The sequence below is a fragment of the Calonectris borealis genome, chromosome 2 (genome assembly GCF_964195595.1).
Source record: "Calonectris borealis chromosome 2, bCalBor7.hap1.2, whole genome shotgun sequence".
Taxonomy (NCBI): domain Eukaryota; kingdom Metazoa; phylum Chordata; class Aves; order Procellariiformes; family Procellariidae; genus Calonectris; species Calonectris borealis.
Genome location: NC_134313.1, coordinates 105484730 through 105628908, shown reverse-complemented (window position 1 = coordinate 105628908; position 144179 = coordinate 105484730). Strand labels below are relative to the sequence as shown.

General features: G+C 39.1%; 1 protein-coding gene across 11 annotated transcripts; it reads right to left on the bottom strand.

Moving 5' to 3' along the window:
- Positions 1-23465: 23465 nt before the first annotated feature.
- Positions 23466-141201, bottom strand: CTDP1 (CTD phosphatase subunit 1). 11 transcript variants are annotated; one of them, XM_075142850.1, is made up of 13 exons: positions 140754-141198; positions 124504-124587; positions 121244-121337; positions 119671-119799; positions 118183-118333; positions 113089-113179; positions 111782-111948; positions 109082-110167; positions 99361-99502; positions 96752-96982; positions 90113-90278; positions 63259-63446; positions 23466-24496 (listed from the first exon to the last, which is right to left on the bottom strand). In XM_075142850.1, the coding sequence occupies exons 1-13, from the start codon at positions 141083-141085 to the stop codon at positions 24355-24357; spliced, it is 3003 nt and encodes a 1000-aa protein (XP_074998951.1). In that variant the 5' UTR covers positions 141086-141198; the 3' UTR covers positions 23466-24354. The 11 variants fall into 11 exon arrangements, 9 of the variants coding, with proteins under 9 accessions (XP_074998951.1, XP_074998957.1, XP_074998959.1 ...); XM_075142856.1 differs by lacking the exon at positions 140754-141198 and adding an exon at positions 126794-126812; XM_075142852.1 differs by lacking the exon at positions 23466-24496 and adding an exon at positions 37511-37538 and having other exon boundaries at positions 140754-141199.
- Between the last annotated feature and the right edge of the window lie 2978 nt (positions 141202-144179).

Below are 144179 nucleotides of genomic sequence, written 5' to 3'. Positions count from 1 at the left end.
CCAGTGTCCTGGAGACCTGCTAGGGGATGGCTGGGGGACTCCCTGAGTTAGCAGAGAGGTTGGTATTTTCCATTTTATGGAAAAAAGGATGCAGAAAAGCACTCTTCATCTTGATGCCTATGGCACCAGTCAGACCGTCACAGCACTTGATGCAGAAGTAAGAGAGACTTTGTTCAGAACATGCACAGCACTCCGTTACGAAAACCACATTGTAAAGACTGCATTGAGAACTGACCCTGAAGCTTTTCTTCCCCCAGCCTGTTTGCCATGAGAAACAATGAATTAAATAGCATGGGAAATGTGGGACTCCTGTATGTAATGAGCAGCCCACAGAGTTCACTAAGCAAGAGGTCAGTGGGCTTAATGAATTTGACTGGATCTTTTTGAAGACTTTGTATTACTAATAACATTTTCAGCTTCTTTGCGCGAGCTGAAGTTACTGCAGAGCATTTGAAACAAACTTCAGGGTTTGGGAAAGGGTGTGCTAATCTTGACTTCAGCATCGCATTTGTTAGCTATGTACATGGTTGTGACTATCACCTTGTGGCCTTGAATCCACTTACCACTGAACAGGAAAGAATGAGGTAAATGATTTGCTCGTGTTGCGATTAATGTCATGTTGCTGGTATGTGTGGCATCTTTTTCGTAAGAAAACAACAGACCTACCGTTCCAGCAGCTTGCAACATAGATTAGAGAAAACTGTGAGGTTTGGCAAGTGTGCTTTTGCTCTTTACATGGCAACTAAGATTGAGAGGAAAACAAATGGCACAGGTAGGTCCCAAGTAGCTGTACACAAACCTCAAATATCCACCTAAGGCACAGTCACCTTTTGGGATTTAGGTGGCTTTTGAACAACCAGTGGGCTGTTTGTAAATTATTCACGTGGACACTAGCCTATTCCTACACATGAAAATAGCAGATGACAGAGAGGTGGGAATGGCTGCCAGAAGGGGAAGATTAGGGCAGCAAGATGCATGTTGTGTCATCTGTGAACCCTGTCAGTTACGGATTTTAAAAAAATGGGAGAGCTAGGATTTGCAGATGACGGTGCGGATGCTGACATCCAGAGGAGGGTGGTTTGGAGGAGAGGGAGGGAATGTGATTACCCCATTAATTCTGGCATGGCTCACATTAGCATTGTGTCTTTAAAAACAAAATAGGATGCTGCTAAGACTTGTAAAGGAAGGTCTGACGTATGTTACATCAGTTGTTAAGTTGAATGATGTTTAAATTATTTTTTTTGCAAATGCCAGTGGCTGAGCTATAGCACGAAGCAGAACAAAGCCACTGCAGTGAAGAACATGAGTAATTTCAGTGATGGTACCTGCAGAATTATTTAAGCAGATTAGTGTGATAACTGGGGCTTTTCTCACAGTGTTTAGTCTTGATGAGAACAAGACTGATGTCCTATCTACACTGCTTATCACATTTACTGCTTAATAGCAGTGGAGCTGCTGAAAACAAACAAACAAAAAATTGTCAGGAAAGTCAAGTGATTGCTTTATCACGTAATGAATGCCCAGAGTTGCCAGTGGTATTTTTGGCAAAAAAACCAAAAAGGATTTTCAGAATTTGCAGGACTGAGGTGATCGCTCAGAAGCACCGGCGGGGGCTGCATCAGCGGGAGGTGTCACAACAGAGCTGCTTGCCTTCGGCTCCTTCTCCCTCGTTGTGATGAAGGAACCTTCTCCACTTCCACAGTGGGGGAACTGTCGCAGGCAGAAGGACGGACAAGCAAGGAGAGGGCGGGAGGCAGTTTGTCAAGGAGCAGCAGCCATCTTTGGCTCATTTGCAGCCAGTTGCAGAGGAAGGTAGCTCTGGAAAAAGTAGGTGCTAGGCTGCTTGGGAGCTGGCAGGCTGCCCCTCCTCGACCAGTAATTAACCTGAGCTAGAAGATGAGGCTGCTTCTTTGTGAAATGCTTATTGTCATATAATGGTCATGAAGGAGATGAAACTGCTGGAGATTGCAAAATTGACTCACTTATACAAGTTATAACCTGACTGACAGCATTCACAGCAGCCCGATCAAACCGTGCTTCGTGCTGGGGCATTCTTGCACTAAATCACTGCAGGCAAAAGATTTCACTCATTTTCCATTGCCCTCTTTCAGATACTTTGGAGATGCGGTTATGTTAATTTAAACAGAACCCAGCAACCCTTTTCATATTGTTTTTTGAGCCCTTTTTTTAGAAATGTGCATCCCATAAACCTTTTTGGTCTCAATGGTGCACATTGAGAAGGCATCTTTGCTGAAGTCTTCACAAAGATCTTGCCAGGATTCTTTTTTTTTTTTTTTAAAATGGGAAAGTGGCAGCTCATTTAGAGCCCAAGAGCATGCCTGAAACATTCAAATGCGTTCCAGCTGAGACAGCTCTGGGTACAGTATGAAAACAGGGAATTTGCTTGGCTGAAGAAGGTCATCCTATAGCAGGACCCCTCTCCTTCCCCTAGCTATCTGTCTTCAGTAAAACCAACGTGACAGATTAAAAGTCACCAACAACCTTTGCACTTTTAATTAATAGCTCTTTGAGTGAATCAGCAGACACATAAGACTCATCTTTATTATGAGTAATTTGCTATTAAATCCTATTTCACTATTTTAGTTCAATGGTTCTATTGCTTCCTTACAGCACACATTGCAAAACACCCTTTAAAGCCCAAACAGAAATTAAAAACACCCAGTACATTCCCAAAAGCTACATGAAAATTGACCATGAGTAGCTTCAGAAGTTAGAAACGTCATTCTAAAAAATCTTCTTCTAATGACAGGTTCTCTACTCCTAGGAGAGTCCAGAGAAGGATGTCCCCACAAAGATGCTGACTAGGAAGTCTAAGCAGGCTTCACTCCCACATTACACATGAAACTGGATGGCTAGATCTCTCAGGTCAAAGCCCTAGAGAGAATCAACGCCTCACTGGTGGGCTGCAGGCTCCATTGTGGCAGCAGTCCTGTCCCTGGTGATTTTGACAGAGTATTAGTCTTGTCCCAATGCAGAATAGACAGCCATCTAAAGTACTGAAAACTTTTTCTATGTTGCTAGGGAAGTCAGTACAGTGGGGCAAGGACAGTGTGTTTCTTTCTTTATCCATCCTCCAAATGTTTGTAATTTCTGTGACCACTCCCTGGGTGCATTCTTCATTAGCATTTTTGCAAAAAGTACTAATCTAACACTTTCTGGATAACAGTAACATTTCAAAAAAACTGAACAGTAATGCTGTTATTTTCTCAAGGCAGTACTAGTCAGACACCCTTATCTTATTCTCCATGGGGCTGCTAAGCTGTAAGCAAAGTAGGTTGTCGATCGATTAGATCCATATTCTTTTTTCCTTCCCAGTTGCCTTTTTTGCAGGTTATAGCAAACAATTGCATTTTAACCTCTTGGTACCCACTAACTTTGAAGCTGAAATACTGAGAAAACAAGGCATTTAAGTTTTACTATGAGAAAAAGCTACCCTGATGCAGCACAGAAAAAAGACACTCTTTGTTCATCATATGCCCCACAGAGTCCTCAAGCTGCAGGGGAGGTGGAGGTGCTCAGGAAGTTACGACAAAGACCTGAGGTTCAGACCTTGTTGCTTAAAAGGGCTGGAACCCCAACCTTCGGTTGGCCATCAGGTGATGACCGCAACCCAGTTGCCTCCCAGGGCTACAATTTTTCCTTCTACCTGTCTTCCCTAGGCTTATTCCAAGAAGAGCCACGGTTAATTATAATTTCTATTTAAGAGAAATATTTTTACTTTTTTTTTTCATTTATGATATTACCAAAGATGCTATGCCTCGTTTAATTTTCTATTTTTGAGAAAAATGTCACGCTCTGCTATAATCCCGTTGAAGTCAACAGGTTTTTCTGAGCTTGCACCAAGGAATTATATCAATTCTGTGTGTGTTTCTCATTGTGCTGCTCCCCTTGCTGCTAAAACCTTCGTATTTCTCTGCACTCTGCAGAACTTTCAAACATCAAATTCATCAATTCCACGTGACCAGCTCTTACCCCTTCCCCACTCCCCCCAGTGAATTTACAGGTAATTCCGCTTGGGACACTATTGAGGGGAAAAGAAGATCTCCCACAGCGGGGGCTGAGGGTCCCAGTTGTCTGACTGGGAATTTGTGCCACCGTCAGTCTGCCAGCTGTTAATCTGCTCCCTGACCCAAAGCTCTGGAGAGAAACCACCTTGGTGAATCAAAGGAACATCATGTACCAGAGCCCCATCACTGGACAGACTCTTGCACCACTACAACATCTAGCAACTAGCTTGTCAGTGGGAAAAAGAAACCATTCAGCTTGGATATCAAGTAAAAAAATGCAGCATAATAAACCTCAAGATTGTTATATGTTCTGCACATATAAGCAACATCCATCCAAATGCTTTTTTCATCCTACTGCTTAATTCAATTTATAATAATACAGCAATTGCCCAGGAGCATGAACATGTTCATATGCAGGAAGCAAATTAACTCAGTAAATTACTGACAAAACCAAACAAACCAAATGTTTTTTCTCCAGAAGAACATCCTTTCAACAATTATCAAACAAAAGATACCTGTCTGAAAAGCTTATACTTAAGGCACCCTCCCTGGCACTGCAATATTCCCGATACAAACCCATAAAGTTTATTACAGCATACAAGAAAATTATTTTTATCTGCAAATACTTTGTCGTGGCTCTTTCTTGCATATGAATTATGGGTCATTAGCTACCAAATAAGAAATATTGCATATGTGGCATGTAGCCACCTTAAAAGGGACAGTGGAAGCGCGTGCCTGATGGGGTCACCCTGGGAGATTCACATAGAATCCGGCAAGTCTGATTAACAAGTTTACAGAAACGGGGACTGCAAGAAGATACTTCTCCTTCACTTCTCAGGCGAGGCTGTGCAGATGGCGCTTCCTCCAAACTGTTCCACTTCACGTTAGAAAGTGTTTAATATGCAAGTTCAACCTATTCTATTCCAGGCCGAACATATTCAAGAACCTGGATCGAACTAGTCTCAGGGAAAGTGTTAGAACAACATTTGCAGCTTAACTTTTCACCACAGACCCTGGAAGTTATCTTCAGACCTGCTCCTTGCACAAAGACTTTCAGTGAGGGTTGAGTTAAGGATTGAAGCTGATGGATTTCATGCCGACATTTAGACATCTAAACATATCGGTGTTTTATTTTCTTCATCATAAGTGATTTGCTTGTGGTGACACAAGATGCTTGTGCTTTAACAAGCACTGAGTCAAGCTCCAGCATAGCCTAAGCTATATTCAATCCATTGGATTGAACATATTAAGACAGTAGCGAGTCACCAACACGTTGGCTCAAATGGCTGGATATGAAAGGAATCAGTGGTCTATGTCCAGAGGCTAAAGGCAGATACGAAAATAATAAAAATCTCCAAAACAAGTGCCATTAAGTGGCCGTTTGTGTTGACCACTCAGCAGAATGTATCAGGAAGCTGCAGAGAGGTAGGGGCAACAGTGGCTGGGAGAGTGCAAGAGCAGAGGAGCTTCATCCCGAGGAAAAATAGCGGTGGCACACTCAAAGGTGCAGGATGAACGAAAGGAGTTAAGTAAGTGCCAAGCTTTCAGTGGAGTAAGAGAGAATGGGTTACTTCATCTCTGAAAATGGCAAACTTGACCATAAAGTAGCATTCTTCTGCAGAAGACTGAATACAAAGATATTAGTTAAACAGGAAACTATAGTTACAGACAGAAAAAATGTATGGTCTGAAAGACTTAATCAAAAGAAAGATCAAAATGTCCAAAGAGCTGGATATTACGGAAAATCTTGGACTGCCAGTGAAAAATCAGGAAATTTCTAAAATGGAAGGCACCATCTTTCAAATGGAACCTAAACCACCTGCAATGTCATTATGCATCACACATTGCTCACATTACTGATCCATGGTGGAGAAGACATTAGGTGACCCAGGTAAAGTCTGCGGAAGAGCCATCACAGACCTTTAAGCAGGGGTGAACTGAAAAAAAGGATAAAACATCTGCAATTAAATTGTAACTCGGCTATAACCAAGTATGCACAAAGGAAAATGAATTCTGGCTCAGTTTCTCAGAGAAAATTAGATAGTTCTGCTTAAAAAAAGTAAGTGGGAGAAAAAAGTATCCTTTTGCAAATGCATTTTTCTACATTATGCTTTTAACTACCAGCTCTTAAATCATGTCTGAAGAGGCCGGGGGAAACACATTAGCACCTCTCTACAAGCACTGTGCTTGAACATGGTTGGCTTGGGGAGAGGGGAAAGAAAGATTTCCAGACTCAGTACAGACAGACCCCGAAGGCTGTTGGCATAAGCACAAAGCCAGAGTAGTGATTCAAGAAAATGGAAAGAAAATGCCTGTAAAGCAGAATTCACCAAGAAGACGTTAAATAGCAAACAGGAGACAGGGCCTTCAAGAGCAGCGTTTAATAATTAGGTCACTGCTCGGTTGCAGAGCTCTTTTGTGAACAACGAAGGTGTTCTACAACAGGAGTCAGAAACCTGCCGAAAGCCAATTTGCCTGCCTCTTTCAGAAACCCTCCTGGATTCCCTGGTTCAGTTTTCACCATCGCAATTATCAGACTGCCAGGGCAACTGATACAGCAAATTGACTGTTAACTTCCAAAGCTGCTCACTGCTGCTCTTAAAGAGTTAACGGGGGAGCCCGGGGAGGCGGCAGCTGCCGGCAGCGTGCCTCTGAGCCGCTCACAGCATCGGCTGGGGAGTGACAGACCTACCAGCAATTTCTGTGTGCGGAGGGACAGTGCAATGCAAAGTTACCGACTGCGTTTAAAAAGTCTCGCTTTCTGTGACCGTTACTCTCCTTTCCCTGTCCCCAGGTCAGCAGAGCTCTTGCGCATGCGCTGTATTTTAAAGCACGTGCTGAGGTCCTACGTGTGTTTCTGACTTGGCGTTTGCAGACCCTGGCAGCCAGCTCTGTCAGAAAATGCCATTAGCCAGTAGTTGCACTCTGCATCCAGAAGAGGATTTCACATTTGAAAGAGAAAATATGAGGCTGCTGCATGCTACCAGAGAGCTACTGCAGTAGAGGTAAGCAGAGAAATGTCATCCGCCAACGTACAAGATGAAGCGTGCCAGCCCCCGGAGTTTTAGTGAATGCGTTTCCATTTCTTTTCTTTCTTCTAGCTTAAATATTTTATTATTTTCGAAAAGGAGAGCATGTGAGCAATAAAAAAATTGTGTGTGAAGGAGAGCACTTGCGTTCTCAAGACAGCCTCTAGGTGGGTGAGATGGCACCTCAGAGGCAGATGGATACAGATTTCCAATCAAATCAGTCATTAAGCTGCGTGGAGCTGGGAGTGAAGCTCAGCACAGGTTTAGGCAGGTCTGTGTGCAGCGTGGCTGGTTTTCCAACTAGTGCTTCAACTTACAGTGTCATTTTGTTTCCCGAGCAATGTTTTAGCAATCTAGGGGTATGGTGTGCTGGGCTGAGGAGGCTTGGGCTGTTCATGGAGCCGCAGGCAGAACCCAGCACAGGCAGAGACCTCGGCGTGCAGGACTGCCCCGTGCCTGCTGCTCTCGGGCTTCGAAGAGGCTCCTGCCACCAGAGCAGAGAGTGGAGACGGGACTGGGGTGAGGATTTGGAGAGCCGTGGCGGGCTCACAGGAAGGCAAGTGGGAGCTGGGAGCTGAGGGCAAGGCTCAGCTGTCAGCCAGAGCAGGCGAGGGCTCAGCCAGGAGTCAGCGCAGCACTAGCACTGGAGGAGAAGCACATGGAGCAAAGCATCGACACATCAGGACAAGACTAGATTTGCAGCCAGAAGCTCAGGCAGCCCTTAAACAAGAGTTGGTCCAGCCAGAGCAGAGGCATGGCAAGGTTGTGGTCAGCTTTGGGTACCCCGAAGGGTGTGTCAGCCTCCTCGGGGGCATCACCAGAGCCCTTGGGATGGACTCTAAGCTTCAAGGCTGCGAAGGAGCAGAGAACAGACCAAACTGTTTGCATCCCCGTATGTACTGCATGCTGAAGTGCTTTGTTCAAAGTGACACACAGGGCGTTGTTTTTTCAGTCTAGTGGGAACAACAGTCGTCTTTGATGTTCCTTCTTTAGTGCAATTAAAATTTTGCTTCTGTTTTATGGTAAAGGAAATAAAAGACAGCGTCGATAAACCTCAGAAACTCTTTTTAGGAAAATGTGTTATAGGTATAAGTGCTTATGATTTTATAGTGCATTTTTTTTTCTAGTTACAATGTGGAAATAATTTTAAGGGTTCTGTGTTATAAAATATAACTTACATAATTTAAAAACAATTTTCAAGGCTAAGGTGAAGCTTTCTTTTACATTTTTGCACTAGAGCTGTATAATCATTAGATTTAATTGATGGAGTAGTCTTGAGTTTTTGTTGTTTTGTCTTACCATCTTGTGTGAAGTCTGCTTTAAACCATCTGAAATTACTGGATGTGGAGCTTACTGAACAACAAAACTCAGTTAACTGTCATTGGTCTCTGTACGATTAATAGAGATTAAGAAAATGCTGGCATATGTACAGGCATATGACATCATTGGTTCCTAAAAGAAACCATTATTCATCAGCTCAACATTTGGGATTGATTGGCTTTGCTTATTACCAGGGAGAAACGAGCACAAAGTTCAAATTCACTAGCAAAATTATGCACTATTACTCAGTAATCTCTCTTCAGCAGGAAATATTCACTGAATTGAGTGAGAACAGGGTTTTTTTTTTTTGTCAGACCAATCCATTTAGTCTATGTAATTACAGGCTCAAACAAATATATGTATACTGACAGCCACTCACTGCCTGTGGACCACTTTAGTTGTATACTGCCAGTCATGTGCCACTATAACATTTTTCAGTGTCATTGTTTATTTTAGATTAATTCAAGGCACTTCTGACACTGTGTTTTTGCTATGAGTTTGATTTTGCAGAAAGAAATCAGGTCTGCTTTAGAAATATTTGATGCTGTTTTAGGGCCTACAAAGCTACTGTCGGTACAACTATCTGTCCAGGCAGGGATTACTCAGTTGAGACCTTTACCTACTTTAAACCATCTTTTTTACAGTGTTTGTGTGAGCAATTCTGCAATGCCATTTACAAATTATGAAGGATCTGAAATTAGTGATGAATGGAGAAAGGCTGAGATGCTGAATAGCTGCGTAGAAAAATCTTCCATCACAAAGAAAAGCAGACAAAGTGTGGTATATGTATGATGCTCACACAAAATGCAGGTGTGATCTATAAACAAGCAAACTTATGGTAATGTGAAACGTGTGGGCTATTTTAGGCTGTTTCTAAGTGAGCAGGGAGAAAACCTTTATTAAAAGAAATATTGACTAGGAATTGATTTGCAAAGACCTAGAGATTTTGCAGAAGTCCTTCAGTATCGGGGAGGGGGGTGTCTTAAGGATCCGAGAGTGTCCTTCTTCTCCCACTAAACAGTGGGAGTCCGTGAAACCCAACTGGGCTCTGGTAGTATTGGCCAATAAACTCTCTATATCACTGGTGTAAACATTACAAATTTGGCATAGTCCAAGGCTTTCTAGAAGGCTAAAGATCAGTAAAAGCCGTACAGGATTTTCAGAAGAGGTCTGATTTCCTGCTCTGGCCAGTTTATGGTATGAACACCAAGAGAGGAACTGCCACTCTCCGTGGCAGGTCTTGGAAGCCTTGGAGAGCATCTCTGGTGGCATGAAGGCTGGGATGTCATAAGCAGGGAGTGCCAGAAAAACACAGGGAGAGAAATTGGAGCGATGTAAAGAGTAACTGCTTATCCACCAGTTAGGAAAATACAAAGGTAAATGGGGAAACAAGGATAATTTGTTCCTCTTGAAGCACTTGGATTTAATGACCCTTTTTTGCAGTTCTGGGACAGTATGCTCACAGTACATTCCAAATTTTTTTTTATTCTTGTACATAAGATTTAAAACAGGGAAAAATACAGAGGGAACCAATCATCTCCCAAGAAGTAACTCCCAAGATACTGGAAGAACTGAATTATGCTTCAAAAAACAGGACCCTGATTTATGCTGTAAAAACCAGGATTTTACCTTTCATGAGGGTGATTTCCATACGCAGTGAGAATCAGGCCAGATTTTTAACTAATTTCACTGGAAACACAAATAATCATGAAAAGGCTTTGCTGAGCTTCTGAAGCCAGAAAAAGTAATTTCTAGTTTCCAGTAGTCTGGTGTAGTTTTGTCACAGAAGGAAGACAATCCACTTTTTCCTTTGAAAGGTATTGTCTTTTCAGAATCACAGAATTTAATTTTTTAAAAAAAGAGTCAATAATGCAAAGCACAGAAATGTCATGTCTTTCTGAGCACCCTTTTTTGTCAAGGTTAATAGATAACAGCAAAATTACAAAACAAACAGCTCTGGGAAAACAACATATGTAATACAGTCTCTGAAGACAAAAGAGACTGCAATGGTCATCTCATATGACCTACTGTTATATTTGGAGTTATTTGTAGAATATTTTATGAAAGTGCCCATTGAATCTTCATCTCAGCATCATTTACTAGGGTTAAGAGATGATCACATGTCTTTTAAAAATAAAATTAAACATTATAAACAAATGGTTGACGTAACAACTTACAGGTCAGCAGGGACACTAGCAGAGACATTTGTTAAATAACATGCATCTGTTCTTTTATGCTTTTACTAATTATCTAAAGTAAAGGATAAGGAACATATTAATGAAAGTCCCAGATATATTAAATTGAGGGAAATTTAATACAAGAGAGACATGAAAAAAATAGGAAAGAACTCTGATAAAAAATACAGCGAGAAAGTGAGGAAACGAGGTACCATTTATGGAATAAAACCCAATCAAAATGAAAAGCTATTCTAATTCACAAGGGAAAGAACAATCTGAGACACACACAATCAGACAAACCTGCAAAGACATGACATGGAAAGAATCTTGGGGGACTGTATTTGCAATGCAGGATAGCAAGGTAAAAAAGCCAGAGCAACATATAATGAGGCTGGAATATATAGATACAACCTTTTCACAGTCACACCTGGATTAGCCTGTTCATTTCTGTGTCAGATGAAGAAGATCTGATAAATGGGAGAGAATTCAGATCAGCGCAGCAAACGGATTCATCAAGGTCCAAAGTCTGATTTATGAGGAAGAATGAAGAGTTCAAAAGGTATTAGATTAGTTATATCAAGAGGCAAATACAGCCTGGGAACAAAGGAACAGTCTTGAAATACATAAAGCCTACAAATAACGTAGATAAAGGGACTTAACTAGCAAATTCAAAGCAAACATAAATAAATAGGTGAAACTAAAGGAGGAGTTCAGGCTGGATGTCAACAGTCCCTTTCCTAACAGCACATCCAGCTGGCGCTGATCTTGCAGGAGACTGAATGAAAGAGACTTCACTTGGCCCATTCAAAACCTGAGAAAAAACGTGCAAGAGAAGACAGCCAGGGGTCGGCTGCCCAGCTAGAAGTGACTGATGTTCCCCTGCCCTCCCTCGGCCCCTCAGTTCTCGCCAGAGGGATGTCACAAGGCGGTGCCAAGTCAGTTGGACGCGGAGACCCTGGCCAGTGCCCAGACCCCTATGCCCCTGCCCTGCCCAGGGCTGGTTAACTGCTTCTCACTCCCTGCGAGACTCTTTCGGGCATGAATTAACCTCCATCCCACCAGAAGTCAGTCTTCGCCTTCCTTGGTTCAAGTGTTTCTTGGTCACGCAATGAGTCTGTGCTGGAAGAACGGCACTGTTTGTTCTGCAAATCCAGCTGTGCCAGAGCCAGACTGTCCAGCAGATGCTGAAGAGATTTCTCAGCCTGGCAGGTACAAAAGCATCAGTGGGAAAGGGTGTCAGTTGGGAATGAGAAGCCCTAACTGGGCAGCTGCAAGGCTGACCCTCTCTTTGGGAAGAAGTGCAGCTTTGTGTCCTGTTTCACAAAGCAGAGGAGAGCAGCAGGTAAGATTTGAATGGCAGATTTAGGGAGCAAAGAGTGACGCTGTGGCTCAGCAACCTGGCAGTGCTGAAACCGGACAAATGCTTATTAAATTTCTTGGCATTAATGTCCTGCTGAGCAGTTAAGCTGTATCGCGTAGAAAGCGAGTTGCTGGGAGGTAATGTCTGTTCTGCCCACCTCTCTGATCCACAGGGATATTTCCCTCAAACCCAGTTTTCTCTGTGGGCCGGTATTTCAGCACCAGCCCTGCGATAAAGGAGTATTTGCTTATTTTAGCGCAGACAACCCTATTTCATGTACAATGTGCCCCAACACACAGTCCCTGTTTCCCTAAAACCACTTTTCTGTGGCTATTGGTAAGGGTATCATGTTATTGCATTAAACCTTTAATTAGCATGCTGCTGGTTTTCATTGTCTAACAGCACCCACTGTGTTAATGATCATGGAGTGTAACGATGAATATGTACGGTGGGAAATAACGCACATAATACAGGCAGGAGGGCAATTGATTGGACAGTTTAATCAACCGTTTTATTCCCCCGCTGCCATTAGGAAGTCAATATCATTGAGCGAAAATGCCAAGACATCATCTTGCTGGAAAGCTTGCCTTTGGTGGGATTTAAAGAAGTGATGAAAAGTAAAGAGAACCTTAAAAGTAAAACAATACTTACATAAAACTCTTTCAGACCCAAATTAGTCACACTGTGTTTGCAGGTAGATATTGGTTTCAGGCAGCACATTCATACAGTAGCGCTGAGCGGCTTTCAGCTTCACTTGCTGGATGAAGTAAAATGCAGTGACCTTTCAATGTTTTCTCTAGATAAGCCTGAATCAGAATCCCAAACCCAAACACCCCCAAATGTTGGGGACATTCGGATCTGAGAGACAGATTAGCTAGATAGTGAGGGATAAGTTTAGATATTTGCAGAGGAGGGAAAAGAAGTCTTCCAGTGCGTTACAGCCTGTGTAATCGTAATATCTGCATGGAAAGAGCGTGCATGTGAAAAGGGGAGCATGACTAACCGAGACAGAGGAGAATGAAGAGGAATACACAGGAGAGGGCTAAAGTTTTACAGGTGCTGGGAAAGGCACTGTGATGGGCATAAGCCACCTGACCTACTGTTAGGTGCCTGCGCCCAGCTGAGGCGATGCCGCAGGAGGAAACCATCAGGTGAGATGTGGCCCGACTGAATGCAGGACCTGGACGTCAGCAGGGCCACCTGGATGTCAGCAAGGCCCTCTCACTGGAGCAGGTCTGCTGCGCAGGGAGATGCTAAAAAGCAACAGCCGAGATTGGGCAGGATGCCTGAAACATCAACTTATTCAGCAAGGGAAAGAGAAGCATCGTCTCACTTAGGGATTTACATCAACCCCTTTCCAGTTCTGCCTTGGCAAACGTGTGGCACGAGTGTGGCTGAGCCACATGAACTGCTTGGAAGAGGAGTTATGGTAGGGGTGCTGCGTGAGCCCAGCAGTATCACTTCTGGAGTCCCCCTTTCTCTTCTTGGCTTTATGCTGCTAGGGAGAAGCTGGAAAGCTGGGAGCAAAACTCAAAAGGCAAGCGATTAAAGGTCATCACAGCGTCGCGTCTCCTACCAAAGCCTGAGAGCTGAAGAGCCACAAAAGATTGAAGTGTTTGTGGCTGTGGCATTCTTGGCATTTGAGGAGTGCAAGCAGCAAGGTTAGCAAAAGCTGGCAAAGCTGACCTTTAAAAACTGTCGTTCAGATATTGGGAGGAAAAGTTTCCTGGGCATCAGTTTCCTTGGAGCTAAACATTACTCCAAGGAAATGGCTAATGTCATTATTTTGGATTCTCTCCACTAACTCAACAAACCATTAGGAAATTTATTACAACAGAATAGCGAGCAGGAGAAGGAGTCAGTAAAAACTATTCTGTGCCTTGTAGCAACTATGTTTTTATGAACATTTCTACAAAGGTCCTGCCCTTTATGTGCTAAAGGACATGAACTCCACCTGCAATTGCATATATGCATTTTGGTGTGCAAAAACATCAGGAGCACTGGTGAAGAATTGCATATTGACAATTTCAAGACGGGACATTAAAAATATTTTAAAACATTTGGCCCAAAATGCCTGAGTAAAGGATAGCAAATAGCAAGTGGAAATTCGACTAATTGCCCTAGATGAATTTGACTCAGAGCCTGCTTCTCAGGTAGTCTTTACAGGGGCAAAAACTGTCTGAAACATGAAGGATACTCATGAGTTTTGTGAGGGTCCCACATTCATGCCATTACATTGAAGTCATCAGTATCTGGGGGTGGTTTGCATGCCTCTCACCCCAAATATCTCTGAATCTTGGTCTAGCTTTCTTGTTTTGTAGGATACTTTATAGTGAGACTTTATTTTTGAGCTCTAACTCTTCTCTTCGAACTACATCGTTCAGATTCTCTCTGCCGGAAAACAGATGCATCCTCCAGTGTCCAATCTCACGTATAAGAATATATTTATAAGCTCCTCTGCTCTGAAAATGCTTGGATGTAATTTCTGAGGCAGGATGCTTGCTCGTTAACACTGGAAGAACCTGTTCCCAATATTTCAGCCCACATGCTGCTCAGAAATCGTTTCTTTGAGCTGTGTCGAAATTTCACAAAAGACATGAAGGAGTCTCATTTCAAGACAGTGGGGAAATCTCACATTGTTTACATGTTTACACATCATTGCCTCAAAACCACAATTGTTATTCATAGCCCCTCACATTCAAAATTGCACATAAATCTCACAAAGCCGTGAGCTTAGCTTAAAAATCACCAGGTATACTTGTTGGTGCTGTGCTTTTTCACAGTGCAGCCAAGACACACTTTCAAACTTTGCTTCACAACCTGAAGGAGTACAGAAAAAATTTACATTTTCTTAAAGTGCAAATTGAAATTCTTGTAGTTAGCAGACTCCAGAAACCACAGTTTTAAATGGAAGGAGGGTTGGTAACAGCGGACTTCGTAGCAAAAGTGCGTTGCAAGAGTTGTGCAGCTATATTTACAGATGCAAATGTATTAAATTATACTGATTAGCTAAATGTCTTCCAAGAAAGCCAAGTGAACATCATAACATGAGAGCTACAAGCACTGAGCCTTCAATGTCACATCAGGAAACCCTGAGCAATGAAGGTATTTTCTCCTTTGCGCTCTCCAGGTTTCCAAATACCGCATGCTTCCACAATGACCCAGAACAGGATCCTGAATTAGTTCTGAATTCTTACTTCTCATTCAGAAAGTGGTCCATAACATCTTCCAGAGATGGCAGAGAGCACGTCCTCAGCCAGCATGAACCCCTTGAAGGGCTTCAGGGTTCACCTCAAGGGAGCCATGGCCGTTTCCACCAGGCAGGAGCTGCTCCTTCGGGAGTCCCGTGGTGTCCTGCAGCCGCTTGCAGCACTAGGGGCATGCACAAAGACAACAAGCAACGGGGGGGATCTAAAAAAGCAGCACATTTTGTGCCCCTAGTCCCAAGACCTGGATTCTAGATGAGGGCGCAGGGTGATGAAGCATCACCCTGGCCTGCTTCACCCAAACCCTGACAGAGACCAGAGTGCTGGGGCTGTTTGCACGTCCCTGCTCTGGGGTTGCTCCAGGTGCAGCCCAAGGTAGCTGAGGTGCAGCTCAGTTGCAATCCAGTCCTCTCCTGCACGGGCAGCATTTTCAGTGTTTGCTCTCTGAAAGCAGCGGTTGTTTCTGCGTTGCCGCTCGTGTCATGGCATATGCTGCATCGTGGCAAAGCACCATGGCCAAGGGTTGCTCTTTGAACATCTTAAATTTTCAGCACACAGCTGTCTTCACGCTAACCCACCAGCAGTGGACATGGAGAGAAGCTATTCGGCCTACATGGAAGGTTAGTTTGGCTAAGAGAGGGACGTGGCACGGAGGCGTGTGAAATCTATTAACTCTGAGTGAGCAAAGAGCAGCTGGAGGCTGCAGGCAGTACCATAATGAGGTAAATGATATAAGCTGGGGAGAAAACAGGAATTACTCACGGACTTATTCCTCAGCACTTCCACTGCAGCTGTTAGTGCCTTAGCCTCACAGATGTCAAATGCAGGCAATTAAAGTAAAAGTTACGTAAGGTTGCAGCTGAAATTAACCCAGTTTGCAGTTTGCACCCGTTGGCAGGCGGAGGGCACGCAGATGAGCACGGCCACCCTCCTGTAATGAAGCAAATGAGGGGCCTCCGCTCGATGGCCTGCGCACGGGCTTCGGTTCAAGTTACAAGGACAGTAATAGGTGCTGGGCTGATACAGTCTCACTGAGCTGCAAACAGCCCTGGGCACATGCTGTAGGGCACAATTTCTAGTCTGATGAACCGCTGTTTTGCCATCCTCCTTCCCCTCGTAGACCAGTGACCCTCTCACGTAAGGAAACAGTGCCCAGCCTTTGTTCACAGTGCCAGATTTTGCCTCCTCCTCTTGTCCTTAAAAGCATCGCAGGTTTGTAACACGCAGACATCCGTGTTGTGGTTTCTTATATATGTGGGTGGACATGGCATGGAGGAGTGGGGCATGTGTTGCATATTTCCACCTTTTTTGTGGACAGGCTATTTTAGATAGCAACCGTACAACCTTACAGAATAACACCAGCATCACAAAATTGTGGTGCTAAATCCAATGCACATCTCAGGGCCATCAGGAATAGTTGTAGATTGTACCTTGAGCTGGAAAAATGACTGACTGATACCTCTCCTTGCCTGATGGGTATGTTCAGATTAAATGCACGCCAAAACTAGTCTCTGTCACGAGAGACGAGTTCTTCTGGCAATGCACAACTTTTAGACTGTTTTCAGGAGCCTGCTTTCACCTCCTTAGCTGCCTTCTGAATTTTAAAAAGGAACAGAGATTTTTAAGCGCAATGCAAAAACAAAGTGCTGGAAAGTGGCTTGAATTACTGACAGGAGGAGCCAGCTGCGGGGGGAAGCGGTGAAAGGGCATTTCCACCACTGAGGGAAAGGCGACGGTCAGTGAAGCAGACGGACGCTGGAAGACACACAGCCGTCGCTCTGAGATATGCTCAGAGGTGGCACCGCTTCCTCGGGCAGCCCCTGGAGGGAGAGCCGAGGAGGATGCCGGCTGATGGCCGCGTCCTGCGGGGTTGGCACAGGGCTGCTGCGCACGTGGGTCCCGCGGTGGGGCTCCCCTGTGGTCTCAGAGGATGGCTGAGAACTTGGATCCAAGGACAGAAAGGAAAAAAACAGAGAACTAAAATGGAGCATTCTTCATTTGGTATTCAGTGTCAAGGAAAAGAAAGCTTTTCTGTGGGTTGCAGCTATAAGATTAGGAGAGTCAAAGTTGAATTATTAAAACATTTATTCACCCAAGCAGATGCTGAGCTCTCCGAGGACCAAATGCATCCACTTAATTAAAACAGAGAACTTCCCAAGGACCATTTATATTGGCACTAAGTGACACATTTAATACTTGTGTCCTGAAAGGGTCATACATATCCATAGTGGTAGATCTGAAAAGATAAAAAGCTTTTCCGACTTCTTGCTGTACTCCCTGCCAAAAAGCACTGGCACTTGGTCTGAAGGCAGCATGATGAGGAGGAGGCTGTTGCCTACGGGCTTTGCCACTGACAGTTGATCAATAGCAATGGTAGGTTGTGCGCTACCGAAAACAGCTTGCCTGTTGTGAAAGAATGACAACATCCAAAATCTGACAGACAAGGCAAGCAAACATTCTTGGGGACTTAGAGACATTGGTCTCCTGTAGAGAAGGGAAAGGGAGGAGGACGCAGCCCTTCCGAGGGGCCAGGGTTTCTCCTTTATGGTTCCCGTGAGCAGAGAGCTGTCACTGCGATTCACTTTTTCAAGACTTCCGTGGCAGATGTGGAAGGGGCAGAGCAGAAACATCTGCATCGCTCATGTCCCACAGCAAACTTAGAGAAGGACAGACATTTTGTCATCGCCTGTTAAACCTACGTGGCTTTGCAATATGGTTACTGTCTGCCAACTCTGGCGAGAGTTTGGCTCAGGAAGAGAGCAGTGGGCAGGCTGGAGAAGGGTGACTCAGGAGGGACGCCTGGCTCCTTTCCCCTTCCCAGTCTCCTGGCGAGACACGCTGTCTCACAGAGGACAGCTCAGGGGAAGAGGGCAGCACATAGCAAGCTGTGGACACAGCTGTCCATCCCACAGGTATGGCAGCAAAATGCACTTTTCTTACCTCTAGTGCTACAGGTTAGCATCTGTGCCTCTGAACCTACCCAATGGCTAAATCAGTTTAGCTTCTTGGGATGGAGCTATTTAGAAGTGCCATACGTGCTTATATCTACTGGGTGAGGCTCCCCGTCTTGCCAGGAAACAGAATTAGGACTGAGGGTGGAAAGAACAAAGAATTTATCACAGGGGAAACATCCTCTGCCAAGGGAGCTCTGTCTCATGCGGGCAGCTTGGCTTCATTAACGTGGCAGCACAGACTCCATGGGCATGAGACCTGCAGAGGTGAGAGAACTCCAGAAGGCTTAAAAAGTGCCAGCGCATGTCAGCAACGTAGAGTAATGCGAACACATCAAACCCATTCTCTGCTCAGCACACACTGCACAGAATCTGTGTCAAAATCAGCCCCCACCTTGCCAATTAAATTATCTCAGTGCTCTGGGGTTGGGGTATATGAACAACCCCATCATGCCCTGGGATCAGACCACAGGTCATCTCCGCTCCTCCAGCAAAACGAGAAAGTGACGAAGAACGAGAAGCGCAAAAGGGATAATTGGCTGTACCAGAAACAGAAGTTGTGCAAAACAGGGCCTTGGCTTTTATCTCATCTCTGTTTCTCCTGCATTCCAAGTGCTTGGCATCCTTCTCAAACCTTGTTCCCACATGAAAATCTTAAGCTGCTCAAAAAAACCCATCACATATATATTAAAACCCACACTCTCCTTAACACATGGTAGGGAATTCTCCAGTACAGTGGCTAGTATTGGACTTGGAAGACAACAGGCTTCTGGCAATCATTCATCCAGATGTTTCAGCTCTTGAAGAAACCCAAGGGTGAGCACCTCACCTGCCTTATGCCTCCTCTGTCTTAGCCAGCATGGAATAGTTAAGGAGCTTGTATGACATACACAACAGCAATCATGCTCCTTGTGTTCACTCTTTTTACTATGAGGGTGACCGAGCACAGGCTGTGGAGTCTCCATCCTTGGTGACTCCAAAACCTGACTGGACATGGTGCTGGGCAACCAGCTGTAGGTGGCACTCCCTGCTTGAACAGAGGGTTGGACTAGATGACTTGCAGAAGTCCCTTCCCACCTCAGCCATTCTGTGATTCTGTGAATTTCTCTATTTATATGCATATATTGATGACAACAGACTCAGTCTTTTTCCTTGGAGGAGAAAGATCACAGGGGACGTGTGGGCCCAGTGGAGATCCAGGAAAGCAGCTGACCTAGCTCTCAGGGAGAATGACCTTACAGCTGCTGGGAATGAGCCAGCTGAGATTTACATGGGAGCCCAGACCAGAAGCAAAGGTGAGTTTCTCCATTTATGGTTATGAGCTATATGACACTGAGGAATAAAGTTTCCCTAGATGGAAGATGTTCCTCCCTCCACATGGAAGCACTCACACCCACCCTACAGAAAGGCAGTGGTTACACTTATCTGTTACTTAACTATTTGTTACTGCTCTGTTACTATAGTTCATATATATAAAATAAAGCCAGTCGAAGACTCTTAATTAAAACAACTGTGGTAGCTACTTCCCCACCTGTAAGAAACTGAGACTTACCTAGATGGGCTTTGTGAAGCCTCCGGCACCTCAGGTAATGACTGTGTGTACGACAGGTGGAGCACCAGTTCAGTGACGGAATTGGGCACACGATGGCTAGGGTTCAGTGAAGAAGTAAAGGAGACAAGCCAAGACAAGGCGTGGAGTGACCCACATGGTGCGCATAAACTTGAATTAGACAAGGAAAAGAAAGAGGATTTGGAGGCTCTGTGTGCTGATTTTGGCTGGGATAGAGTTAATTTTCTTCATAGAAGATTTCTTCATAGCCATGGGGCTGTGTTTTGGATTTGTGCTGGAAACAGTGTTGATAACACAGGGATGCTTTAGTTGCTGCTGAGCAGTGCTTACACAGAGTCATGGTCTTTTCTGCTTCTCACACCACCCCACCAGCGAGGAGGCTGGGGGTGCACAAGAAGTTGGGAGGGGACACAGCTGGGACAGCTGACCCCAACTGACCAAAGGGATATTCCATACCATATGGTATCGTGCTCAGCATATAAATCTGGGAGATGAAGAAGGAAGGGGGGACGTTTGGAATGATGGCGTTTGTCTTCCCAAGTCACCGTTACACGTGATGGAGCCCTGCTTTCCCGCAGATGGCTGAACACCTGCCTGCCGATGGGAAGCAGTGAATGAATTCCTTGTTTTGCTTTGCTTGTGTGCGTGGCTTTTGCTTTACCTATTAAACTGTCTTTATCTCAACCCACGAGTTTTCTCACTTTTACTCTTCCAATTCTCTTCCCCCATCCCACTGGGGGGAATGAGCGAGCGGCTGTGTGGTGCTTAGTTGCTGGATGGACCCTCTGCTGAGGAAAGAAGCAAAAGAAATAACGCACTGCCTTCCCCATATTTTAGCTTTTGTATCACGTAAACACACCTACTTTTTTTGCAATATTGATTTGACTTGACGGCTTAGCTACCAGGGAACATTTCTACTTAAAAAAAATCCGTTTTTAAGAACTTCTATGTGTGCTTTTGTTTTTTAATTAAAAATGATTCACGAATGTTTTCCTTTTGGCCAAGGCTGATTTAATAATTTATGGGAGACTTTTCAGCTACATGAAGAGACCCACTTCCTTAACAGGACCACTATATATTCATTCTTCGACTTGTCATCTACTGCAATGTTCACTGTAGTAAAAATAGTCAGAGCTGAGAAATCTTTAGGTACACCTCCAGGTTTGTGTGTGTGGATTTTCACGCTTGTAAGACAGTCACCTATTCTGCAAGCAGTAGTGCCAAGAAGGAAACTTGAGACTTTCCACCCTCTGCAGAGGATGTTACTATCTAACACTGAGAAGACTTGAGGGCCCACTCCACATATGCACAAAACCTGAGAGTGGAAGTGTTTGCATGCTTGGAGTTTTTCCATCTCAGCGCTAAGCGACCCTGTTCCCTCGTCTTCCCCCCTTTCCAGCACACACGCACAAAGAGAAAAGTTTGGCCACTATCCAATGCTTTTTGCTTTTATCACGGGTCCCACTACATCCTCTACACAGAGCTGTGCTGTCTTCCCATTCTCTTAAAAACTGCTGAGGGCAAATTGAGATGGAAAAAGTAAAACTGCCGGTCTTTAAATTGAAATGACTGCTCTTACCTTTTTTTAAACAATCATCAGACCTTAGGAGCCGTCTTTCCTGGACAGCAGCGATAGTACAAGCTCAGAAAGCTTAATGAAGCAAGGCGCACTATATGCCTCTTTTGTGCTCTCTTCCGCGCCTGGTACCCCTTCAGAAACCGGCACTGCCCGCTAAGTTCAACAGCCTCAGTGGGAGTCCAGTCTTTGCTTCTGCTCTGGGAGAGCCCTTCCTGGCAGCAGGTCCTTGCTAGCTACCTAACTTACAGAAGTAGGTCAAGAAGATAGGATAAAACAACTAGTCAAGAGATGTGGGTCACTTAATAAAGAGCTAAAAGCCATTTCACAAAGCACATTTGTTGCCTTTCCGAGGATACTCCTGCACCTTGAAAAAAGCATAAGTTAGTGGGACTGAGTGACAACTTCATACATCAAAAGACTTCTTGCTGACAGGTTAGCCGGGGCATTTAATTTATCATCTACTAAATTTTCAGTTTCCATTTCTCTCTCCTGCCCATGCAGAGAGAGAGGCTGGTGACCAGTTTACTAGATACAGCTACCTGAATGAGCAGGAGTCTACTTCTAGACAGAAAGCAGGCTCAATGCCTTCTGGGTTGCTCTGGCAGTGGGCAATGGGTTGGTGTCTCTCAAAATCCCCCGTACTAGGTCCTCCTCCACTCTGAGGATTGGAGAGCAGGGGTTATGAAAGCTACCAGAATAATTAACGTCAAAATAAGAATTGTCTGTGCAGTAATGGTCGTTAGAGAACTGCTTGGCTTTAATTCTGGCAGCACGCTGCCTGCTCCCTGGGCCTCTGTGTGCAGCACTAACTGCAGGCTTTCGCAGCTCCCGTTGGGGCGGAGAACCCTTCACTGGCACCAGACCCCTACATCAATGCAGCCTTCATTGTGGTGGGGAGCCCTCGCTTGGTGTTTACACAGGGGTCCAAATGATATTGGGTCTAGTGGAGTGCTGATCACTTTTAGGACTCCTGCCCAGACACATACACCACCAGTTAAACTGAAAGCAGCAGCCATAAAATAAAACTGGGAAGAGGTTTCAGCCTTTTGCACCAAAAAGCTTCTCAAACTTTACATATATGGAATCACTCCACAAGCACTATGAGACAGCTGCCGCGCGCTGGGAACGTGGCATCCAACAGGCAGCTTGAACGAAGGCAGAACATTGCTGAGCTCACAGCAACCTACCCAGTTTTGCTGTGTTTACATTCAGAGCTCGAACGCTGCCACAGAGCTGCGTGACTGGCAGAGATCATCAACCAGAACGAGTCTCTGCTGAAGTTTGTGCTGTCAAGTCACTTGCAGCATCACAGTGACCCAAAAAAATTGGTATTATTTCAAATTATTTCAACTGGGTTTAATTTAAGAAAACACAAAACATACCCACAACCCCTGACATTTTAATATTTAATTGCAAGGAGTCACCCTTTGATAGCTGGGAAGGCTGCATTTAAGTTGCTGAAAAAAAGTATTTTGACTTCCCATTTTACAAGCACTAGTCTTTTTCTTCTGTTATACAATGCAACTCACTTGGAGACATCCCGCTTGTTTTCATGGAGAGCTACACCCGGCAGGGTCCTGTAGCATTCAGCTATGTGGTACCTGTGTAAATGTCCAGGAACTGTAACATACTCCCACAGAAAACACTATTTTGTCTTGTGGATGCTGACCTGGCTTTCTAAAGTGGAAAAGCAGTATTAATCAGAAGAGATTCTCCTATTTTCTCAGTCTTCCTTTTACTGCCATTATGAAGCTTTGAAAACTTGGCTGTTCTTTGTAAACCAGCTGAGATTCTATTGAAATATTCTCTCTGTTTTACTGCTAAGTGGCAAAATTAAGTATTTCTACTGGTAAAGTACTTCCTTTTAACCATGACATCTGAATTAATGAGTCTTCTTTTGCTAACATGTTTTAAAAGGATTTATCTCTCTAGCTGCTAACAATTGAGAATAAACCATGGTTCTAGCCTCAGAAATTCAATACCAGAGCAATAACTCTTATGGTATCTTCAGAGGCCAGTCAAAGAGACCCGAGAAAATGTCAGAATGTAAGAGTTCACATACCAAAGAAAAGGGAGTCTTCTGAGCCAGTGTTTCTCTTCTCTGCCTCCGTTACCTGCCAGAATCTACAAATTTGCAGTTGCTTTCAATGTTTTTCATTATTTTCATGCAGAGCAAAGGAAAGATAATACAGAAAGGTGCCCTGTATTTGATGGAAGCAAACGAACAGGAAAGGGAAACAAAGCGTACAAAATGAATTTTTATTAAATGAAAGAAAATCTGTTTTGTGGGTCAAATATGAAATAGAATATACAAAAACTTTACATCAGATCTCTGGTCAAAGAAATTAAATCCTACCTAGACTGAAGTAGCACTCGTTCTTTCCAAGACAACACGAATGGGTGAATATGCTTCTTATGGCAGTACGGGATCACACAGTATGCTGTGCTAAATTTCCGGTTACAGAGAAGAAAAGTTAAAAATCGAAACGATGTCCCTAAAGAACCCAACTATTCCACGAAGTAACTTAAAAACATGAGTTTTGATCATTATGTATTCTCTTAGAAGCAAATGACAGGTGGGTCAAGTGCAGAGTTCACAAAGCTTGCATATCACATTCTCTGTTTCTATACAAATATAAATCGTTCTTTTTTATTTTAAAAATCCTTTTATATTTGATAGCATTTATTTGTGGAAAAGGATGACCAGTTCATCAGGTTCCTGCTGTACTACCCAGACAATTCCATCTCCTTTATCTCCTTTTTTTTGAAGACCGTTAGCCATAAACCACAGACTGCAATATTTTTAAAAAGTTGCTGTACGTTTAATCACAAATATTTGTATCACTGTCCTGTTTATGAAGGTTCTGCACAGCTCCTAACATGTCTTTGGCATAGCACACCAAGTCCCACTTAATACTTTTTTTGTTTAAAAAAGTATATTTTCCTTTAGTAAAACACCTTAAAAACATCTATTTCCGATTTTGTAAAATAATGTGTCACCTCTTGTGTTGCTTTGCAAAATATACACACACATTTTGGAAAAACATTGAGTACTGACATAAGGGACTCATCTGAAGTCCGATCTGTTTATGAGAAGTAAAATATAATTACAAATTCCATCTTCTGCATGAATGTCACATGAAGTCGTTCAATTCAGCTTCAAGTGCTGCTGCCATTTCATCCGCTTCAGAACTGCTTCCTTCCTCATCTTCATTGCTAGATTCTTTACTGGATTCACTGGCAGCATCATCTTCATCCAGTTTGCGCTTGTGACCCCTGGAAGAGTAGACAGAGATAATGTCCATGAACCAAGGTATCTCATTGCTTATTAACACAAACCACTATTTAACAGGAGAAAAAAATGGGGCCAAAGGACTCAACCTTTTTTCGGGTCTAGACAAAAAGTACAGCACTTGCTTTTAAATGAAAGAACAGTAGTTAGTTCACACAACTGATTTTTTAATTGCTGTTATTTACTGTCAGCGTAGGTGCAAAGAACAAAGTACTGTTAATTTTATTTCTCCCATTCTTCTGAACAAGGAATGAAAACAAAGTATAAGACTGTTTGAAAATAATGAGTTGATTTACTTTCCTCTCACATCCCAAAAGAAAGAAGAAATACATTGAGTGAACAAGAGATTACCAAAATACATTGTACGTTGTTATACGATTTTGAAATATTCAAGTTTCTGCTTTTTTATGAATATGAAACCTTAACTGATCAACCAAATCTCACTGCACCAGCTTCTATACTCTCATGCTTCCAAACGTCTTGTTCTTCCCTTTTATGTCTCTTTGGATTAGTACTGCCAGGCTGAACAACACATTTCTTAGCATCTCCGGTGAATTAACCAGTTTAAACAGGAAGCTGTTTAAACAGCTTAAACTCTGCTGAAAGAATCATGTTCCTGGTTGTGAAAGATCTCCAAGGAAAATCTAGCACTTCAACTGGGACATAGCCATAAGCAGAAGAATTTGGATTTGTGGAATCCTAAAATCTCTCTTCCTTGCCAAAAGGGAATTTTATATCAGATATGTACTTCTGAGACAAAAATAAAGTTGAGACTTTGCATTGCATAGATTTCATAACGAGCTGTAGAAACACCTTCAAAATCCTTCCTTGATCATTTGATCAAATTTCAAGCAGAGAAATATATGCAAAGAGGGTATCTCTTAAATAACTGTCCTCTTCATTGCTAAGTGGGGTTTCATTAAGAAGAGAATGCATCCACTTGCAATCATGAAAAATTAATAAAATGATATTTTATCTTTTAGCAAAAAGCAGTGATTTAACAATGGTGCCTTTACTTCTGAGAGTATAGAGAATGAGCACATAGCAAAAAAGACCTTTGATAAATACTGACTCGAACTATGTATATGCAAAAGAAATAAATACAAAGATTAACAAACTTGTGAGCTTGTAAGAAACACTGAAATACAAAGCAATTTTTATTTATGCAGACATCCTTATTACCATTTTCCCAGAAACATTAATTCTCAGGAGCCCAGACTGCTTGATTCATAGGCTGGTTGAGTGACACCTGACTTCCCCTTTCTCAGCTTTTCAGGGAGATGGACAAGACGGGGTGTGAGGTCAGGAGGGGAGTCCGAATCAAAATGGGAAGCGAGCAGTACTATGTTAACTTGTTTCTCCTTTCTGCTGCACCAGTGGTATCAAAAGATACACTGCTGCTGCTTGACTGAGTGCTTCCTCGCAGTGATGTTCCGCAGGTTTTTCTGTTCGGTATAGGGTGGTAGGAGTAATACTCCAGGGAGGTAAGGCTGAATCCTGGGATTCAGTCTGGGGTCTAAATCCCTAAAAAGGAAAAATGGGATGAGGTGAAAGCATTTCCTGAATATTTTGCTATTGACACTCAAATATGGCCTGCTGAGGGAGTTACAGGGCACTAAATGCAGCCTAATACGAAATAAAAAGCAGTTTCTCAGGCATAACACTGATTTCCATGCAGCCTACATTAGCATGCAGTTTGGATGAGGAAGCACTCAGAATAAAAATGCCCAGTTGGAAGAAATCTTAGCACATTTCCATTAAAAGCTATACAAATGTATGGAGGTCGAGTTTCACTTGCTCACTTCATGATGATTTCAGCCTTCAGAGATACAGCACTATTTTAGGCATTAATGATACTATTAGCTAGAGAAAAGCTAATTGAGAATTAAAGAAAGCTGAAAGAGCCTTACTCAGCAAAAGAAGAAAAAAGTTGTGCGTATTTAACAAGTAGTGGATAAGAAGTATACACGTAGTGCTAACTGAGAAATAAAGATAAATAAAGACATGCAGGGAATCTATAGCACAATGTTCACAGCTGAAAACATTCACCTGCATCTATGGAAACTGATGGTATCTACCAATTAAAAAATAAAATTAACAGTCTGACAGCGATAATTTACACATATGAAACACGTGCACACAAACGCAGATGATGTATTAAAGAACGTGGCAGGACAAGCAGGTTTTTAGCGCCAGCCCAGATACTGTGAGTTTGCTGGGACCTAAAACAATAGCAAAGATCCCATAGAAAAAAGGTCTATGAAGAAACAATATCTCACTGCCGGTTGATTATTTCTTAAAAGTGAGGAACAGTTCATTTACTAAATAATTAAGGCAAAGACTGGAAAAATTACTAATTTATGCAACAAAGCCACCTTTTTATTTACATCTACTCCACAGCAACTAGATTTCAGTGAGGACAATCAACAAAATACAGGGACCTGAAATACTCAGTATAACTAGTTAATTAAAGAATCGAGTTCCAGTCTACAAAAAGACGTTCCAGAAAACTTTAAGGGACAGTCCTGACATATTTTCATCCCTCATTCGGTTATATTAAACAGTACCTTTGGAAATGCAAAAGACTGAATGTGATCTATTTTGTCAGTTCTTGTTCTTTTGGGAAGGCTAGAACGACAGCTCTATTCAGTCTAGATATGAAAACTTCCTCACTCATGGGGAGGTAAAAACCATCAAAAACACAAAAGAAAACACAATTAAGCATTAGTCCTCCGCTAGAAGAAACAAAAAATCTCTTGAGAACGTGAATATTGTTCTTATTAAGATATAAACACCATTCACTATTTGTGTACTGTAAACTGCAGCTTCATAGCTAGTCCAAAAATATTTAAATGAGTATTATGAAATCAAATGCAAAGCTAACTCTGATAGAAGTATGGAGGAAGAACATCAGTAACATAGTGCTGCATTTTTTATTTGCGAATTCAGAAAAGAGAGATAAGATCCCATTAATCATTTCTATCTTCAGAGAAAAGCAGTATATCCCCATGGCAGCATATCTATTAACATAACAAACAACTTAAAATGTATATTTTCCTCATTATTTTGTGTCCGCTCCTTGTGGTTTCCAGTTTCAGAGCCACAGCACATAACACTTTTGAGTGGAAAAGTTAAGCACAACCAGGATTCCTTCTTAATATTTAGAGAAAATGATTCAGCAGTATGTTGCAGGCTTCCATTAGCCTGATTTGCATTTTTAAAAGGAATTTTGCTTGACTGCTATTAAAAAACAAACATATGGATAATAACTAAATATCTTTAACCTCATCAATGAACAATTAAACTTTCCAAAAGACTGAATTTAGAACTTCAACTATCTGACAACTCTGTGAAAAAACTTTTAATTAATATTTCCTTTGCCTTTGCATTAAATATTTTTCCTTTGTAATACCCAGTACTAGGAGGCCCACCAGTTCATGTGATGGAGAAATCTTTTTAAAAGAGAACTACATTTTAAAAAACCATGTATTTAAATGAATTATCAAGGTATTTAAATAAACTACCAGTGTAATTCATAATGATATTAAAATAAAAAAACCACTTGTAATTATAAATGTATAAAAGTTATTTTTAGGAAAATTTAATCTACAGAATGTAAATGAGAAATATACTTAGTGGTATTCAAAATGAAAAGACAAGAAGAGAAGACATTACAAAGTTGCAATAGAGCATGGTGTATGCAGGTGAAAAATAGCACAGGAAAAATTATTGAAAAGAAAAATTAATTCAGCTCTTGATCTGTTAAAATGATCACTAAAATATGATTGCAAAGTAACAACTATAGGTCGAATGAAAATTTCATTTTTATAATTTCAGTTTCAATTTAGTTCCCTGAAAGAGCCTTAGGGAAAAAAAGTCCAGTATTTGTTGCTTCTATTATCTTAAGGCCTTAATTTATAGTTAGCTGAAAATAAGCAATGTTGGAAAAACCTTTTTTTTTTCCTATTAATTGAAAAGCAGCTTGTCTCTGATCCGTTTTGCATCCCAATGGCACCCTTTTAAGAAATACAGCGCTACATTAAAATAGAAACATCTAATAAGCAAAGGAACTCAAAGGGCAACATAACCCTTGTTTTAAACAAAGCAAACCTAAACCTCTTCCAAACCTTGTTTTAACTTGCAAAAGAAAACTACAGCAAGTATTTAAATAAATGTTCATGTATACTTTAAACTCCAAATACCCCCAACCCCCATCCCTACTCTGATAAGAAGTAAACTTCTAAATTATTGCGAATTGACACAATTTTTTTTCAATAGCTCCTAAAATTGGTATAGTAACAAAGTAGAGTCTGCGGACTAAATGTGTTTAGTCTTTTACAAGCAATCAGCTTATAGCATTGACATCATAAATCAGGACTTAAATTTGGTACCAAATACAGTCAAGTTACCCTCTAATGAGAATACTCACATAGCAGCTGTAAGCAGTTTGGAAGGCAATGGTTTGAAAAGGACATTTTGAAACAGCTTGCTGCCTTCCAACAGCATTACAACCCTGCAAGACTACCTACGCAGCCCCAGGCACACCTCTGAAGTCCGATGTGGAAGGTCTGTCCCACAGACCGACACACACACTTAGCCACAGCTTTCTGTGAACTCCGTCCGTAATGGAGAGAAGGATGATGCTCAGTTTGGTAATGCAACAGGAATTTGACTCCCTTCTATAGGAATTTGACTAAGAGAACAATTTATTTAGATAAACTAGGTCTGTGGCAATGTCCTTCAGTTATGGATTAGAGCTGGTAAACCAGGAAAACTGTTCTTTAACCAATTTTGAAGATGCCAGCCCAGTACTTGACTAACAAGGTTAGAGGATGTGAGATCTGAGAACATAGATTGAAAATCAATGTTGTGGGCATTAACACATTACATTGCACAGACAAGATGATTAAATTTTCAGGGAGATGTTCCAAGTTTTGCAGTTATATTTTCTTAACATGGGATACATGGCAACATCTTTTATGTACGCTTGATACAATAGCGAGCAATTGTCCGTAGCAGGCCTGTAAAACTCAGGTGTCTACCCTCTGGCAATTTGTCTCATACATCTGAGCAGGAACATTGACTTTTCTGTCCTGGTGCTTCTCCCAGGCCCCGGCATAGCACGCTGCCAAGCACACAGCCTTAAGAGCAACAAATAGCACTAGCCCCATATTGGCAAGCTGGAGTGTGTGTTTTTACTTTACGCCCATACTATGACAAACAGGACAATATTTAGTGTCGCAGGAACAAATGCCAGACACCTCACATATTTCCTCATGAACTCATCCAACGTTGTCTGTGGGATTACAGGATGAACGAGAAATCTAATATGCAGAAAAATGCACTGAGAATGTTTATTGCACAGCCCTGGCGTGCAGAAGGAGATCCTGCAGTTGGATGAACAGCATGCTTTTAACGCTCTTCACAAAAACGTCCTCACAGAAATCCACCAATTCCAACTGACAGCTCCAAAATGTATTTTAACTAACACAACGGTAAAGTGAGATCTAATTAAATTCTGTACAGCTTCACTGCCTTTCTGCTTTAAAATTTGGCACACCTGCACACTATTCTAACAGTGAGAAACTATTCTGAAAACTTTTAAAACTATTTTAACAGCTTTATAGTTCTCTGAAGTAAACACTCAATGTATATCTAAATTGAAAGAATGTTTTTAAAGTCAGCAAGTCATAGAAAATTTAAAATAAATTCAGAAATTACTACAATGTGTCAACAAGGCTATTTTGTAAATTTTGCTAAAATCATCCATTTGGCAAGGCTGTATTTTCCTGATATTTAGACCAACGGGAAAGTTTAATAACAAAAACCTAATTGAATACGGTTATTTCTTAACAATTAAACATTTGGTTGGGATATTTCAAAAACAAACAGTGTAGCAATAAAGCTTTAAAATGAAAGACTCTGCACTGAACTAATTTTCTCTGCATTGAACTAATTAGATACAGATAATAATTAAATTGGATAATGCCAAACTGAAAAGTTGAATCTACAATTTTACTTATATAACTAAATCACAGATAAGTAAACTATGCCTCTGACATATTACTTGTTATTTTATTAACTTCAAGTTGTTTAAAAATAATTCATGTAGTTATTATAAGAAGACATTTACAACATGCAACATTAACTATTTCTTCAAAAGGCAAATGTAACAGTGGCAGTTTTATATCACATAACAAATACTCTTGTCATTGATTTGTAGAAGACAACAGAAAATTAAGTATCCTTTTCAATATGTGGAATGCCAGACTGTTACCTGACACTTCCATAATGGAAAATGCACAGATGCATTCTGGCATATCATCTCTTAATCCTACTGTAAACAAACAGAAACACCTTTCCTGAACAATCTCGCCCCCTTTCCAGTTGACTGCATTTGAATAACCTCCTAACGGGGGAACAAGCCAAAATGCAGACAAAAAATACATGTCCATCAACATATCAATATTTTTGAAGCTAAACCAGGCCCTTGTTATTTGAATCAAGTTCTCTCTCCAGCTTCTTCCAGTTTACAAATATTACCCATTCTGACAATAAATGTCAGATGGTAGATTTATAGCTCTGTAGAGATTCAGGGTAGCTCTGGGAGGCCGTAATAGGAGATACCAAGGATCAGTAGTGAGCAAAGGAAGCTTCAAGCTTTTCTCCACCAGTGCCTAATGGGTACAGTACAGCAACTCTACCTGGATTTGGTTTGAAAAAAAGTCCTTTGAAAATGGTGTCACTCAAGTTAATTTCTGTTACAGGAAGCAGTGCAGGAGATAGTCTCAGATAGTGATGAAAAATAACGTTCTCACTAGAGATCTAAATATGAGGTATTGTTTTAAAAAATGGTAGCAATAAAAAAATTAAGATGAAAAGTGGGCAAAAAAGTAAGATGTATGGGCAATTTAGAAAATTCAAAACCGTACATCAAATTAAGGAGTTGGAAAAGAAACAGCATCTGATTTCTCTGAGAAAAGTCAAACTACCTTCATTTTTCTTACAGGAGCATACTGTGTGTGTGGAGGTATCCCTGTGCCAACACAGTGGGGTACAACTACAGTTTAAAGACCCAGTGCTGCAAAGAAATGCTTGGAATTCACCTGCCCTGTCATCCTGATCGGATTTGCCAGCATCACCCAAGCACTGAGAACATTCTTCAAGGTGCATCATTGGGCATCTTAACAATTTAAGATGTAATTTAGCTCATAATACACTGACTGTCCTAACCAAGGAGGCTGGAAGTAGGATTTGGTATTCTTTTACTTATGTGGTGGCTTTTAAAGTTAGATATTCACAGATTATCTTAATATGTATGTTAATACATATGTTATGGCCTACACTAAGTTATATTGAAAGCTAAGGTGATTTTGTCAAAGCTTTTAACTCTGATTTTTACTAACTCTTCTATTACTTTATCATTGTTTTCAATAAATTATTGAGATTAAATTGCAAATAGCTAAAACCAACATCCTTCTAGGATGTTCATTCACTGAATAATGGCTTTGCTCACAAGAATATTAACCAAGAACATCTCTGTTTCATCATAAAATATCAAAGATAACACAAAACACATCACCGACTCTGTATGGATACTGGGAACACTGCCATCTCCACTGGAGCACAAAAAAGACTTAAAATTCCTTTAAAATGTTGCACTCCAAGGGGGTAAAATACGCACACTCTTTCCATGCAGGTATATCCTTTCATGAAATGTACTAGCTGACTCCTGCCAAAAAAGGAAAGTCCTTCATCCTCCTCACATTCCCAGACAATTTAACTGGATAATCCCTCAGGGATTATCTGCTACCTGCCTAACAGTGTGGTAAACCAGTTAAATCCTCTAGCATAGCAAGTTGTCCACTGTCTTTCTAGTTAGCTTTCAATGAGTATTACCTTATGTGCAGGTGTTGGGACATTAGAGCTGTTGTGAGGGTGCAGGTGATACTGTGGTACCGCTACCGTGGTACGAGAGGAACGTGGGAGTGAGATCCCCTGTCTGGCAATCAGCTGCAAAATTTGCTCCTCTGTATCATACAATGTTTTCCTGGAATATTACGTTCCTCTACTACTTCTGTTTCTTTATCAGAAACTTCAGCACTCCCAATGGCAGGACACGCTATCTTGGCACTCCCCCCTCCTTCCCCAAATTCCAAGCCCTGCCAGCTTAGATTTTTCTGTATTTATTGGTTGAAATTTTATACAATAAATCTTTTTTCCATTCAGTAAAACAGGTTTGGGAAGACTTTGTTTTGGAGATACAACAGCAGTGAAATGCAAAGCTACAAAGAACCTAGAAAATAATTTATCAGCATTAAAAAGTTGTATTTTAAGTCAACATTTTGCTTCAGACATTCCAGTATGCTTCAAGGCCAGGGAACTACAGGCCTGTCAGCCTGACCTCGGTGCCGGGGAAGATTATGGAGCGGTTCGTCTTGAGGGCGCTCACAAGGCATGTGTGGGACAACCAGGGGATCAGGCCCAGCCAGCACGGGTTCAATGGAAGGCAGGTCCTGCTTGACCAACCTGATCTCCTTCTATGACCAGGTGACCCGTCTAGCGGATGAGGGAAAGGCTGTGGTTGTGGTCTACCTGGACTTTGTAAAGCCTTTGACACTGTCTCCCACGGCGTTCTCCTAGAGAAGCTGGCGGCTCAGGGCTTAGACAGGTGCACTCTTCGCTGGGTAAAAAACTGGCTGGACGGCCGAGCCCAGAGAGTTGTGGTGAACGGAGTTAAATCCAGTTGGTGGCCGGTCACGAGCGGTGTTCCCCAGGGCTCAGTTTTGGGGCCGGTCCTGTTCAATATCTTTATCAATGACCTGGATGAGGGGATCGAGTGCTCCCTCAGTGAGTTTGTAGACAACACCAAGTTGGGCGGGAGCGTTGATCTGCTCGAGGGTAGGAAGGCTCTGCAGAGGGACCTGGACAGGCTGGATCGATGGGCTGAGGCCAACTGTATGAGGTTCGACAAGGCCAAGTGCTGGGTCCTGCACATCAGCTATTCATCTTTTACTGTGCAATACTAACAAACTCCCTAAAAAGTGGGTCTACGTTCATTAAATTTGGATCTCTGCAATACTGGGTTACTGAGCATCACAAATTCAATCTGGATCAAACTGGCATATGCCAGCCTATCTGCCAAATCAAATCACACCACAGAGAATTCACTGTGCCTGTTGTTTTCACACTAGCTAAGATATGACGAACAACCCAGTGCAGCAGATCACAGCTCTGCTGACTACCAGTACTTGATTCCATCTACAGTCTGCTCTACAATTTTTTCTGTCAATATTTCTGGAACAAATTTGAACTAGCAAAGGCAGTTTATACTTGATCTGTACTTTCTGTTGTGCAGTTGCAAATTTTTTTGATAGTGCTGTCCAAAAACCAGATTCACTGCATTGTTCAGCGGCAGCCTTTCCTGTACCTCTAATGAAGAAGACATCTGAAGGAGAAGATGCTTCATATGTATTATCAACCCAGAGTAACAGGTTGCCACCGAGCCTGGTCTTTTTGAGTGGTACCAGCCATAGGCTCATATAAAGTACGATTAGCAAGTCACATATTTTTAGCACATGCTTCAAGCAGGCATTTTAATTGTTGATATACACTGCTGTTTAGCAGTCATTACAGACTTGCAGGGGTCAAGATTAATGCACATTAGTTATTATGTGAAATTTAAAGTACTTTTAGAATTCATTAGGGAAACTAGAGAGTTGTAATATATCAGTTATTTTTCCTGATCGGAACAATGTTGCCTTACAGCATTCCTGCTAATGTCCTAGGTCTCAATACTGGCATAGAATGAAGGATTAAAAACTTTCGCTAAGTTGTTAATGTTGGTTTCCTTATTCTCAAGAGATATTTAGATATCCGTACATCTTACTGAGGAAAAACCTAAATTGTTTAATAGCTTATAAATTGCACTGAAACATTCAGCTGCCTAAAGGAAAAAATGCTGCCTAAATTACCGTAGGTCCAACGGTAGGCTATTCTTCAGAGTCTTCATGCCAGCTTTCTCACTGATAGGTAAACTGAAGCAGTATACTACTAGTTTTCCTCACGCTGAACTTACACTTTACTCCTCTCCATTCCTTCAAAGCCACAGATGCAAAACAACATTAATATCTATGGACTGCTGAAATGGGATAGTGGTGGTAATAACAAGTGCTTAAATATTCATCCAGTGCTGGGGGAACTGGATCTCTCATATGAGTGGGAGCAGGATACTGGAGCTTGGTATTGTTAATTGCTCCTGTGGAGAAACAGAAATAACTCCAAAACCATCTGATGCTTAGAGTTTCTTATCTGAATTCAGATCCCACCAGAGGAAGGAACTGCCCCCTGTTTGTGACACAAGTGCTCTGAAGTCAAGGACAGGGTGAAATGTTTTTCCTACTCCTCCCCTTGTGAGTGAACCCTAAGAGGTCAGGTTTTTCAAATCCACTCAGGTTTCTAGTTCTCCCCCTCTCGCTCTGGCCATCATGGGAGCCAAGCTGGAGCTGCTGATTCTACAAGATGGCAGAACAGGTAACAGACCCTTAAGCAGATCAAGTCAAGGACTCCCAACTCATTTTCCATTATGCTAGTTTCTTGCAGCCTTCATTTTTTCAAACTTAAATTGTACTCTTAGCATTTTTTGGATCTAGGTAATACCTAAATAAAAGGTCTTGCACAATAGCACCTCTCCCAGCTGGGCTACAGAGCCAGCATCAGAAAACTGCCCTTTGTGCGTTGTTCTGAAAACTCTCCGCTCCTATCTGTGAGATTGTTTTGAACAGTCCTGCAGCCAACAATCTCAAGGGTTAGCATTACATATCAAGAGGTCTCCCTATCTGGGAGCTCCTCAGATGGGGTCAATAGCCAGCTCCCATGTCCCCGGGTTGGGGTTAGGCTGGGATCTCGTCAGCACAGGCTCTCCTCCTTTCACCTCATGCACCTCTGCTGTAGGCTCCTAGGACTTGCCATGGGCTCTTCTGACTCCCAACATATGCATAATCTTTCCTCCAACTCTGACCTCAGCAATGCTGATTTTACAGTTCACTTAACGGTGATATGCTAATTAAAGCAAACAAAACACTCGTTCTTGATTCTGAGACAAACTCATCTTTACTGCAGAAGCACAAGAAAAACAGAGCTAGATAAAAAGACAAACACATTCACCTAATTTCTTCCTCTCGCTAGTCTAGATCACTCTTTAGGCTTAAGGTTGGGGTCCTCGAAGGGTGCCAGGATCCTCCCTGCTGCACAGGGACTCTTCTCCAAACTGAAGTGTTGTTTTCCAATGGTTTGCACTTTCTTCTTCAGCTGGTCTCACAGTTAAACAAGAATCCTCTGCTAGAAAGCACGTCTCTTTTCTCTGTTCTTTCTCTCTGATTATGTGAATGCCTCTCGTCACTTTTCAGCCCTCAGTCTTTCTAAAATGACAGTAACAAATACTTGATTTCTATAGTCTGTTTCTACAGCTGTTGTAGACTGGTGCTTCTTGCAGATCTATCACAGAAAATCATTTTCCCTCAGGCTCTAGTCACTCCATTGTCCTGGGATGGAAGCTATTAGTTAATGGCTCTGCAGTGATAAAAGGCAATGACTGTAGAAAGACTTCTACTTCAAATACGTTGACGCATTAGTGAGAAATCAATTTCATTACTTCACCCAGAACTCCAAGTTATACACAGATTCACTAAATCATTACAGACGGGAAGAGTTAGAAAAGAGAAATATAAGAATAATAGCAATTCCTGTATATACTTTAGCATTTATTAGCACATTTAAGGAGACAAGGAGAACAAGGTAAATACTCTTATGCCTGACGAACTACGTTACAGTTCCAAACTTTTGCTCCCGTATAAACCAGAAAAAAGTAGCATCTTAGATTCTCAGTTAATTTTGCAGATATCAGCACACTTCTTATGGAAAGTGCAAGTGAAGCCTATTTAGTGTTAAAGTAAATGGAGAAAATAAAGATATATTTTAACAGCACTTTCCTAATTCTAGTAACATACAGACTTTTAATTGCCTATCTATCCTTCTGCTGAAGTATTAGAACTGTTAGAACTTAAGCATCATGTAGACTTACACAGTTAAGCCACATAGTATTCAAGTAGGAAAACCCATTAAGAAAAAATGGTATTGATGATTTAGTTCGTTTTTAATGAATTCTCTGTATATTAAGACACACTAGCTTTCAAATCTGTTACTGAAAACACTTAGTATAAGAGAAGTTTATGCTATTTTTCACTTTTCCAAAGACACTTCTCTTCTTTCGGTAATCATTGCGTAATCACTGGTGTCCATTAATAGGTATAACCTCAATATCATGTGCAATTCAAGTTATATCAACTGCACACACAGACACACCTGGACTGGGTAATATTATATTATTGCATCTAAACAGCTTCTAGGTATTTTCACAACAGACAGTAAAAGAAGCTGAAGGCAGATAGTCACTCTAACCAGACTGTATTTCAAAGCATTTTCAAACTTCCCATCTGACATGGTCTAACAAACACAGGTATTATAAACCACCACTTTGTGAGAAAAGCAGTCTTGTGCAGCTTACATGCCTTTTAGCAATTTGCAATGATTTGAATCCTCCATACTGTGGAGGGAAATCCGAAGGTACCACAGAATCATGTTAAAATATCTCACACAAGTTCAAAGTACCACTGTTCAGCTATTTAGTAAACAATGAAAAAATATTTATAGAATTCTAATACCTTACATTATTCTTAATGTAAAATTTGGAGATTACCTCACTTATTATACCACCAAATGCTAAAGCAACATCATATCCATATGGAGAGAGACTTTGGAAAAAATCTGTTTGTTGTTTATATCTGATAGGCTTGATTTGGAAAAAAACTCCTGTTTTCTGGATACGAATGTTACTGAGAAACAATTTATTCAAGTTGTTTAGGAACACTGTACAAGAAAAGTAGTTCAGATATTCTCTCCAGAAAGAACCATCCCAGGAGAAACCAGCAAAAAACAGTCAGTCCGCTTGAACTTCAGCTATGGCACCTGCCACGTAAGATTTATGAAAAGAATCATGTATTAGTGATAATACTGAAGTTTATAAGGACAAGATCACCATCACTGACCATATAACAATAGTCAGCAGCATACTCGCATGCACTCCATTCTGTTGCTGCAGTTCTGAGCAGGCTACAAGCAGCCCTTGGAGCGCAGGTAAGCACTGACCCTGCACGCTAGAGAGCCAGCTTTCTTAGGATAGGTGCCATGGATATAATATGTGTAACTACAACACTTGTCATTTTAGGACTGTGGGAATGGCCCAGCTACACCTTCAAGAGCTGCCTTGAGGTTAACCCTGGTTCTAGGGCAGTCCACAGTATAATGAAGCTAGTTGCCTTTTGCATTAATTCTGCGCCAAGGTTTGCTTGGTTGGGCCAGAGAACTTTTAGATTGCACAGTTCGTTTTCTAAAAGCCTCGAGGAGGATAAGCATCTCCATTTTAGAGGAGACAACAAAGCTGCAATGGAAACTTAGCAGCTTGACTTTCAGAAAACATGCACAAGCTGTGTACTTGTTCCTTGTAGGAACAGAGAAATACAAGACCATTTCAGTCTCATGATCTAAATGTGAACCAGCACTTCGGTTAATTTTAGCTCTAGTTAATAGTCTAAATGTGTGAAAGTTTACACTCGCACTGTTCTCTCCTGTGACTTTTTTTTTTCTTATCCAGTTAATGATCTGAGGCTCTCCAAAATGCATGTTCCTCTTTAATTAACAGATATTGTATTAGGCCTTTGCAATAACTCATCAGTTAGCAGCTCAAAGTATTTCAGAATCTGTAAGTAGCAGCTATGAAGTGAACGATGTCCTGTGATTTCTCCTGAAGCAGACTTTGCATCTAACTCTAGTGCTACGTGCATCAATGATGTACATGTGCCTGGATTCTTCGAACAAGGACCTTCCTCTTCAGCAGTTGAATAAGCATACCTTTGTTTTCCTACTGATTTATGCATCTCTGAACATACAACACACCTAGTTAGACCTGTTTTTTTCTCAGTAATTGTTCAGTAATTTTGAGAGTTTTGATTTTGCTGTAAAAGGGGATGGAACCAGTTTGAGTATCTCAACATCCCCCTGCACAGTGAAATCCCATTCTCTTTTCTTTGCACATTAGTGATTTTGACACAGGAAAACTATTTTGTCAAGGAGAAAGAAAAAATTCAGGATACATCTCTGACAAATAGAAAGAAGAAAGAGAACTGTAGAATTTCATGCAAAAATACAGCAAGAAGATATATATATACACACACTGTTTCTCCATTTTGACATGAACAGTAACCCTAGTGCAGTAACTGGAAAACTGGAATTTCAGGGAATTATATGATGTTTGAAAAGCTTTACTGAAGAATTTTCCATGTTTTTCTGATAGAGAACTCCCATTCAAACGCCTCTTTGTTGAACTTGAAGTTTCAAAAACAAAAGTTTGAGGGCCAGGTGTCGAAGACCAGTTCTGGAGTAATCTGTATTCCATGCAACCACTTTCATTATGGAGCAGTAACTTATGCCAGAAGAATAGGACGGAGCTGTTACTTCCCCTAAATTTCTACCTACGACAACCCATTTGTCAGAATCCTTAGTCTCTTGCAAAACCGACTTTGTTACCGCAAACTCTAGATGGCAAAAGCGTATGCTTTTCATCTGTTTATCATACCAAAGTACTTTCAAATCTAGGCTAGTACTTTAAATACTGCACATTTTTCATGCCTTTATTCTGGAATTACTATTATGCATGTAACATAACAGCAAGGATAAAAAGGTTTTTTTTTTGAAACAAAAGGGGACTTGAGAAAAAAATTACTATGTCATTCTAAGGGTTGCATCACTCTCTGAAAACTAGTTTACTCTGTGCTTACATCCTTCCCATCGCAGCATGGACAGTGACATGTTAAAGGGCTAGTCATGCACACACATAATTTCCATTACTCCACTGGTACCATACCTTCTGGGTAATTACAAATCTACACTTAAAGAGTTTCCCGCTTTCCACAGGATTAAGAGTATGCTTTATGTGAAGGAGAAAAGAAATGTACAAAATATGAGTAGCATCTAGCTCTGCATGAGTTGTAGCTTTGCATCTGCAATGTTGTCTTACTATTTTCATTTAAAAGCATTATATTTCTTCCTTGAATGCTGGTTGGAAAAACCTGAGATACTTTAAGGAGAAAAAAATAAAGTCTATTTGAATTGGTGTGTGCTTCCTCATATTTGTTCCTCTCTAGTGACCAGTATTCTTTCTGCTACTTTGCTTTAGAAGATTAGTGAAATCTACACATTTTTCCCATTTGTCCAATACATGCTAAGTACCTTCATTTGAAACATGATGGAATACTTCAGTAGGCACAAATGTGCCACAGGAAAAGGTAATCTCCCTTAAGTATTCCGTAAGGAATCCATGAAGAATTTCTTATCGTTTTTCTTCCCTCACAGAATCCTACCATAAATTTATAATACAAGTTATAAAGAAACCTAAGGTTAATGGCTGTCAACATTGTTGTTTAATCTCTTAATTTACCACATCAATAAGAAAGATATGTCACTATCAAGAATCATACTAGAAGAAAACTAAAGTAATGCATGCTCCCCAAATGAAGCTGCAAGCACAAAGCTTGCTTAATCATGCAACATACCTTTCTTAAAGGTTTTTCATACTATTCATCAATTTCTTCTTAAGCACAAGAATATATAAGATTATATTCCAGACAAGCATATGAAATATATTTTAATAAGAATACACAGTCAGTTTCCTACAAAATTCACTGATGAGTCTTCAGGGCAAAACTGCCCAGGTCAAGAGCAGCATAGATCCTTCTGTTAGATCCAGGTTTATCCCTCAGAACTGATGCCTGGGTTTTGGGGAGATTTCCCCAGTTCCTTCCTCTCTTTTTTTTTTTCTTTTTTTTTTTTTTTTTTAAAATGACTGGTTAAGATCAGAAGAAACTATGACTGTATATATTAAAAACTGATCTCTCTGTGTCAATATCTGTCATTTTCACTACTCCCTTCAAAAAGCTTTATTTTCACCGCATATACAAGACAGCAATCACCTAAAATTTCTTCTTATAGAGATTGTTCTTTAAATTTTTTTGTGCATGGAACACAGCTTTATGTCCATGATGCCCAGGAAATCATGGGTTTCAGTCTTCCCCTTCCCATATCTTATGATCCCCAGGTGGGAAGGACAATATACACATATGCAGTAAGGACTATGATTTTTAAAAGGAAGCCATTTTGAGGGCATAATAGAGTTGACAGTCTCCTTTTAAAATCAAACTATGGTTTTATCAATTGTCCTTTCAAAAATCTTAAAATTATCTCTCTCTTGTAATGGAAACAGTTGACAGCACTGAAGCCTAAGAAAATAAGGAAGATGACAGATGATATTCAAGGGAGAAAACAAACAATCAGGAATGCAGGGAGTATAAAAGGCTCAGCCAGCCCGTGGGAATTTTTCATTCACAGTTTTATTTTTAGAAAGATGCTACGGCATTTTCATCCAGAAGAGTGGCTTCAGATAATAGGAAGTCTGATCAATTACAGGGCTTTAAAATACTACCAGCGAGACTAACTGACAGAGAATATCTAAGATGAGCACTACTGTACTTGAACTCTTCAGACATTAAGAGCATAATTCAGAAACTTCTCTTCTTCCAGCATGGGAGACACTGAAAGTCGTATCTGATAGAAAATGCAATCCCTGAAAGGGTTGTACCGCTCACAGAAAGGGTGCACCACAGCAGGAAGAAACTCCAGCGATGATTCTGCCATGCAAGGTATGTGGTGCTTTATACCCAAAGCACACGATTTTGATCTACAAGAGCGTATTTTCCTCTCCGTTGTCTTCAGGATTTGATTTTGCTCTCTTCTCTCCCCTCTGCCCCCTCCAGAACTATCCGGTTCCTTACATCAAGCTACCATCCCGACACTTCACATCTTTTCTACTAGTTTCCCTAAAACGTGTATCTTCCTTTCTTCTTCTTGTACCTTCTTTTCTTCTCTAATTCAAATTCTTCCTCATCCTCACAAATCCTCCTTGTTGGCAAGACATCCAGCCACGTAAAAATTTTAAAGTGATGAAATGGAGAAGAGAGCCCAAGCTCAGAAAAACACATTTATTTTTCAGTTGCTGGAAAGAAAAAGACATTCCTTGATAAGCAATATGCGTGTCAAAGGCATTACACCCTAATATTCACCTTATAAATCATACTTGTGCCCTCAGCTTCTGGAAGTAAAGCATCAGCTTAAAGTTCATATATCTTCCTTTATGAACAGTGAAGAAGGTTAAATCCATATGAGGAGCTGGAAGGAGAACTTAATGAACAGAGGAGATGGTAAGGGTTTGAGGGGTTGTTTTTAGTATTAAAAATTTAGCAATGCTAAAACTCTGCAGAAGCTGACATCAAATATCAAAGAAATTTTAATTGGTAGAGTGAAAGAAAACTTTCAAGGCTTGCAAGCATTTGCATCACTGTTATCAACCTCTTTTGGAAGATGAACCTTTCTACTGAGGAGAACATGAGATTTCCCCTCCTTTCTTCCATACTTTGATGCAATATGTCAATAGCATCTAGAGAAAGCTATTTTTATTGGGAACAGCTTTTAATAACTGGCTGCTATTAATCAAATATTTTAAAAGAAAACTGTCCTTCCACAGAACATATTTGACTGCAATGCTCCTTAGTTTTACAGCTGTACAAAACAGGAGCAGCCAGACTGTGTCCTGAGTTATCCTTGACAATAGAAAACTCAGGTAATACAAGGTGCAGTTGGAGCACTGCAAGACCCCAGATTTCTGTACTACAACTCCAGAGAATGTTCTCAGACAGGTGAAAAATCAATGGAACAAAGAAAAAAAAAACCCAAATCAAATGCTTCACAGAGATAGCACACTGGAAACATCCCCCTGGAAACATCCAACTTGCACTGCACGGAGTCACCTCAGTTCTGGGAGGTTTATAAACTATCCAAAAGTGTCTGCCCTGCTGGAAATTGTGCAGCTTGGAGGTGTTGGACCTGAATTTGTACTGTACCAGCTCAGCTTCAGCCTTTCAATGTCCATGATTACGTACCTAGCTTTTAGTTACGTTGCTCAAATATTGTTTACCCCATGTTCCCTACTCCTTCATTGCACAGTAGCCATACTGGGCCACCCAGCCTTCCTTCTAATGCCTACAACAGTACTGTGCAGCACTGAACCCAAGCAACAGAGGAGCCAATGAGGAGAGGTGCTCCGTGGGATCTTATATTCACAAACGAGGAGGGGCTTGTTGAGGGTGTGAAGGGCGAAGGCAGCCTTGGCTGCAGTGACCATGAGATGCTGATGTCATCAAAGACGACAAGAAGGTCTTGTACCGTAAGCGTCAAATGGAAGACTAGGGAAAACATGGGCCTGCTGCTGAATGGGGCAGGGGACCCAGTGACACATGGAAAAGGCTGAGGTACTGGATGCCACTTTTGCCTCAGTCTTTACTAGCTTTACTAGCAAGACCGGCCTTCAGGAGTTCCAGGTCCCAGAGGGCAGGGGGAAGGGCTGTAGTAATGAAGACGAACCTTTGGTGGAAGAGGATCAGGTCAGGGAAGCAAACTGGACATACATAAGTCCATGGGCCCTGATGGGATGCACCCACAAGTGCTGAGGGAGCTGGCAGATGCCACTGTGAGGCCACTCTCAATCTTTAAGTGATCATGATTGAGATATGTGCCTGATGACTGGAGGAATGCAAACGTCACTCCTGTTTTTAAAAAGGGCAGGAAGGAAGATGCAGGGAACTGTGGGCTGGTCAGCCTCACCTCAGTCCCTGGGAAGGTGATGGAGCAGCAAATCCTGGAAACCATTTCCAGGCATATGAAGGACAAGGTGATCAGGAGTGGTGAGCACGGCTTCACCAAGGGGAAATTGTGCTTGACCAACCTGATAAGATCCTCATAGAGAAGCTGTTGAGGTATGGGCTGGATTAACAGACAGTGAGGTGGATTGAAAACTGGCTGAAAGGCTGGGCCTTAAGGGTGGTGATCAGTGGTGCAAAGTCTAGTTAGAGGCCAGTAACTAGCTGTGTACCCCAGGGGTCCATACTGGGTCCAGTCCCGTTTAACATCTTTGTTAGTGATCTGGATGATGGGGCAGAGTGTACCCTCAGCAAGGCTGCAGATGATACAAAACTGGAAGGAGTGGCTGATAGGCCAGAGGGGTGTGCTGCCATCCAGAGGGACCTCAACAGGTTGGAGAAAATGGGCTGACAGGAATCTCATGAAGTTGAGCAAAGGGAAGTGCAAAGTCCTGCACCTAGGGGGCAATGATCCCATGACATGTACAAGGTCGGTGCTGACCAGCTAAAAAGTGGAAAAGGACCTGGGGCTCCTGGTAGACACAAAGTTGAACCCCTGGTTCATGAACCAGCAATGTGCCCTTGTGTCAAAGAGGGCTAGTGGCATCCTGGGCTGCAGTAGGAGTATTGCCAGCAGGTCGGAGGAGGTGCTCCTTCCCCTCTACACATTGGTGAGGCCACACCTGGAGCACTGTGTCCAGTGCTGGGCTCCCCAGTATAAGAGAGACATGGACGTACTGGAGAGAGTCCAACGAAGGGCCACAAAGATGATTTGAAGACTGGAGCATCTTTCCTATGAAGAAAGGCTGAGAGAGCTGGGACTATTTAGACTGGAGAAGAGAAGGCTTGGGGCAGGGAGTGGGGTGGGGATCTCATCAACTTCTACAAATTCCTGAAGGGATAGTGTAAAGAAGAAGGAGCCAGACTCTTTTCAGTGGTGCCCAGTGACTGGACAAGAGGCAACAGGCACAAACTGAAACACAGGAGGTGCCATCTGAACATCAGGAAACACTTTCTCACTGTGATGGTGACTAAGCACCGGCACAGGTTGCCCAAAAAGGTTGTTGAGGCTTCATCCTTGGAGATACTAACAACTCCTGTCTTACACATAAGTATTTCATGCTTCTCAGTCATGGAACACCAGAAACTTTATGATCATATGAAGAGCCTGGTGCTGAACAAATGCTAGATTAGACCTGCAGAGATATGAAATCATTCATCTCCTCTGTTATGGGAGATGTTCCCAGTGCTGGTCACCTTGGCACTCAGATGAGGGCCAGAAGACTTTGAGAAGACAGTATTCACCTCTGGCGGTTCCTTGCCCTTGCCTGTTCTCCCTGTCCTCCACCCAAACACATTCCAAATCTTTTGGAAAAAACAGCAGCATGCTGGTCCTACCTCCACAATAGCACTAAGAGCACAGAGATGGGCAGACAGCTAGATGACTTGCTATAATGATATCTACTTTTCCCATCATTTTCATCCTCCATTGCCTCAAATACCACTCAAAACCATCCATTACATACTTCCCAGATGTGGATATGCCGATCATAATCAATCATTGCATAGTATCTAGTGTGTTATAGACTGATGCATCAGAGAAAAAAGGATGACAGCTAAACAAACCTGGGCTATACATTATAAAGACAAGATATTAACAGATCTATCTTCGCAAACCAACTGAAAATTTGAATACCTTTTCCCCCTGACAACTCATGATACCAGAAGACCACGGAAAAGACAGAAAACAGGAATGGCTTCCTGTGGCTGGAGAAGTTCCCAGAGTCTTATCTGTCCTCATTCTGAATTTGGGAGGGGAGTTCCTGGCAAAGTCCTGGAAAGGAGAAAGTTTTCTCAGGGCTACTCAAGGTTTCCGGAACAAAATCCTATAGAATCCAAGGAGCACAAACTTCTACCAGCTTGACTTCCGAGTGAAACACTCCCTTTGTTCATCTGGACTTCTCTGGCAAATATCTAGTTTTGTGCCTACATTTCTATATGTGGTTAAAACAATTTCAAGCAAGAACACACAACACTATACCACTGAAAACACTGAGATTATGGTAATTCATGACTAAGACTCTACAGAGAACCGAGTGAATAAATGAATCAGTACACATCCAGCTTTCCGATTTTCTCAATGCAACAGCAGCTCACATATCTAGAGCTGAAGATAGTACAAACTGCCTGTTAGGTTCTTCCCTGAGTGTTTGCTCACACAGCATTCCTGCTGTCTATGAAATCATAAGCCACAGTGAGAAAGTTGCCAACAGAGAGGTGTACAGTCAGAAAAAAAGGCCCTCACTGCCTTTTTTTGTCTTCAGCAAGAAGTACTGTCCCTGTGAAAACCAAATCTAACATTTTTCAGAAAGACCTAAATTCTAGATCCAAGCAGATCCAGGGCTAGAAATAAAATGCAGCTTTGCCACTGTCAGATAGATTTAAAAGATGACATTATAATCAAGCCTAATATGTATGAAATAATGAAGTCAGCATTTGACTTGCCTTCATAAAACAATATTCCAGTATAAGAAAATGCTTGTACACATTACAGATAATTAAGCTTTGCCCAAAAGTAAACTTCAAAATAAAAGCATAACTACAGAAATGTGCCATGTTATAGCACTCTCTTTTCTCATCTCAAGACACAGCTCAGCTGGTTACTGATTCAGAAGATGTCTGGTAACAGGAAGAGTGCAAGACACTTACTTTGAATGAAGGAGCAAAGTACTGATTCTCAATTTCTTTGCCACCTCAGACTTAGGTCCGGTTTCGTGCCTTACCCAAATTCTAGAATCTTCTACAAGTTCAAAGTACAAAAATCACTTACATGGCTACTTTTTATGACAGATATTCCTCTTCTGGAAGAATGTTGTCATCTGCTTAGACGCCCATCTATGTACAGACAACATGAATTTGATTTCTAATTTCTGTTGGGTACATCAAAATGGTGGGCCGCTTGCTTTACTAGGTAAGCATCCTAAACAGGAACTTAGTTCATGGAGAACTGACTTTTAATTATTGTAGCTTTTCACCTTTAAGTCTTCCTGCAGGCTGCAAATACAATTCATACAAATAGCCATGAGAAGACTTTCTAATATAAATTATAATTTTTCACTGTAATTGGATGACAGTAGATTTTTACAGACAACATAATATAAGAGTAAAGCCAACTGTAAAATTGCAGAGAAAACTTCTCTGAAAAAAACCTGAGGTGAACTGCAACCATTTCTGTCCCCAACCTACTGAATATTCAGATTCATTTTCTCAAGTATTTTTCTTACAATTTTCTTGACATCCACATGCACACTGTGTACCAACAAGACTAATCAGCAGCTGGAAACACAACTGTAACTTAATCTGCAACTTAACTGAAGTTGTAGTAGGTATGTTTTTAGTAACAGCTTGAAAATTTAGGCCATTAAATTCATTAACAAGCTTGAAGATATGAATGTCTCATCTACTTAATTGAGTGCTTTTATATAAAACTAAGCCATGCATTCATTTGGTTATATAGCTGATTTTGCCATTCATCAGTGCCACTCTTCTAATTTACGTAATCTACCACTTGAAATTTTAAAATAAAGCAGTCTACTGCAATGTCCCAACGCTTAAGTGATCAAGAAGAAATAATACAAAATTGTGGTCACTGTCTAGATATAAAAGACTAACAAAAGTGATAGAAAAGGAATCCTACCCTGAAACCATGCACAGGTTTAAACAGAACAATATTCCAAGTGACTTATTTACTGTTTCCCCGTTGAGACTGTATGTACTGAGAAAATACATTTGGCATTCATGCACATGGGCCATACGGCTGATTAAAGACAGAAATAGAGTTTTACTTTAGACGAACTATAAGATCATCCTGTGGATTGACAGTGCATTAGTAGCTGGAGCACAGCAGGCAAACTCTTAGATTAAATCTCACCTTAGATTGACCTAAAGGAAAGGGTGAACTCCAAGACCCCTCTGGGAGGCACACCAAAGCATTGCTTCAAAGGCACACTCCTGACCTGGGCTAAAACACTAATGTAGATACAACCTCTACGTACCAGAGCACATGCTCACTACCACGATTTGCTTCTCCGCGAGAGCTGGGTATCTATACAGATACACAGAGACTGCTTCTTCATTTCTCACAACTTCTTTCAAACATTTACCACCACGCGTGCTATAGTTTCTTCTCTGATTTATTTTTGAAGAAATTTAAAAGAAATCATATATCCGCACAACTCCGGTACTCTTGGTTTAATCCACCAAGAATCTCTACTCCTCACCCAATCACATCATCATCATTAATGCTGGTCTGGCTTACACCAACTTTGGAAGTGTGACCACTGGGAAATCATTAGATCTGAGATTAGCCAAGTGTAAAAAGAAAAACGTCCAACAGCTCCACAGAGAAAATAACCTATGTTTTGTAAAGTCCCTTGTAAACAGGAGGGTATTAGAATTTTCTGAACAAAGCAATATTTTTCTATTATACATTATTATAATGCTGGCTGGTTATGTTGTTAGTACATTTAGAGTATGGCTTATTACATTAAAGTAATGAAATGGTGGAAAGGTGATTTGATAGCATATAAAGGAGCCAAATCCTGCAAAGCTCAAGTGATAGCCTATCAAGCAGCAGTGTTACAAATTATTTTTTTCTTTTTGTAGCTGAATGACATACAGAAATAAACCAGAAGATTCTTCAAAACCAACTGAGAAATAAATTATACTCCAATTACTGACAATTTTATTTTATACTTTTGCTAATTTTGTTTCCTGAAAAGCTAGAGTAGTTCAAACTATGCTTTATGATTTCTGAGTTTATAGACTTGTCCACAGGACTTTTTCCATATGAGATCATAAAGCTTAATTCCTTTAAATTAAATAAAAAAACTTCTTTGCCACAGCACCAGAAGAAAACTAAACACAAAAGCTATAAGTGAAGGACACAGAGACCAGCTCTGAAGGTTTAAGATATTAATAGAAAGATAACTTCTCTTTAAAAACCAAGCAAAATGGCATAGCTTATATCTCAAAAATCCCCCTGGGGAACAGTTCCCTCAATCAGATAGCATATAATAGCAAATGAAGAGGAAAAGTATTTTTCACCGAGATGATAATTTTGAGTTTTTTTACTTGTATTAGAGCACTCCATTCAGTCTTCCTAAAAAGAAATGTTCAGTGCCAACCTCCCTTTTTAACACTGTTACAGAATCATAGAATAGAATAGTTTGGGTTGGAAGGGACCTTTAAAGGGTCATCTAGACCAAGGCCCCTGCTGTGGGCAGGGACATCTTCAACTAGATCAGGTTGCTCAAAGCTCCGTCCACCCTGACCTTGAATGTTTCTAGGGATGGGGCATCTACCACCTCTCTGGGCAACCTGTTCCAGTGTTTCACCACCCTCATTGTAAAAAATTTCTTCCTCATATCTAGTCTAAATCTACGCTCTTTTAGTTTAAAACCATTCCCCCTTGTCCTGTCGCAACAGGCCCTGCTAAAAAGTTTGCCACCATCTTTCTTATAAATTCCCTTTAAGTACTCACAGGCTGCAATAAGGTCTCCCCGAAGCCTTCTCTTCTCCAGGCTGAATAACCTGGATAATCAAGATATTAAACAGTACCAGTCCCAATACGAACCTCTGCAGGACACGATTCGTCACTGACCTCCATCTGGACATTGAGCCGTTGACAGCTACCCTCTGGAAGCGACCATCCAACCAATTCCTCACCCCCAGACAGTCCACCCATCAAATCCACACCTCTTCAGTTTAGAGAGAAGGATGTTGTTGGGGATCATGTCAAAGGTCTTTTATGGCAGATCTCCCAAATACCCTTTCATTTGTGGAAATGAATTATTTTAGGGTTCCCCCCTCCCTTTCTTTTTTAAACAGAAATGTAGTATTTTTTAAACAATCAATTTAGTCAGGCATGCTATATTTTTATACTATCAAATAAAATAGCATATTGAAAATAGCATCACACATTTATGATCCTTAGACCACACCTACCTACCAGTAACTTTCAGCATCTTTCCATTCACCTGTGGGTTTATAAGGGTGTAGAAAACGCACCCCTCTGCACCTTCACCTGCTACTGGCACACCAATGCCGCAAAACCCCAATAAAACTAACACATACCCATTTTTCAACCTAACATTTCCATATGGCTTTAAGTTAGTCCCCCAGGCATAACATACCATAGCTACATCTCGTAACTTTGGAAAAGGAGGAAAAAAATCCTCTCTAGTTTTATAGGGCACTCATTATAGCAGACCAGAGACCTAATTTAATTTAATACTGAAAAAATCTTGAAAATAAAATTTTTGGCACAGAAAGACCTACAGAGACCCTTCTGTTAGTAAAAACTTTCTAGGAGGATTATACAGAACAGAGCAGAGCAAATTGGGTATAATCCTTTCACAGCAATGGAATTTTGAATCCTCTGTGAAAAGCAATCTATGAAGCATTACAACTCCTCCTGTGCATCCAACAAAGAAAAGACAAGTGAACAAGTTAGCTAAAATTCAGGCACAGCAAATGAGTAGAATATTGTTGCTATTTGCAAATACCATTATTTCAAGTATTGTGTATAGAAGAGCGACATGATTCAATCTTAAAGTCAAAAAGATTTCACTAAATCTTAAGAAAAGACAACTCAATCAGTAAAGTAGCTTTGAAATAGCATGTAGCATTAACACCTTAAACCTTTAACAAAAACCTGTTTTCAAATTAATTTCTCTATGCATCTATTTTGGCCAAATTCAGAAAACTTCTGAATTTCTCAGTGTATATATTTTTCAAATAGAAAAATAACATGAATGTAAAGCTTCAACATTTTCATGGAGGGGTGTGTGTGTCTATAAACAAGGCGTAGAAATACATATTTAACTCCATAAGTCACCTGACATGTAGACTAAAAGAGAATCCCTCACTGACTTTTAACAAATCTGTGTGTTCCTATTACTCCTTTGAAAGAAAGCAGTATTTCCACTCCGATAAGAAAAAACCTCCAGAACAAAAGCAGACTTTAAACAGAAGTGAACAATGCTCTAAAAATAGCCAAAGGCCAAATACTGTTGGACTAGTGCAATGGCACTGGGACCTAAGGAGTTAGTGGGATCCTTCATATCATTAACCCTCTTTGCTCAGCCGGACAAGGCTTGTTGGAGTGCAAAAAGTTAAGTTCCAGATAAACTCTGTTTGGTAGCTTTTTTAGAAGGTAGAGGTCTTCCCAGTCGAAAAACATTGGAATATTAGGTTGACAATGAAGATAGATTCCTGTAGTCCCTCCTCGCACGAAGCGCTCCTTTCCCCTTGCCTGACTAAGTGACTTGCCCGTAACAATACTTCGCTTGAACACAAGATACCTGTTAATTTTCTGACATGTGGAGACACTGAAGAGCAGCGAGCAGTCAGAGTAGTAACTTGTTTTCCAAGCCAGGAGTAACAAACAAGCCTTGCAGGTTGCTGCAGATGCAAAAAGTAGTTTTGCTCTAACGAAATGATCTCGCATGGTGGTGGTGGTGGGGAAACCCCTTTGCCCTGCCTTTCTCCTCTGAGAAAACGTGCAGGCAAGCACTGCCTGCAGCTGACAGCTTCCTTGGGGCAGAAGTCATGCTGGATCTTCCATTTTGCTTTAATAATCAGAAAGGAAAAAGCAAGCGGTTTCTGTAGTAAGACAGCTTAAAAACTATATTCTGTAATAGCTTTAAATTCATTACGGAATAGCTCAGCATTTTACAAGGAAAACCAATGATGCTTAACCTCATTAATGAGGAGACAAAACTCCCCGACTTTCTGGTTGCACTGGTACAGTACTTGCACTATCAGACACAGTCTGAAAGACTAGCAGTTACCTAACAGACAAATGACAACTAAAACCAAGGAAGAGCTTTAAACAATATAAATACAGAGAAAATCCTTCCTGATTTGTTAAGAAGCCTACAGGTTTGCTTCTACAATGATTTCAGTATGCTGAGCAATATATGGCAAAATTTAAACATGAAATTCTTTCAGGCAGTTTTTAAGATGATTGCTTTTCTCTGTTTTATACAGGTATACTGTAACCCTCCATATCATCAAAATGAAATCTTAGAGGCAATATTTTGGTGAAAACATGCATGCAAACTTACAGACTTATATGACATTCAAATAGGTATTTTCTCTATTGTAGAAGTCTTCAAATAGCCCTTCAAAAGAAAGACTGGCTTAGCAAACTGCAATGTTACTTACACTTGCAAAGGAAGCACAACCCGTTATATATATTATTTGTGAGGCCATAGCATAAGAATGATTTTTAGAAGTATATTTACAGTCAAATGATATGATTGGCATCTTTAAAAAGAGAAAAAAGAAATCATTTAAAGATAGTAAGTGGTGTGATAAACAGAAGCATGCTGGCAAGTAGATGCAATTTTAAGAGTAAGATTTCCAGCTCTCTTGATTCCTCCTTCTGCATTTTTTTAATTCTCCACTGATAATTATAAAATGCTTCCAAAATGGTGTTATAACAGTTGAGTTTGTCAGTGACTTCTCTAGACATTTGCAATTACATTTTAATACTGTTGAATTTTTCTGCTTAAAAATCCACTTAATTTTCAAATTTCAGTTAAAGCTGCAGAGATCAACGAGTAAAGACACACTTAGAATAACTCACCAGTATATACTGAAGCTTTATCATAAAGATTGCTATAAGAAAGGAATCACTTAAGAGCTTGGACAGTCTTTCACTTCAATCAAATCTACTTTTCATAAAACAGAGCTACTCAAAGGAAACAAAGCACGGGCTATAAGTACATTTTTTAAGCTTTATCCTTTGCACGGTTTGCTCTTAAAAATAAATTTTTGTGCCTTAAAACAGAGACAAGAAGTACCAAAGGGTAAGATTTACTTACTTAGTACACTACTTTACGTACACACTTTACACTACTACTACACTACACCACTTACTAGGTGTAGACATTAAAAAAAAAAAAAAAAAAATCAGTGAAATAAACTATGTCCCCAAACTAAGTTATTTTTCTCCGAGGAGAGGCGGGGATAGAATGACTGGTTCACATATACATAAATTGGGACAGGTCAATTTTACCAGGAATGTGAGAGACACACAAAGATAAAAAGCTGAGAATCAACCTGAACTGTATATTTGAAACAAAAGTATCAACTATCAAAAGAAATAATGTTCTTAGTACTTAAAGAATGAAGTGAAATGTTGATGGGATGCACTCCAGTTACCTAAAGCAACCCTAATGAACCTTTGAAGGTGGTCACTAATCAGAACCTTATCTAATCAGACAAAAATTACAGCTGAAGGACTCTTGATTTTTAGGATATGTCTTTACCTTTGGAATCCCAAGTATTCTGGAGTACAGTACTTTTAGTTTCTCCAGCAGGAAATGCTTGGTATAAAATACTTTACTAATCGCATAAAATGTGAATAAGGATGGGCTAACACATGCCTAACAAACCATTGGGAGAAACACACATATTTGGAACTTTGCCACATTTGGACAATTTTCAAGAGGGACTGAAAAAGGCACATCCTTGATACACATGCACCCTGTCACCTGAGATCCAGTACTCCAAGCGTTACCAAGCCACAGTTTTTTCAATACTGTAAAACTAGTGTGTTCTGGGGTGTGGTGTGTGGTTTTTTTGTTTGGTGTTTTTTTTTTTTTCCCAAAAACTTTCTCCCCCCAGCTTAAATGGCTGAATCTTTTTCACTTAATTTTTCCAAAAGCAATGAAGTATGAAGCACAGAGCAAGTCTGAGAGTATTTTAGCTGTAGCAGTTTATGTCTGGCAAAGTTAAAGCCAGTAAAATGGAGTTATGCAAGAACAAAGTGTCAGGCAACTTAATGCTACTGATCCCACCTACTAAAATGTTTACCTGAAGACCATTTCTGCAAAGACAAATGCCTTCCATCACAACAATTTATCACCTGCCAAAGCCTCCATTCTGCCCAGTTTGCTTTTTAGCCCTTTTAAGCTAAGTATGTCCTGGAATGTAACAGGCTTGTAGGCACTACAGCAGTGTGATTTCTAGCTGGTACAACAGCAGAAAGTTCAAGTTGGATAAGTATTTTAGATATTTGCCCCACATGAAGAAAATCTTTACCAGGCTGCAGTTTAATAATTATGCAGTAACTCTTTGCTGCCTACCCCCTCACGGCACTAAAATACAATTTTGCAAGACAACTGTGTGCACATCAGCAGTTAGTTTTACATCCATAAGTATTTCATTACAATCCTAAATAAAGGTAACTAGGAATATTCTGAGAATATATTCTGATTCAAACATATTAGTCGGAAACAGTGTGAATAAGTGGGTTGAAGAGGGGGATAGATACAGTATAGATACTTCAATATAATGTTTTCTTTATGAGAAAATGTATATAAAATCAAAAAAATTTCTGTCTTAAGAAAAAACCATAGTATTAACAATCAAACACTCACTTCCTGTGTGTTTTTTATTTTATTGTTTGATTTAAGGATCTATCCTTAAAGCCTTCTGCCTTTTTGTTTGTTTGTTTGTTTCAATTTATTCAACTCTCTGGAACCAGGATCTACAATTTTCTAGCTATCAATCAGTGAAAATGAGTTGTTGCTTCAACACAATACAGCGGGCAGAGCATTTGGGACTAGAAACATTAGAAAAAAAACAACCAAAAAAAACCAGGGAAAAAAAGAAAACTTTGAAGAAACCTCAGCTTTGGAGGAAACAAATTTATTTAAAATGGCTTCAAAAAGCTGTTATTGCCCCAGGATCGATTTTGTCATGCAAAAATTTTGGATAACACGAGAGTTTTCAAGTAAAACATTCCTGAATGGAAACATATCTTTGATGTTTACAGTGGACACTCAATTCAATAAATATAGTTAAGTACAGAAGCAAATTTATGTTTTGCATGCCCAGAGCCCTCTTCCTTCTTAGAGTCTTCATCAAAATCACTTCCAAACAGAAGTGACATTAAAATTTTGCAGAACAGCTGGCTCATGTGAAAACAGCAAGATGTGCTGCCAGCAGGAGCGCTTGTCTTTACAAGCTGATCCTGAATTTCAGTCTGGAGTGTTTCACCATTGCTTCTGGAAAAAACCCTAACTGAAGCTGCAGTAATTTTTTAATTGCTTATGTGTACTACATACAGAGAGTCTGTTTACTTCCAAACTATTAGAAATGCAAGGAAATTCGGTCATTTAAACATACTCTTACCTTGTTGTAACTATGAAAATTATCGTTATATCAGGAAAAACTTGTACTACCAGAAAACAACAACAAAAATTTCCACTTTGGAACTTAAATTCAATCAACGCTTTTTGGGAAAAGGAAGTTGGTGGAAGTTTCAATTCTTAATGCCTGAAAATACCCCTCTTGAATACCCGCTTAAACTCTTCACAAGAGTACCGTACAGACTTGAAACACGCTAGCTAGTTCAGGTGTTGTATTACCCATATCAGTTAAGTTTTAAACCCAAGAAAAAAGTACTTCTGGTAACCTTGCAAAATTTTTAATCAGAACTTTCTGTTCTATAAAACAAATATTAATCACATTCTCTTATTACCTGAAACATGTTTTCTTCTCTTAGATGTTGAATTTAGAATGTTGAATTAGGCAGAATTTATAAGAAATTAGACTAATCATGGTAATAATTACAGAGACAAATTTGGGCTGTTCTCTATGAAACAAACTCAAACCTTTCCCAACAACTTGAAACTTCAGAAGTGTAACAATCTATAAAATTGGAGCCATCACATCATCTATATTGAGCTTCCTTTACTTGTTCCACCTTAAGAACAGGAATTTCCAGGGATGTACCTTAAAGCTGACAAATGCCACCTATCACTGAAAATTCTTAAAGCAAATCAGCTTTTCCCACAACTGGGAGAGGAGGTGGTTGCCTGTCAGGGATCTTTAATTTTGTAGAATTTAGGTCTGTTTTTCCCCCTACTCAGTGATTATTCATTGTCTTCAAAGGCTGAGTGGGTTTCCTCCTTTAGCGAGGAGACCTACTGGATCTCACTAAAATGCACCGAAGTGCTCATTAACATGTAATATTCAAGTAGGAAAACTGCATTAATTTACCAAACTACATCAAGGAACAATGAGCTGCTGCTCCTATCAAACATATTTGTTTGATTGTGGATTCATTATCTTGTTGCCAATGTCAATAAATGGGCTGTATTTGCTTTCTGAAATTTTCCAGCAATCTTAATTCCATGCAGAGATCTTAAACCACCCAAACAAGCTGTGAGACTCAACGTAATTCACCAACGCTTAACTGAAATGCTGCTTCTGCAATACAAAGATAGACATAACAAGTTTTGAGGGAACCACAGTCGTTAAGATGAGACGTTTTCCTCTCTAATCCCACAGCCGTTGGCATGGCAGGCCCACAGCCAAAACCACAGTGCAGTTTTAGAAATGGGATTATACTACAGCTCGGCCAATTCCAATAATTAACTCCAGTTCTTATAGAGGGACATCTGAATGGGAGACTTACAAAAGCAGCTCAGTATTATGCATGACTAAACTCTAGTGCTCCGGAAACTAAAGTAGTTCAGAATAACCACATGCCACGGAGATTCAGATTAAACATCCGAAGCAATTGCTTGGGAAAAGATATATCAATGAGAGCAAAATAAAGTTAAATTTTTCTTCAGGCAAACAAAATTTTCCAATTACCTACAATGGCGAGGAATTGTTTACTTTAAGGGTTTGTTCTCTCCTGAATTAAGCATAATGTTTTCTTGAACATCCAAGAGGACCAAATACAGAAATATCGATCCCCTTTTTGTTTTGCAGTTAGCCATACTGAGTGTCCCTTTAAATAAAATCTACTTCAAGGGAAAGGAGCTAATGAAAGATTTAATTCTTAAAATTAACTTCACACGATGTGTTCTGTCTAGGGCGACCTCACAGAGCGGCTCTTCACCAGACAGACTGCTCGATGATTAAGTGAGCTATGCTGATGCAGCAAGTGATCCGGGAGGCAGGAAAGGATGACTTTAAACCACCAATATTTCTAAATTTAGATCTCCAGCTTTTCTATATTGTAAAGATCAAATCAACAGTATACTTGTATCATTTAGAGAGGAATTCTAGAAGACTCTGCAGTGTAATAACACGAAGACTTTACTCATGAAACAATGCAATGAGTTGTTTTGATAAGAAAACAGAGGACCACCAATTCTTTGGCAAAATGCTTGAATTTCTACAATTATTTTGTCAGTCATATTTGAGATGTGCTGTTGGCTCTTAAGGGTACTTTCAACAAGACTTTGACCATATACCAGTTAGTTCTTTAATACATTTTGAATAGATTGTCACTGAAACTGTTTTTGAAAAAATTTCAGATGACTATGAGTAACAAATGCCAGGCTGACAGCCTGGGAAGCATTGGGCTGTAAAAACTTAGGTCCCAGGATTCTCAAAGCCGAGAGTCTCAAGACTGGGAGCTGGAAAAAAGTTATAGTGACAGGGAATGTACTGGTTTAATTAGGATGAAAAGTGTCATCAACAAAATTTTGCACAGGAGTTTGCAACAGTCTTTGCTGGCAGCAAGGAAGAAAGCAAGACTATGATTTCTGTCTTCTAGCAGAGTGGCTGTTGAAAGGAAGTGCTATTATATTTGAAAGAAAAGAAAACACTTAAAAGAATCGAAGACATTCTTAAGGTAGTACACAAAATATCAGTGTTTCTTTTAAAAGTCTAGTAAATGGGTACAGAAAAGACAATTGAGAGATTTCTGAGATTCTGAGCTCAGTTTTCCTTGATTATGAACTATCAAGCCCTTTCTATAGATCACTGAAGTTTTACCTTACATTGTGAATCATTTAACACAGCTGTACTTTAAATTAAACCACTGTTCTCATTCTTTAGGATAACAAAAAATAGACAGATTGACAAAATCTGTTTTGGAAGAACTCAAAAGACAGCTTTAATATGCAGACTCTTCCTGATCACAGTCTGGCAAAAATGAGTAAAAGAATTTGCTTTAGTTCAACCAGAGTTCAAAGATTTATTCTATGTAGGGTTTCAAAGATTGGAGGCTCCCTGAAAGACTTCCGATCAATACCACTCTGTAGCAAAGTAACTTAAAATGCTTTTCTTGAATTTAGTAAGAAATATGTATCAGAAACTCACAATGTGACTGTAAAAAAGTAGAGGGCTTTTCAGATGTTTTGAAAATAATCTGAAGTCCAAGCATAAAGTACCATTTCTTATACCTTTTTATAATTTATCCATTTGTTCTTAAAATTATGATTTCTCCATCAGTCAAAAATATAATCTACTCAGGGTTGATGCAGAAATTATCAGTAAGAAATTTTGCTAAAGAAAACATTTCACTGAGCTATACTTTTGTAAAGGAGGATCAAATTCTGCAAGCAAAATCTTGTTGCTAATAGATTAGGTATTGCTTCTAGTTATTAGATTTCTTCTCACTAGTTATTCAGAGTAGAATACTTCCTTCTTAAGCTGAAAAACATGTCTTAACACAAGTATTGAAATTTCCATTCCAAAGTAAAGGAATTTTCAGCAGAGCAACTGTTAGCCCTTATATCAGATTTATACAAACTGAAATTACCAAGACTGGAACTAAACACTGTAAAAAACCTGACCTGGCCTTGGCACAGTGAATTGAAAGCATTCAGAAAGAAGTTTATTTAAAAAAAAAAAAAAAAAAGCAAGCAGCGCACTGGGAACCTGAACAAAACCTACAAAAATCAAATGAAAAATCCATACAGGTCTTCAGTGAATACATGATCAAACTGGTCTGATGTACATGAATTCTAAAAAAGTTAACTGCTTAACAATAGATACAGACAGTAGAGTGGTTTGTAAGCATACTTCAAATAACCACCATACTTTTTAGCTGTAGCCTTTCATGACTAAAATAATGCACTCAAATACTCCATTGCATCACTGCATCCATCCGTTTCATGTTTGCAACCTTCCCCCTTCATTCTCGCTCACCCTCAGGGGAAGGTCTTTCATGTTGGTGGCCAACCTGTGCAAAAAGCAGAACAAAAATCCAACCCACCTCCTCACACCAGAAAACTGCTCTTTACCAAACACCAAGCTGCAAAAGCCCATGGACATGCTGTGAACTGTGCTTCAGCAGCAGCAGAGGGATGCAAAACCAGCAAGCTGCCTCCAACCCCCTGTGCTTCAGGGAGGCCTCGTGTGCAAGACCTGGAAGCTTTCAGTAGTCCCTGTACCCAAACAGTCTTTCCCACGAAGGAGCAGCCGCTGCTCCTTTACTTCTCCACGACTTCCCACAGCTTAACAAGCCCTCAAGCCTATTAGAAACTGGAGACCTCTGAGAAAGACTCTCTGTATCATAGTGACTATTAACAGCAAATAGAATACTGCTACAACAGTTCAGCTTCCTACTTAAAATTTATTAAAAAGTACAACATATCGATTCTATGAAAACCAATATTACGGCATAGGTAAATGAACTGCATTATTTTTTACTCCAGTGCCACTGCTGGGCTCATTTCCCATTGTTTAAAGTACTCTCTGCTTGGACCATAATTCCTCAGGCACAAGTGAGGCACGTAAAGAGACGCTGCATACCAGGGTGTTAGCAGCACGAGCTATCCTTCGAAAATATGAAGGTTCCCATCATGTCCTTTCCCTCAAGAATTAGAACCTGGCTGCAAACCCTGCACTAGAACATATGAACACAGAAAGGGAAGGATTCTTCTGGACTATCAGTTCAGCATCTCACATGAACATAAGTACTTGGAAACTCAATTAGTATTATGTGTGGTTTTTTTCTTTCTGCTAACTCCCACTCACCACTAAATACTTTCAATATCTTAAAGAGAAATTTTAGGTGTATTATAGAAGACCACATGCCATAGATATATGGCATGCCACTGGAAGACAGTGATAGAGACGGAACATCTCAAATTCCTGTTTTGTTGCCTCAATTCCTTTAACATTTCAATTTATTAAGTGAAGTGCACCCAATTTCCTAGCTTTAGTAATACAACTGAAGCATTTTATTAACTATTTTCAAAGTCTGCTCTGCATCAGGAAATAGGCAAGTCAACAGACACATAGCACACTTATATTTGCTGTACAAGGCTTCACATCTCCACTAGAAATTTCCAGGATCTACAAACTGAAAGAGGCTAAACCCCAACCTTTGACATATTGCTGGGCCAATTTTCTCAACAGCATTATTTGTTTCATGTGCCTGTCCATCCTTCTAGCGAATATATTCTTTTGAGACTGCCACAGCCTTTTACCTGATTTTTTATCTTCCTACAAAGACCAGTATTAGAGCATACTAACATGGAATATATTTGTTCAATGTATATTATTATGGCAACTACTTCACAATATGCAAGTTTAAGATGATAAGGGGAAATGTGAGACCTGCAAACGTGTTCACTATCACTCAAGTCTCAGGGGCAATAGCAGAGTGAAATCAAAATGCACTTTAAAGTGAACTGTGCACTGACAGCTTAAAGCTTGAAATATCTCAACTAATCAGACACCTCTTGTGGCTAGGTATGTGCTGTGCTATGGAAGCTAAACATTCAGTTTTCTCTTATGAACAAATTCTATTTATACTAATATCAAAAGGTTTTTCATATTATGTATCATTAATCATGACTAACACATTAAAAAACACCTGTACACTTTCATGATTTATAACTCCTTATTCATAACTTACAGCAGTAAGTTTCATGTGTGACGTGTTTCAACGACATTAAGTGGAATTTCATTCTAAGTAGAAAATTCTAGTAGAACTGTGAGGGGGCTGAAGTCTGGCTCCTGCTGAAGTCAGGCTCCTCTTTGCTTCAACAAAAGCTGGATCAGAGCTCTAAACAGCAATTCTTTTATTTAAAAAAATTAGATAAGAAGCAGTTCAGAAAAATATTATTTACACAAATATCAAGACTATTTAAGAATAAAAACTTGCTTACCTTCTTTAGATTTTCTAAATCAAAGTAAGCTGCATATGTATTTTATTGTTATGCAGGTCATAATCACAAGCGGCTGATCAAATATGCATAGTATAAACAACTATGTTTTTTTTAGTTTACTAATTTCTATTTCATCTTTTTACACAGTATGAAACTCATATTCATTGTTTAGTCTATCCAGTACCCTTTTAACATGACATGTGAGATAAAGGCAAGCATTTTATTATGTTGCATAAGAATCTAGGATTTTAAAACAACTCTAGCCTGTCAGATTTTAAAACAACTCTAGCCTGTCAGATTGCAACCTAACTGCATGGTACCTACCAAAAGTCATAAAAGTAAATGGATGTAGGAAAGATGCTGCATTTCCCCTCCTCCTCTCAAAAAGCAGCTACTAGATTTCTCAAAGATTTTTTTTTCTCCATCCATGAGAATTTTAGAAGTGGCACTGGTCAGAGAAATGATCAAGGTATTCTGTAGATTTCAAGGCTGAAGACTAATATTAAACAGAAGTGCTACATTTCTATCTTACAAGTGCTATGGCTCCAGTGTCAGTAACTACTGGAAAGGTGTAATGGGGCAATGCAGCATTGCTTACCAGGAACCTACAGTCTCTGCAGGCCTCATCTCTGCTAGGAACGAGCAGAGCCAGAACATGAGAGTACTGGATAATATTTGGACTGCCTTTCTCTTGTTCATCTTTTGTTTTCCGGAAACATTAATAGCTATAATATGGACATCAGGGTGATCATAACAAGTTGTGTAATAATGATTTAAACAGCTGGTCCAGGGTGGATTTACATAATGAATAGTTGGGACTGGCCTTTAGAATACAAAGCCTCTGTTTACTTAATGTGGCAAGAGGTGATGGTGTTCATGGTAATAAATAACTCCTGACTTCAGGCTGTATGACAGAGCACAAATAATTTAAAATTATTAAATACAATTTCAGCCTCATTATGCTCCTAACACCCCAAAGACTCCGATTTTCAGAACAGAAACTTCAAATCTTGTTGGGACGTATATGCTTGTATAGCACTTAGCTTTTAGAAATGTGGCCCCCAGAAACTGTAGCTAGTATTTGTGTTGGAGTGGACTAAGGTCCTGCAGATTTTAATCCTGCTGTTTAACAACTGCTCTTATATTACCTCTCCGGTACGGAATCTTTTTAGCACATACAACACTGACTGACCACGAAAATGTCAATTTAAAAACTTCAAACTTAAAATGGAATTGGAATGATGGGCGGAGGCTCCTTTCTATCAAGCAGAATTTCCTGCCTAGCAGACACTGGGTCAGCATCTGAACCAGTACTTCATGAGTATGTTTTCCAGCATTCCATTCAGGTTCAATCCTGGATGCAATTTAACAAACTGACAGGGAAACTCTTAAGAGGTAGGAAGGTCAAAGATAGAAAAGTTACTTAAGAAGCCCTCTCAAAGACTTTATTCTAGCAACAATAGTACTACCTCTACTTGGCTTCTGAGAGCCGAAGTATTGCCAAGCTTACTTATGAACTTTCCTATATAGAGCAAAACTTAATTACAAATATACTTGTTCCATCTTTGTAAACCATACATAGGGAATAGTATTTAGCAATAACCCCAAGCAATATTCCTTAATACGACTCTTTTTGCCTTTTGTTTTTCAGAATTTGGTGCATTTTCTATACAACAAAACATCACAGTATTAGGATGAATTAACAGTGACATGCCACCACCATGCCTTGCTGCTTCAAATGTTATTCTAAAAACATTCATCACTGGCTTGCCTTTCCTCTTCCAAACTTCATTTAGGAGGGAATTTTTCTTCTATCTATGTGAGACAGATTAAATTCTTTTACCTTTTAGACTGACATTTTTCTGAAGATGCTCAATGATTAGACACATCTACGATAAACTAAAAGGCCTGTGCAGGCTTCCCATGTAGCTCTTTCTCCAATAAACTCCTGACACACAGCAACCTTGCTACCCCAATCAAAATCTCCTCATGAATATTTATATATCGCATTCTGTGGTGGTTTTCGCAATTTCTCTCATACATTCTTTGTGCGCTACAACAAAGCTCACAGAAGTTAAAATAATGTAAATAAGTCACTTAAGTCCTACTACTTCTGTAGTTTCTCCATTAAGGAGAAACTATGAGAGCTTAAATTCTTACGAGTGAGAACAGAGTCTGGTTATGAGAGCAGAAAGAAACTACAAAGCACATCTGAGTCACGTTTGCACTTTTAGCACTTTGTGGTACAGGATGATGATCTCAGCAATTTTAAGTTAAAACTGGTATAATCTTAATCTTATTTTGTTCTTTATATATTGTTAGGCTTAAAAACTATTAAGGGGCTGCAGATTGAGAACCATTCTTTAACGTATTTAAAATATGCACTTATTTTATCAAGTTCTAGTTTACTAGCGAATTGGTTGATAGTCATCATTCAACAGTCAATGGTGGGACACTAAAATAATTTTTGCAGAAGAGACTACCAAGTTTAAATTTCTTTCTAAGAGACTAAAGCAGAAAACCATCTCAACAACCTCATTTTTATGAACTTCCTATATAAAAATATCTCAAAAATTCAAGATGAAAAAACCATAGCTTTCCAAAACCATGCTTTATTTTACTTAAAGTAATACTGCAGAGGACATTGTCCTACACCTGATTCAGGATCAAGACTACTTTAAAATAAGTGCAGTTCAGTGGTCTTCAGTTCTTTCAAAACAGGTGATATCCTGGTTCTCAACAGACACTATGACCATTTCCTTAAATCAATCCCAAAACATTGCAGAGGTAAGCATGACAATTTCACAGAGTTACAAAAAAAAGTTACCTACATCCAGAGATTAACAACAACATAAATATTGCATTGCCAAAAAGCATGCTGAATAGTGCATAAACACAATGAAACATCATTAACGCTTCTTTTTACATTTGAAAAACTCATACCTGGGTACACTGCCTGTTAAGCTTCTTTCACTTGACGATGATGATGACGACGATGATGATCCAGGTCTCTGATCTGTTTTCATTCCTAAAGTCTCTGTTGCACTAATCTGAGGTTTTTCACCTTCCTCTTCTGGCTTTTTTTTTTCACTATCACTTTCATCACTGCCTTCTCCTAAGATGTCATCCACCTGCCAAAGAGTGAAAAGTCAGTATATCCGCTAACAGACTATTCTATATCAATCTTTCATAATTATTGCATTGCTCTTAAATAATCATTAAGAATATGCTTCAACTTTCATTGACCTCCTCCTTGAAAATTCAAATTAAACCCCGATGTCTTCAATGCAGTTTCTGTAACAGCTCTAGCAACATTCTATCAGAATTAAATATATTTAGTCTATGTTTAACTTTAGATATACATATACACATACATGATACAGTGACATTTGAAAGTGTTTGCACTTAATTATAACAACATGAACAGCTGTAAACAAGAAACTGTACTATGAAAAAAGTGCTGTCTTATGAAATTAAATGGATAGATATTATATACTACTGTAACATATAATAATATACTTTATACTATACACCTTTTATACTATTATAACATATAGAATCACTTGGGCAAGGCATATTAAAATCTCTAGCTAATAAGTATTCTTATATTTACAAGTATTCCTTGATAGATATATAACTTTAAAGAAGTGTATTCCTAAATAATACAGTATAAATGGAACGAAATGTACAGAACCCCATTCTAACCAGATTGTCTGCTAGTGCTAATTAATAAAGGCAAATCTATCAAAATGTTAACACATTTCACCAAATAATTGTTTGGCCTTTGCTTCTGAAAAGTTAGCATGGGATTTGATACTCCTCTAAGAACATGCTAATTTGCTCTAACAGGTCTGGAACTGCTGAAACCATCATTAAAAGCAAATCATGCTCATGAGCTACCCTGCTGAGCTTCAAAAGGTTATATTCTCTTTGAGTCTTCATTCAGCCATCAGAAAGAGATGAAAACATGAGAAAACATAGGTGAAGATCCCTATGTCTCTCTATTTTTGTGAATGGCAGAGGACATGGAAAGAAGCTATGTGTGAGTATTTCTCTACTGATATTTAAGAGTTTTTCCTAAAAGCAGCTTATCTCAGCATAAGTTAAAATATGCTTCACAACTACTCTCTGTTCTCACTAATGCCACACCTGCTTTATCAAGAAGAAGAAACTTTGTATATGAACATAGACCAAAAGATTTTACACTGCTTATCCACGGCTTTTACACTGATAATCCCAAAAGCTAGAAGAAAGCTGTAAGAAAGCCACTTATATCTGGTCCTTCATAAATGCACCTCTAATTTCTTTGTTTACCTTGATATGCACAGAAGAAAAGTCAAAGCTGCCCTCTGTTTATCAAACTAAATGCAAAAGATCTACACCTTGGCAGTACTCTACTGGAAATATGGTAGAAGTAAATGAAATACCTTTTTCAGAGAAAGGGAACTCAAGGGAGAGCTTGCAAGCAAGGAGCGAGAGGAAATAGAAAATATAGAAGTTTGGGAACAGTCAAAGACCTATTCCATTTCTTTTTCTGACGTCCTAACAGAGAGAGAAAAGGCATATGACCCAAGATGATGAAGATGCTCCACAGGGTAATTGAATTCAGAAAGATGGAGTATGTGGCATTTGTCTTCAGTCCTCTGCTAAACAGATGGATTTGGGGGATTTATTGTCTTTCTACAAGCCTCACTCAGCTATTCCTGTTTGAGGGTAGTAGCAAATAATTTTTCTTCCTTATCGTGTGCTACTTTCCACTGAGGATTCTGCCAATCTGTATTGTTGCAAAAGAGAAATGATACAGAAGGAATAATAATAATAATAATAATGGAAAAAAAGGTAAGAAGTACTTAAAAATATCCTAAAATAATAATTTTGAGGAGACTTGCCAGCGTAAGGGAAAGCAAGGACATTTTGTTACTAAGTATACTTGTGAAAAACAATTTCTTTAAATACGCAATTGTTTCAGAGTTTTACAACTCAAGCTTTAAAACTGGATTTAAAAATCCAGGCTGTACTATCCTTGGATGGAATGACTTCTATACAAAATGAAAAGTAACTTGCAAGCTTCTTAGATCTACAATTTAAGCTGTTTTTCCATTGGCCCTTGCCTTGATACATTTTTACTACCCGAAACATTGCTGTCTAATGCCCAGCTCTTTCATTGTGAAAGCTGTAAAAAAACCATAATAAAAAAGGAACCACATACCAGCTTAGTGCATCTAAACACAGATGACAGTTCCAGGTAGAAACTTTAGGAATTGCTGTGTCAAATCAAATTACATTAGTCCAAAAATGCCTTTTCCATGACCAGAAGTTGTCATATGTGTGGAAAATAAGAATCATGGAACGCAATCCAGGGTCAAGGAGACTGAAAAGACAGCTAGAGATAAGCCAACAGTGAACCTGGTAAAAGTGTGGAAAGTACACAGGTTAGGGATTTTTCGGTGTGTACAGAATACACAGAAAGTCTCAAGTGTTTAAGTATTACAGTTTGGGATGGGATGGCAGGAACACCATGCCTGTATAGCTTTGTTAGAAGATACTCACTGTAGCCAACATGGCCAGCAATTGAGAGAGAAATGGCAGCACAGATCTACAGCTCTAACAACGCCTTTCCAGCAAGTCTTACATTTAAAATTACATTCCTTCATTCCAAAAGCAACGCTTTTCCAGAAAGTCGTATGTTTAAAACTACATTCTCACTACAAAATACGTTAAAGTTTTCAAGGGACAAAGTTAGGTTGATAGACATTCAGTGTTACAGATGTCTCTCACAAACTGAACTTTTATAGTCTTTTAAAATCTACTTTGTGTGAACAGTTTTGACAGACTAGCAGTCTAGTTATTGCCATGTCTTTTCTTCTTTCATTCTGCACAAAGATGACATTATTCTTTTGAAGTCTGGAATGCCATTTAATATTAGAATTACTAAGTTAGTTGTACACATACATGTCCCATTTCTGTAGAAGGGCATTTAAAATGCACGTGTAAATCACAGAAACACAGCAAATTTTGAAAATCATTGCATATGAAAACAATTAATGTGGGATGGTCCTTATAAACCACTTTAACTAGAAAGGCTCCCAAAATACGGATTCCTGCCTAACTATTGACTAAATTGCAAATTGTGCTGAAAAATGTAAAGATTATCATCTTCATCTTCCAGAATTCTCAAAAGAAATGGAAAACAAACTATGTTTTCATTGAGGCAGCGAGATTTAAGCCCTTCAATTGAACAGATTAATAAGTAAAAAAAACACATTAATATTTAAGCAGCAACTATCTATCTAGACACATCACTAACTTCAACTAAATAAAAAATTTTAAAGAACAGAGGAAACTTTCAATCTGGTTCAGACCAAGACAGATACTGATTTACCAACTACAACTTCTGCTTATAACATTAGATTTTATATGATTAATACAAATGGAACACATGACACTTCAGAAGAAAATGCCAGCTAATACCAAATCTTACTGATAAGATACAGTGAGGGGATCTTTACTGCTTAAACACTACCATAGCAGCTATCTTTAAAATACTTAAAGACTTTTATAACACAGCAAGAATGATTAACATTGAAAAAGAAAAATGATTAATCCCTTGAAGACGACAAATTGTTCCATTTAGCAAGAGAATGAAAAGTCTGACAATTCTTTTAAACACCTGATTATAAAAACCAGAAAAAGTCCTCAGCTCACAAAGCTATTTTATTTCTTATTTAGGAAGAACACAGCATACACGCATGCAGACAAAATATAGAGACAAAAGAGCAATGAGATTTTCAGTCTCACATTCTCTGATTATGAGCTGTAAAGTACCTAACACTTTGTTAAAAAGAAAGCCAAAACCTTCTGTACTATTAACAAACCAGGTCAGCTGGAAAACGTTCTTACTCCAGAAGTTGAGTTTACACATTCAAAATGAATCAAGACTCTCAGAAAACACCAAAAAAGAAACTGTGACAAGCAACCTCAATTTGTTAGAAAAATCATTTTCAGTGAATGTTTTGGGACAGCATTATGGATGTGACAGAGACCTATCATGATGCTTTACATTTTTTGGAAGAAGCAATTACATACGCAGTAACATAAACTACATAAAAAAAAAGGAGCTGTGAATAAACTTTAATTCTTCTTTTTTAAACCAGCAAGTATTCAAAAATTCAAGTTTTATTAGAACTGAGAAACTAACTACTTTAGACAGCAACAAGACAACACATGCAACTACCTAAATGATCTCTCCTAAAAGCAGTAGAATGCTCTGAATCAATTCTTTACTGGAATTACAGAAAATTCTACAAAAAGAATAGGTTTGATGGACAGCTGTTCATTTTGTGCTCCAGTTTTGCATGGAAGATACACACATTCTCTCCCCCCCCCCAGTCTTTCCCAATAGACCAATTATACTTTTGCTCCAAGTGATTGCGTAAGTTAAGGGAAAAACAGAAAAAATCAAGTATTTACAAAGAGTTCTTTAGGTTTATTTCTACTGCCACAAAAATGACTGTTCATTGTTAGCAATGGAAACAATTGAACCGGTATTGACAGTAAGCACAGATAAAAACCAACTGCATTTCAGCATAAAGCCTGTGTCTCCTAAGCACTTATTGAGATTGTGTTGAATATATTGCATCTTAGGAAGAACTTGCAGATACTAATATAATCTGCCATCTGAATGTGCCAAAAGGTTTCAGTATGTACCTTATATTCCCCCCATGGCATATAAATTCATAAAAATAACTCTAAAATGAAAATAAGATGTCCAAGTAGACCAGTAATTGCAGGTATCCCCATGTAAAACATGTTATTACCTTAACATACTCCTTACAAATATTTTAAAATGCTGCCATGTTTGAGGCCAGGGACCATGATGCCCTCTAAATAGTTATTAAACATAAAAGCTAGCAGACCACCAGATCTATCCAACTAGTGGGTAAATTGATGCTCTGCAGACAAATACCAGACTGAAAAAGTCAAATAGATGTTTCACATGTCAATTCAAATTTCACTAGCTTTATCTGCACTGCATTTCTTTTAGTGTTCTTTCAATTAGCTGAATAAGTCTGACTCTCAGTGTTTCTAGTCAGGCTGATAGACCTACATTGTAAACACGATTAATGTTGATCTCTTTTAATACATATCTCAAACTGTATGTGTACAATTATTTGAAACTTAATAGGCTGGTAGTCTTGAAAAAAAAAATCATGAAATGCACACCACACCTTTTTTGAACATATTTAAATACATTGCTGACATCCTGAAATCCCAGTGTGCTCAAAACTGTTCCTAAGAACCAAAACAGTTCAGTGCTTGGGGCTGGTTTTGCTTGACGTTTTCTCTTTTTACCAAAAACATATTTTGGGACTGATCTCCTACACACTTGCATGACTTATATGAAGATTTATTATTTGTTATTAAAAAAAGAAAAATAAAAAGCTAGTGGTTTGGTCTTACAGGTTACTTCTAAACTACAGGACACAAACTGCTCAAGGCTGTAAATATACTGCATGTATTTTAAAAATTATCAAATAAATGTGCATAAACAGGCAGAGAACATGAAAGACAGTGCTTTTAAATTCTATCTTCAATTATGTCTAAAGTATCTTAGGCCACATCTGCATTAGAAAGGTGTCCCTGAAACATGGGCACCTTCCAAATGCTGCTAATATCCTAATTGCTTTGCAGTGCATTAGCAATACGGCCAAAAGATGCTCTTCCATGTAATCCATTGTTTCTCCAGCAGAACTGGTGAGCATGCTGTTTCTGGAATATGAAAAGTTTTCCTAGAGGACAGAGAGCTTGCTTTTATAAGCTCCCATAATTCTCCATTTGATCCTATAATCTTTACCCTTGCCTCCACTTCCAACATTCCCTTCTGCTTTGTCCTGAACTACTGCTTTTTAGTAGATCAGTGGAGTTTTTACGTGTATTTTATATGAAATGTTAGAGGAATCAGCAGACTATTTCAGGAACTTTAACACAGCAGTAAAACGAGAAGCCAAAGAAAGAGTAGATGGGAAAACTGATATTAAAAATTACAAATTAAAAAAGCACTTCTGAGCCTGTGAAATTAAAGTGAACGATGGTATTAGACTGCAAATCAAATCAGAGAGTGGTGGCTCCATCTTCCTGGAGTTGCGCACTGAACCTTCTAACCTTCCAGCACAGAGGTATGAAAACAAAACTGTTCTGTCAGTGGCAAAATAAATGGAAATAACATTGTAAAAAGTTTACTAACTTCACATTATTAAGTAGTTAGCAGGAATTAATACAGTACTGATAACTCTAAAGAAGGTGCAGTTATCTTCCCATACAAGAGGTCACCCAAACCGTGCTCTACCACAGTGCTGCAGCCCTGGAAGATTCGATGCCAGCCGAAGGGTACATGCAGTTTGGAAGCAATGCTTTTGAACATGCAAACAAGCCATACGCTGTCCCACGGCAATGTGGGTCACTGAGAATATTTCACTGGCAAAGTATCACAGTCAAAGAAGATAAGAATGAGAACTCTTTTTAAAAGAAGTTAATGTTCTTCAAAAGATTCAAGCAAGGCTGCCTAGTTGCTGACACTGACATGGCATACAATTGCCTGCCAAATTATTATTACAGCACATTCACAAATGCTTGTCCTCTCTTTCCTCAAGCTCCTCAAATCACACACTAGGCATCTGGTAAGGCAAGGAAAGGTTTATCAAGAATGGGGCAGGAGAAATGAGATTTGTGCAACTGACTTGGAAAGTTTAACCCTTTGACACACAAAAAAAGCACTTTTGCAAAGAAGAAGAGTAAAAGGACATGACGGAATTGATAAAGCACCTTCATGAGCACAAGGCAGAAAGTCAAGCACAGGGTCATTTAACTTTTGCAGGCAGCCATCTTTAATTTCAAATCCTGCTCGGTTCTATGCTAAACAGCATAATACAGGTTTTACCCATATGTAAAACTTAAGCAAGATCAGGTGTTAGTTAAGCAGCTTTACATGTCAGAGTAAGGTTTCTACAATGGCTGCCTATTTGAAAGTTGAGTTGTCTTCTACCGAATACAGGATTAATCTAGTTTTTACACACACTTTGAAAGGCAACTGATCTGTGTTACATTGTATCCTTCATAAAAGGGGCTGAGTTCAGCAATATACCTATAAAATCTTTTTAATTTCTAGTGAAGCCAAATAGCAAAAAAGAAGCAATATCAACACCAAAGTGTAAAGAAAACATAGTTGTACTTAAAGACAGAGGTCCACTGAAATTCCAAAACCAGACAAACCTTTCATAGAAAGAGAAAAAAATACCTGAAGTCAACTGATTTTATCTTAATGGCTACAGACAACCACAGTTATTCACAGTGTGAAAAAATTCAAAGCAGAATCTGTTTTTAATGATTTAAAAATGATTTTATGACAAGCTTTCAGAACATCCCATTAGTTTCAAAATAAGGGAATTTATTTTTCTTCATAATTTTTACCATCTACTGTATTTAATTATTTTCTTTATTCTTATATTCATAAACACACTTTTTTGTTTGTTTCCCTCTACCTTTCAGCAAAAAGACACCCCCCCAAAAAAAATCAGTAGTTTCTTCATTAGCAATTAAAGAATCATTAAAACATTTTACTGTGTTTTTGTAATACAACAGTATTAATGAAATGATCAAAGACATTACTGCTTTGTTCCTCAGCAACAGAAGTTCCAGAATAAGAGATCTTCATTCTCAGAATGTATTATTTAAAATACACCTTGCTTTTCTAAATATCTTACGGTATATTGAGTGGGAGGTGATTGCCTTTTTCCTCTGTGAAGGGGCATTATCCATGGATAACTTTTTTTACTTTAGGCAGTGAACAGATTTCTGAGTTATATTGGAAGTCAGGCCTTTGCAACGAGAGCAGAACCAAACCTGTAACGTGTGCTTCCTGGCACTTGTGGTCTGGAATTCTGCTCATCTACTATTATCGAATTGCACATAGAAATATTAGCAGCCTCTGGTAAAGACCTACCAGTTTTAGGATGAAAAGCAATTATGTGAGGGGAAAAAAGCTTTAACTCTTGGCTCTCTGCTGAGCACAGCTGCTATGCTCAAATTTGAAAAACAGCAATTTAAAAATACCATCTGAAAGTTACAGGAGCTCCCACTGACAATCCCTGGAGGCTGCACCAGGAGCCTGGCTGGGGAACGGACAGTGGCAACGGCAGTCCCAGTTCACAACACTGCGGCACAGCACTGGCTGTAAAGCCTGCACACATTTTAATTGCAGCCCTGGGCAATATGGTGCACTCCTAAAAGGCAGATACTGCAGGGAAGAAAACCAAATGAACCAAACAGGTCATCTGTATTAATTTGACCACTTAACTTTTGTAAATGAAAAGGTAAGGTAACTGTGACTACAACTGTACAATTCACTACATTTGGGTTTTACTACTGCAGTTAATACTTAGACTAGAAATGAAATAAAATGTCACTTAGAGATTACATACTGATATTGTTATTAAAACGCAACACTAATAACAATGCTGTATCCTTGCTTATGATCGAGTGAGGCTGTTAATCCTTCAAAGAATGCCATTTAGAAGTTCTGAATATCTTTGAATTTCCTGTCTGGAAAGCAATGCCTCGATTTGAGTAGAAACTTCATAAACACTCTTGAGATCTTCAGGACAAATTCTAGAAAATTGCTAAAAGAAACATGAGGTCAAGTCTTTCCTTGGTAATTAGGGTGCCTTGAGTGCTGACTTAACGATTTTAGGCAGTCCCTTTAAAACATTAACATTATTATCAGTATAATGAAAATTGGTTTCTTCAATTAAATCAGTAACACTTCATGATGTTGGAAAGAGAAAAAAGCTCATTCCAATTTCTGAAATATAAAATAAATTTGCATGGACTAAAAGTTACTAACTGTAAAATTCACAATGATTTTTTAATTCAAAGAATCTAAAGAGAAAATGTCTCAAGGGAGATAACACAACGACTTCTCCAAAGCTTTCCTGAGTCAGTGACATCGCTGCAGCCTGGAAGCTATGGCCTTATCCGATTAAAAAGCCATCCATAATTTTCCTTTCCTTTATTCTGTTTTCAAGATCCTCTGCCAAAAGTTTGTTAAATAGTAATAGGCCTGTAAATCTACATTGTAATTTTTTTAAAATGGTGACGTCTGAGAATAAAATCAAAATTACCACAATACCTATGACCAGAATACAGCTGTTCACCTATCCAGCAGGACAGACTTGATGGGAATCACTGAAAAATAAGAACAGCATTTCAACTCTGCCTTGACTGCACATTAGCTTATGATTGGGATGGAGAGGAAGGATAGCCTGAGCCTACCGGAGGCAGCAAGGGTGGAGCCCTCTGTTTCTTTGGTTGCAGCATTTCTAAAACAATGATACCCTAACAGAAATAAGAGCTCCCTGGCTGCTAGATGCAATGATTCTTCAATTTAGACTGCTGAAAAATATCCATGCCAAAATTCCAGAAAAGGCTCCAACAACATGACTTAAAGGCCAGTGAGAGTAAGAGGATGACCTACAGCTACCCTTCAAAGAAAGAATGTGTTTTTAGTCTATTACTGACCGTTACTTACAAAGAGTTCTGGCTTTAGGTAAGACAAAAAGCCAGTAGTGGGAGGAGGTCTGTCCTGGGGTTCTTTGTAGGAAAGCAATCCTCCGCTCACGCCAGGGGAACGCTGCCTCCTCCGTAGCAAACAGCCTTTCAGTTCAGTAATGTTGTTCCACTCTGCTACACTGTATAGCTTAGTTTTGCAACACCATTTTCATGGTTTGCCTAGTATTACTTTATCCAGTCATTAAAAGCTAAATACTATTAAACAAATGTAGATGTGGTAAGACAGAGTCGAGTAAGACCCTTTCCTCCTCCCCAAGCTTAGTTGGGTGATCACAGAAAGTATGCTAGGAGCGGTCAGTTGAAACCTCACTGACTAGACTACTTTGATGTAGTCTGCAGCACTTGTATAGCTCAGCTGCAAGACCTTAAATAGAAGAAAAACCCCATTTTGGGCCTGGATTTCTGCACTTCTCAGTGCCTCTTCCCAATATTTCTGAGTCCATTATTAAGTTTGGCTGAAATGAGCTAACAATATTGATTTCTTCTAACTTCCATAGCAGGAAGCCAGGACAGAAAAGTATCCACTTAGTTTGACATCAGGAAATATTTTTCCAAATATGGTCACTAACCTAATACTTTTTAACTTATCTTTGATCTCAATTTTTTCCTCTGTACATGAAAACTTTCCCTTTTGCTTTTTTTTGTCTCAATGAATTGAATAACTTTTTATGTATATTCTTACCACCTGAATGTTTAGGAACAGTTATCTGAGGAGCAAGACTTTACCACCCATGTCTTCAAAAAAGCTAGCAAGTTTAACATGCTTTAAGAGGTGATATTATGGCATAATGCATGTGAACAATTAAACTTTCTTCTACAAAGATGTCACTGGAAGGATAAACTGTCTGAAGTAGGTTAAGTCGTCCCTCAGTACATGAAATTTAAGAGAGAATGTGATATAACTCAGTCCCATTTCTTCCCAGTAACCTCAGAAGAACTTCCCTTTCATGTTCTGTTTCATCTATTTTCTTTCTTTGGCATTAGAGCATTTTTTGCTCTCAAATTTCTGACTTGATTTTTAGAGTCACATAATGCATTTATGCATGTGCTTCAACATCCCTTTGTCTCAAGCACTTCAAATGCAGATTTTACTGTTCTCTATCACAATTACCACTGGCTCATCTGAGCAGGTGGCGAATCAGTAAAATCAGAAATGTAACAAAACCTAGTCTTGTTCATGATTTAAAAAAAAAAAAAAAATTTTTTTCCCTCTATTTAGATCTCCATACACTAAAAACTGTCTTTGTACTATCCTGTTTTTGATAAAGTCTGGCAGTGCTATTATATCTACTTTGATAGATTAGAAAAAAAATTGTTGTACACAGTTTAAGGAATATTACCAAACCTTAGAAAAAAGCTTTTATGAGATTTATTTCAGGTATAATTCATTTAGAAATTGACTTTCACATCTTGGATCACTAAATTTAAATTAAAATGCATTCTGCTGAAACAGTTGGTGAAACCAAAGCTGGTCAGAAAAAAGGCTATACATTTATATACTCAGTCACAAACTGCATATTCTTCAGTATTGGTTTCCCTACTGAAAATCTTAGGATTTGACTAGTAAACATGCTCAATACTTGCAAGCTTGAAGGAAATGGAAACGATTTGAGTGTTCAGCATTTCCATTAAGCAGACTATTAGTCTTGCTTTTTCTATTTCACTTACCCACCTGTTTAAATAAAAAAAAAAAACAACACCTTACAGGACATTTGTTAGTTTGTTAGTCTGTAAACACCTGGAATCACAGAATAATTTAGGTTGGAAGGGACCTCTGAAGGTCACCTGATCCAGCTCCTTGCTTGAAGCTGGTCCAGTTGTGTCAGGTTACTCAGGGCTTTGTCCAGGAGAGTTTTGCGTATCTCCAAATACAGAGATCCACGACAACTCTGGGAAACCAGTTCCAAAGTTTGATCACCCTCAAGATGAAAAGATTTTTCCTTATATACAGTCGAAGTAACCCATGTTGCAATTTGTGTCTGTTACCTCCTGTCCCGTCACAGCACACCTTTGGGAAGGGTCTGCCTCTGTCTTCTCTAAACTCTTATGCAGTTGTTGACAGCCACTGAACTCCCATCATCATCATTAAATGAGTTGCCATGTGTTTGTAATGGTGTATATTTTTTAAGGAAAAACACTAGTTTGGGTCTTGAGGGGCTCTAAGCAGGCGTTTGTTTTAATACTGCACGACTTTTTCTATTAGTACAGACAATCAACCATTAAACTTAATAAAACATTCATTTCTGATCTCTGAAGAGCTAATACTTTAATGACAACTGAAATAAAAATATCAAGACTATGAATTAAAAAAAAAAATTAGGGAAAAGTAGCATGCTGGAGTTTGGCTTTATTTTCAGAAATTCAAAACTTCTAATTTGCTTTTTCTCAGAGAGCCAGGATAAGAACATTGAAATTACAGGACAAAAACTGAGCATCAAAAGGGAAGAGGAATTTAATTAGATTTATCCAAAATTTCCCCCCCACTCCTGCATAACACTACCAAGCATCAAGCAGAAACACAAGTGAGTACACCATCAACAAATAGGTGGTAGGTTTAAATTTACATATAGGGTTTCCTGGTCTTGCAAGATGAGCAGAAGCAAGAAAGGAGGAGGACTGCCACTTTCAGCATCCCGCTACTAGATTGGACTACAGGCAACAAAACTATTTCATTGCTTGATAAGCAACATCTCGGTGATAGTAATAGCTTAATTACCTCCGACTACCTTTTTAAGCTGGTTTATTGCTTAGCTGCACCAGTTTCCTGTCCTGCTTCATCTTCTGTCTACACAAACACCCATGCCGTAACAGTACATGACAGCAGGAACAAAGCATGGGGAATAGACTTTGGATAAGCATCTCTATTAAACGTGTAGCCACAACCTGAATAGTGGAAGTCTGCAACAGGAAGCAGACTGATGACTTGGAAAAGTTATGTTAAAAAAAGTTATGTTATGCTCTTTCGTGGCCAATACAGAATTTCAAACTGATAAACCAAACCATCTGCTACATTTGTGGCTTACTGGCACTATCAGCAAATTCTCTTACAGATAGTAAAATTTGTGTCACTGGGCATCTTTCAAGTTTTTCCGTATCTGCAAATCTTAAAAAAAAAAACCAAAAAACCTGCAATGGAACAGAAACCCAAGCTGCACACTCAAGTTTAAGTGCCACACTTTACTAAGTGTCTTGATTTCACCTTAGGCAAACCTTCATCTTAAAGGAATGAGCTAGTGAGTGAATCCACAGATAATAGTCTGTTGTACTCAAATTCTGTTACACTCTTTTTGTAGAGATAAACACTATCTAAATATCCATAGACTAGAAAACCTAGAGAGTCTGTTGATGCTATACAAATAGAACACTAATGTACACAAACTCAGAGTGAAGGAAAAGGAGCAAGGAGAAAATTCTTATACAAATAGACCTTCAATGATCTGTAATCAATAGAAGTTAACTTTCAGGTGTGCAAAATGAACAAAGACTAACATCAATGTAATCTTTCCCTAGTCAACAAAAACGTCTGGTAAAGACTAGAAGTATCCATGCCTGTAAAACAAAAAAGGTAACACAGGTGGACACTTCAGGGATTTCAGCCTGCTGCAAACATGTATCAGTATAGCTCCGACCTTGTAAACCTTTAGAGCAATATCTTAAGAAGTCATGAGCAGTACTACCGTAAACTGTTACTCTTGTTTAAAACAGGACAGTATCATGATACTTTTTGTTCTCAAAGCCATCCTTTCTACTTTAAAGAAAGTGTGTGTGTGTGTATATATATATATGATATGCAGCAAGAAGCAGCTTTGTTTGACAGTTCTTAGGAGAGACTTGCAAAATTGTAAGTCTGGCTATTACGTTGAGGCAGGTTTTGCCAGAAGAAGTCATAACTTTCTTCTTATTTCTAGAGATTTATCAAGAGATGCACAAACAGTCTAAGTGATCAAGATTTTTTTTTTTAGTAACATAAATTAATCTAATTTGCTAATGAAAGAATGCTTGCAAAAGGTGTTTAAATACTATCACAAAATATCACTGACACATTAAGTTAGAAATCTTAACGTACTATTAAAAGTGACACATGGCAATTTGAGAGGGCACAGTGCCTTGGCTCTGAGTGATCTTTTCTGACACATTTCACTGCCAAGGGGAGACATCTATAGCACGATGCTAATGAAGTGCTGAGGGCAGCACAGTATCAGTACATTAGTATCAAAGGGTTGTACAATTTCTGAGCTTCTAATCTGGTTTTATATTATTTATGTTATTAAAAAAAGAACAGAAATTTGGGTACAAATCACTTGGCATAAAAAAATATTTAGTCTACTTGTATTGCTTCCAGTCATTCCCTCAGACCAAGTTTTCTTTGGATATAAGCTTCATTTTGCAACAATTTTCTGATCGTCAAAATATGTTCAAGTGCCCTCTTGACAGCATCTCCTCTCGTGAAGTTCCACTTAAAAACACAAAACAAAAATGAAAAAAATCCATAGATGCTGAACGCATCTATTAGTGGTGTTTACCTTCACGAGCATTTTGTAGAGGATAGCATATTGATTGCCCAAACCTAAAAAGCAATGGGATTCCTAGGTAACAAAGACTACAATGAAATGTAATCTACTGCTAAAACTCACTCCCACTCTGGCCCAGTTGATACCATGTTTCTTGACACAGAGGCAGTTTTGAACAGGTGTGGGCAGGTTTCCTCCACCAATCCAGCTTGTTGTCTGTCCAATTGGTTTTAAAAAGAGAATGGGACAGTTGTCTCTAAATACTCACTGTTTTATCTGGCAACATCCACTGAACTGGTGGAAGAGGTTTAAAATAATCCTATTCTCCCCCTCCCCCCATACGAAAAGTGATACAGGTTTTTGCAGCCTGTACTTCTAAACAGAAATCCTCAGCTTTTCTGAAAAAAAGTATCAGGATACTTATCTACATATTCTCTTTCAAGTCATCCCCAAAGGCATTAATGCCAACCTGCAAGTACATTTAGCACATTATCCTTGAAAACTTATGAGAACAATTTAGGGCTTAACCCATTTGGTTATTCCATTAAAATAAGAAATCCAAGAGTGGGAGGGAGCTCAATTTGAACTAATTTTCAATCACTTCAACCTGAATTACAGATTATTTAGATTACATTTAAGGTTCTAATGTGCTTCAGCTCAGAGACAAACACCAAACTTCTGAAATGCTGCAACCAAACATGCAATTTGTTATTGAACAGTGTCATGATCAGAAAACATTGTCTTTGTAAAATAACGGTCACAACTATGGACTTTACTCCAATAGATTTGAGAACCCAAATAATCCTCACCCTGAAAAGAAGATATATATAAGCATAAACAAAGAGTTTCAGGTATACACAATATGCAGATAAAAACTGTATTTTTTGCACCTCGACTGTTTCAAAGCTTTCTCACAATGAATCCTTGTTATCAGATGTTTTAACAACTCCGTTAGCACAGTGCTAGGTTTTACCTTCCCAAGATTAACTGAAAGCATATCTTTCACTTAGAGAGACTGAATAAATAAATATTCATCGCTACATACGTATTTCAGAGAAAAAGGTTTTTTTCCATTTCAAAGGTTGAAATTTGGATCTTCTTGTTCAGTATCATATAAAGCTGTTCAAAAGTCATAGTCTACTAAGTGAAATTGAAAATACTAAGGTGAGAACAGAAGACAGGCAAAAACCTGCTTTCATTTATCTCCAAGTGCAGGTTTTCTGCAGGTATCACAGCTGCAAAAGAACTTAAACTACCGCTGTGTAGAGCAATTGGGATACAGTAGGGCTTAGTAGCTCAAAAACACTGCTATATAAACACAGATATGCTGTGTTCAGTATAGCTTTATTCACACATACTATGAACAACCTAGTAAACGCACCCTGATCCAAGCTAGCTATAGGCAGAACCAGCTTGGATCTGCCACGACTTACTGATTTTAACCTAAGTTTAGCATTACCATTGCCAAACATCAGCTGGCTTCATGAAGCATTGCTTCGCTGTCAATGAACTTCCCTCTTCAGTAAGCCTGATTAGCTTGGTCTCATTATTACAGAAGCCAAGAGACATTTATCAATGTGCTCAAGCTAACAAAGCCACCTCAAATAATGAGCATTGGGGAAAACTATTTCTGAACTGGCTTTACTAGAAACTTAAAGACAACAGTGAAGACAGGTCAGTTTTGAAATGGTTTCTGCTGAACAGGGCAATGGGACTGCAAACAGATACTGTACAATCAAACATGCAGCTTTTAAGTGAAGTAGTGAAGAAATATGAGCACTGTGTATGTGCAAGTGTCCTGCATAGCTAGCCCACTCAATAGCCAAAACTGGGCAGGGAATAACTTGGGGAAAAAAAAAAACCAGAAAAAACCAAACCAAAACACAGTGAAAGATAAGCCCAGCAGCTGAAGAGTGGTCAGGTTCTACAACAAGCTTAATATTAAGGTGATGAATACTATGCAGGTTCTGATATGATCTCTGTGTCGTGGTATGCCAGCTATATCCAGTCCTCAATACCTCTGTGATGAAGCAAGTTTGATGTTGGAGCACTAAAATATCTGAGATAGGCAGCTGTTTGTGTTCATCTCAGAGAAAGCGGTACCATCATATTTGCTACGAAGAGCGACAGAGGATATTGTCTACAGCTGACTGTGACCCCGGCAAAGACAAAGTGCAAGCTCATATACAAAAATCATAACACTACAGAGTAACAATGACATTGTCTCAAAATCTAAAATTAATACCGCTACTGTAGACATGAAAAAGTTATAGCAGCATGGCCATTCAGGTAATTATTAATTTTGTGATTGCATTGCAGCAGGGAATTTTTTACATCAGTAGGGGGCTCTAGTTCTGCAGCTTTTCATAATCTCTGTTAAAGCTGTACATGGAATAGAAATGTTCTTGGTGATGCTGACATAAGAGCTAGAATACTTGCAGCTGCAGGGCTATCTCACAGAGGCAGAGCTGAGTGGCTATATTCAGTGCTCTCTGAAGCCAGCGCCTGACAAGAACAAAGACTACCAAAGCAAAGGAAAGATATTTTATCTCGAAGATGTCTTAGAAGTGAGCAATTGCAATTATGCATAGTTTCAGTTTAAAAATAAGTCACCTTATGATAATTGATCAAGAACAGCTGATTAAAGGGTAATGGTCATGACAAACTGTCATTCAATGCTGCATTTATAAATAACCTGGCCTTAATGTCACCACAATGAACTTGCATTTTTATAACCCCAAAATTTCAAACACAAATTAAATCCGTAAATAACTATAGCAGACTAGCATTATGCAAGTATTTGTAAAGATTCTCCATAGCACTTAACATATATTATGCTATATTGCATAGCTATATTTATTCTTCTGTTGAAATACAAGTTTCAGGGTATCTTGATAAAACAAAAAAAAAAAACCAACCCAGTTATGAAGAAACAGTTCAGACTTAGACCAGGACTTGAGCAGACACTTTTAAATATCACTCATGGAGAATAACAGCTTGAGTTTAAATGTAAAAACATGTTAGACTTGTGGTGAGGCTCAATCAGGCCCTATAAGCAGCTGCTCAGAATTATGTTAGGGATCAGCTTGCAAATTGCTCAATGTGGCTTAGACAACTCATTCTTAACTGTGGCCAATTAGTGTTGACAGCCTAGCTGCATTTGATTTAGAATATGGAGGTAGATACATACGTTAAAATGAGGTTATTGAACTCTCTTTAAAGAAGTTTTGCCCCATTTTCAGTGAGCAAGCAAACAGGTGAAAAAGGCTTACAGCTTCTCTTTACTAAGGCCAAGCAGAGAAGGCTGCAGATACAGAATGTACTATCAGCGTTGGTAGAAAAACCAAAACAGAATGTATGGAAAAGCCTTCTTCCCTATAGAATAACCAGACTTCACTTTTTTAACACCTTGTACATACATTCTAGAGGTGGAAGCTTTCTAGAGCTACTTTCCATTTCATATGGAATAACATTCGAGTAATGCATTTGCTGTATAACCAGACATACTTTAAAAGCCAAAGAAGTTGCTCATATCTGCAGAAACAAACACACAGAGCTTAATCTTATTTGCATAATAATTTTTACTCTGTGCTTAGCAGAATGATAGCAACATGTAAAAAGAAGTTACTTTTCTCACTAACTTATGAGAAAATTCTCTCAAAACCCAAGATTACTTACAATGAAACATTTTTGAGAACACCTTTGGAAGAATGGCAGAGGACCTGAATCAACTGTTGATTGCATCAGAAAAGTACGAAGAATGTGTAAGATGGCAGAAGCATCTTTGTTGACAAGTAAATCAAATCAATCTTTGACTGACTGTCAATAGAATAAACAGGGAAATCCAGACAAAACTCAGTCAGTCAATCTTACTACTATAAATTTTATCAAATACCCCAAAAAAAGGCCAGCTCTGAAATAAGTAGGACTGCTTCTTTAGTTGATGTCCATTTGGTGCAGCCCATTAATAATATCTATTGTAGCCCAACCATTTGTTAAAATATCTGAGCATAATAAAAGTGAATCAGCCTCAATCATATGCTTTCCTTTATTTTCTCCTAAAAATAGCTTGACCAGCCAAGAATTTGACTGATCATGTTCATTTTGCACAAGATTCTATATAATAATATCACCTTTTAATTAACAACTTGTCACGAGTGCCATCAAACTAATCCTTACATATACAGGTAGTTTCCATTTTTATCTACAAAATGCAGATATTTATACAGTGTGCCATCTGAATGCCAAAAGGTTCCAATATGTTTCCCATATTCCCTCATGGCATATAAATTCATAAAAATAACTCTAAAATGAAAATGAGTGCACCAGAAACTGTGCTTAAATAATGTTTTCTAAGCAATCTGTGTAGAAAAACAGAAGCCATCCAAAATTGACTGCCTACTTGATAATATCAAATTAGATAAAAGTCATCCTCCTATTTTGGTAATCAGTTTTCCCCTTGTAAAACGTGATATTACATAAAAAAAACTCTTTACAAACACTTAAAAAAGCTGCTAGGGCAAGCTTGGACCATGATGCCCTCTTAATAAACAAAAACTAGCAGATAACCAGCTCTATGCAATTAGTGCATAAACTAATGGTCTGCAGATAAATATCAGACTGAAAAAAGGAAAAAAATATGTTTCACATGTTGATAATCCATTCCAATTTCACTAGCCTTATCTACACTGCATTTCTTTTAGTGTTCTTTCAATTAGCTGAACAACAGTCAGAGTGTCAGTGTTTCTGGTCAGGATGATTTACCTGCAACTTAAACATGACCAATACTGATTTTTTTTGTTGTTTTTTAATATGTTTATATCTTCTGTAATTAAAAATAAATAGAAATGCATTGCTACTTTTTAGAATTGTTTCCGTTTTTCAGTGGAAAATGAATTCTTCAAAGCAAAACATAAAGAGAGGCGGAAACAAATGACTGATATCCAGCTTCCTTTAAGTGCTTGTCGTTCCTCTCCCCATCCCACTGTACTGATCTCTTAATTCTGCACTGCTGATTCTCATTGCCAAACTATTAAAAATAGTACTGGACAACTTTACTCAGTTTTCTCTACTAATCAGATGAGATATGGGTGAAATAATTGCTTTAACATTATAGTATTTTAATGTTCAATTACTTCTGTGTTATTTAACCATATTAGAGGCAGGTGAATGTCAAAATCTTAAACAGGGGAAAGCAGTAAAAATACTTTTCTCGTTTTACAACAGCTTTAGGCTATGTTCATTACAAAACAAAGTAACATTTCTTGGTGCATCAGCCAGCCACCATACCACAGCAAGTGCTCCATGAAGATAAACCAGCACCCCGATTCCTAGCACCGCAGCCTCACCGTTTCTCTCCAGAAAACTAATCTCGGAGTGACAGACAGCAAGCGACACATTTCGTCTTGCTGGGTTAAGCCGTTCGGGTAATGAGCGCTCCACACTGAAAACGAAAAGCTGACAGGGCTGGAGAACTGGGGTTTGCTCTTCTGCGCTGGAGAAGCTGGCCAGAGCAGGGGGCGGAGGGGAGGCGGGAGCGGGCCTGCGAAGGAGGGTGACAGGAGGGCCGTGGCTGAGGGAACAGGCGGCACCGGGGAGCACCGAGGCCCACAGCCGACCCAGGCCAGCCAGCCCCTCTGTCCTCAGGCCTGCTTACGCCACAAGATGTTTCGGCAAATGGCTTTCATACAGGCTCTTACTGTCTCGGAAGTTTTTGATGAAGAGTAGCATATTTACCTTTGATACTTCTCCGTACCTATACTTTCATCAATAGTTACCTCAAAAAATGTTTTTAAAAGTTCAGTTCAAGTGGAAGCGGTCTAATAAGTGTCAAGCAGACCTCATAACTTCCAAGGGCCAAGGTGCCTGGATGACAATCCCTGACAACAGCAAGGGTACACTCAGGCACATTCTTTTAACTTCAAAAAGGTGGCACTTTATAAGAATAGACTGCTAACTAAATTTAGCATCTGTACAATTTATGACATGCTACATGTTAAGGCATCACACAAGAAATTTTGTATGAGAAATGTAGTTGCGGAAATTCAAAGAGCTGTTAACATGCAATGCAGTGCCCAAGTGAGCCCCAGGCAGCTATTATTTTGCACTAGAGACCACATCCTCCGCATTAAATTAGTATTTTTAAACTAACCAAGAAGCTAACCACTTGCTGAGATAATAGCTTTCACTAAACTGAAGGAGGAAAACACTGCCTCTTAATTCACTGCATGGTATAGCCACTAACTTAAAATACAAAACAGAAATTAAGGAATAAATCTGCTTAGATGAAAGCAAAATGCAGAGTGACAAAATGGCCTTATGTAAGAACAGAATGTTGTAATTTCGGTCTTTATATATGGCACATGAATTCCAACTTACTTAAAAGGAAAAGAATGTGCAGAATATGTACCAAATCAACAGAACCATTCTGATGCAAAAGTAGTTCATTAGGCAATTACCACCCAAGAAAAATCTGTATACTTAAATGCACTGATGCACAGAACATACCTTTGCAATGTGGTCACTTTGCAGCTGCTAAGTACATATCCAGCCAGATGGTAGGAATCATTGCAGCTCCACTAACTGAAGTGAGAGATGGGAAAGCTGGAGGCCTGACTGGTATCAGATTCACTCCCTCTCTTTCCCTCTCCCAAGTCCCAAACTGAAGGAATTTAAACCAGCAAAATATTTTACCTTAGATGGCAGAGATGATGACACTTGACAAGATACAGATGCTACTCTGAAACACCCTGACAATAACGGTAATAAACACAAAAGCATAAGGATCATACAACTAGTAGACTGCGTGTGCAGAGCTGTTCCAGGACATTAGTAATCCCAGGCCATCCTGGATGAGAAGGCACTGCAAAATGTAATTAGAAATCTTTCTGCCTTACTGAACTTACTTAAATCTTACTGGAATCTTACTGCCTTACTGGAAGTTCCTTTTTGAACTTCCCATCAGTGGGTATCTGCCTAAGACTGGTCCTGCAAGTGTTGACAGTGAGAGATAGAAGTCCCTACGGCTGGCTGCCTTCTACTGTAACTTCCAGTCTACCATGGATGTGGCAGCAGCCTGTATATGAGCAAGAGAGAACAGGTCCTTGAGCTCAACACGGGCTCATAACTCATGGCGGGGGGGAGGAGGAGGGCATGGAAGAGACAAGAGGGTCATTTCTTTTTCCTTTGTCACTGGCATTTTATAAGGGAGCATCTTGGAATCTTTCTATGCGTTTCTACAATTTACACAGACTGGTGAATTAGAAAGCACCTGAAAAATAAAATAAAGGAACTGTACTGCCAGCCACAGCTCTTAAAGGAACAGACAAGAGAATAATTTGTAGCCAAAAGGAAGAGAGGAATGAAAAGTCTTGACCTTGCTTACTCATGGACAAGTGATTTATCATACACAAGAATGTCAACCTAATTATGAAAGGGACACTGATTACAAAAGGGAAAATCTTTAAGAGAAAGCTGATTCAATTAAACATTTTTAAAAGAAGTTAGCACCATGCACGGGGCTAAAAACAACCTTTTGGGTATGCAACAGATATCCACGAAGAAAGAATAAATTTTACAGAAAAGCAAAGTCAAGGTCCATCATGAAGCAATTAGTATGTGAAAATAAACACAGCTTATTTATAGCACATAGGACACGACAGTGTTAAGATTAGATCAACTTGACTAGGTAACTGTATATGATACTAGCCCAGTTGCATAAAGTTGTCTCCAAATATCATTTAGGAATACAAATTCAGAAGAAAACCATCCTTAATAAAAAGGAATTAACAATAGCTTAAATTAAATAAAAACAATTTCTAAATCAGCAAGACTAACAGAATTTATTAAATGTTGATCATAGGTCATTTTTGCCGGTCTTCTTTAAATGTATAAGTAATTGTATCAGTGCTGAAAGGAATCAATATGCTAGAAGTTCACAGGAGCGGTTCTCAATGAATTCTGAAAGAAATATCCTTACAAGATGATCCATGAGTAACCTCTGGGAAGGAGAACTGCACGTCACACTGTACTGAGATAATCAATTATGAATGGAAAGACATGTTTATGTCTTCACATGATTTGTATGCCATTACCTTCCTTTGCGCAACTTGCTTTAGCTAATAAATCTTATTTCTGAAAACGAATAGAGTTATTTGAAGCCTGGATTCCACTTTCTGGTTTTTGTCAGTAAACTACAGCAGATCTGCACAACATTGTAGTGACTGGTAGGTCAGCAACTTCCACCTAGCCCAGGCGAAGGATGATGGCTCCATGCAATCACACCAAAAAGCACACAATGAACGGTCCTGTACCTCTACAGTAAGCAGGTGGGCAAGTGGACCCCTGCTGTAGTGGGGGACAGGAAGACCTGCAGACAGCCCAGTTCTCTCTCCCTACAGCACAGGCTTCTGCAACAGTTACTTTCCAACACAGTCAATGAAAGGAAAAGTAGATACCTTCCTGGTAAGTGAGATTATTGCTTTTGAGAAAACAAAAGTCATGCTGGAACAGGTATTACGGACAAGAGATATTTCTAGTTGCATTTATTGACTGCATTTAATTGTTTGGAAACCTCCTCTTTAAAGATGATTTTCAATCCTTGCCCTTTGGTGAAACCAGCAACATACGATGAAGATTACAGCATGCTAGATACAATCCGATATAAACAGCATTTTTATGGAGTAATCTTTTGCAGGTTATATGTCAGATAACCAGTTATTAAGAAATAAAAGTTCATCCAGGCCTTTAAAAATGACTATAAACAAGCTAATTTAACTAGCAGCATTTAATTCTGCTTCCCTTCACCATTCCATAGCAGAGACAAACAGCAGCAACCAGTTGCAAAGCATCTGTATCTAGCTAGCACAGAAAAGAAAGGGGGAAAATGTTCTCTCAACTGTGAGGCAGCAGCATTAGCAGGCTGTATATTTCCCAAGTAGGGATCCATCCTTATGCACTTACTCTGATTTGGCAATTGCCCTTTGAACAGCAATCCTATTACATTGAATACTCTTGGTCTTGCACTTCCTTAAAGTTCACACAGTGCCTCATGTCAGAGGGAAAAGAAGCTACCATTGGATCTAGTCTCCAAGATCTTTGGCACTGAAAAAGATACAAAAGGTTAAGTGACCTTAAACTGCAACCCAATAGCTGGGATGCTATTTATTTCCTTTGACTTAATTTGGTATCCATAGCACAACTACAGCTAAAATAATAAGAAAAGATAAAAAAATCCATGTAAGATCAAATTTTAGTAGAGATGACTATCCGTGGCAGTTCTTCCTCATGGAATATTGGAACAAATACTGCTTTTTTACTAGGAAAAGTGGCAAACATGTTTAAATAGGTTAAGGATGGAAAGGGATTTAATTTCGGAATAAATCATAATTAAATTATCTTTATTGGCTTCCATCTTGATTCTTGTAACAAAACTCTCCCATGTATAAACTACATGCAAATTCTGTATTGCTTGGGGCTGTGTGGCCTTTTCAGAGATTTTTTGCAAAGAAAAAGCAAGATTTCCTTTCGACATTAAGTGCAAAGGAGTTATTTATTGTTTGTTATGTCCACAGAAACAGTATATATAAACGCTTGCATTTCCTATTTCATCTCATTAAAAAAAAATCCCAGTGCCTAAAGCTAAAAGACTCCTTTTGATCTAGTAAAAATCCTTATCGGAATTTGTCAGGGAATTCAGTAGAAATACTGAGGATGCAGTTTTAAAACTAGAGGGCTGCAGTTCTGCCTTCACTGCTTATATTCCCAGCTCTTTCCATCTTCTGCCTGCTCCTGGCACTAGCACTCATGCAGTGGCAATTGTGAGTTCTTTCAGGAAGCTGGTAATGATGAAGATTAACCTGGAAAGTGACCTTTTCTGACCAAACCAGCTCCCTTGAACTAGTTTGCTGCATGGTCCCATGATTATCAACAGCGGCTCAGGGGCAGGAACAGAGCAGTTGAGACTTGGGCAGGCTTACACTGCAGCAAAGTCACACTGTAACTTGCTTTCACTCTTCTTGGACCACGTACTCCCAACCCTAACAGTCTCAGCACTAGCACTTGTAGTTGTGGAGCAAGGCACCACCGTTGTGACTGAAACAGACTCCCTCGCTCTACCAAGGTAGTCTGCAATCAGCGGTAGATCTTGTGGCTGGCATAGCCACTAGAACGGATACAAATGAAGCAAAAGCATTTCTGTGGCAGAAAGCAGAAATTTCACACCTCTTAGTGACATGATTGCAGAAAGGTTCTTACCCATTAACATGTTTTGATAAAGAATGAGATGGGGCAAATACCTTTCTACGGAAGTTAAAGTAGTCACAGTGTCACCAGAGTGAACTGAGCACTAACCGGCAATGCTTATCAAGCTTATTTTCACTTTATTTGATAATGTTCCTGATAGCAAGATCTCCTGTGTATGCTCCACTAAACTTTTATATTTTATGGACTACATTACCACATGTCCTCGCCCTGTTTCATAAGTGTACTCCCACACAACCCCATAAAGTCCTGTTTTGTTTCTTACATTACATTTCTTGTACATGAATACATTATTTTACCAAGGTGATGCTAGCAGTCCCAAGGTTAGTCCACAAAGGTTAGTCTCCCTTGGCTGTCTCTATAGTCAGCTCCCAGGTGATGATGACCTGCTGGCACTACCATGTCCAGTTCAACATTCCCAATATATGTCGTCTGTGTCCCCTTCTCCATGTCAGTGCTAACTGACATGTTGGGGAGCTACATGTTGGGGAGCTGAAATACCAGAAACTCCCACCCCGCTTCCCCACCAAACAAACCCAAAACGTACACCCACACAAACAACAAGTGAAGAGTTTCTACTGGTTCAGCTGCCCAAGTATCAGAGAAATGTAAATTTAATAAAGACAGGGGTGGGAACAGAGGCTGGTGGAAGGGAAACCTTTTGGCAGCAACTATAACCTCAGATTATACTCCTGGAACCAAAGCTAAGTCAACTATGAAAAAAAATCCATTGGAATTTGGGCTTCATTTGTTCTGAAGTTCATGTAGTCTATTCCAAACGTAATACACAGCTTAAGTAAAAGCATAATTTAAAAACAAATCATCGCAATTTAAGATGTTTATAATTGTAGGCTAGATAGAAAAACTTTAATTCCTTCGGTCTAACTGTAGCAACATAGAGAGCAATCAATCACAAAACGAACAGTGCCAGAAGATTCAGATTTTCAACAAGGTCCCTAAATAGTATCTTTAAAAACAGAACAATACATACTTTATGCAGTAATTCTGGAAAACATCCACACTTTCTTTTGGCTCAGTGCACACATTACAACAGCAATACATTAATGTTTTCCAAAAGCCATACCATTAGAAAAATGTTAGTACACAAATACATAAAAACAATGCATAATAACAATTTGTTTTAAGTACCACTGACAAGAAGGAAGAGACCGATGGATTCGGGGACTGGCATCATGACAAGAAGAAATACTATTTCTTGGGAAAGTCTGAGATCAAATGGGCAAAATACTTTGGAACAAAAAGCAAAAGAAATCAGAAGTTGCCAACTCCGAGAGTTACTAGGTAAAGTTAAAAGCTTGCACTCATCCAAAATTCAGAGTAGGTCATCACAGCGGTTGAAAGTTATTGGACCTTCCTCTAGAATACCAGCTCAAAGTTCCCCCAGGACCTCTCTAGCAACAGCACATCTCAAAATTACGCTATGCTGTACACATACACTCTTTCTTTCCTTGGTGATATATGCAGTTTCCTTCTCACACTTTTATTATATTTTCCAAAGATAATTCTTGAGGCCTGTTATGGCTAGAACCTTGTAATCAACTTACTGCCAGAAGCTGGCAAGTTATACGCTCCTGTCCCCACCCCAGTGAATGATCTAAGTCAAAGATGAATTCAAGCTCTGAGGTCACTAAGTTTTACAGTAAAATCACACACAGTGTAACGAATTCATGAAAACATGGTATGCAGTGATAGGTATTTTTTCCTCTCTATCATTTAATATTATGTAAGATGGTGGCTCATTTGAAAAGAGCATACACAAGGATAAGTGAAAAATAAGCAGCTGCTAGAGGTTCACAATGAATTTCAAATAACATGGTTTTGTATGAAAAAAGTACAGTTCACTCTAACAGAAAGTTCCCTTCACCTGCAAAACAGGGATAGCTATGATTTAACAGCACTGCAATTACAATGTCTACAGATAACGAGGCCCCATGTTCCCCTTTGGCTCTCTGATCTTCTCTACAGCCTCTGCCTTTTACATCCACAGACCTCTCTTCTCCCATCCCACCACTGATTTTGTCCAGATCATTTGAAGATTTACTTTAAAAATAAAAAAGTTTAAAGTAACACCTGGCAAAGCTAAACACACAGCAAACGTGATAACATGTTTTGTGTGACAAAGCTATACTTAAATGAAGTTCTGCTTTAAAGGCCTACTTACACTCAAGAGTACTTCCATTCCTTAATTCAAGTTTGCTTTGCAGAACATAACTGCATTTTAGACTGAACTGTAGTTCTTAGTCTGCTGTGGCTTTTATTTCAAGTTACTGTAGTGGCATACAAGGTCAGTTCACATACATGCATAATTCAACAGAAGTTAAACTGTTATGCATAACTAACAATCATTGCATTAGAAACCTGCCAGAATTAGTTAAGCTCACCTCTTTATCCATACTCTCTAAATCCTCTTTACATAGGGTGTACAGGGGCATTGTCTCAGACATACTTGGCTGGCGTTTCCGCTTAGATGGACCAGGCTGCTCTTCATTTTCACTCGCTGGTAGGTCTTCTTCTTCAAACATCTGCTGCTGATGTGGTTGAACAACTCTGAAAAATTTCAGGGGTCCCACATAAGAAAGATTTATTTGATTTACAGCTTGTCTAGAAATAAAATCCTAAAACAATTTATGATTTAGTATCTATGACTTTGCTTAATAGCGTTCTGTGTTCATCAACAGAAGAAAGATCAAGTGTCCCAATGATTGCTTTTATTTTCAGTCTGATGGCTTCTGATTCTACCTTTGACAAGGTACTCACTCTCCTGCCTTCCCATTGTTCTTGTAAGTAACCACCAAACCTTTCTTGAAGCCAAGAGTTTCAGTAGCTGCAGATGCGCTGCCCTTAAAATACATTAACGTTTGTGCTCAAGTGGAGTTCGTCCATCACTTGACACATTTAATCATTCAGGAAACAATTCTTACATTCTAATATATTTTTCCTGATCTATGTTATGCTTGTATTCTTGAATCTCAAAGTATACCCTTCTATTTCTCAATCTTACAGATAAGAGGTTTGCAAGTAGAAAGCTCATTTCTGTAGCCTTGATCTTTAGACATTTCCCAGATGCTAAGCCTGGATGAGATGCAAAACAGACCGTGTTTCTTTTTGGCTAGTGTATTCAAATATGATAGCATTTTCTTAGTTTGTATTTTACTACCTTGTTAGTTACTGTATTTAACCAGAACACGCAGATACCAAAAGGAATGTCAAAATGTTCATAAAAACGGTAAAATAATCATAACTTCATGAGAATTGCTTTATAATGGTAATAAAAAGATAGACTACATCTAGAACAACAGCAGGAGACTTCTACATTTCTTGGGTAACTTTTTCTTTGTGAATATTACTTAACTATTAAAGACTTGGAGAAGCTAAAACTGCTACACAATACAGTTTAACTATGAATACTGAGCTGTAACCCTCCTGGAACACATTACAGCAACTCAGCACCAACCAGAATCTTATTCAAAGACCTTAGGTCATAAAGCTCATGGATAACAAATTATTTACGTTAGCCACAAGATTGTGTGTGTGGGGAATGATTACCACAAGCAAGTATAAAAGTGACTGTATTTGAAATCACAAGATGTTTCAAATTGTAACTACCAGGTGAGACACCATCAAGCTGTTTCTGAGGGTGGTGGCGATTAAGAAAGGGCACAGTGTGGTCTCTGCTGACAAGAGTTTCAGTGTAGGATGGCTGCTTCTCCTCAAGCCTGGATTTTCAAGAAACAGCTTTAGATCAGCACCCCTTATTATTATAAGCCATTATTAAATTATGTAAATCCAGTCACAGGTAAGGTTCCACAAAATCATTTCCCCTCTCATGAACTTGACAGCTTCTTAAGACGGCCATCTAAATATCAAGATTTTTTCCTACATCAGTACTTCAATTCCAGAATGTATGAAATCTGAAAGTCACATGAAGCTGTCTTATTGAGCTCATTTTGAGGGCTCAGATTTCCTAAATACACATCTCTCTCCTCTCAGATCCCATGCATAGGTGCAAGAGATGTGAATTCATTGTTTGATTTGGGGATGGTGGGGGAAGAGAGCCAAGCCATTGCTGTGCTACCCAGAACTGCGCTATCTGCTGCAGGAGAGCCCCATCCGTTCAGCGCTACTCAGCAACACAGCAGAAATGTTCCCCTTCGCAGTTTGTCATTTCTGTACACTGGAACTTCCTATGAAGCCAAAACAACAATTTAGATGTTGTGGAAACGAACTAACCAAACTGTTTTCGTTAGAGATTTTCATCACAGCTTAACAGTTTTTTTTTGTTTGGTTGGTTTTTTCCCCCTCCCCTCTACTAAATGTTTTCTATTTTACAAGACCACACGGTTTTCTTTTGCTATTAAGCTGCTCTCAGACAATAATTTTCATAGGTAAAAGAGTAAAAAAATACAGCATTACACTATATTTTCCAAAAGGATCTTTTAAAATATGATTTCCACACCTTTTTAATAGGTACCCTAGCCAAGAGAAAGGTGGTGATGCTATTTACATTCTTAGTAAAACAGAGAATGACAAAACAACAGGTATGAGCATCTTACACAACTGCATTGAAAACATGACAAGCTTGACCATGCCAAAAATTATACACAAGTTATATGTAGCAGGCAGCCAAGCAGATTTTCTTAGACTAGAAATAAATCTAGTATTTTTTTTAAGAACACATTAACATATTGATGACAGCGAGAACTCCTCTTTTTGCAGTTTCTGTATCATTGTATTCTTATTTATATTCTTTATTTGAACACTTTAGAGAACATCACTCTCACCTCAATGGGTGGCAAAGGCAGGAATTACTTTGCATCATTATTAAATAAAAACTTTATTGGCAGTTTAAATCTGGAGATACTGCATCCAAGACTAGGCATAGCTATGAACTTTTTTACTCTGAAGCAATAATATGCAGAAATATTACAAGTCTCAGGTAAGTCTTGAAGACTCCACCATTGTTAAAAAAACATAAAATACTCCCCCTCCTCCCCCAGAATAAAATGTGAGATCATCCTTGACCACATTATTATACACAAATATTAACTGTAAAATAACTGTATTAATAGCTTCTAAAGGCTTTTGTCAGATTTTTTTCCCAGTATTTTCCAACTGCTACTAGATAAGATACACTGGGACTTCTCACTAAAGCATTGCAAAAAGCAATATAAAACAAAGACTTCTTTAAGGTTTGTAAGAAACATTTTTATTTTATCAAAGACACTTTTCAGGCTTTACATTTTCAGCTGCTTGTTAGGTTGATTAAAATTGAAAGACATACAAATGCAGGAATTTACATTTATTTCTAATTAGATGAGATTCATGAGTACTTTTTCAAAAATAACATCATATTCAACCCTGCACAGGTTGGTTGGCGCTTGCCAGTCTTACACATGCATGTGTGCTAGAAGTCACCACATGCAGGGTGGGTTCAACATTTATGGAAGTTACAAGCATCTTAACACTTTCATTGATACAGCATCAGGGCAAAAGTTAAAATAGCATTATCATCATGAAAATGTTAAAAATATTTAAATTCCATTAATGATTTCAATTTGGTACTTCGTATTTTTGCTGTCATAGCAAGACTAATAATATTAGATAGGAAAAATCATAACAATGAGCATATAAATTAAGACACAAAAATTTTAAGTGAAATTAATTTATACGAATCTTAAAGAATTGCTTCAGCCACCAACATCTGCTTGACACACCTTTACAAACCAAACATTTGGTGCATCTTAGCACTATTTAAAACCAGACAGCCACTTAACTTCTCACATGTAAATTATATCCATATTTTAAGCCTTGCTTCACCTGTTAGTGTATTATTAGCGTTCACTGGAATTTAACTTGTAATATTATTTTTTCTTTATTGTCATCCAAGATGCCATTAGCATTTGCATTTTTTTTTGACAACACTACATTACACATCTCATGACCTGTTACAACTTTAGTGTTTACTGCAATGTTTGTAGAATACTGTTTCCATATGAAAATGCAAATTGTTGAGATACATACGGAGTGTCAAAGCTCTGACATGCAGGATATTTTTAAAGAGGAATCCTTGCAGTTCTCAGACAAAGAAGAGCTCCTGCCGGCCGCCAGCAGCCACCGAGCACCACTGCATTCGCTTCCCTTCCCTTCCAGTACAGCCGCAAACTCTTTGCCACCCTTCCGCTCAGGCTGCAACAGCCATGACAAAAAGCAGGTGTTCAAGTCTCACTGAGCACAGTGGCAAGATCTATGCCTGTCGCATGAAACATTGAGCAAATCAGCTGAACCATCTCTAGCTCACTGGTGACAGTTTCACTGTAAATTGTGTGTCAATATTTAAACTAATCATATCCTATTTTAAATTATGTTTCAAGTTGAATCCCAGAATGAAACTAAAAATGTTGAACCCAAAATAAAAAAAAGTGAGAACTGAGACAGTTCTTATGAAATGGTACTCAGATAACTTGAAGCCCTTTTCAGTAACCAGCCTTGCAAGAGGTTCACTTCTAAGGTCTATTCTTACAGTAAGAGACCAAGTACCATTGCTATGACACATGTGGCTATCCAAGGGTTTCCTCTCGCAGCAGTGCAATTTTGTTGCCCACTGTCTGAAATTCAGAATCATATGAAGTTTTTAGAAACTATCAAAGAAGATTATTGGAGACTTTGCATCCACCTGCAACAGGAGTGGTTGTGAGTGTTAACAGCTTTAACTCTGCTTAAATTCAATGGCTTAGTTACAAATACTCTTACCTTTCTGTAGGAGGTGAACATACAAGCACATGAATTTTGTCAGGACACAAAATACATTGCCTTCTACCAAGAAACTGCTGCACTAAAGTAATTTTCTCTAAAGTCAAGTATCACATCAATTTTTAAATTGGATGTGAAACTTTTTTTTAAAAGCTGTCATTGATGTATGCTTTAAGATAAAGCAAAGCGATGATACAGTACTTCTGCCTCAGCTCTTGCTCAGTCAAAACACAGCAAAGCTGTTCCTGTTCAGCTTCTTGTTACTTCTTTACAGCCTTTGTGCTCTGCCTGCGCTGTACTTCCTATCCCTTAAAAGTACTTAAAGCGGTATTTGATCACTGCACTGCTTTCCTCCTAGACTTTACCAAGACACTCGTCACCATCTTAATTGAAGATAACGGAACTGCTCTGAGGAATATAGACATGCCCCAATTAAGCGATCAGTGTTTACAGGTCACTAACTTTACCACTAGAACCAAATCAACAGGAAATGATGATGAAAATACTGACTATTTGCCAGCATATATCTTACGTTAATCGGCGAAGTTGCAGCACAGTTGAGTAATTGGATTTACTTTCTTAGATTAAAGCATCTCAACCCTGAGCATTGATAGTCAAAAAAATGCTTAAGTGAAATAAGATAAGGGAGTAGGAAGAAGATACAGTCTCGCTCCATGCCAAAACCTGTCTGGGGCTCTGAGAAACTCAACTAAGACAGCTGAAGTATATTTCTCTCCTTTTCCATAAGATGTTCAAGTGAAGAAGCACCTCTGCATTAAAGAAAAATAAGCCTAGGTGTGGACATAACTCTTCATTAAGTTGTTGACAAAGATAGAACAAACATCAAAACCTATTCTTTCTAAAGCATTGAGTGATGCATCAACATAAACCATCATATTGAAGCATCTTAGAAGTGTCATGACAATTATATACACGTACAACCTTCCCAGCTCTATTTCTAGACAAACTCCTTGCCACACTAACTGACAAACAAAACCAAAAGCTTTTCAGCTCCTCTCTGGATACATGCTGTGTCTTGATTATTTAAAGATTTTCCTGCTCATTTAACATGTCATAGTAAAGTGAAATACAGACTTTAAAGACACAGTTAAAAAGGAACTGAAAACAAGATGTCTTCATAAACAAGAGACTCAAAAAACCTACACTGACAGAAACAAGGAAGCTGAAATAAGAAAAAGCCTATAAAAAGATGACAACTGAAAAAAACATAGGTTGAAATAATTTAGCAACAGGAAGATAGAGTGGAAACATAACAAGCTACACTAATATACAAAAACTTAACAAGTGATACACTGCAAAAGTGGCGGGGGAGGGAGAAGAAAGGTAGAAGACTGTGTGCATTTATAATTGTGCTTTGTATTTTTGTAGTTGCTTGGAAAACTGAATTGCTTTATAACTGCTATACTCTGATCACATTGTACAAAGGAATTTTGATCACATTTTACAAAGATAAAAGCTTCGCCTTCAATTGGGTACTTTACCTTTGGAGTCAACAAGCCTTGCTAAACTTGTTAGCATTCCAGAAAGTCAGATCTTTTACGTAGATACTTAGGGATGAATTTTAGATATTTTATGCATCCGTAAGAGACAAGTGTTGTCTTTGTAGCTTAATCTAATCCACAAATTTTGACAGAGTCCAGATGCTAGCCTTTGTACTTCAAAAGCAGGCCATCTCCTCTTCCTGCTGCTTTAGTGTCTTGATTTAGTGATCTAAGGATTATTAACTAACACTCAATCATATGGCCTTATTTAATAATGCTCAGCTAGCTACACTCCTCTTCCACCACTTCTGACATTCCTCAAAACAAAACACAAAGCTGATGTCCCATCTGAAGGAATTAGGTGAAGAGGAAAATTTTATAAACAAAAGCCAAATGCTATCAGATATATTCTATAGACAAAAACCCCAATCCATTACTCTAAGACTTGTTAAAAAACATTAGGCTGCCTCGCTTCAGAGATGAGTTATTTAATATTCACGTTAGAGCGCAAAAACTACACGCTGCATTTATTTGTTCTGAGGTTTCTAGTTGCACTTAAGTGAGGCACAAAAAGCATCTGGAATGCTAGCATCCTCATTTCACTTCAGCTGACTATTCACGTTCAGTCATTTCCTTGGCTTTTTAGAAAGCAAACGAAGTAACTAAAGCAAAGATGACAATTTGATCAAATGCAAAGATAACAAGAGTTAAATTTACCACAGCATCTGAAAATATAGTTGAAGACACTCTTAGCTATGCTTTAGGTACCTGAAGGACGAGTGTTCACCGTGGACTGGTAAGGTGATGGGAGGAGCTGGAGATTGGATGTACATCGACTGGCCAGAGGTCTGAGTGCCTTTCCTGATTAGCTTTCCAGTGTTAGGATCATAAAGTCGAACTTCAGGACCAGGTTGAGACCTTGGATGGATGGGTGTTGGGTGAAACAGCGCTGTCTGAAAAGTGCTGTGTGTATCAGGAAACGTGGCAGGGCTGTTCTCTCTGTTGGATGAAGTTCAGAAAAAATAGCTTTAGAAATTTAAATGAGGTATCTAACTGTAATGTAAAAAATGAGCATTCCTTTTTTCTAAAGGAGAAAGTGGGGGGAAAAAAATGGTTTGGCAGATTTCTGAAAAAACATTTCTTCTTACCCACCCTATTAAAGTCTCGCTGAATTTAAAACAGAAAAATGCAAAGACACAGATAATGTCATATTTACATTATTAAAAAAATTATTAAATGTGCCTTAAAAAGCATCTTAACATATAAAGTTACTGAAATTGCTTCCAATACTAACAACTGCACAACTAGAGTAGCATAATAATCTACATATATGCAACAAAAAGAAAAGCATGCTATTGTATCAGATCTTAGTATTTGCTCTCCAACTTGGCTCTGAGAGAAAATAAACACACGGTATTAATTTGCAAGTCACCCAAACTCATTTGTTAAAATACTAAGCCACCTATGATCACTCTGCTGCATTTTAAAACACGATTTTAGAAGTGTCAGCAGAAACACTCAGAGATCAGTCTGCAGGAATTACCATTATGGCATACTATCCAATTACGATGAAGTGCCACAAAAAAAAAGGAAGCAAATTGAATCATTTAAAAAAAATAAATAAAACAGCACGTTATGCACCATGAAACCGATGCTATAGAAAAAACAACTAAACTATATTTTAACAAATATTAGAAGTGCCACAAAACTGGAGTTTCTACCATATGCTTTCATGGACCTTTCTGAAGTAATCTTGTAGCATCAATACTTAAGGTCAACCAATTCCAAGTTTACTTACTCTTTTTTGCTATTCTTAAGCTCATTTTATATGCAAATATTTTCTCAGAGTTCATCCCTCACCTAGTTCATAAGTGCTTTGGACCAGTAATCACTATTTCAAGCAGCTTCATTAAGGAGAAAATCTTTTCCAAAGAAGTTGCACATGTTGGGTTAATAAAGTAAAAGTATTTGCATTAAGATAGATGTCTCACTGACTGAAGTTTGGGGGGGGTGGGGGGAGCGGTGTGGAAGTGAGGGAAAGTATGAAGTGGAGGTATATTGTATTAGAAACATAGAAGTAGGAAAAATTATCATTGTGTTTCAATAAAATGGAAGAGTACATTAAGATAGGTAGAAAGACCAACATTCATCTAGACATCAAAAAATGATGCTTACAAGTCACTGCCCAGATTTCTACTAAGAACTCAGCAGTGTCAGGCCTCTGAGACAAGTTAAACATCCCATACAAATATTCCAAAGTTTGATTAAAAAAACTGATAGAACATTTTAGAAACAAAGTATTCTAGTCAAGCCATAAGTAGGCTACATCTCTTTCCTAAGTTTTAGAGATCCTGGGTCCCTACCTAGTCTCCCATTTGATAAGTGATCTCACTTCCAGATGTTTCTACTTTTGGCGTCTTCAGAGTGCATGAGGACTTTACACACACACATTCTGCCCTCAGAGGGCTAGCGTCTTTTAGGCAGAAAGCAAATCTCTAGCCTACTCAGTCAATCACATCACTATCCATTTAACACAGAAAACCCAATATGCTATGCCCCTTCCTGTCTAAACACAGGAGGGAAGGTCCTCCATTAGGCTTGCAAGATGCTATTAATGTGAGTCTATCCAAACAGGTAACAAGTCAAGAAGCAGAAGCTGGCGCTACAGTATCTTGCCATGAATTATTTTGCCATGGCACTTTCCTAAAGGGGACTGTTCTTAATAGCCCTCAGACTTCCTCTGTGTTAATAAAGTTTTTGGCTGTCTATTTGCATCCTAGTGCAGTGATTATTTTTAACCCTTTCTCCTTCAACACTTTTTCTTATCATGCCAAAACCTCCTGTTCTCTCACTACTTCCTTTCTTCCAGTTTTCACTTCTACCTTCATGCCTTCCAACCCCTCTTAGATTTTTTTCTGCTCTATTTTTCTCTTCCTCCTCACTACCAAGTCTCAGAAAAAAATGCCATACTTTACCAATTTTTCATGTTGTGGGAGTGTGTACATTTTTTAATTCATTTGGCAGCATGAATGATCCTGCACCTTGGTGGCATTCCCTGTGTTAGTTTGTAGATGAACTGAACAAGGTCCACTGCTCCAGCTGAAGATGGCTAACAATGATAACTGCTAAAGAAACTACTGGTACCACAGGTTTCTCCTGATTCTGCTAGCTGCTGAACTGCCTCCCAATCCCTTAACAGTTTTCAGTTTAAGCCGCACAGAAATGGACAAAAATGGAGGGTTCTTTCACAAAATCTGTAAGCATTGCACACCATTCTGAATTTGTCAGAAACCAATTTTATAGCTGCATTAACAAATTAGCATAATTGTATGAATAACCTATTTTCATAGCCCCTACTCCCCCAAGTTTCCACTTACCTGTGTGTTTTGATGTAGTCATCCTTCAAGGGAAAGAGCTGTTCCTCAACCTTGTCCCAGCGCTCCAGGCAGCTCCACAGCCAATCGGGGTTTACAACATGGAGATCCTTGCAGTCCTGAGCTTGCCGTACTTTTTCTGTGCCTATTACGAAGTCAAACATAACATTATAGTGTTCCCAGAAACACAGAAGATAGTTTTAAGTACACACTGGTTTAAGAAGAACATTTTGTGATCAATCTTACAGAAAAAACGAACACCCCTCTGCAAATCCAACAAAACAATCACAACTGATAAAAGTCAGACTCTAAATAAGATGCGATAACCTCAGTCTCAAGCTGGATGAAGGTATTTCCAACTTCCCGAAGCACCGGCACCGTGGAAGTAGTCCACTAAAATTAATCTATACAGAAAACCTCTACATCTCCATATTAACTAAACAAACAATACAAATGCATTTTCATATTTCATCTCCTTCATTTCTATTTGTCAGAGTTTAAGCAGCAGCGACTCTTCAATGCCGTTAAAGCCAAACACTAACTTATCATACGAACTTGCTTATGCACAGTCCCCTGTACACACAGTATGCTACTTTTTAACGGCCAGCCACCCATTCAACCTCCATTTGCCAGAAGCAGGGGCAAAGTAGACAAATGGATTATTTCATGCCAAAGGGGAACAATGAATGTGAAGTTAAACATGTCAGGCTAGCACAAAGTCCACATGAAACCATCAACAATGCAGCATGCAAGTAACAGGTGATCTCAAATTCCACCCTCTGAAGAAGCAGAACAAGAGAGAAACTCAGTAAAGTTGCTATAAATCTTTGCCAAGAAGCAGCAAAACCAGTAAGCAAAAAGAAGCGAATAAAATAAAGGTTGAAATTAACCTTGAAGCGTAGTCTGTTCCCAGAAACAGCTGACTCTCCAAACATTTCAAGAATGTATTTCTTCTATATGATTGGAAAAATTAATTTCACCAATCGTGCTACTTGTTTCAGCATTTATCGAAGAGATCTATGGAGGGACTGAACACTTGGAGACAACACAAAATTGTATCATCTGCCAATAAATCATTAAATATATATGCAACAGAGAAAAAAAACCCCAAGGATTCTGACCTGATATATCTATGCTTGATACTTACACACGGTATCTACACTGCACAAATACTGGGGTAGCTGGAACATGATAAAGGAACTCTCATCAGTCTGACGGTCTGTCTCATAGCTGAAAGCCACTACTCTTCCCTTTTGTTATATCCCTATAATTTATAGCATTTCATCTTATTTACACATTATTTAAAATGCTTATCAAACCCAATCGTTTGTCTATATTCTGTCTTGGTGCAAAGACATCTAAATACACTTAATATTGCACTACATTTTTTGTTTAGAAATGTGAAATAAAAGGAGACCATCAAGAACTAAAGGCAGCAGTTCAATTAACAACTTAGCCCTCTCCTCTAGGTTAAGAGCAGAGCTCTCAGCACTGAAGGTGAATCACTTCAAACACTACCCACTCCTGTTGAAGCCCTTCAATTCTACACAAAGACCCTGGGGTTTCTTCTTGCAGATGCTTATATAAAAACACAACACTCCAGTCTAGTTTACCTTATTAACTAAAAAAAAAAAAAAAAAAAATTTCTAAGTAAAGTTCTTAACTTTTAAAAAACTAAAGTTAGAATTTATGAGCCCTTGTCTATTTTCACACATGTGCCTCCAGAAGAAAACCAAATTTCAGAACAATTCTGACAGGAAAGCAAGAACAGTAAATTAATTTGATGGTTTCAACATAGTTTCCTGGAGTTTTATCTGCATGACTGTCATTTAACAATACGACTTTACTTGTTTCAATTAAGATGAAAGTCTTGAAGTACCCATACTTTTCCACATCATTTGAGGATGAGAGCAAACAGTTAATAGCAAATACCTAAAGGGTCGTGTACAACCTGAACTAGAATCTACTGGGGTAGACAGATCAACTGAAATGCACTTGAGGATTGACCTAACTAGTTAGACAGTTCAGTTTCTAAACTTCTGTGAATTCAGAAGACTAAATAAACAGAAAGGGCAGGAATCACTGTCCTTTACAAAAGTGCTGAAAGCTTCTGTTTTCCTTTTCTACTTTTCTTCCCCCAGACTTAAGAAAGTACTGGAGTAGGGCTACCTTTTCCTCTATCTTTAGATATAAATACATTTTTTCTTGGATTTAAATTAAGAAAAAAATGTTCTGTGCACAAATACATTTCTTCTATTTTCAGCAGTAAATGCAAGTAATTCCACAGTTCAGGATTTAAGAGCTGTACAGTAAATGTAAAACTTTTCTCCACACTAGTATCTTTGCAATAAAAAAGCGTTAATTTAAGAGTCCAAGATAAACACAAACACAAAAACGAGTATTTAAAGATAAAGCCCTTTCCAAACCACAAATGATTTAGAAATGCCATGTTTTAAATTTTGCCATGAAATAAAAATAAAACCACTGTCCAACAAAGACTCAATGAAAACAATTTTAGAACTCCAACCATGTTAATCCCAGCACACCTTTGCTGTTCAAGAGGTTTTAACTGGCTGAAAAGCAAAACTCTTTAAGAAGGGAGGTCAGTGCACCCAGATCATTCATCCCTTGATACAAGAAATCTGTCTTCCAATTAATCATCAGTTACAGAAGTAATAGCAACCCAGAGCACTTTCGTGCAACAGTTGCTGGAAATGAGCCAGTTTACAATGCCAGAGGGAGCTTCTACAGGAGATATTATTATTATTTATGTAACCTCAGTAGGAATTGTAGAAACACCTCCAGTTAGAAACAGGTAAGTATAAAGCTGTATTTAATTTATACACAGGGTATATTTCAGAGGAAAGAAAGCAGAGGTTCTGAAGGAGAATCAGATTAAGAGATCTGGGGGAAAAAGGATTAAAAAAAGTGAAAGACTTGGCTTGGAAAATGCTTTCTTTTGAGAATAAAGGAGAAAAGCAATGACAACATAATAACAACAAAGAGGTAAAACGACAGCTGTTACAAAGAGGATGCTGAAATCAGGTTCATAAGCATAGGAGTTTCAGGGAAAAAAGCAACAAGATTAAGAAGTCCAGTGGAAGTTTAGGTACTTGTGCCTGGTATTAGACACTGAATCAAATATCAGACGTGACTAACAGTACTGTCCTGCACATAACAACTCTGGAGCTGATTGAATACAACATACAATAGCGTGTGATTTCACTAATAAGCATACAGAACAGTTAACCAGAGTTAGTGGTGCTATTGTATAGACAGACTGTGCTTATAATACCCTGAAGAAAAGCTTATCTGATACTGTAGTACATCCATTCGCCCAGCTAAAGATATTGCTGGTCCTTTTGGACTTCATCAGGGGGAACCTGAACAAAACCATAAGACTGCACCTTCATCTCATGTTAAACCTGTGAAGTTACGTGAGAAGATGGCTTCCTCCAACTATTTTTAAAACTGATGTTTCTGCATTGATGATTTGTCAGGTGCTTCACCTTGCTGCCTGTTCCACACACACATTCTGCGTTCACGCATATCTGATCGTTTCATACCAGATGTATGCTGAGGAGCTAAGTAAATTCTTCTTCTAGTCAACAGGATTGCAGTGGAAGCCTTAAACATGAAAGCCAAAATGGCACTATTACGTTTGAAACTCTCATGGTTCTGAAACAATAGCTCCAAAAGGTATAAGGCATTAACATAAAATTAAAGCTGGCAACATGAAGACCAGTGTATAACCAAACCCACCTCCCGAGGGTCAAAAGCCTACCTTTCTCACCTCCACAATACCAAGGCTTTCTGCTTTCTCCTCATTTCTAAAGCGCAGCTGCCTATTGCATGCTCCAGCATACTGAAAATTGCATGAGGTAATACAACTGTGTCATCTCAGGGGCTGCCTTTGATTTCTAGCTAACATCTTCACAAATCAAGATTTCACACATATGATGTTCTTAGAGCAAGATTTGGTGGAACACCAAATTTAACTGGGTAGGAGAAATAGTACTGCAATACTTAATATCCTTGCCTTCTCCTCTCCCTTTCCCCAGTGTAACTTCCCCTTCTGGAAATATGCTTATTAAGAAGAAACAACAGAAAGGATTTTAATCCATCCAAGCAATAGCACTTCTGATGCAGTTAGGAACATCTGAATCATCCAGCTGGGCTAAAAATTACTTAGAGAAAAACTGTTTTTCTGGACTTTTTTGCATTATTCTCCTCTAATCACCTTTGCCTACTACAAACTCTAGTCTAAAATTGTTCCAAAAAGTTAAAAAGGCACACAAGTCTTTCCACATGAAGCAGCTAGGGTCCAAATTCACCACATCTATCCTCTAAGCCTGAAGTATGTAATATTGGGAAAGGGTTATTTTCAGACCTGGGGAAGGGACTCATCAATTTTACTTTTGAACTTGCAAGCACAGGTTGAAAACACAAAAAAGCCCCCTACTAATCTTGACAATTCATTATTTAAAAAGTGACCAAAATCAATAATGCAACAATAAACTTCTATAGCTGTTCTCCAGGACATACAGTTTCACTACAGCAGTTTATTTTGTCTTATCCAAAGTATGAAGCACACTAGGTACTTAAGCAACATAGATAAATGAGACCTAAGCTGTATGTTTATGAAGACTAAGAAATGTTATACTGCATATTTGGCTACATTCACATTACCAAGTAGTGCAGCCCAACAGGGAGATATGCAGGGCAAAAGGGTGCTGGAGGAGCAATGCCCATCCCATATGCATTTCAGGGAGTTTTGCTTTGGATTAGCTCTGCCCAGTCCTGCGGACCGAATCCCGTGAGCGCTCAGCTGGCTGTGCCCTCCAATTCAGTCTCACCCCATGAGGAACCCAGTGTGCGGGCTCGAGGCTATGCCAGGACAAACCGAAGTACACGATGGTAAGTGACCACCAGAGTTGCTCTCAAAACACTCTCGTGATTCCAACACACCAAAGTCAACATATCCTTATGGCAGTTTGCAGTCAGGTTGCCAGACATTGCTTGGAAAATCTGATCACTAAAAGTTTATTTCTCTTCAGACCATTTTTATATATAAAACTTGATTTATGATCAAATCCTGAAGCTCTTCTCTAACAACGTTAACCTAAGACAAGTTGTACAGACCTCAGTGTTTTGTCCTACAAGAATTAAGTGATCATGAAATGGTGACAGATGTGCTGTTTGGAGGCTATGTCTGGAGTTCAGCTTTAACATTGCACTGTGCTTTGCAGGAACAGCAACAGGCTTATCTGGTCAGTGCGAGTTTAGAGCAGTGCTTAACAGGATTTTTTTTAAAGACAGTCTTTGAAAATATTCTTCAGAAAAAAAATCTGTGGACACATCATAGCCATGTCTGGTGAAGACCTCACACCAAGTCATAGGACAGGCTAACAAGGCTTTATCAGCTGGCAGCTTTCTCTTCTCTCTCAGTACCTCAGAGCTGGACTCAGGAATAAACATTTTCTAACTAGATAGATGAGGATGAAAAAAAACAAGCCGTAGTTCATAGTACAATTGGTATTTTAAGCAACCTGATACTTAATGGTATTAAGCAAAACTTGATATAGACTAAGTCACCAAAAGTAAGGAAATTATTCCCATATAGCTTTCAAAGTATAGGAGAAGACACAGAATTAAATATATTTTGAAAAAGAAAAAAATTCAGGGTCTAAACTGACATATTTCCACTCCTACCCCACTAGAATAATTTTTAAGTGACCTGAACAGATTTATCTGCTCCACCAGCATAAACTCAATACAAACATCAACTATAGTACCTTTCATTTGTTCAGGAAGGAACATAACAAGGTTTATGAAATAGTGTGGTAACTGCTTAGCCAAGTGTGTACACAGCTATAACAACTCATCATCCAGTGCAGTTTACTGTTGCTTAAAGCAAACAGCAGATGTTTCAAAAACTAAAGTAAGATTTATGCAGCCCATAGGTAAGTGGAAACGACTACAGGGTAGCCTTTTCTCAGTCACTCAGATTTATGAAAGCTGATTAGATGACACAGAGATCCTTGTGTTTTACAGTAGTTCAGGTAGATAGTATTTTCCTCCCTATATAATGAAAAAAATCCTAATTTTCTCCAAGAGCAAGGATTTATTTATTTTCAGAATTCAGAGTGTCTCTGTCTGCAGAGAAACAAGCTGCCTATCTGCAGAGAAAGACAAGTATATACAAAGAATAAAAGAAATTTAAATTATTTACTGCAATAGGCTGGCAAGAATGCTGTAAATACAATCTAAAATGGTATTCGCTAGCTGTTCATTCCATACACCAAACTATGATGTGGTCACTTTGCAGGGGGAAAACCCATCCCTCCAAGACCTAGAGAAAAAGACTATTTCACACTGACTACCCTTTCTATTTCCTCTGACGAATTCTTCCTCTGTCTTCAAAACTGAAAAGCTAACAGTATTTATCCCCACCGCTCTTGCAGATTAAGTATATGCCATTTACTACAGCTCAGCTAACACAGAGTAAACATGTAAGTTAAACTTGCTTGTCTGAGTCCTAAGTCTGCCATTGTTAGTGGTGTCATCCAGAAATACTGAACTGACACGTACATTTTAAAAATCACCTTTTCACAACCACATTAAAAAAAAAAAAGAGAAAAAAAAAGAAAAAAGAAGCAGAATGACATTGTCTGTTCTCAGGTCATTGACTTCTGAATAAAACTCAAGAAGGGACATGCTTTTGTTTCCCCCTTTCACCAGCAATTAGACATCAAGCAGTGCTTCAGATGTTTGCCATGGGAGCCAGAGATGCAATATCTGTATGGCTTACCGGCTGTAATAGAAAGCAAATTCTACAAATCTCTAACCACACAAGAATCAGTATGAAAATCATGTTGACACTGAATTATCACAAATCCAGCTGTGACAGGACACGATTTATATCCTTAAAATCTCTGATTAAACTTCAGAGTTTGCCTCATGAAGTTAGGATGATGCAGCATAACTACTCCCATCTAACCAGAGGTGAAAAAATAGTCTTCAGTTGAAAAAAACAAACACAAAAACCCATCATAAAACCAAAACCACAAGCAATCCCTGAGAATCTTACAAAAGAAGGTTATTGGAGAATACAGGTTTTTCACTCTAAAGCTCCCTATTTCACTGTCATTGTTACAGAAATAATTACCAAGTGATGATGAAAGATGACAATAGTCTTGTTCGTTAGGCAGAAAAGACTGCCAAGTTACCTCTTTTAGAATTGGTTAATGCAATTCTTTTCTTACTAAAAGCAAGGGTCAGCTTCTACATACTGACAATAAAGGTTTTTCACCCCAGCAATTCAGAAATAGTTGTGTTCTTATGATTTCTTGTTTTAATCAGCAGGCAATATTTGAATATATTTTAAGTACCAAGAGCAACACCAACATCACATGACTATTTTGAAGGAGAGTCTAGGTCTTGACAAAAAGTCTGAAATTTATTTATTTTTCAAAAGAGTGCTGAAAGTTAATTTTAAACGTGTTAATAAACTCAATTCAAATACTGTAAAAGCACATTAATGTAATCAAAACCTAAAATTAAAATAGTTTTTTGTATTAAGATTCACATTAGAGGATGATTCACTAAGAATGTGCAGGTAGTGAATAATTTGCTTATATACATCCTTGTGTTCTACTTTTATATGTATCTATAAAAACATACAACCCCCCTCAAACTGCACATTCCAAAAACAAGCAAAAAAAAGCCTCAACTGCTTCTCACTATCATATGCTGTGTACCTTAACATAACGTTTATTCAACATTTTGTTCTCTAGAGAAATGCATATTTTGGAGGGGGGAGGGGGGTCTCATTTACATTTATCCTATCAATTTTACCACATTACACAATAGTTGCATCCAATGTACAACTACATTCAGAAGCCATCTAGTGCAAGACAAAACAACTTTGAAATGAAGCATTTTAAAATTTGAAATTGGAAAAACATGAAAGTTGTTCTTTCAATATAACTTATATAATAAGTTATATTGACAGCTATTATGTCTCCAATGAAATATGACAAACCTGTGTAATTGTTTGCTGAGAAGAGTAGTGCTATTCCTGCAGTTTTAAAAGAGCTGTTCAGCAACTGTATTAAAACTACGGAGTCCCAAACTGATGCATCCACTGATTTTAACACTTCCCATTCACTATTTCAACTATCACACCTTCAGAAATCAGAATCCCAGCTAATCTCGATGAAACTAATTTCAGCCTCTTCTGGTTTTTAGGTTGTTTTTACTACTTAAATGCATATCTATATCAGGACAATTAATGCAAACTTGCTACTTCACTGCAGGTCCCTTGGTACAGTTTTTATTCTGATGCTACTTGACTAGGTCAATACTGCAGCCCCTTCTTGCTACTGTTGGCCTTACCAACTTTTTAATAAAAGCTACCTGTGCTTTTTGTCACTAGAACCATACAGTGAGATAACTGGAAAGTGAGGTAAGTTTACACTAGCCTAGCAAATACACAGCCTTATTGTTATTTAGGCTAATATTTAAAAAAAAAAAGCTAATTAGTATATCACAATCTACTGATAAATTGGCTGGGTTTAATCCACAGATTTTTAACACTACTCATATTTAAAGGGGTAGAAGTTAAGGAACTGCAACATTCCCCTTTTAGTCACTAAACACCGGAGGGTTTTTTTATCACTGCCTCCTCAACAGGAAGAAATGATTCCTGGTCAGCTGTATAAGAAATATCTTGTTCCATTTCTTAAGTCACACACAGTCCAAGAAAAGTATACACATCTATATTACAGCCAGTGGAAATATACTCCATATAAGCTGATGAAACAAAGATGCTTCTAATGTACTGAAAGCTTACATGAACAGCAGTTAAGAAGAAAAAAAATCCAATAGATGTATATTTCTTCGCCTGTGACATTTAAAGATGTCCTAAAACTACCTAGAAGTTTTACATTATCTAAAACATGCAGTTTTACTTTTGGATTTCATGGTTTTGATTATCCGATATTTAGATTCTAATGCAACTTCAAAAGGCCAACAATGAAGGAACCAAGGGTCAGGGTGCACATAAAAATTTGTACTAGAAGCTAGTGGTGGCCTGTTAGCTCCTCTATGACAGCTACCAAATGGTATATTCCTATCCATTATAACTATATAAAAACAGGTAGCTTTGTGAAATACATATCAAAAGTTAGGCTGAGCTCTATTACATCTCCCATGAGAAAGATATACAGGCTACACACAGAGCAGTGACAGGGTACCATCAGATTCCAGTCTCTTAAGATAATTCATTTGAATTCCATACAAAGTGGAACTGAACCATGAGAGGTGAAATCTGAGAAACTGAGAAAGCAAGCATTGCTATAACTTTATAGCAAGACCACTATAAACTCTTCTCTGACACAAATGTTAAAGTTCCTATTCAACATCTTTAATAGTCAAAGACTCAGTAACACCAACTCTTAACCAAGAAGTCAGACATGATGCATTACATCAGAGGTTATTTAGCAGATCCTCCTTTTAACAATTAGAAGCCACACTTGATCAAAAAGCAGCAAAAAAGCCTTTAAAAAAGGCTTCTAAACTGTTTTAGGAAGAATCTTCCCTTTAATTTCAATTCTAATCTCTGTTACATTAAAGCCTGTAGGTTATACAAAAAACAGCTCAAGGCATGAATGAACTGTAACAGGAAAAAAGCTTATGGAAAACTCAAGTCTCATTTACCTACCTGTCCTTGCTGCAATGAGATGCGTTGCTTTGTCAGGATCATCAGCACTCAGTACTAGATTCTTCACAATTTTAGCTCCAAGTGCTGTGGCGTGATAGTGTTCCCGTGTTTTCTCAATGGGGAAGTTTGTTGGGTAGAGTCCGCTAAATATTATGGTTACATCTGCCAACACTTTACTTTTCAGTTCTGGTACTATTTTTCTGATGTCCGGAATTTCCTCAATCTCTTTTTTCAGGTATTTATCATACTTTGTGTAGTAATCAGTGTGAACCCGCACAAGGATCTCTTCGAGGTATATTAAATGGTCGTCATCATCTGTATCATCCTCTTCCTCTTCTTCCTCCATACTCTGGTCTAAGGACTCACCCATAGTAATTCCAGACTGTTCACTATTCTGAGATTCTGTTTCAGCTTCCTTCTTGTCTGCACACCCATTTCCTAAATCACAAAGGCTTTCCTGTTCACTTTCTTCTTGTGCTTCAAGATCAGTCTTGTCATGAATATTTTCACTAGGTAGAGATTGTGTGTCCCCAGAATGGTTCACCAGACCATCCTTTTTCTCACTCACATCAGAGCAACTCCCTTTCTGCAAATTTTCATCCTGCAGAGGTTGTTTGGATTTCTTCCAGCTTCTCTTTTCTTCGTTCTCACTATCTGATACAGAAGTGGATGACTTTCTGGTATCCAATCCACCATCACTTTCACTGTCACTAGACAGTTCAAAGTCCAAGTCATTTGTTGTCTTGTCTTGGGTTTGCTGCTTCTCTATCATTGTTCTATCAACTTGTTCTGAAAAACTCTGAGATTCTTTTGTGTTTGTCAAATCATTAGTGACCTCACTGTCCATTTTGTGATCAGTGCTATCATTTAAGGAGTCCTGGGCATTAACTTTATCTCGAGAGTTCATATCCCAGTCAGATGTTTCACTGCTTACAGAAGTACTTCCATTTGCTGTGCAAGTGTCCTTTGTAGCTTTCTTGAGACCATTGCTTTGTTCTTCCACACATGTAACATTCTTTATTTCTTCAGCATCTTTTGCTGATGTCACTGCTGAATCCAGAGCCTCTGGTTTTGTAGAGTGGTTTACTAAGACACAGGAAAGAAAGAAATAAAACATATACATATTTTCTCAGTTTTTTTTTTTTTTTAAGCTTAATCAAAATTTAATTTTCTTTTTCCTTAAACACACAGTTTACATATGCAGTTAGACTTCACTATGTTTAGAAGTGACACTAGGCTTTTCAAAGTTAAGATACTTTAGGTGCCAATGATTACTAGAAAGAACTAGCAAACCTAACCAACTTTACTTTTGTAAAAAAAACTGTGTAAGCAGCTTTTTTTTTTTTTTAAAAAAAATCACACAGGTCATAAGCAATTATTTGTTAACTATGCAAACATTTAAGGATTTATCTCGTAGCATGAGTTTTACGATTACATCTCAGGGCAATGAAACTACTACAGAGAAGGAAAAAAAAACCAATAGGGCAGAATCCACTTCAGAAGGTCCCAATCCAGAACTACAACTACAAGAACTTCCTTTATAAACTTCCATGGCTTTCATATATTTCCTATTTTTCATAACCAAAATAACTATTTTAATAGTTGAAAAGATATACATGTTTTAGCAATACAAAGATGCTGTTCGAGGTTCATTTTTCTGCTGGGCAGAAAAATAGTTTTAGGATGTGTCTTCAGATGTCTGCAGAAGAAGAGAGAGACAATTAAAGAAACTGTAGACATTCAGAAATTTGCACACAGACATTCCATCAGGAACACTGGATGAAGTCACCCTACTTTGTCTCTCTTTTGTGTGCATGTCCCTGCCCTGCAAGTAACAATACCAGTCAAGCGTAGAGGTCCCGTGTCATAGTGGCCTGATTCAGTTTAAGTACATTATTATTGTTTCCATATTGGACATCTGTAGTTCAATGAGGGAAAAAGAGTGATGACACATATATTAAATTAAAAAAAAACGTTGGCTAAATTGGAAAAAAACCTGCAATTCTTTCTTAGCCCTTGTCTTTCAAATACATTTTGCCCCCAAATTAATACTAACATAGTGATGTATACCTTCTAAATCCACTATTTGTATCACGCTGCTGAGCCTGCTGAACACATGGCTCTCGTGTCAAATGCCAGAACACCACATTCAGTAGATGCTAGAAGTCCCACACTATTATTAGCATGATTTAGGTGAGGAGGTACACAGAGATCAAAAGATTCATTTTCAGCAGTATGTTGAGACCAGAGTTTATTAACTATTGTTCCAAAGTGGGGCAGGGAAGGGGACTGAAAAGGAGAAAGAAGAGGAAGTTGTTCCCTGACCACCTACAGAAAAGAAAAAACTGCCCTGTTTTACATGGAGGGGGGAAGAGAGAGACTGTCCTCCTCTACATGTTCTTGAACAATCTGGTGTATTGCCACATCAGGTCTCCAGCCCTAACAGCCAAAATGCTATTACCACTACTCCACTTTTGCTGTGGTAGTCCACCAAAAGGAAAGCTATCAACAAGAACAGTCCAGTTTTACTAAGCTACTTGCATTTGTGCTGCAGGAGCACTCTGTCAACTACAATAATCTAGGATTGCTCATCTGAGCGCAACAGCAATACTAGTAAGACCATCCCAATGACTTACATCAATCACATTTGAAAAGTGGAAGAAGCAGTTTAAAAAAGCGGTTTAAAAACTATATAATTACCTTTCTTCTTCATTTGAATTTCTCTTGATCCAGGAGGTGCATTAATATCTCCTATCCCCTGAAAGTACACATATTTCTTCACAGTTATCAAATTGGGTGCAAACTTCCAAACATCCTCTCTATCATCAATGATGCAAACCATGGAATCCCCACATGGGAAGAGATCTCTAAGAGACAAAACAGTTGATAAAATGAATCCAGTTTTATAAATTAATACTATCAATGAAAGTAGTTTCTGTTAATGTTCTGGTTTATCACGAGCATGTCTGCAGGACACACTTATATATATACTTACAAAAAACCCCCCAGCAACATTAAAATTACAGAATTCAAAATACAGAATTCAATATTCAAACTAATTAAAGTTAATAAAAAAAGGAAACAGCTGTTTTAAATCTCTATCCTAAAGGCTAGAAGCAAGAACCAACAAGCCTTTGCAAGAACAAAACATTACAACATTTCAGTCCAGTTTTCACAGTTTATGTCGACGAACAGCCCAAAGCCAGCTATCACATGGACAATACACTATTCTATATGTATCTACGAAAAAGACACAAGAACAGTTTTTAAAGAGTAGACTCATTCATTCTAAGACAAAGGAAGCAAAAAGTACTAATACTTATATCATCTAGGCAGAGGAGGTAGAGTACTTAAGATATACACATGCATATGAAAATACAGCAAGAGAAGAAAAAAGCTTCTTCATTTGCTATGGTCAGATGGGGAGGGGGCAATAATTTTTTATCTAGCTTTATGAAAGACCAAACGTATCTGTCTTTTAGAAAAAATCTTGGCTTTATATTCTGAAAAAGATCAGAACCTGAATTTAGACTAGAATATGAATTCAAGGCTCTAGATGACCTAATTTCAAGAAACACTGCAGAACAGAAGCGGCTAGATGTATAGCACATTTGAAAGCCAAAATACTAGATATTCAGGTATGAATTAACCTCAGACTGAGACTGTTGGTTTCATTAAAAAAACCCACAACATACAAGTCATTATACAAGATCACAAGCCATAAAGTCGAAATATGGTTATTATAAGAATAAAAAGTATAAGTGAAAACATGATGCCATTGCTGCACATTCTTACTGTTCTAGTACCACATTAAGTAGAACACATTAAGTAGATGAAATGCTCCAATACCTAACATCTCAGTTTTATTGAGACGGTGTTCTTATTTAAGAGGCAGATAAGTAAGGACTATAAACATGTTAAGTACAGAGGGAGTAATTTTTATTATATTTAGCATATTCTGTCTCTGTTGTCCTGTTTTGTTTAAAGCATAAGACCCATATACACACCTAAGATTCCCAGTTTTAGAAAATGGATCGATACATTCATCCCTTGACAATATCCGATGGGAAAAAAGCTTCTTTTCAGGGTCCAAAAATCCTTTTGAAAGAAGAAATTAAAAAGTTAATGTTCAAAATGTTTGTTCCTTGTTTCTATTCTATATAATTCAGCTATTTTAATTGTGCAACAGCAGTTTAACTAACAGACAATTTTAAGGTAAGAGATATTATATGGGGGAAAGGGTAAGCACAGAGGATCAAATATTTGTAACTAATGCAGTGGGATTAAGTTTAAAAATCCCATCTCATTTTCTTTCAACGTAGCAACAAAACAGAAATTAAAATAACTAAATTTGTGACAGCCAAATAAATTAGGCTGAAAGAGATGCAGCAGGTGATAGATACACATGATTTTTGCAACTTACATTTATCTCTCTACAGGTGGTTCTTTAAAGCTAAATGCTCTCCTTAGCTCATTATGCCTAGGGACTGCAGAGAAGTCTCACAAGAGTCGGCAATGTGCTGCAATACTTAAGCACAATGGGCAAGTTAGGGGACAGTTTCAGCCGGAGCTCTTGCATTTGTAGGTTTTAAGTTGTACCTCTAACAAATACTTTAATGCATTTATGTATAATGAATATATCCTGGGATTCCTAGAAATATTTAGGCCCAGTTGCAGTAACTTTTCTGACTGCACTCTTTAAAAAAAAAAGACAAACCAAAAACAAAACAGGAGAAGCTGTGCTAGCTGATCTTAAAGCAAGATAAAATGCCATTATTTCGGAAAATGGTGACTTGGGTGTACACACATGCACATGCTGCTGAACCTAGCCTCCAGTAATGAAGTTCATCTTCATGAGATCACAGCCACATAATCGCTTAGAAAGAAACTGGCATTTTACATGCTAATCTGAATTTTTCATTTTAGTGAATTTGCACTGAAGTTAGCATCAACTTCTCATTCTTATGAATAAGACAAGGCAGTCAATACTTATCTGAGAACAATTTTTTAAATTTTTACTTTATTTTATTTTAAAGGGTGGCCATCTTATAGCCAGAACCAGAGTTCAAAATCACTACAGACTCTAAGGACCAACTTTAATTTTCTTTCAAGGAGCTTTGAGATTTGCAGAGAACACATGTTGAACTCCTTTTAGAAGTCCAGCTCCCACGAGTACGTTAAGTTGGGTCTTCAAAAACAGAGGGTATAAATTAAAAAAAAAAGTCATCACTTCTGAAAAGTTGATCCTGTATGTATTTAATATTAATGTGTAATTGGAATAACTTAAAACCCATAAAAGCAAGAAAATTCCGAGTTAAGGACAGAGGTTCAACCTTAACTCACCCGACTATGCTTAAGAATTGCTGCAAACTCGTAGAATCATCCCCTGTAGTGAGACCCTTGCAGTACCTAGGCATAATGAATTGAGAGAATTAGCTACAAAGATTTATTGCCGTACACACAGATATTTTGACAAACTACATAAGCTGTCATACAAGTTGTTGTTCTCCCCAACCAAATTCTCTTCTACTAATTATCTGAATACACAGGGACTCTCTACACTAAATTGGACAGGAGTGCACTGATTAAGTGGCAAAAAGCACAGTGAGGCATTCAGTTGCAGCGTTGTCCAGCTAAAACTGTAAGAGAAGGGAAGTTGAACTAAGAAAGCCCAAACACAGAAACCCTGGCTGCTAGGGATTAGAGATGAGGTAGTGTTCTGGAGCTTTTCAATAATGCTTTGGTAAAGACTTACTAATTTTAATACTTTTTTCCCCTTGATAATTCACTAAAATACACTGAGGATACAGCTCACCAGAAATGCACCTGCAAAAATAAAAGCCCATCTTAAGACAGTTGGGTCTTTCAAAGCTAAAGCTACTTGAATAGCAATATGGGAAACAGCACTGGTCTTTTAAAGAAGTTCTTTACATGTCTTAAACTGTTTGGTTTCTTTTGGGTGTTGCCTAGCCAATTGAATCAATATAGCAGACATAATCCTGATGTTTTCACATTTCAGGGATATGACAGGTAACATTTCATTCGTCATACATAATTTGTTTTCTCCAATGGTATGTTAATACTGTCTTTAAATCTTTGAAAAGGCTATATCGACTAAAAAAACCATCACAAGATGCAATGTTGAAAAGTAACTAACTCATACTGGGGAAGTCTCAAATCTTAGAGACAGAGTGAGTTAATTAGCAATTCCTAGTAGAAGTGATATAACAGTAGGATCCAACATGAATTTGAAGAAGACCTTTTAAAAAATAAATCTAAGATTGAATTTCAGAAGAATCAGGTCACCTCCAGTTCTACTTCAGGTCCTACTTTAGAACCTGGAAAAAGCTTTCAATAGCATTGGAGACCTTCAGACATTGGTGATTACATATACGCACATATTCTGTCAATTATTTATTGAAATACCTACTGTAATATACTTGCTGTAACAAACCATTCATATGAATGCCCTCAATTTAGTCCTACTTTCTAAATCTCACTATAAATCTTAAGATTTCACCTTGCATTATTGTTGCCTAGCGGCCTCTGAACTCAAAATTCACAGTGGCATTGACTTTTACAACCAGCATTTAAGCTGACTTCAGTATTAAATACACTGAACTTCTCTTATACAGAGTAGGAAAAAAAATTAAGTAACAAATGGTCAAAATAATTATGTAGAAGAGAAACATTATAGGAAGCTCTAGATTATAAAATCCAAAACTCATCTTCATAAATGTACTACAAGATACCACTTTGTAAATGTGTCAAACTAAGAAAGTCAAATGACTTCAGCAGACATAAGTGGTGTTTACAAATATCAGCTAATCCTACTTAAGAGCTGATAGGAGTCAGCTGGGATGAGAGAAAAAGACTGACAAGATGTCATCTGTTTGCAAAATGAGGAAAAAGCCTTCCAGGACATGGAAGGAGCAGCTCAGAGTTCCAATTTCACAAAGAAATATAGGATGTATATGGAGGACCTAAGAAAACAACCGTTTTCTTATGAAAAAGATTCCCGGTGCTTTATTACAAGTCCTTCCTTTATGTAGCATAGGGATAACTGTAAAATATCAAACTGAGAACTCTCTGAGAAATCATTTAACCAATACTGCCATCCAGTGTTCTCTATATGTATTAGCTGTACATTTCTCCGTTACTGCACCTTGGTTACCCAGGTGAGTACGTGGACCAAAGGCTGTATCAACTGTTTCTCCATGCCAACATATTTCAGCTGAAACTATCATCACTGTATAAATAATCCACTTGTAGTTTGAATGCTTTTAACGAGGTTAGACAGCTTCAGGCAAAAATCCAGAAGTCTGGGGATGTCAGGAAGCAGCAATACCCTAATTTGCTCATTTGGTGGCTATTTCCTCTATGGAACAGATGGAGCAGCTCAAGTATGATGCCCACAAAGAGGCTTGTCACATTATAAGTATCAGTCTGTGCCAGCATGGGGACTGCAGGGTAATCCAAATTTTAGCTCAGAGATTAAAATGAGCAAACAGAGGATCAAATCACACATTGAGAGAAAAATCAGTCATTGGGGAAGCACTTACACATCATGAGTTAGCTACCTCTGCAACTCATTCTTTCTCCCTGGCTCTGAAGCATATTTGCTATATGTCTTCTGACCTTATTTGGTATACATCTTCTGACCTTAGGTGACATGCAGATTTTGGCACATAGATCCAAGTGAGGAAGATTGCCCACCCACTTTCTTACTACCAGATATTTAGACCTTGTGTATAAGAAAACCATTCCCCTTTTGCTACACAAGAAGTAACCACACTCACGCAGAGTACAAAAGCATTAATGTATTAGCAGTACACCATGTAAAATCCAACAGCGAGACTGACACAGCTTTAGGAAGATTCTTCAAACAACTCAGCCAATAAATACTGAGTAATATAGAAACGTTCACTCGGATGGGCAGTACAGGACATGCCTCTCCTGAACTTTCTTTCAAGGAGAATTAGTTGGAGACCACATTAGGTATCACTTTCTGATTACAGAAGTCTCTTATATTTGTCATTACAAGCATCTTCTGTGGCTTATTTAACATGCATAAAGAATTCTCTAATTACACAATTCTTTTCTAAACTCTTCTGTTTTGGAATCTTTGGGATTATTGGGATAGTGTTCCTCAAGGCACTCGTGGCAACATGACACAAAAAAAGCAGATGTGAAAGACAACTTGGAAAAAAAAAGCTAGGAGACATGGAACAGCAGCAAGAGTAGTTTGACATGCAGAATCATAACCTAAAACATTGTTAATTATATTGTCTTAGTCCGACAGATGTAATAAAGCGGAAGTCTGAAGTGAAAATGCTATTCTGTCAAGGAAGACTCCAGATGGGGGGAAAGCCAATTTTACGGTTTAAACGCATGGTCACACTCCTAACATGAATTTGACCCTTATGCTTGCATAACAGGGTAAGTTTCTTTTATGCTTGTTGGAAAAAAGAAAACATTTCAGCCACACCATAGACTATTATTGCTATAATTTAAATGCAAGTTTTCAGTTACTAGGAGAAAATATTTCTAAGTTCTTAAGAATATGTGAAAATAGTGCTAGATCCATGCTTTTCCTCAAATAAGCGCATCTCAGCTTCAGGACACAAACAGAACTACTGTAAAATGATTTATAGCAGCCAAACTTCCTTTGGTGAAAGGAAACAGCGGGGGGGGGGTCCCCACAGGAGGAGATAATTTCATGTTGTTGATTTTTATGGAACTGTTGCTTTAGATTTCTACGACAACTGATGTTGCAGATCATTTTTAGAGCCCATCAGCATTCATTTCTTACTTAATTCAATAGGAAGGCACTAGTTGTCATGCCACAATCTGATTCTCTAACCTTCAGGGAAGCAAGAAAAGCACACGCCTGATGGGAAAAAAAGGATTATTTGTAAAATTACACGTCATACAGGCACTGACTTGTAAACGAGCCAAGAATTCTGCTTACAGGACTATTTAGGCAGTGTTTTTGCACAAAACAAAGAACAAATACTTGAAAACAATCACAGAAAGAAAACTAGTTATATGAGTATGAAGGCTGATTATATAAATATTGTTAAATGTAACCTATTACTCACCTGCAATTGTATGTGCATACAGTCTGCTGCCAAAAGTGAAAACATGTAATTCATACAGCTTGGCAATTTTTTCCAGGAATTCCTTACAGTGAGGACGCAAACGAGTATGCAACATAGGCTCACCTCGACCTAACTGGAAATGAAATATTCCCTAGAAGAAAAAACATGTTTCATATTATCAAAATACCAAACAAAAATGCCAGCATTCCCGAAGTGCCCTCTTCCATCACTTCCACTACTTTTATTCGATCTGACTAGGCTAAAGCAAGTTTTGGCCACAAAGATTATGTCAATGAGTAAAATCCAAAGCACATTTTTACTCTATGCCAGTCAGACCAACACTAAGTTTTTCAAATGCAGGTAGTTGCACTGTTGAAAAGTTTACGATCAAGGTAACTTTCATTCAAATCTTTACTTACGGCAAGCCAATCTGAAAAAAGCAACTTGAGAAGTTTCTCAGAAAGTTCAGGATCTCACTCCAATCAGTACTACTCAGTGAACTTCACTCAAATTAGTTTTAGTACATATTGAACTCAGAGAAAGACTTTGTTGAATGAAAAAATATTATGTCTATGGAAACATACCATCAGATAGCAAACCAGGAAGGAAGTTTGCAGATAAAGATCCCAGTTCAAAAATCTCAAAATCTTTTAAAAAATGTTTTTCTTCAAATCATGCATTTATACAGATGAAGACACAGCCTTTCAAATACACAAGGTTTCTTAATCTTTATGCTGAATATTCACTGTTCCCTTTCCTCTCAATTGCAAAGTATATTCACAGGTTCTTTTTTGCTAGCAGGTGTGAACACATGCTGAACCTACTGGACATGAGAGAATGGCAAGAGGAAGGAAAGAGGAACTAAGCAACTGCAGTTTGCATGACACTGGAGTTTGAATTTGCATCTTCCTGTACAAGACACTGTAGACACATTCCAACATGCTTTTTATTTTAAAGTTTCCAAATTGGAAATATTACAACCCAATAGTCCCTACCAGTTCAATGACAAGTGTTTCATGAAGAAATTAAACAGCAACACCCAAACTCCCCCCCCCCCAAATGAAACCGAATTAAAAAAATCACTAGACATATTCACGGAATGACAGATGTAGTAACACGCAGGATTTCAAACAGTAATTCACTATATCTGCCTCAGACTTGGAGGGAAAAAGGTCTCATTACTGAGTACTCAGCTTGTGAATTGTAGAGGAAGGAAAGCAGAGATTAAAAATAGCTACCTGAAACTTCTTGCTTAAAGTGACTGGAATGAAAGAGTGCAGGAAAGCATAAATGAAAGAAAGAAAACCGTCAATTTAAATGTAGGGAAAAAAAGGAACACATTTCAGATGACTTGTTTCTCATTTTCTGTTATTCTTCAACTACAATTTTACCTAACCACAGAATGTTTTCTTAAAGAACCATTGTTTAAATATTGTTAGAAATATTCCTGTTGTTACTTTAGCTTGAAAGTTAACACCAAACACTCACCTTATTAGACATTTGTTGGCAGTGCTGTTCTGTAGTATGGATCAATGTCTGGTCCAAATCTACCATGAGCACCAGTTTTCGATTTCGATGCAGTCGCTGTTGATCTTCTCGTCCTAGTTGCTCAGCTTGCTGTAACAAAATATTCACAACTAACTTTGTTTAGAAGAAATAAATTAGGTTTATTGCCTTTTGCGTATTGTAAACTTGAGAAGAAGTTCTGCTACAAACTAACTGCATAAGAAATGATGCTTCAACATAACTGTAGTGATGGCAGCTTTGTCAGCAATTTTTCTACAGAAAAAAAATATTCCCAAAGTCTACTCTCAGATCTTTGTGACACTAGTAACTTTTAAAATTGATAAACTCAACACAACAATTTCCAAATTTAATAAATAAGTAACCACTGAATTAAGGCCAAGAGTCTTGAGAGGAAACAGCAGTAGCTTTGGGGTACACAAGGGACAAATTCATCAATAGGTCTGAAAACTTTGGCTGCTACATTTAGCAATTTTGTATCACTTAGGTACAATATGGCTGACAACACTAGGCTGAGTATTAAACTGAAGTTGCTAATGACAAAAATGATTATAACTGACAACCTGAGCTTAAAGAATATATGCCTTCAGACATAAATAGTTAGATTATGTAGTTCTATGTGGGCAGTGACATCAAAGGCCTTATACTCCAGTAAATCTGAGTTGAAGTTTACTCCTCTTGTGCATATTTACAAACTTTCAAGGTACCACATTAAACTCTGTGTTCACTTTAACCACTTCTGATAGCAAGCTGCAGTGCTACCCACAAGACAGCTAAACTTAAAAGCAAAGTTAAGCGAAACATTATGAAGAAGCAGGAGTGAAGTGCAAATTGCCCTTTGAAACACTCCTCTATGATGAGGACACTTCCAGCTGCTTATATCTTCACATTTCTTCTCATTGGTGTTCTTTGAAGAGTTACCCAAAAAAAAAAAAAAAAGAGCGCGCAGCAACATAAAAAGATCAAGTTGGTAAGGAAGATAAATACAATGTTTATCTTCAAAATAAACATGCTTTTTCCTCTAAATAAACTGAGGGATGAATAAGCATATTTTGATAACTCAGCTGAATGGAATATTTGAAAAATAATGAAATAAATTTAACATACAGGTAAATTGCAAACAAACTAGCTTTACTGTATCTAGTGGGACCAAATTCAAAGTGAAGAATGAAGCTAGGTTTCAAACACACTGCAAGCTTTGAACACATTTCAGCTAGTAGAAAACTCAACTTTCCACAAACTGCTCATTCTTAGAGACAAAAACATTGAAGTAGTAAGTTTTCAGGCTGCTGTCACGGAAGTGCCATCTTTTCAGTGCACAGCTCTAAAAAAAACATTCTAAAACCTGATAACAATCAATCTGCATTAGGGTAAACACACAAAACCCCTGGGCTACTGATGTTCAACACCAAATTCCTTGGGAAGCCAAACTTTTTCTATGAAGTATATACAACATTGAAGAAACTCCTATAATTAAGTTTCTCAGTTGTGGAGCTACAGTGAAAGGTATGAATGAAGAAAGCATGATGGTATTTACCTCAGAGCTAACTTTCAGTTCTGGGACACTGTGAACCATAGACACAGTTGCTGTGGATAATGGCACATTCTGCTTTCCATGCTTGCTTCGTATCCTAATCACGAAGGGTAAAGAAGCATCAAAGGAAGGAGTAATAGTTTAGTGAAGAGTTGAACACACTGAAATCTGTAGTATCAAATTAGTCACCTCCAAAAAACTATGATTAAAAAGAGCTATTTTGACTAATACACTCTTTCAAATTCTTGTTAATGCAAGTTACTGAACAAAATGGATAGAGAGATCAAAGTAGCTCACTATAAAAACCTTGCAAAAAGTCACTGTAATTAGTTATGCTTCCATATAATTATTTCATGAAAAATGACACTAAGATGAAACAGACATCTATGTATCAATTGGCATTAGAAAACAGTTATAAACTAAGTATAACTACCAAAGCGTTCAAATTTAAAATCACTCCTTTCCTTTTTTTGTAATCACTCAGCATGCAATTATCTACTTTTCTCCAAGCCAGACTATGAAATAAATTTAAGCAAAGGATAGACATGATTACTTTTTACGCAGAGCAGAGTGACTTACATGTGACTGCTGCTTCAAGAAAAGCATCCAAAAAATCCCAATACATACTTTTCCCTAAATGCTATCATCATACAAACAGAATGAGGTACTATGTGTGTGTGCCTGTATTTATTTTATTTATGTGTATATTACACGTAAATACAAGAGTATATTGCTGTATATTACACATACAGTCTTACTTGTATAATATCCATATGACATATGGATGCATGTATATACAGATAAATATTAATACATACAGAATACATATAATCCTCATATATATATATATATATATGTGAATGAGAGAGAGTGTGTTTGTGTGTACACACACAAGTATGAAAGTCCTTGAAAACTGACCAAGTAACCCCACATAGCATCAGTATCACTAACTTCCAGTTTACACAGATCAATTTGTTGGGAACTCTGATATCTAATTTTAAAGACATTATTTATGGTTCACCAACATTAAAAATACTACCACATAAATTTTGTCCTATGTGACACATGCACATCTTTTAATTCTCCCAAGGACAAAATTTGGTATCAGATCTACAGCCAGAGTTAAACTTCATCCAGTTTTCAGTTCACGACAAGCAAGCTCCTGTCGAAAAAAAATGTTACTGAGCTGTGTTGAGGCAGACACAATCACAGACAGATATGCTTTTACTGCACAGTAGTGTTTGGAAGCACTGATACCCAGAAACAAAAGACAGGTATTTTATTTGTCTAAAGTTTACATGCACATTTTAGCATCTTACATCCGTTGCTTCAGAGTTCAGAACACATCTTATATATAACACTGAACGGTATTTTAAATGAGCCTTTAAAAAAGATGAACTGTTTTCAGACCATTTGTGAATGAGCATAAGAATTGTTTAACAGAAAGGATGCACCACTGACTAACACCCAACAAGCTGGCAGTGAACTGGCTGTACTCGCTTTTCTTCAAGCAAAAAAAGCATTGATGCTTTTGAATTGCCTTCTGATGTAGGCTCAGCAGGCCCAATACATTCTTCCAGATCTATAAGCCATTTTGTATAAAATGAAGACATTATCTGAAGTAGAGAAGTATTAATTGAGAAAACTGAATTCACTGCATACCCTGAATTTATCTAGTTTTTTAATGAAATAATAGCAGTATAGTAATATTTAGATGTGACTGTACCCAAACCTCAAATCAAGTATTCATTCAGGGCAGGCAAAGGCATATTCGCTATTATCCAAACTTTTTGTTAGGTTTGTTGTTTTGCCAAATAATACTTGTTTACAAAACATTAACAGTCAATTTTCATTAAAAGTTATATCCAACCGTTAACTGGGCCACATATTGCATAACATTTTCAATATTCAGTCCACTTGCAGTGGTTTATGGGATAATGCTCACAAAATAATTCTTAATAATGAGTATGAATTAAAATGAAACCAAAGTATTTCCTTCCAAATGAAATGAGCATGCAACATTCTTTCTAAAATCCAGGCTACTATACAGTCCATTTTGGAAAACAGCTGTTGAATTAGTAATTTGATATGCGTAAGAAACATTCTCTTTACCAACTGTATCAGCAATGAGACAGAGCAAAAGAGAAAAACAATTATTTTTTGAATTTGCTTTCTTTTTGGCCTAAGGCTTAGATTCCTTTAGTTCCATGGCAGAATATTTCATGAAAAAATTGAAAACAGTTCTGAAGCCTTAAATTGAAAGCACTGGAGACAAGCTAGCTCTCATTCAGGCACAGTACAAATGAAGCAAGGTCACGTGAATGAGACTGATGTTACCTCACAGCTATTTACACCTGCACAGATAAAACTCTCAGGTTTAAGTCACTGTTGACACACCTTACAACTCTCAACCTCAGTTATGAGTACATAAAAAGTAAAGTAGGATACTCTGTGATGAGAATAGATGTCTGTATGCATGCTCTTTACATTTTCTACCTAAGGTAGTAAGTTATCCTACATTTATCTCCACAGAAAGAGAGTTTGCACAGTTATTAAGTCATAAATTTGTAACGTGAACTGTAACTCAAGTACCCACATAGCATCTTATTCACCCCTATTCCTAGTTATGAATCCCTGTAATGGCTAAAAGGAAATACAGTTCTAAACAATGTATCTGTGACTACGGCACATATTTGAAAATTTCAGGGTGACAAAACAAATGCCCTGTGTAAATAGCAGAAGTAAACTAAGACACTTCAGAACAGTAGCACAGATCTTGCCTATTTCCTCTTCATGTGTTGGTTTTATCCACAACGAACGCCAATTCCTGCCTACAAGCAGCAATTTTTCAGTAAATAAATATACTTTGTTAAATGATTACACTATTAATAATGTGATCAAGAATTAATATATTCAGACCATTCAACTTTAAGCAACAATTTCATGAGCCAATCTCAATAGAGATATATAGATATTTTTTAAAAGCAAATGTGAAAGAGCGCTTTATGCTGAAATTTAACTTTTAAAGGAAACTCCCTCTCAAATTTCCTTATAGGAGCACTCTAAGTAGACCTATGTTAGGCAAGATGAATACTGTTCTCCCTACCTATTAGTATCTACAACTTCACAGTTACCCTTATAGGTATGATTCACAACTACCAAGACTCAGAATCGAGAAGCAAAGAAGTAAACGAGAGAAGAAAGAGCTTGGATGCCTAATTACAAGCAAGGAGAAGTTGGAAAAAAGAGCTGAGAATACTTACTGAGTCAAGTCCTGGCCACATTCTGCACACAAGCCTTTCATAACAACAGGATGGCTGCATCCTTCCAGTCTCACCAAGACACCCCTGAAAAAGATGTAGTCATTCCATTTATTGCAGGTTGATTTCAGATACTTAGATTAATGACTGCAGATTGAAAGAGTTCAAAGAATAATTTCTGATTACGATTTGAGTGCCAGCCCCCTAAGACATATGCTTTTGCCCCAACATGGGGAAAAGACATGGACTAAGTATTCAAATTATTAAATTTCACACCTTTAAAAGTCACCGAAACATGTATTAATGTCAGTTTCTAACCTTAGTTTAGCAAAGAAGTTCAGTGTATTAACAAAACAAGCATTGTTTGTCCAGAAACAGTTTACATTCAATTAGATACAACTCCCCATGAATATGCTACTGAGCTACACAGTAATGAAAATCAAATATGGAAACTTTAGAATCACAGAATCATTTAGGTTGGAAAAGACCTTTAAGATAATTGTGTCCAACCGCAAACCTGACAAGTCCACTACTAAACCATGTCCCTAAGTGCCACATCTACACGTCTTTTAAATACCTCTAGGGATGTCGATTCAACCACTTCCCTTGGCAGCCTGTTCCAAGGCTTGACCACTCTTTCAGTAAAGAAATTTTTCCTAATATCCCATCTAAATCTTCCCTGTGCAACGTGAGGCCATTTCCTCTCGTCCTATCGCTAGTTACTTGGCAGAAGAGACCAACACCCACCTCCCTACAACCTCCCTTCAGGTAGTTGTAGAGCGCGATGAGGTCTCCCCTCTGCCGCCTCTTCTCCAGCCTAAACAGTCCCAGTTCCCTCAGCCGCTCCTCATAAGACTTGTGCTCCAGGCCCTTCACCAGCTTCCTTGCCCTTCTCTGGACAGGCTCCAGAACCTCAATGTCCTTCTTGTAGTGCGTGGCCCAAAACTGAACACAGTATTCGAGGTGCGGCCACACCAGTGCCGAGTACAGGGGGACAAGTTCTATACTGATTTTATCTTAGTTTATTATTTTCTTGTGTCATGGCAGAAACATATATTGCTTCAGTCCTCTCCCAAAAATATTTTAATTTTTGATTCTTAAGCCTTGGATTGCCACATGTTAAAATAAAGACATGCAAAAGGATATTTTATTCTTTCTTCCAAGCAATGGCTAAAACAAACCAGAAATTACAGCTTGAAATGCAGAGAAGTGTGACATTTACTATTCCAAACTGCTTAGAAGACAAAGTCTCTTTTCAGTTGAATGATCCAACTAAAGTAGTCCTTTGTTTAAATTTAGTTCTTAAAATTCAGGATCTTGAAAATATCATCATTTGTTTTCTCTCAATTACTTGAACAGTCATTACAAGAGACTTCTCCCATTTTCTTCAATACAGTTGGAGGAGTTGATCTTTCAGACTAAGCTTTTTTTTTGTTTAAGCTCTAATATGTAGATATAGTTCAGCTACTACAAAATTTCCCCAACTCTGTGACCATGAGCTGCAGCATCTCTTTAATATTTTAGAAAAACAAAGAAGTCAAGGAGCTAAAAAAAAAAAAACAAACCACCAAAATCCAAGCTCTTTCTTAAGCTGGTTGTAGTGTTTTCTTTTTGACTTCAAATCTTCATTGCAATAAGCAGACAGCACCAGGAGAAAAACTGTTTCGCATGCTCAAACCTCTCATCCGTATATTTGACTATGAAGCATTTGGGAATTCCAAAAGGAAATCTTTCCAAATGATGCCTGCAACTGCTTACTTCCAATGTGTCACTCATTTCTCAATGACCAGAAGACTGATGACTCTACTAACAAAACTGCAGTTGATGCCCATACTGATGATTTTTTCCTCTTTGAGAGTAAAAACTAGATTCAGGTCAGGTTTATTAAAAGAAGGGTCTTCACAAGCCATCATACTACCAGAATTCCCATTTACAGAAGTGCAGATCTATGCCCTTCTCACTGGCAGTCATCTTCTGCTTGGAAATTACACCTCCTCTTTTTGTGCAAGCATTTTAGATCTCCTTTTTTAAACATGGTATGTATTTCACAGAAAACAAATAATAAATAGTCAGTCTTGGTTTTGTACAAGAACTGCACAAAAGAAAAGCTATTTTTGTGGCCCTTCACTATTGGCAATTCCTTGTTTGATTACTTAGTTCTCCTCTCATCCCCCTACATTTGCATTACTTGATTTGACGACTCTTCTCTCCCCTCCCTTTGACAATATGTCTGTCTTTCTGTCTTTTACCTTGATTCATTGCTAAGTTCCTTCTTATTAGGCTATCAACTCACATTAAGGACCGCGTCGTAATTGCTCATCTTCAACCTGTGTTCAGTGTATGAACCTGAAATTACACAAACACCTAAAAGGCCAAAAAAACCCTCCACGATACGAGCATGTGCGTAAGGTATGTGCATACGAGTTTACAATGACCAAGTTTTTACCCCAATTTAATTGGTTTTCAATAGTTCAGGAAAAAAGTCTTTTGATGCCATCTTAGAAGCCAAAATATCTTCAGGCATTCTCTACATTGCATCCAAGGTAACATCACACTCAAGGAATGTGACAGGAGGAGCTGGTATACTCCTCGGCTGAGGTATGATTCAAATTAGGACATGCAAGAGTTTTCATTCATGTACACATCATCTCATCCTTTTGATTTAACAGAGCAGAGATTCTTATAAGAAAATTAGAGTTCTAAATTATTTATCGATATTGTTCCTGAACAGCATCTCTATACCTTATCAGATATCAAACAGCACCACTAAATATCAGTTCTGCCCCTGCACATTTAAATATGACCAGAACACCTAATTTTATGATGCTTGCTGGAAATAAAAAGAACATGATACCAATCCCTCAGTCATACCATTCTCTGCAATGATGTTTAACCCAAAGGACAGAGGAAGAACTCCAGAGCACCAGCGAACTTCTGAGCACCATATAACTAAGCTGGTAAAGTTTCAAGTATAACTGTCAGGATCTTAAGCAGACTTCTCCCAGGGGAAAAACCCAAACAACCCACATACTACTTAATGCTGCAGAAAGAACTCTACTAAGGCTTAAGCATACTTAAATATTTTACTGACTTTTTAGCACATATGCTTTAATTACTAAAAAGGAATATACTGTGGAAGAACAAGCATGGAACCCAAGTAAAGTTACTTTTTTGAATTTCAGAACTGGAAACACTCCTTTTACTGTTGAAGTGAGGGATTTTCAAAATATAATGGCCAAGATCCAAGACAATTATCAGACAAGAATGAGCTGAATCAAAGTGTGCATGTCTATTTTTAAATGGTTGCATATACCAAATAGGCGTTCAGGTTTCTGCTTGTTCTCTTCTTTGGGTCATGAGTGAAACCTGCTTAAAGAACAGAGCCACTCCCTACTCCATTTCTGGAGAGAAGAAACAGATACTCCCCCAAATCTGAAGAATTATAATACATTCTACTGCTGGCAGCATTAACAGCATCTTCTTTCTCCCCAAACTTCTCCAGGACCCAGCTGGTGATAAGCAGAGGTCATCAGCAACTTCAACAATAACGTTCCAAGGAAAACTGCAACAAAAGATGCAAAATCTTTTTCCAGTTTTACAAACTGTCAGAATTGTGCAAGTGAGCCAGGCACTGGGGAAGAGCTGTTGAGCTGTGGAAGGCACACATTTTTTGGGGGGTGGCTGTGGAGGGGGGAGATCATTCCAATACCCACCCTGATAGCCAAAGGGCTGCAACAGGACAGCAAACTGCCCACATGGTTTCTTTTAGTAACAAAATACAATGGGATTTAAGTGAAACTTGAACAAGTAAATAAGGAAACCCACTCTAGGATCTTATTCACATTCTTTCCAGATGTGCTTGTAAATAAGAAACAGAGACACTAGGTGTGCCATTATAGCAAAATTTTATTTTTGTTGCCACAATCGTGGATAGGGACAGACATTTACTAATGGCCTCAGGATGCAGATGACCATAAGCCTGTCACTGTTCTCCCAACACTTCCACACTTACACATTTTGACTGTTTCTAAAACAAGTCTTTTAACAATATCTGCTTTCAATCAGCAGCATGGGAAAGAAAAAAAATAGGAAAGCTTTCATGAAATCCAATACGAGCATTTTGCTTTTATTAACAGAGGAAGTCAATGCCTTTGCTAATTCTAAGCCCTGGTCATTAGTGCTGACTCCAAATGTAAGAACTTTGTATCAAGCACAACCATGGCTGTGGTTCCCGGTAGGTTAATTACACTGCGGAAGCCAGCACATAAAGTTCTCCTATCTATGCTACAATTTGCTACTCCTCAGTTGTAGCAACCAGTTAATGGGATCACTGAAGCAACCCACTACAAACGAAAAGCAATCCCCTAAAGGTTTTACTATTTTTTAAATCTGGTTTTTCAGCATGAACTAACACTTCCAGCAGCAAAGAATGATGGCATCAAGTGCAGGAGTTACAGGAGGACAGGAGCAAGAACTTCTTGATAGAGTTCTCCTTTATCATGGAGGAGAACACCTACCTGCAGCCGGGGGGGTCGGCCAGCTGCAGCACACGAGTACAATGGCCATGAGAGAGATTTACTGAAGAAAATTACAAAGAGCTGTACCTTAAGCGTATCCAGAATGACATGGTAACAGATAGGTTATCTCAGTTTTTTAGAACTAGTCTAACTAGAGTGCACATTAGCCATGGCCTCCTATTACAGCTTGGCTCCGCTTCCAGAGGCAACTGCTCCAGTGGCTTGCTGCCAAAGAAAGGCAATGGCTTGCTTACTTTTTTCCCCACCCTCATGTTTCCTCTGAAAGCCCACCCCCTCCTGTGGCACTTCCAGAAAGGACTATTTCAGTACCCTGGGAGGTAGAAGCCCTATCCCTGCTACTGGGTTTAGAGAGTCAAAGCAGCTGATAGAGGAGTCCATGAAGGGTGACTGATGGAAAAAGACCAATGGTGCAAATGTTTTTACAAACAGGGCTAAGACTGGGGGAAGACAGAGGCAGTTTCAACAACTCACATTTTTTTCCCCACAGTAACCAGGCCACTTCATTAGCATTTATCTTACCTATCTGTTCAAGACTAGATTGAATATCTCCATGCCATGGAGATATAAGTTCTATTTATTATCTTAAAGTCTGTTTCAAGAAACCATGCACTGGCATAGAAAACATAGTGCAATTTTCCAAATGCATGAATGGGAAATAGAGAAAAGTTACAAGACGAAGCTACTGCCCTGCACTCGCTTGTATCTCACGGGTATCTGTCAAAAGCCGAGAGATTGCTGGGTTTCCTCAGATCAGTTTGGGATAAAGAAAGATATCAAATACCACAAGAGTCACATATCCCAAGTTCTTGCTGTGATCACTTAAAGCCGCTGTCCTCAATCTGATACCATATGCCCTTGCAATTAGCATTAGAAGATGTAAAACCATACTAATGCAACAAAACAAGATTCTGGTGTACAGGTGAACAAAAGCCCCCCCCCCAGTTCTGCAGCATGCTCAAGGGGATGTTATTGGCAAATTGTCAAGGGGTAAAAATACTAAATGAACACATCTCAGATCAATGATTATTAATACCAACTATCATTGAATCAACCAACTGATCTAGAACAAATACGAGTACACAATCTTTTAGCTGTCACAAGACTAGAATGTCAGACAGATGAAGTTTGATTCAACTTAAAGCCTGCTTCTACAGTTTAATTTACTCAAATTTGTAAAACACTGACATTTTTGTTAGCTTATACCAGAGCAACATTTTGTGGTACGTGGCTGCAGCATTTAGAACCACTACAAAGAGCCCTCAAGCCCAATCTACATCAAACCACAGCCTCTGTTACATACGACTTAAGTTTTGTAGCAAGGATTTTTCAAAGCGTTAATCACCTTGAAATCACCATGTAAGAATAAGTAATTCTTTAGATATTTAACATTGGATTTCTTTATTTATTTAACCCTCATCAATGTATGTGAAGAAGCAGAGAGAGAGTCCTTGAATAATTGATTAAAAATACCAAGGATGACAAGTACAGATGGCCCTTGCTGCTACGGGCAACCCATGGCCTACAGCCTCTTCCAGATGTTGCAAGAAACTTGTCTCATCCGTTCTCTACAGAAGCCACTTGACTTATACTCAAGGACAAGCAAGCAGAGAAGGCTGTATTTCAAATATGTGTGAGTCACAAAGGCTTCACCCAACTAAGTCAGCCATTTTGATAAAACCCAAGAAAACCCCAACAAACCCCCCTCCAAAACCATGCCCTATCCTAGCATGATGCAGACATCAGGGTAAAGACACATTTGTAATTACAACAACTATATAACAACAACTGCTGCGAGGAATAGCTCATAGAAAGCATAGTTCACACTTCAAGGCATCATCAACTCTCCAAAGCTAATGGGGAAATCATGGGTCTTTCTCCTGTTAAGCACAAAGTATTCACCATTATGAGTTAAAATGTGTGCAGACTTCAAAACATTTTAGAACAGAAAAGGTGAAAAGTCATTTTTCTTCTACTTTTCAATCAAGATATCTGTTCAGGTTTAGACATAGGTCATGAATGCCAAGAGAAACTTAGGCCCAGAGTTTCTAGATTTTATTGATAATCCAAAAGACATCTTATGCATGAAGCCTATTTCCATGATTTGTAAGCCTTTAAGAAGCATTTCCATTTATTTCTGGAGAAGAGTTTGGCATTACAAGGAAGGAGGTAACCCTCTCCCACCTTCCATGCACACATCTATAGACAGCTTCTTACATGTTTCAAAAAGCCACTGTTAAAAGTTAACAACGTACAAAAAAAAGCAAAACAGTTTGCAGTGCCCTTTACGTAAAGTCTAGTAAATCTTTCAAAGATGATTTAGTAAGTTTTTTATTTTATTTAGAACATTTTTAACTAAAATCTTATTATCTGGGAGAATTCAAAACTACTTTTTTTTAAAAAACAGTAAAGGTAAGAATATAGTTGTCCATACTTTTACTAAAACCCCCTCAAAACAATGAAGTTCATGCAGAATGAATTCAAAAGTAGAGAGTTAAGAGCTCACGCCTTTCTAACTTCTAAGTGGTACTTCTAACAATAACAGAAGAAAATAGGCTGTCACATCTCAGTAATTCACTGAAGCAACAAACTGTTCTGCAGTCCATCCCCCCTATCATTATTGTCAACTATTGACATTACTGTTTTATGCATTTGCATTTCTATTGCCATCTCTCTCCGACTGCAGCGTTAGCAGTCAAGCAGCACTTCCCAAATACTTGCAGCACAACTCCGGTTGAGACTTGAGGAACTGCATGTAACAGCGCAGGGCCAGAAAGATTGGAAAATTACTTTTGTGTTCACACACAGGTTACATTTTCTTAACTGAAGAGATGACTATCACTTGAAGCAGTAACAGTAAAATCAAAGTGAACGCATGTCCTTTGAATCCTTGACTACACTTAACATCAGAACTTTACACCAATCATTGAAACATTATTGGAAAAGCCCCATGGGACTTCAAACTGCTTACAGCATCTCTAAGAGGTATTTGCAAATTCTACACACAAATATCACGGCAATAGTCTAATTAATGCCAGTTACAGCTAGAAACATAACGCGTATCATAGCCAGCTTCCTTCTACCATATAACGCATCTTAGAAAAGTAAGAATTATGCAGGGTATAAAAGATGTTCTGAAATAGTTAAAACATAGTAGGTTTAAGAACATGTCCCAATTTAAAAACAGTGAATCGTACCTGTGGTTTTAATATGAATACCCAGGATTTTCATTGTTACACTAAAGAAGGTGTTTCATTTTTTATGATTTCCACTCTCAGCATTTCATGAATCCACTGCCATCAGCACCTGCTTGTATAAGAATCACAGGGCAAAAGCAATAAGTGATATGGGTTTAAAAAAAAGGAAACTACTTCACTCACAAAAAAAGCTGGCAAGGGAAGAATAAGGCATGGTACAGCTCTTAAGAAAATCTACTTGCAGCTTTCAAAGGAAACATTTTTACAAAGCTTACATTATCAGGATCCATTTTCTAAACCACTAAGTGTAGCTTTTTAGCACATGCACTTCAAGACAAGTTCATTGGTTCAGTAACATCCATCTGACAGCAGGATCAAAAATCCAAGTCATCCAAATCTATACATGGCATATATATACACATATATATGATGAACACTGCCAACCTAATTGGCATTTATCCAAAAAGTTGAAGTGGCAAAGTGGTGACCGTACACCCTTCTAATTGACAGAACAATAATTAACCTAACACTGCAGTTTTCTCAAACCACACTTCAACTTTCACATCAGTTACTAAAGAACGGTAGTCACAGCTGACCTGCTGCAAAGCCAGGTGACAACAGTCTTGGACTAATCCCATCTCTGACTCCTTTTTGTTCTTTTCAGGTGTATACCTTCTCAAGTTCCCCACCTCTCCTTCAGCAAAAGGCACATAATTTCCCCTTATCTCAGACCACTCCTACCCCCAGCCAAGATCACTTGTGATTACCTGAACAGATCTGGTTTCCCTTCTGCACCTGCAGGCCTACATCTAGAGAAACAGCTACAGATGAACACCAAAACAGCCTGGACACCAAAGCAGAGAAAGATGACTGAGAGAGACATTTTGACACATGCACAGCTGGCAGCAAAGCTATATACGTGATTTTTTGCTTCTTCCTGTGCATAACAAATCTGGGAGGATCCTGTGATCTCTCCCTCTCCGCCTTAGAAAGCTGCATCCATTAACAGAGAACATTATACCTTCTCCAAATGTTTCATCACCTTCTCCATTAAAACAAGACACTTAAGCAATCACAGTCCCTTTGTCTGTTACTTCCAAACAACGAATAAGATGGGAAGAGGCTTACCGCAGGATGCAGAATCCTCAAGCCTAACAGCTTCCTCCCCTCCTTTCCCTTTTTGGATACTGTGGCAAACTTTTATCTTGACACTACCCTCTGCATATGTTTTTCTCTGGGACTTGCTGTTAAGCCAAATGAACACACTTACATAGGAAAATCTAGTAACTCTTAATACCACTAAAAGCAATTATGAGCAAGACCGTCATAAGTTATGCAGAAGCGTTCAAACCAAGGAGCAGCAGCTCCACATTTGGCAACAGCCACGTGACATTGCATGCTGTCGGGACACCAACAGCATCACGTGAGCCCGCCATCCTGACACACACTCCAAAAGCAGAGTGCAACAGTTTAGAAGGCTGCTCAGCATATGAAGGGGAAGTATTATAAATAGCTGGAAAGTTACCTGGAAAGTTAATTAAGTTCCCTTCTTGTTTAGCAATGCCTTCCTTGGCTAGAACTGCTCACCCACCCTCTCTCCTGTCAACGAGGATTCAGACAGTTCACTAAGCTTGGACTGAGACCTTTTGCCTTACACACCAGCCAAATGCTGCAAAGTTTTAGATGTAATTTTTAAAGTAGGAAGCACTACAATGCAAACAAATGGGCATTACTCAGTTCTACTCTAAATGTCTAAATTATTGCCTTATTCTACAATTTTTCTCAAAACATTTGTAGAAAGGCATTTTTTTTTTTTTAAAAGATTATTAGTGAAATAGTGGCCTGGCAATATCCCATCCTTCCCTTAGAAAAGGACATACTATAAATAATTGATGTGTTTGTAAGAAGTAATCTACATGGTATACCGCCACCTTTTACACAGTAACGCACAAAGTAAAAAAGTCCTTTTGGATCTAGATCATTCTGATGAATGATATCTTGTATAAATCATCCAGCATCAGCCCAGTTACCCTAAATCTAATTCATTTCAGTCCCATCATATGACTAAAGAAAAATTCCCTTCCCTTTGCACTGGAAAGAGCACAAAACCTTTGCTCTTTGTTTCGAAAATAGTTTTTATTTTTGCTTTTTTTCCTTTCTTTCTTTTTTTCAATAGGACCAGTGTTTCAGAAAACATCAGAAAAGATACAGTGTGCTCTTACAAATGGCACATGTATTTCACTCTGGCTAATTCCTTTTCATCAACAGGCTATTCTGAGGCCAACAGAAGTAGTTTCTACTGTCTGGAAACAACGGTTCACCCTTTCGGACAAGCAGCACTTCTTCATTAGAAGTAGGGATATAGATTCTGAAGGAAAACACACGGTGGTTGAGCACTGTTGTAACATCCTACAAAATATGGTGAGAAATTCTCATCCAAGTTTCACAGTACTCATCACATATGGCAGCACTTTCTTGTCCACAACAAAAAAGGGGTAACCTTTCCATCTTCCAAAGTCTTTTGAAAACTGGTAAGTCTCTCCTGTTAGTGACAGTATCTATCCTTCCCCTACAGTCTAAGGGTGAGATTTCCAATTCCATAGGTCTAGGTTCAGCAAAACAAAACCTAGACAAAATGTATAAGCAAGATCCTTGAACTGTAACCTGTAATGCAATACTACCTGCTTTTAGGAAGTCATTTTATGCTCCCCTATATACTTTAAAAGGCAACTGCTGCAAATTCAACTATCCACATGTGCTAGAAGACCTTAGATTAACCTTTAATTAACAATACACAAAATAGATATTCATAAGAATATTTTATAATGACAACTTCCAATGAACTGTCTATCATCATTCTCAAAAAGAGATCCCAAAATGAAAGGCTGGTAGCTCTTTACTGCACCTTCAGGCTAGAAAGTCCCAACTGGAAATAATTTTATATACTTTTGGTAATGTTTAAGAATTTGCAATACTAGCACCCCATATTCATTTTTATTTAGTCAGTTCAAATGTTGGGTTATCAAATTATCTAAGGGGAGTCTTCCACTGGGTAAGACTGACTTTGAAAATCTGAACGGCTGGGATCCCTACTAGAGTCAGCCCTTAAGTTAACATCAATCACGCAGTCATCAAATCAGAAAGATCCAGGCAGGCATGCAAGTTGTACTACTAAGATTCCCCAAAGGAAAAAATCCTCTTAGGTCAAGATAGAAACTTTTAAGACAATTCAAAGCAAAAGTCTTGTCTCTCTCTTCCTTCCTCAAACTTTTCTAATCCCTTCCAGTTCAAAGGGCTAGGTATTGTGCAGCACAAAAATTAAAGGTCTCATTCCAGTCCTCCAGTCAGAATTTTTATCCATGCATTTTCTCTTCAGAAGACTATTTGTTTTACAACTAAGGAAAGCCATGCAGCAGTTTCAGGGAATAACTAACAAGGATGTTTGCCTTTGAAAAAGACCATAGTTTTCTAAACAACTCTAGTATTGAAGTAAAGAAACTAGACACCAATTAAATAAAAATCCATTACAATTTGGGTAAAAGCAAAATCGATTTGCAGCACAGACATCTACAAACATACACATTTTTTAAAGAGAGACACAATCAGCTTATAGTTCTACAACAGGATGCATAAAATAGTCCCATGAGCTATCTCGCTCTGTCTGCTGGCCCATGGGATTCTGTACACGCTCACATACAGTGGCGAAATCCTTGAGCTCAAGTAAGACAAGCAACTTATAGTAAGAATGCTGAGAGCAGAAAATCCCCTGGTTTGGGAGAAACCTTGTAAGGATAAAAGTAATGTGTTACTAAAGACTACCACACAAAATGCCATACGGGACATATACAACCTCAATAATGTTATTTCCTGGTGTCAACATTTCATTTTTCCTCCTAATGACTTTACGGGCATTTACACGACCACTTTGATCTGACCTAAATACAGGCTATTGCTGAAAGGATAAATCACCTCCCCTTTCCCTACACTACACTTCTGTTGCAGCAACTGAGCAAAATGAGGGAATTGATCAGTATGGACCGTTTCACAGAAGGCTGGGTGGGAAGGATGGAAAGGGAAAAAAAGAGAGACCAAGCCATCTTTAGCTACATGCTTTCCAAGACCCAACTCAATGCAAGCAGGAGGCACACAGAAGTGTGAGCATCCCTTCCAGCCAGCTCTCGTATTAGTCTGAAGCAATCATGAAACCATGGCCTAAGGAAACTGCACTGAGAAGAACTGCAGACACAAGGCTGCTACAACCACACCACTGGTAACTTCTGAGCCTGATGCCTCTTTCCAACCAAACCTGACTGAGCAGCTTGATTCTCTTAGATATAGAAGTTCCTACAAGTTTTGTGAAAACAGATGGTCATGTAAAGAAAGAGAGACTTTGTACTCTACCATTCAGCGCTATTAGCTATAGTGTGAGCTCCCAACTTGTTAGGTGCCAGAGAACTAGGAAGAGGAGAAAAAAAAGGCAATGAAGAATGGAAACCGCTCATTTAGAACTTCGATCTTTTTCAATATCAAATTCAACCAAACATGAGACAGATGCATTAAAAAGCAGGCTTCCTTAGTATCACAGTATATGACGGGAAGGAAGGCGGGGGGGGGGGGGGGGGGGGGGGAGAGAGATACACAGGAAACAGGTTGGAAAGATGCATTCCAAAACTTACTATAAAAAAAATTTGAATGAATCCAAGGGTAAAAAGGAATTAGGTGAGAAATGTAGTACGCTGGGATTGTTAAGTGTTATTCAATAAACCTCAGTGTTTGGCAATGAGGTCTTTTTGTAGACTCTTATAAGATCATTAAATATTGGACAGGATATTATGAAAACATTTGTGTCTAACTGAAACAGCAAGTTGTTTTTCCTGTAGTTTATTACAGGTGTCATCACTTCAAAATCAACTGTAATTCATCAGCATTTTATTCCCCTTGAAGACTATAAGATGAAAGGTATTGGGGTCCAGGGTTAAGTGTCCTCATCTTGGGTGGTAAACTGGGCCCCTGGGGGTCTGTGACATTAGATAACCAAAGGAAGACATATTTTTAAGATACATAATCAAGTTTTTGATACAAAAAAATGCCAAGTAACAACACAAAAATCTACAGTTTTAGAGAACAAATTCCCACCTCTTTCCTGCTATCTTCTCCAAAAAAAAGAAAATACAAGTTTTGCTTCACTTAGAATCTATATAGGCTTTAACAGGGTTTTTATTACAAAACTCATATACTTTATGTTCTGTAGAAGAACGCAAGTTTTAGCGATTAAAGCTATGTAGTAAGACACAAAGATACCCAGTTAAAATGTACAGGTAATAAATATTTCGGAAGATTCTACTAACGTGAACCAAACAAAAGACTTTCAGTAGTCTATCCCATCAATAGGGCCTGAAAGGGGACAATCGTTTCATACTAAATACACTAATATAAATATTCACATAAAACAAAATACTGACCCAACCCAGAATCCTGACATACCTGTAGCAGCTTCAGAACGATTAACCTTGATGGGTTACTGGCATTAATAATACACAGAGCAGTGCAGCAGTTTTTGACATTTTATTTGTTGCTCCTGCCACCCATAGAAATTATGCTTCATTAACATCAAAGATCTTTCATTAACTGCTTGCTGTCATCCCTGCTATTTACAGTCCTAACAGGTCAAACGCCTTCCTCTTTCGAGTCCTAGTTTGAGATTTGATGCAAGCCTACCTCTGTTAGTATAAGCAAAAACCACCTCCTGCCTGCCTTGGGCTATCACACCTCCACCCCTCTCCCCTGTGGACAGTTTACACCACTGTCAATGCCAAAAAGTGGATAGTCAAACTACAAGAAAATTAAGTGCTATATATGTGGAAAATTACTTTCATATCCTGAAAGATTTCATCTTATGCCTGATATAAAAGAAAAATAACCAAAAGTTAGAAGTGTATCTTCTTAAGAGGGAGAGACTTGTGCTAGAAGATGTCATTATTTTCAGAAATAATGATGACCAAATTGACACAGAAAAAACTTAGCCAGTCACATTATTTATCCCAAATAAAAAGATTTAATCAACTTATGTTCTCATGTTCTAATGAAAAGGAAAAATATTTGGAATAGAAACAGTATTTCTACAGCATTCAAGTGCCTGACAAATATTTGCACATATCTTTGTTTTATAGAGAATTTGGGGCCAAACTGACCAAACCCACTTTTCTGAAGGCAGCAAATGGCACCTACCACCCCAGATAGTTTGGATTAAAAGAAGAAGCGTATCTTCTGGAGATGCTGAATAAATTTCAGCTACGTTACCTACCTTAATCACACCTGTATTTTAATACTGTGCAACCTTAACATATATTTAAATATTGCTGATAGGTAGTGAAATGTTATTATTTCCATTCCACAAAATGGGAAGCCACAGGCAAGAGATTAAATACTCACCAAAAAAACTTTTAAGTGACCAAAGAAATGCAGTTATGTCTCCCACTGCTGAGCAGCTCTACTACCCTTAGGTCATGCTTCTTCTACCTCTTCGCTTGAACTTTTCTTTTACATTCACCCAGTAAATACCATTACAGCATGCAACAGAGAATGCACAGTGAAAAGTCAGAATTCCAGAAACGTAACATCTAGCAACGGTCAATATTAAGAACTAACTTTTAGTGGTATAAGATACAAATGTTTTAGAAGCCAAGAACACCAGTAATAAAGAACAGTATTTATTTTCTAACTGTCTTAAAGCAAGGACGTGCTAATTATAATCAAGTGAATCAAGACTAGGCAAATCCAATAAAAGCATTGTATAAAAATTGGTGCGTTCAAGTCCTAAAGTTTACATTGAGCAAAGCTAAACCTAAAATGCTGCTACATCAGACCCAGCATATTTTAAATTGTTTACACTTACCATGTAAAATCTTTTTTGTTTTGGTTTTCCTTCCAAGTGCTTAGCTAACATAATGAAAAGACAACAAGATAACTTTATCTCCCCTTCTACTCAGCACTAGCAAGATGAATTTCATGACGCATACGGTATTTTAAAATTTTAGTCTGTATTTTTAAGATATTTTTAGTCTGACCTAGCATTTATGGTACCTTTGTTCTAAATCAGGTATTAAAAGATTGTCCGCGTTGCAACAGATGCAATAGCAGCATGCTGATGTGGCATGAAAGGAAAGCCACAGTCTTATCTCAGAAAGACTAATACTCTCTGTAGCAAGAAAAACACACCTTATATCTCCTCTGTAGCACCTTATATTACTGACTGATAAAAAAAAGAAACAGACTGTTTTTTTCCTGAACCTTTGAGAGCACCCCCATACACAGATGTTTTGCATATACTGGTGAGTTTCAATCAAGAAAGTTTAGGTCTGGCTGCACCCACCCAAAAATCAAGAGAACTACAATAAAAGAAAGTAACTTGCTGTCATAAAACAGAGGAAGTAGAGTGTTTCAATGGTTTCCTGTTGAGAAAAAAACTCTGCTTTTAGTACAGGGTAGCAAGCTATTAGCCCAATTCAACCTAGAAATCTGAGAGGCCCTATCTAACTACTAGCCATTTAAGAACTTAAAAGTCGACCAACATGCAGTCTTATCAAGACAAAGACATTGTTAAACTATGGAGAATCTCTCTCATTTAATCCCTTGCTCTTCTGAAGTTCAAATTACACCACCTCGTTTATATATGTGAAGCCTTATACATTAAAACATCTACAGTATTAAAAGCATTTAGGCAGCCAATATTATACATATGGTATCTAGTAATTTAAAAATGTCTTGCTGCAGCGCTGATTCCCATTAAAATTCCTCCTATCACGCAGGAAATGATCCCTTTGCTACCCGAGTTTTGCACCAACCTAAGAGTGAACTGCCAAACTAAAAAAAAAGTACTTCCAAGTAGTTTTACCAGTAAGAGCAGTTTTCAGAGAACCCCGAAACGTGAAGGGGATGCTCAGCTCTCTGAGGCAGAGCTCATCGCGAAGGGCTCGGCTCCGAGACAAAGGACTAGAGCATGATCTCTCGCACCTCCCCGGCCTCCTCTTCCTCCTCGAACGGCTGCTTCCCGCACGTTACCCAGCGCAGAGCTTGGGAGGGAGGGCCCTTCCCTGCCGGCAGGTCCACGTCTGTGAGACACGGACCAGAGTAAGGCACGGCTTTACGACCCACACTGGCCGCCGTGAAGGAGAAGCGGAGCTTAAGGACGAGACAAGGCTCCTGTTACACACCGCCTCGCCAGCGCCTGCGATCACCGGGAGCTGAGGAGAGAGCAGTATCGCCTTCCCGCCACCCCACGCCGGCAAGGAGGGGATGGGGAGCGCCGGTCGCACAGGCAGCTGGGCCCCAGCGGGTACCCGTTCCCCGCGGCGCCCCGGGCGCAAGCCGCCGTCCTTCCGGACGCCCGGCAGGGCGGGCAGGGGAGCAGGGCCCGGCCCGGCCCCCACAGAAGAGGCGCGAAACCCGCATCCCGAGACAGGCTTCCCGGGCTGCCTGTCCCCACCGTCCCCGGGCCCCCCGCCCCCGGCCCCGCACTCACCCGGGCGCGATGACCTGGCCGGGCCGCGCACACAGCTCCCGCACCACGCCGGGCCGCTCCGCTTTCAGCTTGCGCTCGGGGCCGGCCCGCTGCGGCCGGGTGCTGGCGCCGCTGGCGGCGGGCGGCGGGGCGGCGGGGCCGGCGGCGGGGCGCGGGGCGGGCGGCAGCGGGGCGCACAGCGCCAGCACCGATCCAATCTGCACCGCCGCCCCCACCGACACCTTCCACTCCAGCAGCCGCAGCGGCCGCGGGCCCGGCGCCCGGATCTCCGTGATCACCCCCGCCGGGCCCTCCGCGCCGGGCCCGCCGCCCCTCTCCGCCGGCCCCTCCATCGTCCCGGCCGGGGTGGGGGTGTCGCTATGGCAACGCCCGCGCCGCCGCCGCTGGCCCGGCAGTGGGGCCGGAGCCTGGCGCTGCCGCCGGGGGGGCTGGGGGCGCCCCAATAGTCACCGGCGGCACCGACCGGCAGCGAGGTCACGGCCGCTCTGCGCAGGCGCCGGGCGCCAGGCGTCCGGCCGGGCTTAAAGGCACCGGCGCACCCAGCTCGCCCCGCGGAGGCGGCGCGGGAGGGGGCGGGGCTGGGGCGAGGACGGTGAAGGCGGGGGGGGGGGAGGCGGCCCGCGCTGTCCCGCTCCGGCGGAGGGAAAGCGCCGCGCCCCTCCCCCACTCCAAACACGTTTCCGGATCCGCGCGCGCCCTCACCTGCCCCGGCGCGTGGGGCGGGCTGCAGGGGCGCGCGCGCGAGAACTACGGCTCCCGGCAGGCGGCGCGCGGGGCGGCCTACCAGCCCCAGCGTGCCCCGCGCGCCCGTCCGCCCCGAGGCGCGGGGAGGGGGCGGCCGCGCGGGGCACGCTGGGCGCTGTAGTTCTCCCCCTCCCGCCGGGGAGCGGGAAAGGTGGCGGCGGGGGCGGGGGCGTCGCGGCTCTGGCCGCCGAGCTGCTCCCTGAGGCCCGGCCCCTGCGGAGCCCGCGGCGGCTCCGCGCTGCTGTCCGCTCTCCCCCCGGGTCGGAGGGCAGGGAGGGGGTGCGCCCCTGCCTGGGCGTAGCGGTCGCCTCTCCCGGGCGGAGGCCGCGGCCGCTGGGCCGGTTGGGCGGGTGGGGAGGAGGATTGGAGGGCGGCCGGCAGACCCGACCTCAGAGGCAGGCAAGTCCGAGCACGTGCTGCCTGCTCCTACCCAGGCAAACCCCAAGAGGGACGTCCCCAGCGTTCTCCACAGGCCCAAGGGGGCTGGCTGGAGCCGAGGTCTGAGGCGTTCCTAGGGGCGTGCATGCATCTCCATCAAAAGAGGCCGAGGGCATGCTTCCCACCTGCTACAGCCACGCAATAGAGTACAGTTACCTCTTTGCAAGCTGAGGAGGGAGGCCTCGTGCTGCGTGCCAAGGAGGGATGAGATGCTATAAGCATCCCTGGGAATGCACAACTACCTCAGCATCTCTAGCACTTGCGTAGCAAGTACACCAAATCTTTATTCCTCGTTGGCGCTCCCAGAGTTAACGTGTCTGGACCTAGGAGGTCGGAGCAGCAGGCACAAGGGGCTTCACAAGAGGTCCTTTCCAGAGAGTGTTTGACTGACTTGCTAGCAGCCAGGATCTTGGCAGGGAAAAGCCAATGTGGACAGGAAAGCCTGACAGCGCACAGTCTACAGGCAGTCTCTAAACAGCAAGGTTCTCCTGATGTTTTTCCTCCTAACATGTCGGTAGAGATGCCTTAAAACAGGAGCAGTGTGGACTGCTTGGGAATTTGGCTTGCAAGACGTTGCTGTGAACTTCATGACAAGATTGGGCTGTGAGGCAGCCACCATCACCAACAACCAGAGATAGATGGGAAAATTCTTGAATAACAGTTGCCATCCATCTTTAATCAGCTCCTTGTACACAGGCATAATGATACATTGCGCAATCACATATGTTTTCTAGGTCCCTTTCTCATACAATGAAATGAAGGGAGCTGCTTTTTGGGAAGCCTCAAGGTTACATGATAAAGGAGGCTGTTGACTGTATAGTCCTCCACTCATTTGCTAGAGAAGCTGGAAGGTATGTTATGAATGAGACTAAGGAACTGCGAGAGGAATAGTTCAGTTTCATGGTGAAGGCATTTGGACACTGCTTAGGAGAATGGTACTTACTCATTCTCTTTCTGCTCCAGAGTTCTTGTCCAAGGCAAGTGACTTCAGCCACAGTTTTAAGAAAGCGTTTATGTACATACTCTGTCCTGGAGTGTGTGAGGAGGGGGTAATACCACCTTGCCCTTATTGGAGGGATTTATTTACAAGAAATTTTGTTACTATAACAATTAACAGGGTTTGAACAGTGGGAAATAAGTAGAGGACAAGGCCACATGCTGAACACTGGGTTTAAAACCAAATACTGAACGTTATCTATGTGAGTCCCAGCTGTTCTTTGTAATTTGACTAGCAGCCTTAATTCTTATGTTCCCTAGTGTGTATTATTCTTAATAATACTCTTTTAATGTTGTCCTGTGCATGCAGTAAAGCTACATCATAAAAGGTGAATTGTTTCCTTTTTGCATACTATTCCTTCCTTTACAAAGCTGCACAGTTCTCACTGGGGAGATTGGTAGTATCTCCCTACTACATATGATGCTCTATCTGCTATTTCTTAATCTGAAATAAAATAATCAGCACTGAAGAAACATGGCCACATCCTTTCGCCCATGAAAACTGAAGTTTACACCACCAGTGACCACTGATGAGGCCACTGTAGAGCTCCACCAGGAAGTGCTGACTTGCAGCATTTCTCCTCAACTCTCATCTGACCATTAGCTCGCACCCAGGCTTCTTTCTTTTGGGGGATGGATTGATAATGTTCTGCTCGGGCAGCAGGCTGAGGCCTGCCTTAAGAGTGCGAAGGAAAAGAGATAGCCACAAAAAGCAGGAGAATTCATCAGGAATTTCCCCATTGTTAAAACTTTTATAGACTTCCAAGCCTAGCAAAACCCTGTTCCATCAAGAGTGGTGGTCATGGTAGTCAAGGAAAGACTGAAACTGTAACTGAAGTAGGAAGGGACCTCTGGAGATCGTCTAGTCCCAACTCCCCAGCTCAAAGCGGGGAACTAGCAGGTTGCTCAGGGCTGTGTCCAGTTGCATTTTGAGTATCTCCAAGGGTGGAGACTCTACAGCCTCTCTGAGCAACCTGTGCCAGCGTTCAACCAACCTTATAGTGCAAAAAGCTTTTTCTTGTGTTTAAGTGGAATTTCCTGTTTCAGTTTGTGCCTATTGCCTCTTGTCCTTTCACAGGACACCACTGACAAGAGTCTGGCTCTGACTTCTTTATCAACCCTCCCCCACCCCCATCAGATGTTTATACAATTGGTAAAATCCCTCTGGAGCCTTCTTTTCTCCAGGCCAAACAGTCCCAGCTCTCTCAGCCTCCTCTCATATGAGAGATGCTCCAAGCCGTTTAATAA

Coding starts and splice junctions, on each gene's coding strand:
- CTDP1 (XM_075142850.1), bottom strand. CDS start 141,085: ATGGAGGGGCCGGCGGAGAGGGGCGGCGGGCCCGGCGCGGAGGGCCCG. Junction 110,168..111,781: donor AATTCAAATGAAGAAGAAAG/GTAATTATATAG, acceptor CCTGTGTCTTAG/TAAACCACTCTACAAAACCA. Junction 24,497..63,258: donor TTAACAGGCAGTGTACCCAG/GTATGAGTTTTT, acceptor CTACTCTTCCAG/GGGTCACAAGCGCAAACTGG.